Source organism: Polypterus senegalus, chromosome 18, assembly GCF_016835505.1.
Source record: "Polypterus senegalus isolate Bchr_013 chromosome 18, ASM1683550v1, whole genome shotgun sequence".
In the NCBI taxonomy this organism is placed as follows: domain Eukaryota; kingdom Metazoa; phylum Chordata; class Cladistia; order Polypteriformes; family Polypteridae; genus Polypterus; species Polypterus senegalus.
Window position 1 is genome coordinate 15,002,911 of NC_053171.1, and position 121,896 is coordinate 15,124,806.

At 40.7% G+C, this 121,896-nt stretch overlaps 1 protein-coding gene and 1 long non-coding RNA gene across 2 annotated transcripts; one reads left to right on the top strand and one right to left on the bottom strand.

The window, feature by feature from the left end:
- Window positions 1-7,936: 7,936 nt before the first annotated feature.
- LOC120518354 (C-1-tetrahydrofolate synthase, cytoplasmic-like) lies at window positions 7,937-95,071 on the bottom strand. Its single transcript, XM_039741118.1, has 28 exons — window positions 94,820-95,071; window positions 74,344-74,428; window positions 68,829-68,888; window positions 68,536-68,589; window positions 66,416-66,552; window positions 63,822-63,922; window positions 63,525-63,661; window positions 63,105-63,216; window positions 59,000-59,127; window positions 57,611-57,708; window positions 53,087-53,260; window positions 50,526-50,662; window positions 48,361-48,407; window positions 47,392-47,499; window positions 46,802-46,870; window positions 43,117-43,219; window positions 42,632-42,708; window positions 39,580-39,720; window positions 37,554-37,622; window positions 35,149-35,260; window positions 33,482-33,621; window positions 29,312-29,353; window positions 20,194-20,294; window positions 19,610-19,787; window positions 19,407-19,514; window positions 13,873-14,025; window positions 12,868-12,977; window positions 7,937-8,129 (listed from the first exon to the last, which is right to left on the bottom strand). Exons 1-27 carry the CDS (start codon window positions 94,855-94,857, stop codon window positions 12,888-12,890), a joined length of 2,799 nt encoding a protein of 932 aa, XP_039597052.1. The 5' UTR covers window positions 94,858-95,071; the 3' UTR covers window positions 7,937-8,129; window positions 12,868-12,887.
- Window positions 95,072-110,167: 15,096 nt separating this feature from the next.
- On the top strand, window positions 110,168-111,554 carry LOC120518741. The gene is made up of 3 exons (XR_005631289.1): window positions 110,168-110,226; window positions 111,222-111,373; window positions 111,469-111,554. It is a non-coding gene; the product is annotated as an uncharacterized LOC120518741 (long non-coding RNA).
- The last annotated feature ends 10,342 nt before the right edge of the window (window positions 111,555-121,896 follow it).

Here is a 121,896-nt window from a genome sequence, read left to right on the forward strand (position 1 = left end):
CCGAGCCCTCGATCTCCCCGTTTCCTCCGTTGGTCACTACAGGAAACCCTCTCAAGTCCAACATCTCCCTACCTCCTCCATTGGTCAGCACTGGAACTCCTCCCAAGCCCTCAATCTCTGTGCTACCACTGTCAGTCACCACAGGAAGTGCTCCTGATTCCTCCTCCTCCACCCTGCCACCTCTGTCACTACCTTCTGAGCGTCCTCCTGAGCACCCAATCTCCTGGTCACCTCTGTCAGTGCTTTCTAAGAGTCCTCCTGAGGTCTCTATCTCCCTGCCAACTCCACTGGTCACCCCAGGCACTTCTTCCGAGCCCTCGATCTCCTCATTTCCTCCTTTGGTCACTACAAGAAATCCTTGAATCCTACATCTCCCTGCCTCCTCCATCAGTCAGCACTGGAACTCCTCCCAAGCCCTCAATCTCTCAGCCACTTCTGTCACTACCTTCTGAGCATCCTCCTGAGGTCTCGATGTCCCTGCCACCTCCACTGGTCACCACAGGAAGTCCTCCTGAGCCCTCCATCTCCTCCACTACATGCTGCTGCTCAGCGGGTTTGACTCGTCTCCCAGGAATGGCACTTCATTCTCCTCTCTTGACCGGTCCACCCTTCAGTGTGTGTTCTCTTTTTCTCCTTCTGGTTCTCTTAAGATTTCAGTGCCTTTCTTCTTTCTTTTCCACTGTTTTCTCCCTCCTCTCAGACATTCTGTACGGTGTAATGTACGAGCTGCACTAAAACCCGATGTCTCCAACGAGAATAACGATTTACATGGCATTGTAGAAGCTGGGTTTCTGTGAATAACCAGGCAACTGAAGGACATGGAACCGCACTGATTTGAGTGTTGTTGGTGTTTAGGATTGTAAGTCTTGTTTTCTATTGTTTTTTTTTTTTGGACATTTTGCTTCTGTCCTTGGTTTTTCATTTTCTTGAATTTCCTATTGGGGCTTGTTTACTGTGAGTTGCCCTTTTAAGCAAACCCTTTTTGCTTCACTCTTCTTATTTTTGCCACTTTTATTTTTTGTATAATTCAGAACAATGTTCTGCATTTGTTAGTTATTATGATTTATTTATTTATTATATATTGTTCCTGTCTTATAAAGCCGGAGTTTGATGGTAATCCTCTCCCTACAAGGTCACTTTTGTGCATTTTCTATATATATTTCTCTTCTTGTTCGTCGTGCTTCCTCTTCAAACCCGGTCCCCCCCCACACGCAGCCCACACGGCATTTCTCGATTCCTATTCCTACTCTGCCAATCCCTTCCCCACGCTGCCTGTGGCCTCCCTTACAACCCGCACGCCGCTTTTCTCAATTCCTATTCCTCCTTCGGACTACGGTGTTCCCCACTCCTCTCTCATGACCCCATTGGTGTCACATCACCACCATATGTCTAGCCTGACCGCGTGACCTTTCACTTCGGCCATGTGTGCGCCTGGGAGTCTTTTCCATAGCCTGCTAAAGGAAGGTACTCTCTCGACCACTGGCATTGGTTTCGCTCCTTGCTATTTTCGTTATATTGCGACGGTTGTTTCCTAAGCCTTTGTTATAAAATGAACAACAGTATCTTCTCTGTCGACCAGTTTTTGAACAACATCTTCTGTATTCCGGGATCCGGCAACTGCCTGTTCCCATCAGTGGGTTATTTCTTGACACAAACGCTTGACGAACCCGATGCACTCTCACTACGACATACAGCAGTAGATTTCGTTACATCACATTGGGACAGATTTGGAGACGTTCTTCCTGTTGTTCTTTCCAATGCAAGTCGAGTTATCACAAGTCATGAGTACTATCAATACATGGCAACATCTTGAGTTTATGGGGGTGAAGCTGAAATTCAAGCTCTTTCCGAGATTCTCCATGCTACCATTGTCATTTACTTCAAACACGACCCCAACATCCCGCCTTGCATTACGTTTTCAAAGATCTGCGTTAATCTACAACAACCAGTCTTCAGCCAGTCAGTTGTACGTGGCTTTTTCTAGGGTTAGATCTTTCGACTCATTATCTGTCGTCTCCAGCAAAACACTGATTCACAACTGCGTCTTTCAAGAAGTATTTCTTTCTTCTTGATTTCTGAATTCCTTTCTCACCGTTTTCCGTTCCTATTCTTACACCGCCGTATGCTACGGCGGGCGTCGGCTAGTATATTTTAAACTTTTACAAAGCCAGAGCCCCATTTTAGGCCTGTGCATGCCTGACGCCTGCTTGTGGTAGTTGGGGTCTGCCATCTCTTGGCAAGCCAGTGAAGGTCCTGACCTATTTTGTGGGTCTTCCACCTTTTTCATCATGTTTGTTTTGCCATTTTTGGTGGAGTTGTTTGCTACTCATTGCAAATTCTTTACTTTGGTGGGTGGTGGATGATCAACAAAACAGAAGTGGGGCGAGCTATAAACAAGTCAGAGACAATTTGATCATCTGTCACTTACAAGGCACATTCCCATCAATACCAGCTGGCAGTGCCCACTGAAGCGTGAATAAACTGGACAGCTGTGACAAACGGAGCTGACCCAGAATTTATTTTTTGCACTTGCATTTTTGCAGATCATTTTTGTGACGCAAAGGGCCCAGTGCTTTCACGTTTTCATTTGTAGTTGAAGTTTGCCATGAAATTCGAATGACCGCTTCAGGCCAATGAGTCTAATTCAGGCTGTTTAAACAAAAACAAAAAAAAACAAAAGGAAAAATTGGGCAGTCCACACTGGTGATCGGAGGGCATTGGCATCAATCTATAGAGGGGTGGGGAACACACGAGCAAAAGAGGCGATGTGTGCGGCAAGTGGGCAGCAGCTTCTGCTTGATAAGTCCACTAGATGGCAACCCATGGCCTCCTGTTCCTTAAAAAAAAAAGATGGGTGTCAAACTCAGATCATGGGGGGTTTTACAATGGCTGCATCTTTCCCCCCCCCATATTTATTAAATAATTATCTGCTAGCTTGCTTTGCAAGAAGTGGGCTCAGCTGGCAGCAGAAATCGGTTACTAATTAAAACATAACTGGAATAAAACCTTGTAGCTACTGTTGCCCTCCAGGATCTGAGTTTGACACTCCTGCTATAAAAGAGAGTGTACCCATTCCTGCTGCCACTAGATGGCGCTGTTATATTCCAGTTGTCAAGATAGGCTGCTTCAATCTAGGAAGTGATTAGAACACAAGACCAGTTGTGACAAGAACAGGCCATTCTGTCCAACAAGCTCATCCATCTTATTCATTAAGATTCTTCAGGGTCCTACTCTCCAGCACACCACTCCATGCACCCACTACACCCCTCTAAGGGGTTCACCTCCTATCAGCAGCTGACTGAAGGTAATTTGGGTCCATGGACTCGGCTGGTATACAAAAGTGTACCCTGAATTTTTGTAGATTATACTTCGATGGCGTTGCAGTGGGGAAGTAGGTGAGCCATTACACAGAACCCAGTTGGCGACGCCCAGCAGGATCACAGCAATTTTTAAAAATCTCCTCCTTTTCTCCCTGTATTCATCCCCCTTTGCTGTTGTTACTTGTTGATCGTTTTTACATCCACTTATGTGGCTGACCACTTAAGGCTAAAAGCGTGGATGGCTGCGCCCACCTTCCATCGCTGTTGCTTCGCCAGGCAGCAGAAGAGCAAGTGGGTGGCGTGATGTCACGGATGGTCAGGCGCACAGCCAAAAGCCCCACTGGAGCCAATTAGCGCTGTTGCATGCTGGGAAACGTGACACTGCTGTAAAATTAGAAGATCCTGTTAGGAAAGTTTCTTCCTTTAGAATCTGTGAGCCATCTTGGATGAGTGACAGAAAAAAAAAAAAAAAAAAAAAGCGTTTGGTTTAAAATGCTTGACTACACATTTCAGGTCTCCAACTGAGAAGGCTGAGTCAGCGAGACCGCAGCAAGTTTTGACAAAAATGAGAGAGACATCTCGACTGCACTGCTCTTTAGCCTTTCTTAATTCTTCTGATGTTAAGAATTTTGAGGAAACTTTTTTTTTTTTAACCTGTATGCTAAAAATTTGTGGAAAACTTGTTAACACATTTAAGCATAAAACATACATGCAAAAGGAAACGAGAAATGTGATTGTGTGTAGATGTATTAGAGTCTTAAATGTAACACCTTGTGTGGACTTGAAAGTGCAGCGAGTCGGTCTACGCTTTAGGCTACTAGCCCGAGTGCTGTGTGGTTCAACCTGACGGGTGAGTTGATGCAAACTGGAAGAAGCTGCGTCTTGTGCTGTGTTTGCTTCAACAAAGTCGAGCTGCAGGCCTCCATCCCTCTGATGAGTCAATCAAATTGCACACATCGAAAGATGTTGAGCAGCCTTTGCATTACACATATGTTGTGTTGGATAAAACACCCATTTATTTGCACCTTTCTCAACACTTTCATTTTAAGGCATATCTCAAGTTCCGTTCTCATATTGTTTATGGTTTGGAGCCTCCAAGGATTACTGTGAGAAAAAAAAAAAACACCGGGAGATAACGCGAGACGAGAATCATAGTTAGGGACAATCCAAGTTGAAACTGGGGGATCACAAATTAACACAAGAGAACAAAACATTGGGGCAAACCGAAATAAAAAAAAACAAAACGAAACCTAGCACTCGGCCTACTTAGGTTACAAATTACTATTGAAGATCATTTAAAGTTTATCCAATTGGGGGATTCCAACAATTCATAAATGCACACAATGCCGTCACGTCACACGTCTCCTGAGAATTAAAACGAAACAGAAAAAATAAACTGCGAAAACAAAAAAAAAAAAAAATGGTTTTAACAACTCCCACAAATCGATTTCACATGATAACAAACTAACAAAAACTCGCACACAGAAATGTAATTTCTACACTTTTATACTATGGCTAAGATTAAGGTTGTAGGAGGGATGTCTTACACCAGAGAAATGACAGCTACCAAGTAAGTGAGTCGTGTAGTAGGAGAGTCGTGTAGCGCTGTGGACCACAGCCAGAGCATTTTTTGAGGTTGTGCTATATAAATCATATGACATAATGATGTAATCTGATTGGCTGTTCCAGAGTTGCAACTATCTGCAGCTAGGCAGGCCCTTCTTGTTTACTTGGGTGGCAGCAGCGGCATAAGCGACACTCAAATCTGCTCACTTGTCGACACTCCATTTACACAACCCTGTCTACCAGTTTAATTCCGACTTCCCAGCGACCAATGGATTTAAGCAGAGGAGCGGTTCTCGTAGGCGCGGCTCTTTAAGTCCTTCATCAACCCACACACCCAACCCTACCCCACTCTGAACAGCATCTCAGGACGGCCCCTTCCCTTCTATAATACTTATTGCCCAGGTCCCTGTGACCCCACCAGAATTTTCACTCCAGAAACACCACTGCCTGTCACGTTGCACTAGATAGATAGATAGATAGATGGATAGATAGATAGATGTGAAAGGCACTATATAATAGATAGATAGATAGATGTGAAAGGCACTATATAATAGATAGACAGATATGAAAGACACTATATAATGATAGATAGACAGATAGATAGATAGATGTTAAAGGCACTATATAATAGATAGATAGATAGATATGAAAGACACTATATAATGATAGATAGATAGATAGATGTGAAAGGCACTATATAACAGATAGATAGATAGATACTTTATTAATCCCAAGGAGAAATTCACAAAAAAAACACTAGTGTCACACTTAAGGTTTATTTGATGTTCAGAACTTCCTGTGCTAAAATTTGTGTTATTTGAAGTTGGCTTTAAGTAGGAAAATGTGGGATGTGGAGGGGCTTTGTTGTTTAATAGTTACTCTACATAAATCCATGGCAGGGGGCTGTTAGGGTTAATTTTTCTTCACATTCTGGTGACCTTATTCATTGGGCATATCATGGCATATACGCTGCACGGTGCCACATGAATTACTTTCACGATCCAAGTAAACATCTGATGACCACTTCACACTGTCGTCACTGTCACATGATTCAATGAATGGTTCGGTTTCCATTAGTGCTAAAACTGGCTTTACATCTTCTCATTGAGTGTACAGGCCATTGTGTTTTGGTAGAAGGCTCCGACCCACTCATAAATAATTGAGTTACCTAAGAGTGGCACGATGCTTAGAAACATTCATAATTTGTTTGCCGCATGATTTTATTTTAATGCTGTACATTGTATTATAAACAACTAAATCCTGAGAGACGTTTGGGTTTAACCATATTTACATAAAATTCTGAACCTCTGAGACACTCTAAGTTAAAGCCAAGGAGATTAATTTTCAGGAAAAATACATTTTTGGATTTTCATTTTGCCTTTATGGGGAATACTCTGGAAAATTTTTTATAAATATACGTAAATAAATCTAGGTATTGTGAAATGTGACAACAGAGAGAGAGAGAAATACAATATGTGAGCATAAATAATAAAAGGTGTCATTAAATATATTTTTTATTGCTAGTTTCTTTATGTATGTATTTGTTACTTCACTAATTTATTTCAGTAGCCCAACATGAAAAATGCCATGAAATGAGAACTCTCCTTTTCATTTGCCAAAGCTGAGAGGGTGGGCGGGCTCTAGTGAGTACTGTGTTTTGATTGGTGAATCAATGGTAGTATGTGCATCAACCTTTGGCCATCAATACAAAATGTGAAAAATATTTATGTCACAACCTTAAATCTTGTTTTCCTTATTTGAAAGAGTTATTGATAAAAAAAATTGTATTTACGATTATTTAGCTTACCTTAAGAAATCTTGTCAAGTAAATTTTGCTTACCTCACTGGCAGATTTGTATGCTATAGCAAAGCAAAACAACTGCCATTTAAGTTTTTCTTTTTGTGTATAGTTTTACATATGCATTTTTTGCAGTGGTCATTTACAGGCAGACATCACACATCAGATAAAGACTCCCGAGAGGATGATGGATTCAGCGCTCCTTGAATTAAAGCAGCCACGTCGTGCACTAATTCTGGCTAACTTTTTCCTGCACACATCTGCCACAAACGTGCACAGTCACAACTCAGAGCATACGCTTCACTTGCCTTGGCACATGGACGGGTGAAAAGTTCCAAGAGTGCATGTCCCCTGTAAGAATGATTCACCAATCAGAGCACAGTAGTAGCTAGAGCCCGCCCTCTAAACTTTGACAAGTGAAAATGACAGGTTTCCTTTTGGGGCAAATGTCATGTTGCATGCAGTGTTACTGAAATAAATAAAAATTGAGGAAGAAATAATTAAGCAGTTACATAAAAAATAAGCAACAAAAAACAATTATTTATGCTCACATTATTATTGTGTTATATGTAAGGTCACATTTCAAAATACATTTATGCATTTATTTAATTTTGTATAAAATATTCTTCCATACTGCAGTGGGCTGGCGACCTGCCCGGGGTTTGTTTCCTGCCTTGAGCCCTGTGTTGGCTGGGATTGGCTCCAGCAGACTGCCGTTAGGAAATAGCGGGTTGGATAATGGATGGATATTATTCCATACACTTTTGAATCCACTTCAATCTTTTTGAAAAAGGCACACTAATTATAAAATTAGCTAAAGCCCCCTTTTAAAATGAATTACTTTTTGTGAGGGAACAACTTTTGCCCCTGCTCTAATGGCCAAGTTCCCTACAGGTATTTGTGCTTCTCCAGACAGAAACTGTTCCTTTCTTTACAGTCTAGGTAAGTTAAGGACTGAAGCAGGTTATTTAAGCTCCAAGGATGGCTGAAGCACACATATAGCAGAGCAACAGGAGCGTGAACCATCCATAATTCTTTTTGGTGTCGGAATTTTACATTTTTGATGTAACTACAAACTAAATTCTGTCCACAGATTGCCACTAAAAACTAGTCTGGTGAATTATGCTGCTGTTTGAGAAGGAAGATTTTTCAACTGGTGCTCTGAAACAATCCGTTGCAGGACAGTAGCAGTGAGCTTGTTCAGCTCTGTCTGCAGAAAAAGAATGTAATTATAAATTGCACTAAAACGGGATCTAAAAAGTTGTCTCTTTATTAATGAACCGTAAAAGAGGTCACTCATTCACCAAGGCGTCTTCTCTCTGGCATCTGACAAATCAGGAAAAACAAGAAGGCAGCTGAGGCGCTGTGCGTCCTTCCTGTTCTGGTGTTGAGGCCAGCTGCGTTGAGAAATTGGCTTATGAGGAGCAGTGCAACAGGAGGGCAAGCTGAAAATGAAAATTAAAAGAAAAAGGGTAATTATGGATTCAGTGAAATGGCAGTGAATAATAAAATGTCTTGCACTTTTTCATTCTCCTCACTGTAGGTACTAAGGTGATAAATTATACAGAAGGGACTGTATGCAGAGATATATTTTGGAAATGAGAGACATGTGAGATTAACAATTGTTCTATTTCGCTTTGTACAGTCTGGCGCTCATCTAGGTGTGTCATGGGGAGCAACCTGGCAGGAGCACGAGATGGCAAAAAAAGTGACCTAACAAAAGGGACAAAAAAGAAAAAACGTTATCATGTATCTCCCAACCATTAAGTATGAAAGTTTATCAAGGAATAAATGTCCACTTGGCATGTTATAATCCCATAAATTAAAAAGTTCAAATGTTTGTCCAAAGTGTAATTAATAACACTTCATAGTTCTACTTCTGTCTACACCTACAGCAGGCTCCTCCTTTGTTTTCTCTTCTCTCCATCTTGTCTTCAGATTAAAAATGTGTAATGTGTGTAACAACTCTAGGGGGCATGCCAGCCACCCAATCCGACCCAACACAGACAGACGCTAGAGATACAATGATAAAAACAAAGACGTTTTTACTTTCTTCACCACGTGGGAAATGCTTTCCCTGTTTCCCACGGGCCCAACACAGTCCCACAAGCACAAAACTTATAAATCTTTTCTTCTCTCTTTATAGTCCTCCACTGCTCCTCAGCAAGCTTTGTCTACCTTCCACCTGACTCCGGCTCCTCGAGTACTGTCTGCTGGTCACTTATATCAGGCACCTGGAAGTGCTTCAGGTACTTGTTGCCCTACTTCCTGTAGCACTTCCGGATGTGGTGGAAAACTGGCCATACGGGATCAGGAACAGCTGCAGCGCTCCCGGATTCCAACAGGGCTGTAATCGGACTCCATCTCCTGTGAAGCCCTGCGGGAGTCCAAGGTACGGCTGCCATCTAGTGTTTTGGGGGAGGTAGTCTTCTGTCCGCACTGGCTCCCCCAGTCCCTTCCACAGCAGAGGTATCCTGGCCGGGCAAGGGCCCTGGCCATCAATGATACGGGACAATAATATGAATTGCATGGAAGATTCTTGTCAAAGAAGGAAAGGCAGTGCCATCAGTGTCCCTTGAAATCAGACACTGTCAATGCTTGCTCTGACCCTGACCATGGGTTTAGGCACCAAGAACTTTATATATTGACAAGTTCAACCATCATACAGTTACTATTTGTTTGAAACATTGCTTTGTTTTTCTTCACCCTGTGTATCCTGAAGAAGTGCACTTAAGCCTCATGTCCATGAACTTGAGTATCATATTAACTGGAGTGTCTCCTAATCCAAGACACAATGAATGCAACCATTTGGCTCCAACAAATAACAAGGTGATCAATACACTCAAAAAGCTGGAATTGATTTCCCACGGTTAATTCTGATAAATGGCTTAAAAAAATACAATTTCAAACTGATCATTATTTTGTTTTGTCATTTTCTAAATAACTGGTTCATTATTCAGTATGCAAAGGATGCTGAGTGTCTTCACCCTCTCTGTAGGGCTTTAATGGAGTCATCAACATGAAGCTGAAGGACATGGAAATAAGAACTGAAGTGAAGGCACAAAGAAAATCTATAATAATATGCTTTGACGTCAATTAATAAAATGCCAAGTGGTGAAAACTCTTGATATAAGAATTACGTTAAAGTAGATAATTTTGTTGCAATCAATGTTATGATCCTCTGACCTTGGCTTTTAATTCATGGTAACGGTTGTTTTCTATAGCAACACCCATAATGCACTCCTACATTATGCCTTATGACTGCTGAGATAAAACACCATTTCAGTAATCTGGTATCGAGCTGATCATGATGGGATACCAGAGGTTTTTTACCGCAGTCCAAAGACATACAGATTAGTTGGATTAGCGATGTTAAACTGGCCCTCGTGTGAGGCTGTGTGTCTGTGTGCTCATTCTGCGATGGACTGGCACCCTGTCCAAGGACTTTCCCTGCCTTGTGCTCTATGCTTCCTGGGACAAGATCCAGCTTTCCTGCAATCCTGCTCTGAATAAGCAGGTTTGGAAACCGGATGGATGAATGTGAAACACACAGAAGAAAAAAAGAACACAAATGTCAAACAATATTCTGCAGTAATTTTAAGCCTGAAAGGGTGTTACATTATTTTGGCCATTTGCTCAGTCTGTTCAGTTGTTTCTGCGAGTTGTTGTCCTTTTATGTAATTGTGAATTGTTTCTGGTATGAAAGTAACCCACCTTTGAAATACAATGGGGAAGACAAATGATTGATACAAAGAGGACTGTTTGACTTATGTTAGGTAGATTGCCCAGAGGGGACTGGGCGGTCTCTTGGTCTGGAACCCTACAGATTTTATTTTTTCTCCAGCTTTTGGAGTTTTTTTTTGTTTTTTCTGTCCACCCTGGCCATCGGACCTTACTCTTATTCTATGTTAATTAATGTTGACTTATGTTTATCTTTTATTGTGTCTTCTATTTCTCTATTCATTTTGTAAAGCACTTTGAGCTACATTTTTTTGTATGAATATGTGCTATATAAATAAATGTTGATTGATTGATTGATTGACAGTCACTGACCCTTTGAGGTGGGACTTCCTGTTTCCTCTCGCTCTCTCTTTTTCCATCTTGATCTTCTTCGTACTCCACCATGTTGACTTCACTTGCAAACACAATTTTTCTGATGACAATTTACCAGTGCTGAAGGAATTCCAGTATTCATCTCATCGCAGTCCCACAGAAGGCTTTTTCTCTGACTTTTATGAGGTGGGAACTCAGACTTGTGAGATTGTAGTTTATTCACTCCACCATTTCAGTCATTTTTTTGCATTCACTTTACTTTGAAGATTAAGGTCAGCTACATCATTTAACATCATCTTCTCTGTCACTCTTTCAACCTGGACTATGTGTGTGTGTTTGGTTTATGTTTTTCTTTTGCATGTATTGTGTGTAATGTTTATTTGGTGAGGAGACAAAAGGAGTAATCTTCTAGTATATGTTAATATTTGGTTATTTTTCCCCATTTACTAATTCACTGTGTATATACCTTCAATGATTTATGTTTATATTCCTCTTTCTTGACAGTACTTTCACCTTTATGTCTTGTTAATTATTACCTTTAAATCATCAATCGGTTGGGGGTTAGATTGGTAAACTTGTTTTAGGTAGAGTACTGTGTTGACTTGGCCATGTCCAAACTTTTTCTAGGCTTGAGGCCTGCAAGTGTGTCATTCTGAGCCAGTTATTAACAAGCTCATGTAGAGCCTCACTTTACAGCTCGGTCAGTTGCTAAATGTAAGGGACGATAATACGCCCCTAATTCAAACTCCATGAGCCCCTTAATCAGAGATCAATTTCCATCAAAATTATTGAGCTCTTTTTCTTGCATTTATATATTTCATTTATAGAATAGTATGACTTTGTAGTATTTATTGTTAGTTTATGCAGTGTTACTGTACATTTACCAGTACAGGGTTCACTATGTTGTGCTTTGATCTACTGAAGTACATTAAGCATTTAGATTCTGAAATGTTTTATTACTTGAAGAAATTTTAAAAATAAAGTAACTTGTAATGAACAAGTACAACTAACATTTTTATAACTAGTGCTAGTTCAGCAGAAAGTAGCCCTATTTTCAGAAATAATTATCTACATAATATAACATTCTATAATCCATTTCACATTTGGCCAGACCTGAGAACCAGGTAGGGAACAGCGCTGGACAGGATGCGAGTACCTTGCAAGAAAGCTTGCCCAAGAAGTGGAAGGATGGGGGAAGGCAGCCTCTTTAGGTCACTGCTTCCCCCAGAACGCTAGATGGCAGCTCCCCTGGATTGCAGCGGTGCCCCAGATTCCCACAAGGTACTATGGGACTTGGGAGTTCTTTATCTCAACCCTGCTGGGTAGCACGTGTAAAATGTAAAAATGGAGGAGCCATATGGCATGGGGTTTCCGCCTAACCCGGAAGTGCTTACAGACCACGTGGGCGGAAGAACAGAAGCACTTCCAGGTTGGCAAATATAAAAGGACTTGCTAGCCTCACAGCGACGAGCCAGTCGGGTGGTGGAGGACAAAACTTGTGAGGACGAGTAGAGGTGAAGAAGAGAGAGAAAGAAGAAAGGATGGTGTGTCATATTATTAGGTGTTTTTGTACTGTTCTGTACTGTGCTCTTGAAGTGGGGGGGCAACAGAAACGCTTCCCCACTGAAGAATACAACGTGTCCTGTGTTGAACTTGTGTCTCAGTCTGTCTGTGTCGGGATTTGGGGGAGCAGTACACCCCCTGGAGGTCCACAACAGCAAATACGTTTTTAGAGAATGTGACAACAAAACCTGAGCAGGCAGAAGAAAACTCAGGATGCTGGATCTGCCATGCAGTCCAGGACAATTTAACATTCAAAGCGAATTTCTGTGAAAATAAAAATGTTTTGAATTTGTACACTCTAGTGTGGGAAGCCAAATGCACAGAGCAGGGTAATTTCAAATTGAGCTGTGTGTACAAACGAATAAACAAGTTTCTAATTAAGGAATACATTTACAATCATAAAAGGCGGCCATTGAGTCCACTCAAAATTAAATTTGTGGACCGATTCCTCTCACTGACCCCTTTGAAAATTAAGCATTTTCCTCATTTTCTACCAATATGAAAACTATTAGTCCCCATCAATTAAAAATGCAGAATCACTTTTTTTTTATGGCAATAGCAACTTACTTTTATAGAATGTGATCTGTTCAAAACAATCCATTAACTTGCTCAGTCTCAGGGTCAAGGTCAATGTCATAAAAACATGGCCGGGTAGGAAGGCCAGGCATGGTGCTCATCTGTAGGAGAAAGACACCTGATTAGCTGGAAACATGCTAGAGACAAGCACAAAAAGACCTAGTGATTCATGCAGCCCACTCAAGCCCCAAACTTTAAAACGGTGAATAATTCACATGTAGGTAACTAGTCTAACCCACAGTCCTGATGGCTGGGCCTTATCAACTGCCAAATCCTCCTGGCAGTGAAGGCTCATATTGTTCATTTTAAACAGCACAGGTTTCCTATCTTACAACAGTACACTGTGTTTGCTACTTTAGCAATATATCCATTTCATTGCCTATATGATATTGTTAATAAAATATCCTAGGAGACACAGTTCTTTTATTTGACACTACCTCTCATCATGCTAGAATAATTTTACAGTGGTGGCTGAGCAAAGGTGCTGAACACTTTAAGTTGTCAACTGTGCCACAGCTCAGCAGCGTGACAAGCTGGCTCTCAGTGTTTCTATAAATGAGAATATTGTTTTTAGGGGCCTAGTAAGTGCAAAAACCCAAGACAACATAAATGTGTAAGTGTATAAACAATGCAGTGCTTTAAGCAGATGTACGTGCACAGCACATCCAGTCTCTAACACTTCAGCAGCCCCCTTCTCATTTAAATGGAAATCAGTGAACCACCTGATGCAAAAACATTTTTCAGCCTCCCTCCTGTCTGTAAACCTTTCCTTCACACCAGCTGCTTGCTTAGCTTCTTCCAAATAGCACTGTGGCCTCTTGTGCTCCAGAGCTCAGGTTTCCGAGCGCCCACGCTGAAGGTTTTTCATTCCAAAGGAGCTGATGTTTCAAGATACCAGAACACCAATGGTTAAGTACCTTCAGAAGGTACTTAAAAATAGGTTTGGTTTTGCAAAGTAGATTGATATTAATGAGAAAAAATAAAAGCTCAACTTACTGTGCCCACTAATGGGTATAGGAAGCCAGCCCCCACGCTAGCTCGTATATCCCGGATTGGCAAAACAAAGCCAGTAGGAGCTCCTTTTACTTGGGGGTCATGGGAGAGTGAGAGGTGGGTTTTCGCCATGCAGATTGGCAGATTACCAAAGCCCTAGAAGAAGATACAGTACATGCTGAAGGATATCAAAAAAGAAACAGTATGTTTTCTTAAAACTAAAAGTGGGCTTTAATGTGGGGTCTTCAATAGCTAATATTTACTAATTAAAATAGTAAATCAAAGTGACTGTTTACTAGCAAACTGGACTAATAGCTGTGTCAGTGTCAAAGTACACACAAAAATGTAAAAGCAGATTTGTGGAGAATGAGAAATGCATCTTCATATCGTTCATATAATTTCAAGTGTGGGCTTAGCTGCAGGGCTTCCAGCTACAAGAACCATCGTTTCTAATCTATTCATTGTAAATATTAATAGTAAACATTAAGTTACAATGCCTGACTACAGCATTATTCTGTTAGTCTCAGATCTTATCAGTTCAGTGGGAGAATATCAATGCCCCATGTATTATATTATATATACAGTTGCACACAAATTTTATATTTTACAGTAATCCCTCGTTTATCGCAGGAGATAGGTTCCAAGGCCGGCCACAATAACTGAATTTCAGCGAAGTAGGGACACCATATTTATTTAATTATTTAACGTGTATTTGGACATTTTTAAACCCTCCCTATACTGTTTACAACCCACCCTTTACTCTATTAATAACAGGGACAACTGTTAAGCAATATGAAATCAGTAGATAAGTTTACAGTTACTGTATAGCGAAGTACACGTAGCTATATATGACGTGATGATGGTGATGAATATGCTGTGCAGTCAAAATGATGACGATGAAGGTGATGATGACTTTTACTGCGCAGCCGATGACTGTATTTTACGTCTCTTCAGACGGAGGTGCCATTTCCTGGGGCACCTCTTCCACGGTTTCCGAAGGTGTATCCGTAGTAGTAGTAGGAACTGGCTCTTTTTTGTGAGGCTGCAAAAACATTGTGATTGGCAGTTGCTGCCGCTGCTTCTTTTTTCCGGTCGAAGAGCAGCTTGTAGGCGGTCATGATGTCATCGACCTTGTTGCAAAATTGGACCGATCGAACCATATCGTCGTCCCATTCCTGTGACCGCTCTTGCAGATCCTTAGCCAGTCTGTGGGATCTGGGCATCAGTCAAAGCACCAATCACGGGCCCGATTAGAAAGCGGGAAGCTGTGATTTGTCGTCTCCCTCCCATGTACCAATCACAGCCCGTGTTACAACGCACTTAGTCACCGAACTTGTTTTGTTGTTCTTAGACTAGGAAATACTACTACTATATTTAAAAACCCGCAAAGTCGTAAATCTGCGAAAAGTGAACCGCGAAGTAGCGAGGGATTACTGTATATTTAAAATTAATTTTAATTACATTCCATCTTTTATGAGAGAATGAGAAAAATGTACAGCAGGGCCAAATCTTAGGTGGTACGGCTTCATAACTTTAAACGAAACTATATTCATTTGCTATTCAAGTGGTAACAAGCGCATGCAACGTTAGTCTTGCAGAGCCAGATGTATAATATATACATCTGGAGACCACCATGAGTGAATATTGCTGAAAACTGGGAGGGGATCGTTAGATGGCTCACCGACTGTCACACTTCTAAACCAATTCAATGCCTCATGACGGCGGGGATTTTGAAACGCAAAGACCAGCGGTGCTTTAGTTAACCTGGTCTGATAGCAAACAAGCTTATGCTCAGTTACAATGATGGGGTGGGAGTTGATGTGAGTTTTTAAAATATTGGCAGCTATGTTTTTAAAAAATATGAATTAAAAAATACGTATTTAAAGTAAATGGTGTGTCACACTCCGTCAAAAGGAATTGAAATGGACAGGTTCAAATCCCCGTTACTGCCAAAAGGGATCCAACTCTTTTGGACCCTTGAGCGAGGCCCTTAACCTGCAATTGCCCCAGGGTATGCTGTACAATGGCTGACCCTGTGCTCCGACTCCAATAAGTATGCGAAAACTAGCAAATTTCTAATACAAGAAATTGTATAAGGCAAAATAAACAACGAAAAGACATAGAATGCAGATTTCATTACTCAAAACACCTGAATCAATAAATTTGCCTAACAAAACTAGAACAGTGGATGAGGCTGCACAGCATCCACTTTCTGATTGCACGTCTAATGAATAACTAAAGTAAAGCAACATTACTATCTAACTGGAATAACATGCCATACCAGAATATTGCCGCCATGTTTAAATCCGTAGTATATCTGTTGAAAACAATGTTCATTTAAACTCTGCTTGCTGTTGTTATGCCATATAGTGAAGCATCAGTCAAAATGACAGATATTGAGGCAGACAGAAGCCCTTCTCAAACTTGTGGGGTCAGGTACCTGCAGTGCTCCATGAGTATGTCTGACACTTTTATCGCTGCACTCATTACAACATGCAAATTAACCATTAAGCTCCCATTACCTTGTACTACTGAGTGCCTGAATTTATAACTGCAATTTTAGCTTTTTATTTTCTCTCAGCATCCAGTCTTTTGTTCAGTTTCTTTTACTTTCCTCTTGAAACCCTGAGTTCTTAAAGTGCACAGACTAGAGAAAATGGGGGTAGGACTTTAGAGAGAAACCCTGTGAGTTTATGCTGCATTCCACTTGAAATGCAAAGCTGAATTTTCAACTGGAATGTCCTCACAAGTGGGATTTCCTACTTGGGGCTGGCCTATCAAGTCTGAGTTTCTCCAACTTCATATTCTGATGTTAATCCAACATGGCGACATATACCACAAACTTGAGTGAAAGCTGCCGTATTATACTGTTTATTAGCACTTCTGCCTATTTGTATGTGACTGAATCAGTCGTATACACAATACTGTGCAACTTCTATCTGTGAACATATTGCTGCTGTGTTTGGATACACAAAATGCCACGTAATGCACTGCTATCAAATGCTATTGTGATGGAGCAAACATAATAAAGGTTTTCCTGGATGTGTCCATATTGGTTTTCCAAATGTTTTCCTGGGACGTGGTCATTTCCAGCTCCAGCATCTCGGATAAACTCAACGCAGCAATAGACTTTGCAGTGGTGGATTTTGCCACTATTCACTACAAACTTTTTAACTCCTTGTCTTTAAATGTGTATCTGGCTTTGTGAGACCAGGGAATCACCCACCACACATCTGAGCTTGTGACCATTCATTTTATAGATTAGCCACCAAATGGTGAAATTAGTCACACTACTTGCAACATTGTGCTTCCCATCTCTGTAACATTTAGAAGGTTTGGCACACACTCACTACAGCATCTATTATAAGGATGTCTCATCTCCTTGATATAATCTGCGCAAAATATAACACAAAAAATAAGTGCTACGTCTTAAATAATAAAAAATATAAAATGGTGTAAAAGAATGGTTTTAACACTATTAAAACATTGCAGCTGCCCATTACCTGCTGACTGAATTCTTGGCCTTGCTCTAAAAGATCCAAGATGTGCCAGATGCACTAGCAACGTTTGGTTCTGCGGTTTTTTGAATTGTTATTACCAGCCTTTGAGTATTAATAAGAATCTAATTCCCTAGTTAATTAACAAATAAACATTTTTTAATGTATTTTCCGCTAAACACCAAAGGTTAACTATATAAACTAAATGACTAAACATAATGAAGGAAAGTTACAAAAATAAAGAAAGTTTACTTGGATGAAGCATAACAAAATGTTTAATTGTTTAGTAGTATTCAGTTCAGTTTACTACTGTATTCTGCTTTCCACCAAGTTCAGGCTCAAAGCGCATACACATACTGTATTTATAACTATAATACAACAAATCAAGATTAATCAAGATTAATAAATATCTCTCTCTCACACATATATATATATATATATATATTGATATTGTGATGGATGGCCGGCCGTTTATCCCGGCCAATACCCCCAAGCCGCCAGGTGGAGCCCTCCTTGCAGTATGGAGGTCCCCAGAAGACCAGCAGGGCATCATGGACAATGGAGTTTTTATGCACAGCCTTGCTGGATGCCATGGGGGCCACTAGGGAACGCTGCAGGGAGGAATAATGGATATTTTCCCTACGCCCCGGAAGCACACGTGGACAAGAGGAATGACATGCTTCCGGGGTGACGAAAAAAACTTGTACCTGACCTGGAAGTGACTGAGAATCACATGGACTGGGGATTAGGAACACTTCCGGGTCAGAAGATATAAAAGGACTGTGAGAGCACCCAGACAGCAAGCCGAGCTGGGTGGAAGGGTGGCAACGCGTCTGGGAGTGGAGGATTGTTTATTGTTAGTAATTGTGATTATTTATGAGTATTGTGGAGATTTAATAAAGTCAATTTGAGGACTTTTACCTGGTGTCTGGAGTCGTGGACAGGGGTTCAAGGGAGCGAGAGCGTACCCTATCTACCACTATATATATATATATATATATATATATATATATATATAAATATATATATATTATCCATCCAACCATTGTCCAACCCGCTGAATCCGAATACAGGGACACGGGGGTCTGCTGGAACCAATCCCAGCCAACACAGGGCACAAGGCAGGAACCAATCACAAGGCAGAGTGCCAACCCACCGCAGGACACACACAAACACACCCAGCACACACTAGGGCCGATTTAGAATTGCCAATCCACCCAACCTGCATGTCTTTGGATGGCGGGAGGAAACCGGAGTGCCCGGAGGAAACCCACGCAGACACGGGGAGAACATACAAACTCCACGCAGGGAGGACCCGGGTCTCCTAACTGCAAGGCAGCAGCACTACCACTGCGCCACCTATATATATATATATGAATAAAATCCAACGTCTGTCTGTCTGCTTTTCACGAAAGAACTACTTAACGGTTTAAGATCTGGTTTTTTTTCTATAATTTGCTTGAACATTCCGGTTGATTTTGCGACTTCTCTCATTGCGCTAAGTATCATAGCTTGTTTGCAGTAACGATTTCTTTGTGCAAATCCGAGAGGGATGCAGCGGGCTGAGGGGAGGGGGGCAGGACCCTCCTTAATCATGCGCCAGCCTTGGTGCGTTCCTTAACTCTGCTTAGCTAGCGAAAGAGAGAACTACTTAATGGATTTAGATCAGGTTTTTTTCTATAATTTGCTCGAACATTCCAGTTGATTTTGCAACTTCCCTCACTGCGCTAAGAACCATAGTCTGCTTGCAGGAGCGATTTATTCTCGCTAATCCGAGACAGAGGCTGTGGGCCGAGGGTTGGGAGAAGCGTAACGTCAGGAGTGGGGAGCCAGGCAGGGCTCTCCTCATTGTCCTGTTTCACTACTAAGTGGGCAGAGCTGCGGGGGATGGCTAGTTCAATAATAAAAACAAACATGCCATATCAAACACGCTTTATAATCAAAATAAATCTCCATGATCAATATTAACAAATAAATAAGCACACCAATAGCAGTTATTACTCCTAACATCTGGTCAGTTTATTTCTGTTAGTCACTCACCTGCCTGGTGTAAACCTCAGCTTTATGTTGTGCTTCTGGAAGCAGTTCAATGTCAGAGGCACCGTAGATCTTCTGAGCTATAATCCGAATCTTGTCTTTGATTGGCAACTGCAGATAAAATATTTGAGAGTTTGTAATAAAACAGCAGATATTTCTGGTAATGGTTGATGATTTTATATTTGCTTAACATTAAATCAGTTTACCTCTACATCATACAAGAACTTGAAGTTACTGGGGGCCTCAGCTGCTTTCTGAACAGCTTTTGCCAAGTCAACTGCACCTTTGCCACCTTCTGCCCAATGGGAACAGCGAACAGCATCAAATGCCCCGGCTTCTTTGGATAAGCGACATAGTAACTCTAACTCGGCACTTGTATCGGTCCTATATGCAGAGAAGAGGAGGAAAGAAAGTGACATGCAAACTTGTTAAGACACAAGTATGAACCTTTCTGGACACTTTGTCTCTGCAGAGTGATCCTTCTGTACTACTGGTGCAACGTGGCTGGATGAGCTTTTAAAGTTGGTCCATACCCTATGTTGGCCAACAAGCTGTGGCCCATTTGTGCTGTATTACTGATAAATGTGTGTAAGACAGCAAACTGCTGTTTCAAAAAATAACCTTTTATCTTTTACTTTGTTTTCCATGCACACAATTCATACACTACAACATTATTTATAGGATGTACCGTAATTATATTTAAGTATGGTTTACTGCAGAGATAACAACTATGTATTAGTTTTGAATTCTGAAGTTTCCAAATATAGTAAAATAATAGGGGGGTCCTTACTTAAAAGAATTGACTGCCACCACAACAGGGACTCCAAATGTTTTGGCATTCTCAATTTGCTTCCGCAGATTGCTACACCCTTTCTCCAACAGTTCCAGATTCTAATAAAAAAAAAAAAAAAAAAAACAGAACAAAAGGCCACATGAAAAAGGAAAATTGATTTTTAAGTGTGCTTTGTTACAAGTGATACTGTGCAAGGGTTGGGGCTTGAAGATCAACATAAACTATATCTACATTGGAGCAGTCTTCAAAATTTGTCCTACAGGACATGCAATAACAAGTGGAAAAGGTCAAAAAGAGTCCTTTCTTTAAGGATTCTTGTGGTTATAAGCAAAGATAAAAACACTAATGTCATCAGAAGAGTCACCAAATTTGTCAGAGCAAAAATACAATCAAAGTAATGTTTTAAAGCTTGGACACTAATAATAATTCTTTGCATTTATATAGCTCTTTTCTCACTACTCAAAGCACTCAGCAATTGCAGGTTAAGGGCCCAACAGAGCAGAGTCCCTTTTGGCATTTACGGGATTCGAACCGGCAACCTTCCGATTGCCAGTGCAGATCCCTAACCTCAGAGCCACCACTCCACATGTTGATGTCATGATGTCACACAATATACAAACCACATGCTCAACAACAGTAATAAAATGGTGGTGCCCATAAAAATAAAAAAAACACATAAAATGGCTGTCACCCACGAGAAATGAGTGGATGAAATGGTGGCATGACGACATTACAAAACTGGCAATTAAAAAAGTAATACTCAAAAATAAAATGTAATAAATTATTATTGACATGTTCCTGACAAATAATAGCTTGAATTAAAACCTATAAAAAAGCAGTGGTTTGCCTCGAGGCACTGACACACCGAGTATGGCACACTAATGCCAATCAGACTGTGAAGTGAAGTGCCACGCGTGTTACCTCTTACATTCCTTTACATCACTGGCACTAAAATAAATTGGATGAAAACAGTATTGAAGCATATTACAGGCATTATATCATGTACTTCTGCTAAAGACAACAATAGTAAAATATTGTGTTGGTACTTATTCAACAGCATTTGATACTTTGATACGATTTACTTCACAACAAAAAATCTTTTACACTAAATGAACCTATCAAAATCGAATGCATTGTAAATTATTGATATGACTGAAAAATCACATAATCTTATACATCATTGTAAAAGACTTTACTTTGCAATTAATAACAAAAAAAAAAATATAAAATCACGATCAACACCACAAAATCCTGGGGTAGAAAAACTAAGTACATCCCTGGCCTTAACATTTGGTTTTGGCCACTTTCATGGAAAACCTCACACTGAATGCAAGACCCCTTTGCCTACTTCCAAACTGCTTGAGCTGACTGATATCTGAAGATGTTCTTGCATGCACATCATACTTCATATCACCTCACAACAGTTCAAAGAGATTTCGATCCAAGATTTGACACAATCCAAAACTCTCCTACTTTTTTTTGAATCAATCTGTTGTATATTTCTTTGGATCTCTGTCCTGCTGGAAGAACCATTTTTGGTTCACTTTCAGCTTTTTAACAGATGGCCTAACATTCTGCTTACATGTTCTGTGGTATACACTTAATGACATGAAAATGAACAACCCGAGACCATAAGCCTCATAAATGTAGGCTGCCACAGGAATTGTCTAGTAATTTGCAGAGTAGACAGCAAGTACATTTTGAAACTTTAACCAACAATTCGTCAGATTTCAGAAATTAGCCAGCTCTGCTTATATGAGAACAATAGTGTGTAACTGCCGGGTCAAATGTGTACAACATGTAGCAGTAAGATTTAAATGACTTTCAGGAGCAGCAAAAACACAGTAGAATGTTTTTAGGTGTTGGCTGGGTGTTTGGTTTTTCATTTTCTTGCCACCTTGAGTTAGGTTAAGCAGGTCTGAGAATGCTAGGTTAGCCTTTTCACTCTCCTATCCGTAGCACGGTTTATGTCTTTAACGTGACTTTACGATTTGAGCACATTATCACACAACAGAGTGTGAAAAAGATTAGTGGTATTAATACAAACATAACAGTGGTCTATTTCTGCTCCATTTGAAACAAAAACAACTGAAGCTGAATTTTGAGAACCTTCACAGGACTTTTCAGAAGCTCTGCCTTGTTACATGGAACTTTTATATGTGAATGTAATCAGCCAAGAAAACTGCACATTTGATTCAAGTCTTGGGACTGATTAACCTCAGATTTGCCCTCGGTATGAACGTGTCTACAATATTTCACCACTCTGGTTTGTAGCTTGTGGAGCCAACCCGGACACAGACAGGCGGACATGTTGTTTTTCACCACCACACATTTATTATATACACTATTTACAATTAATTTGGTCACTCAGACCCAGAATAAAGTGCACAAACCCCAACAATCACAGTCCTGGCCACAAATGCCTTCTTCTCGGGCCGCCTCCACTCTCCTTTCTTGCCTTGTCCTTCTTCCACCCGACTCTAGCTTCGAATGAAGGGAGACGGCCCCTTTTATCCTCTCCCAAACGAGCCCCAGGTGTTCCCGGCATTCCTCCTCTAGCCACGCCCCAGCATGGCGGAAGTGCCGGCTGTCCTCCCGGCAGCTCTCCGGGCGCCGTCCTAATTCTTCCCCCCAGCACTTCCTGGTGTGGCGGAAGTGCTGGGGTAACAGGTCTCCAAGGCATTGGGGCGCCTCCTGGCGGTGACCACGGGCCCCTGCAGGGTGGGGCTTCCATGCCCTTAACCCGTGGCCCCCAAAGCAACCAGGAAGGCGGCCCCCACGTGATCCAGGGTGGGCGCAGACCCACATCCGGTCCCTCATGGCATCCCGGCCGGGTCATGGCCCCTGGCATCCCTGACAAGCTGCTAAGAGCTTCATCTCCTGAATGACTGTTTTTAGTTTGTGGAACACTTCTGACACTGTAGTACAATATTACTAACTTTGGCTCATGAGTCAAAAGATTTTGTTCCGGACGCATGTTCCAACACCTAAATTATCTCTAACAAAATGAATTCCTGATTTAGAGGCCATTTCTTAAAGGTCTTTACAGACAACAGCGGCTATTTCTTTCCTGACTTTCCATTTAGAGCAAGTTTTGACATTTTTTTTTTCTGAATCTTAACTTAAATACTTTGCCAATGATTGTGGAAAGCAAAAATTTAGGCTACTTAAAAGCTATCTGAGAGTTTCCGTATATACTCACATATAGGTTGGGTCTTGGAGACCCGAAAAATTGATCATAAAATCAGACCCGACTTCTACACCTGTTCAAAAACACGATGCCTTATTTTTTTTCTTTTACATCTTCTTGCCTACTCCAATCTCAGTTTCTCAGACACATCAAATTCTGTTGCAGCAGCGCTTCACCACTTCAACAACGTTTAATTTAAAACCAGCTTCGTATTTTCTTCTGATCGAACGCTCCATCGTAAATAAGGGATACTCGTACGATAAAGGTGCATGAGGGTGTGAGATACAAAAAACACAAAACAGTGCAAACGTCGCTTCAGAATAGTTCGGGTATTACCATGTGGACACGTAGGCACAAAAAGGCCGTGTGCTCCGAGGTTACTCTCTCAGGTGAGCGTTAGCATATCATAATCTCTTGGACCAATAGTGTGAGTTTTCCACATTCGACTTATACGACCGACATTATAAAATACCAGAAATGATACTGTAAAATCAAGCCCCGACTTATACGCAGGAGATCTTAAACACGAGTATATATGGTATTTAAAAATTCACTTACTGAAGTTAGTAGGAAAGCCTGTTCTTTGTAGATAGCCAGTCATCTTGTATTTTTTTCTATTTGTAGATCATCTTTAATTCCACAGTTTGATCAGCTTCCCTTTACCCTAACTCCCTACCACCAATATGTCCATCAACAATCTTTCTTTTGAGGACCAGTTTAAAGTCTGCTAATACTGGCATCAGGTGTTACCCCTCATGTTTATGGTTAAACGCAAACTAATAGATTAAGCTTTTCATTTTAAGTCAAGACGGACCTTTGAGGTACCTATTTGATGACTTAGCACCCGATCAGGTCCAATCCAAGCAAACTGGCATAAAAAGTATTCTAATATGGGTACTCTGACTGTTCTACCCTTGAAATCTACATGTCTTTTGAGTTTTGTCTCCTGAATAATTTCCAAAGAGAACCTTTCTCAGTTAATACTTTGATTGGCATTGAACAGATCTGATTTTCCTGTGTGCATACACTTCAAAAAAAAATACAACACTTTTCAGGAAGAGATTCGTACTTTCTCATATTATCATATTCCAAAAAATACTACAGACGAAAAAAAAAACATTTTCTGTGATAATTTAGACTGTATCTTATAGTGCTTTTGTATTATTATTACCAACAGAATATAAATTCATTATCACAGCTTTCCATTTATTAATTCCCATATACATTTCACTTGTATATGACTTTGCATGATAAGCATCATTTCAAAAGTCACTTCATGTAGATCAAAAAATAAATAAATACAAAAGAACCATTTTTTTTATAACTAACATGCAGACAGCTTATACAACAAGCCAAAGATAGATCCAACGTCTTAGCCACTAGATCCCAATACCTAGCTTTTCAAAAATACGCTTTATGGCCTTCAATAAAATTTATAGACATTTGGAAAGAACCTGAATTACTATTGTTAAAATAACAATTCTTTTTATGCTTTGCATTTCTGAGTCATTCAATGTAAGCCTCCCCCATATATTCATGGAAGGAATATACTATGCCAAAAGGATTGTGGGCGATATGACCTAGAAATAATTTCACAATATGCATGAAATTTTGTATAATAATAATTGGTGGGGAAAGCACAGGTGCTTTCAAAATCACATAATGAAAAATAAAAACAGTATATATTTACAAAAACAAATACTACTTAAATAATGCAAGAAAAATAAGTATTGACCAGAAAATGTAACCTAATATGCTGGTTGATATAAAAATTTTAAAATACTGTAACTCAGTAATGTTTCATTTGGAAATACAGTATCTAGTCATGATGCCTAGGAAATCAATTGCACTTTTCAGATTTTTTTGTGATATAACATGAACATTGTGTATTTAATTGGATTACTTGCTATGGCTCAACATAAATACTTTATACTACTGACATAAAAAAAATCTAGACACTCTAGTTGATTCTATAAGTGAGCTGTGCTTTCCTATCACACAGTTAAATAGGCTATGATGATACCCGCTTTATGATGACGTCACATTATTAGTTAGTAAGGTGAGGTTGGGAGCATGCACTGATACAGCACATGAAGTTTGAATTAAGGAGATCACAGTCATCCACGGTGTAATTAAAGGAAACTGTGCATGCAACAACTACTTAGGTACTTAAAAAAAAAAAAAAATCACAGATTCCTGGGAGTGCACCAGAACAACAGTAGTATGTATGTTTAACACAATGCACAAGTACTAGTACATATTGTCTTAAGAACATCATTAATACCATAAAGCAAAGTATTGTAAGCATTATATACAGTACAGAAAGGTGATCAGGGCTTTTTAAGACTTGGGAAAATGGAAGACAAATGGATTACATCCCAGTAAAGACAAATCTCTGAGGAAACAAGTAACTCTGTGCAAAATAGCTGCCGCTCTGGTGAGGTAGACACCATTTAACACTAAAAGTCCCAAAACATACATTGGTGTGGCTAAAAAAAAAAAAGTTTTTGTTGTGGTATAGCCAGCTTAAAGCCCCAACAGCATTTTTAGTGAAGCTATGCAGCAGATGATACAGGATCACACACTGAAACTGCTGCCTCTTTATGTTTCTGTTGTATAAACGACCCGACCGATTTTCTCAAAAGTACTTTTTCACCATTCAAACCTACTGTGCCAGTATGGAAGAACACTGATGACTAAAGATGACTACAAAAGAAAAATCTGAGTTTTGCTGTCTATTGTATTTGTATTTTACATAGCCACAAATCTATTGCTTTGTTTTGTTAGTGTTCCTTCTTTGTTTTATCAACAGTGCATGAATATTTCAGGACAATGTATTCTTCTAAACTATATTCAAAGCCTTGGAGTTGCCAGTTTCAACAGTGCCTGTCGGTGTATTGTTAATTTTGTAGGATGGGGATTCTATATTTTAGGACTTGTATTGTTAGTCAAAAACTACTCCACAATCAGTAAGGTTTATGTAGCGTGTCAGAAATCATTAACTGTACTTGAAAAGCAATGTCAGTCTGTACTACTGCATCATTTAAACAGGAACAGCACAGTAAGTCAATAGTCAAATAAAGACCTTTTAAGGATCGTACCCAAGCTCTAAGCCTTATTACTCTTCCTCTCTAGTTAGGTTAACATCATGTCAGAATCTTATAAAAAGCATTAAAGCCAAAATACATTATTTAAAATTAAGAAATAACATAAGAAATAATTGAGATCTGCTCAAATACAGCTTATCTGGTTGATGGCAATGCCAAAATACTAGTATTTAACACTAAAAAAAAAATACTATCTCGCCCCATCTTATATATCGGAATGTCTGACACCTTATATTCCAAATCGTAACCTTAGATCCTCAAATGAGTGTCTGCTTAGAATTCCAAGAACAAAACTTAAAAGAAGTGGTGAGGCGGGCGGCCTTCTGCTGCTATGCGCCTAAAATCTGGAATAGCCTGCCAATAGGAATTCGCCAGGCTGATACAGTGGAGCACTTTAAAACACTGCTGAAAACACATTACTTTAACATGGCCTTCTCATAACTTCAGTTTAACTTAATCCTGATACTCTGTATGTTCAATTCATCATAATAACTATTCATGGTGGCTCTAAAATCTGTACTAACCCCTACTCACTCTTCTGTTTCTTTTTCCGGTTTCTTTGTGGCACCACCTACTCAAAGCATCCTGATGCTTCAACATTGATGGATTAAAAGCCAGAAGTCTACGTGACTATCATCCTCAAGTCCTTCCATGAGAACCCTAAATCCAAAGAGGACTGTTTCATTTATGTCAGGTAGAATACCCAGAGGGGACTGGGCAGTCTAATGTTCTGGAATCCCTACAGATTTTATTTTTTTCTCCAGCCGTCTGGAGTTTTTTTTGTTTTTTCTGTCCACCCTGGCCATTGGACCTTACTCTTATTCTATGTTAATTAATGTTGACTTATTTTATTTTCTTACTGTGTCTTTTATTTTTCTGTTCTTCATTATGTAAAGCACTTTGAGCTACTGTGCGTATGAAAATGTGCTATATAAATAAATGTTGTTGTTGTTGTTTATTTAACACTAAAAAGTAAGTTGCTGAGTACAACTGACTGATTATGTCTATACAAGTCATCTATATCGTGTAAGGACAACAAAAATATATTTTATGCGTTTATGCAGACTATACAGCAAGTACAGTAATGGAGGCACAGTGGTACTGCCTCAGGAATCCAGTACCCTGGGTTTAGATTCTGCGCCCAGGTTGTTTCCAATGTGGAGTCTGCACATTCTGCACTGTCCATGTGCTTTTTAGCCAAGTACTTCAGTTTTCCTCCCACATCCCCAAAGATGTGCACATTACGTTAACTGTCAATTCTTGTGTAAGTGTGTGTGTGTGCACATTAGTGCTGTAATGGAGTAGCACCCTTTCCAGAACTACATCCCACCTTCCAAGCATTGGTGTAGGGATAGGCTTTGGCCCCCCATAAACTTGGGTTGGATTAAGCAGGTTTTAAAAAGAAGATTAGATGAGCTGGAACAAGGACATTACCTCTTTAAGCAAATGCTTCACGCCTTAGGCGGTCAAAACAATCAATTACACTGGTATAGCTGAAAGGTTAGGATACTACAACTGATTACAATGAGGAGGAGGTAGATAAGAGTTCATGAAGAGGTTTTGAAATGCAAGGACTAAACAGATTAATAAAGTGCATGGAGACAATAGCAGTTGTTAAGGCTTTTTACTTTTCAACTTAACTCCTAATCATAAATAATTTAATAATCATATTACACCTAATAGGAAACACTACAGTTTCTATAAAATGTTTAGTATTACTACTCTATGTAAAATATGAACGGATTAGAACTAGCAAATTTTAAAACACAGACACATGTCTGACAGGAGTTTATAGACCATCACAGGTACAATATCCTTCATACAAAAGAAATAAAAAGAATTTCTGGAATTAGACTTCATATGACCAAAAAACAAAAAATAATCACTTAAGATACAGAATGGTTGGAAGGAATGAAAGAAAGCTTGTCTTTATGAAAAACACATTCTAACTAGACAAGACATTAAGTAAATAATCTCTCTTATTAAAAAAAAAAAAAATCCTGGGAGGGAGACTAGGAAGACGAGACGTGATCTTCTCGTCCCGCAAGAGACACTTTAACGTCACGCAAGACAAGGCAGTGAGACAACATTTAAAACAAGTTCATGGACATCTAACCAAGCAGTTGTTGGAATGCTTTTGGCAGACGGAAATCATGTGCTCCCAGCTCTTAAAACAACGACAAGCAGAACACCCAGCTTGCCAGCAGCAGCAGGAAACCAGCAGATGATACGACCACTTCTCCTTAGTGTGTGTTCAGCCTCTCTCTCTCCCCCAACCCCCTTCACAACACGAGCGGCAGAGACGTGAAATGGCAAAAGGACAGCTGATGTACAGGCTCTGAAATGATCCACGCAAAGTGCGACAAGCAGAAAACGCAGCTCGCCAGCAACAACAAACCAGCAGATCGACTGCAACTCCTTAGCGTGCATTCAGCCCCCCCTTCACAACACGAGCAGCAGAGACACAAAGTGGCAAAAGGACAGCTGCTGTACAGGCTTTAAAATGATCGACGTGCTGCGCGACAAGCAGAACACGCAGCTCGCCACTATTGTGCGTTCAGCTGTCCCCCCTTCACAATGTGACCAGCGTTATACGTCCTACAAGAAAGACATTTAACCACGCCCGGGGCCGGAAATAAAGGACAAGTATTGTTTTTACATATGTTTTAAAGTAAAAGTGAAAATAATGCATATGTAACAATTCCCACGAAAATAACAATCTCTTTAAATTGTATATCCGGTAAACCAAACCCGGTGGTGGGCGAGCAAAGCCCCTAGTCTAGAAAGAAAAAAAAAAAATTACTTTAACTGTGCATACCTCCTCAATGTATTCCTTTGGAAGTGGAACCCCAGCTGTTACCTGTAATTTGGTAGAACAATACATAATAATTAGTAACATTAAGAAAAATTTTATTAAAATTCAATAACTTGTAATTAATAGTCTTTGTACAGTAAGATACATAATCGGAAGCTGATTCTAGAAAGAAAATATGAAAATCTATGACTGAATAATTTGTAAATTGGTCTTTGTCTTAGATGTTTAACTATGTTTTAGACAACTAATAATGAAAAACTAAAAAAGAAAGGCACACAGATTCATAACTGAAATAGCAACCGCTAAGTGAAACACTTCACAAATGACAGTATTTTTACCTTATTGTTTATAAATAATGGACCTTTTGCAATAATGGGCCATTTCTAGTTCCAAAACTTCATATTGGTTTCAAATGACAAATTTCACAATAATAAGATGCATCTTATTAGAAAATACAGTATATCACCTCAATGTCAGTTTATATATCAGTTTCAATACAAACATTCCATTTGCTAAATACTGTATATATAAAAATTAAACCAGCAGAATTCTTCCAGCTAGTTTATAAAGCAGAAGAATTACACCCAAAGATTTCTCTATGTGTTACCCAGGCAACAGTGTAGACGCATTATCTCCTAGCATCATAAAGGCTTTCGTAAGAAATGTTTTTCTACAGCCCAGGTGTTGCATGTTTTTGACAGTGATATTGAGGAGCCTTTTATCAGCAGTGATGACAAAGTGAATGTGTCTTCAGGCAACGAAACTGAAACGGACAGTGAAACCGAAATGTGATTCTGATGAATCAAAAAGCGATGCTCGTGGTTGGGTTTCTGTTGACCCAAATAAACCAGCACTACCTCATTTTTATATTGTGGGGCAGCCAGGAATAAAAGACAATGTTAATAGCCAACATCCACTTGCTTACTTCAAGTTATTTCTTGAGGATAATGTGTTAAAATAAATTGTTGTTGAGATGAACCGTTATACTGAACAGTGTCAGGTAAACGATCGCACACCTAAGAAGTTTTCCCGTTCAAAGATATACCACACAAAAGACATTATTTTGACAGTATATAGAGTATTAACATCATCATTTTTATTATTATTTATTTCAAATTATCTCTCTCTCTCTATCTATACATATATATATAGATATATATATATATATATGGGCGACACGGTGGCGCAGTGGTAGCGCTGCTGCCTCGCAGTTAGGAGACCGGGTTCGCTTCCGGGTCCTCCCTGCGTGGAGTTTGCATGTTCTCCCCGTGTCTGCGTGGGTTTCCTCCGGGCACTCGGGTTTCCTCCCACAATCCAAAGACATGCGGGTTAGATGGATTGGTGATTCTAAATTGGCCCTAGTGTGTGCTTGGTGTTTGTGTGTGTCCTGCGGTGGGTTGGCACCCTGCCCAGGATTGGTTCCTGCCTTGTGCCCTGTGTTGGCTGGGATTGGCTCCAGCGGACCCCCGTGACCCTGTCTTCGGATTCAGCGGGTTAGAAAATGGCTGGATGGAGATATATATATATATATATATATATATATATATATATATATATATATATATATATATATATATAAATCCATCGTCTGTCTGTCTGCTTTTCATGAGAACTACTTAACAGATTTAGATCAGTTTTCTTTTCCTATAATTTGCTTATATATTCTGGTTGATTTTGCAACTTCTCTCATTGTGCTATTTATCATAGTTTGCTTGCGGGACCGATTTATTTGTGCGAATCTGAGAGACATGCAGCAGGCCCGAGGGGTGGGGCCCTCCTCACTCACATGCCAGCCTTATGGCGTTCCTTACCTCTGCTTCCCTAGTGAACGAGAGAACTACTTAACGGATTTAGATCAGGCATTTTTCTATAATTTGCTTGAACATTCCGGTTGATTTTGCAGCTTCTCTTATCGCGCCAAGAATCATAGCACACTTGCAGGAACGATATATTCACGCTAATCTGAAAGATAGTCTGCAGGCTGAGGGGAGGGGGAAGCATGACGTCAGGAGTAGGGAGCCGGGCAGGGTTAACCCCCCACCCCACTGTCCTGTTTCACTACTAAGTAGGCAGAGCCACGGGGGACGGCTAGTTATTATTATTTGTATCATTACACTTGTTGCACTAATGACTTTGTACTTTTAGCGTTTTGAACGTTATACAGTAGAAAGATGAAATTCAATAAAAAATGTCATTTTTCAAGGTAAAAAATGCAATGCTTTTTACATGTTTTTTTCAGAAAAATGTAATGCAAATAAGATGACATGACTGACGTTTTTTAAATTTTGAAAGGAATTAGTACAGTGTTTTCTAGCATGTTATTTTAAAAAGAGTTCAACAGGTTCACAGGAACACTGTTAGGAACATGTTAGGGGAAATTACACATAGATGTTAGGAAGTTTGTTTCACTCAGAGCACCACAGACACATGAATTAAATTATCAAGTAGTGTGACAGAAAGTAGGACTTTCATCACCTTCAAAATGAAACCTCATGTTATTTTGGAGAAATTTAGTGGATAGATTTGGGAGATTTCCTGGGCTGAACATTAAAATTGTTCTAATGTTCCAAAAATATTAAAACAGTAACTTATTTCAAATCAGAAAGAAACATGTAAGTGATAAACTATATGTACAAAAGAAAAAAGAAAATCCAAATAAAATGGGGGTCAACCAAAATCCTCTAGCCAAACTAGGTCTAACTATAAATGGTCTGTTGGATTAGACAGCTCCACCTTACAAACTCCAGTCCCACCAACAGCACTGTTGTTGCCCTTTTTTTCCTCTCTGAAGCCTTTGGCCTTCTTTCATCCATTTCTTCCTTTCTTTCATCCAACTTGCCTCCCGAGTCTGGATTTAAATGGTTATGGCAAGGACAAGTCAACCTTTCTCCATACTGAGTTACAAATGGCATCACCTGAAAGTCTGCACAGGCTCCAAGAATTATGAAATTCCTGCAATCACCTATGAGCAGCACCCTGAACACTCGGGTGTTACTGCCCTATATATCTTTACTTTAAAAACTTAGCGCACCCACCACACAACGAAACAGCTCGGGATCCTGGTTTGCAACCCCCCCCCATGCAGACACGCGGTCCCAGTCCCACCCTACAGAAATGTCCATCTATCTGCCGCAGCCAGGTGTTACATGGGCATCCCCTTGGTCTGGTCCAGCCACTCGGATCCTCAACAATGATGATCCTGCGAGCTGGATCACCCTCAGGGAATCACACCACATGGCCGTAGTGCCATAACTAATGCACACAGTGCCGAAGGAGTCCAGTCTTCATCTCAGGTCACTGGATAGCGTCCATGTCTCGCAACCATATAGCCAGACAAGAAGCACCAGGACTCTAAAGACTTGGACCTTCGTCCTTTTGCAGAGATATCAGGAGCGCCACACACCCCTTTCCTATGACCTCATGATCCCCCCAAGCTCTCCCAAATCCGTCTACTAAATTCATAGGAAGAGTCACCAGAGACATGAATGTCGCTGCTGAGGTAAGTAAACCTCTCGACAAGGTCGACACTCTCTCCACTGACAGACACACTGCTGATGGCTGTGCTCAAGTAGTCATTATATAAATACATAAATATCTAAATAAATAAAACATAAGCCTACATAAGTCCTGAAGGAATCTCTCTGGTTTCCTCATAGATTGCCTTATTTTCTCACTTGCCATGGTATCCCATGGGTTACCTTCAGGACCATTTGCAGCAAAAATGGGATTTACTGGTACTGGGTATTACATTCCACTTATACCATATATAACGGTATTATCTTCTCTGCTGTAATGTCCTATCCTTGTGGAACCTGTGCACCTGATAATACTGTACCAGCAAGAAAACACTATATAATGGTAAAATATTGGTGAAAAAATAAAGAAAAGTGCATTTAAGAGAAAATAGTTATGAGTCATGAAGTACATATGGATGCCATGATGGCTGGCAGGATTGTTGAGCAACATAGCTATTAAGTTTATCAACTCACCCTGAGACACTGAGTGGGGGAGTCTTGAGAAAAAATTGTGCACTTATGGCGTATTACTAAAACAACTATCAGGTGATATACAGTATACTGTAGCTAAATAATAGACAAACAGTTTAATTGCCATTTGTAATCCATTCAAAAGGCACCGTTTATTAGCTAAGAAAAACAAAACTCTCATGCTTACCGTTGGTCCACCTCCATGCATTTTGAGCGCTCTCACTGTAGCAACAAGCACAACCACGTGTGGTCTGAGGCCTGAATAGCGGCATTTGATATTGAAGAACTTTTCCATCCCAATGTCTGCTCCAAACCCTGCCTCCGTAACTGAAAGAAAGAGATTAAGAAACAGATATATACCATGGTGCTGAAAAATGAAGAAAATAATTGAATTATTCCTGGACAAAAGAAAGCACTTCCTTAGAACAGCAAGCTCAAGTAATGAGAGATGTTGTTTCTGAGCAGGTGTTGCTCTTTTGCTTAAAACTAAATTCTGTGGGACACACTGGTTTAAATATCTTATATATGTAATGCCTGCGGGTGGGCTGGCGTCCTGCCCGGGGTTTGTTTCCTGCCTTGCGCCCTGTGTTGGCTGGGATTAGCTCCAGCAGACCCCTGTGACTCTGTAGTTAGGATATAGCGGGTTGGATAATGGATGGATGGATATATGTAATGCTTTCTGTTTCTAAGTAACAGACTCTAAATGTGACGAATATGTTCTGTTTAAATTTCTCAGACACTAGTAAAAAAAAAAGTCAAAGTTAAAATCGGGATTAGGTGGTCCATTATAAGCATCCCACTGCTCTTCCCCTGTACATGTATTTATTTTTCATAAGACAAAATTCACAAAGCCTACCACTGTTATTTATTTCTTAAATCCTAAACTTTTTCCCTGTAAGCCGCAACCTAAAATACCTAACAGTAACTGTTTAAGGCAGCAGGTGTACGATAACGTGATGTTCTCAAACTCGCTCAATTCAATTTAGGGTCACAGGAGTCTAACTTAACAACAAAGGGGCAAAGCAAGAGCAAACTCTGGTCAGGGTGCCAGTTCACTGTAAACTTGTTATAGTGAATCCCATCAAATGGAGGAAAAAGAAAAAAAAAGTATTTTGGAGATCATGCATGTCAACAGACAGGTAATATGGGATGTATATTAACTATTAATACAGAAAATAAACTTGTCTTTAAAAAAATTGACAGGTCCTATCACTATGCAGATAAATTATGGGGCGTTTGGCTCACTGCTTTCATCCGTTCCCTGCATAAGCAGAAATGAGTACCTGCCTATAATTAACCAGGACTTAAAAGAGCAGAGAAAATATATTTTTTTAAATGACTTCAGTTTATGTGTGTAAAATCTAAAATTCACCTCAGTTATGTTTCCTCATAACCAGTGATTTTTGGTAACAGCTATATTTTATGAAGTCTGTTTTTTTAATATTTAAACCCCTAGAGTTTTTGGTCACTCACTGCATATAACATCTGCATAAATACTTGAATATGATACTGATGAAGCAGAATGCCACACCGTTTTAAAGATTTTAAATACAGGTGCAGTTGAGTTTATTCTATAAAACATGATTAACACAAAATAAATAAGTGTCAACTCAAGAATAAAATACACAGTGACGACAGCAAATGCTGTTCATTTTTATCCAATCTCAAATCCCTTCACAGAGTGAAGTTTTGAATCCTTACACATTGTAGTTAGGTGAGTGGCTATGCAAGGCAAGAACACAGCAGAAGTCTACGGCCAATACTTCAGTCTTGTGTTTGACTTTACAATGCAGATAACTGTAGCATCTACAGATGACGCAATCTAAGTGGGATAATGAAGTTGAAGTCTTTTACCTACAAACCCTTCCGGCCCAACAAGTTTCAAAGCAATCTTGTCCGCTAAGATGGATGAGTTGCCATGTGCAATGTTTGCGAAAGGTCCAGCATGGACAAACACTGGTGTCCCCTACAAAAGAAATCACATAAGGACAAACTAAAGTATAAAATATGCTTTAGTGAGTAAACACTGAATTAAACAAGTAGTACTAGGGTGTTGTACCATGTTAGTCATTATGGATGTAGTGAGAAGTTAAGCAAAATGACCCCTTTTATTGGCTAAATAGAAAGATTACAATATGAAAGTTTTCGAGGTAACTCATCTCATCATGCAAAAAGAAAGGGCCTAAGCTGCCTCAAGGGCTTGCATATTGTAATCTTTCTAGATAGCCAATAAAAGGGGTCATTTTGCTTAACTTCTTACTGAATGAAACAAGGAAACCCAAAGTCAGTCAAATACTACTGTATCTTTCAGATACAAATATAAAGAGTTGAACAAAATTAACTTTTTAACCCATTTTTTCAGTACAGGGCTGTTGAAAGCCAGAGCTTGGTTTCTTCCTGTAGTTCAAAGAAATCCTGCTAGATTGATCAGTGACTTTCATGCACACCACTTTGTTCTAATGCAGAATTAAGTGTGCCCTGCAAAAAGTTGTATCCAACCCAGAGCTAGCTTCTGTGTTACATCAGTTACTAAATAAACATATTAATTGCTTTAGAAAGTTGATTCGATAGATAGATAGATAGATAGATAGATAGATAGATAGATAGATAGATATGAAAGGCACTATATAATAGATAGATAGATAGATAGATAGGCACTATATATAGATAGATAGATAGATAGATAGATAGATAGATAGATAGATAGATAGATAGATAGATAGATAGATAGATAGATACTTTATTAATCCCAAGGGGAAATTCACAATTGATTCAAAGATAGACAGATGTTGTGGTTCACCAGCAAGTGTTTCGATTGTCTTCTAAAATAACAGGAAAAAAAGAGAAAAAAGGGATAGCCAATAAGTCACTGTTAACGACATAAAGCTGTTTAATCTCAGATGATTCATAATAAAATCATAAACTGAATACTGTTTGGAAAACATGACTTAATTGTAAAAGTTGTCTCGTTGTTTCTAGTAGTGTCTTCTTTAAATAAAATGTGAACCAAGGACAAAGGAAAAAAAGAACAAATTACACTCTACTTCAGCTTTTTGGTTTTGTACATCACCAGACATTTACTCTACCCAGGAGTATCTGATCTTCTGATTTAAAAAAATCTCAAAAGATGTTACAGCAAAATTCTACAATGAACAGATAAGGTGAAGAATTTTCTAAGTGGCAATAATGGAACAAAAGGGTCATTTTGTTGTGTTTTTTTTTAGCAGTGTAGAAGAAGAAAGGCTGTGGGGATGCATTGTATTCATAAGAATGGGGTGGTGGAAGAAGAGAAGAGAACTGAAGACTAAGAAGGAAAAAGGACATTTGGCAAGAATGACTGCATTTTTAGAAAACCATACTTTTATATATTGTATATGGCATCCATTACTTCAACTAACATGCACTCACCAAGTACTGTTATGACTGAATCTTATAAAAAAAAAAAAAATCTTTACCATTCAATGCCACATATTAGGACACTGGCTGAAAAATTACCTGTATGATTACATCTTGCCTGAAGAAGGGGCCTGAGTGGCCTCGAAAGCTTGTATATTGTAATCTTTTTAGTTAGCCAATAAAAGGGGTCATTTTGTTTGGCTTTTCTCTACATTCATAATGGCTAACATGGTAGAACACCCTAGTACTGTATGACACATATCAATCTTAATTATTACAGTAAAACTTATTTGCATAAAATGTTACTTTAACATACTGTATCACAAAAGCTTTCGATTGACTTGCTGTAGCTACTTTGTCTCACTCTTATACTGTATTAACAGATCAATGTTGACTATAGAGCAAAATACCTTTAATTAGAGAATCAATAATATAATGAAAGGATAACTGAAATATTGAGAGCTGCAGCCACTGTCTACACAGTTACAAAGAAATTGAAGTGAAGCTCATCTGTGGTCTCTATCAGCTCTGCAGTATTATTTTTTTTACAGAAATGAACCATGCAGAAGGCAATCTGTTAAAGGAATAACTGGAGCTTGAATCATCAGGTTTTGGCACTCAAAAACGCTGCACAACAAAAGTGCCTACACTGGCTTTGGAACAGAGAACAGCACATTGTGCAAGTTGTCATATGCAAAGTACTAGAGATGCTGCCCGGATTAATGAGCAGGGGAGAAGTTAACTACTGCAATGCAAGTCTGAAGGAAAAAGCTCCAATTTCAGTGATCTTTCAGATATAGGAATGAGCTGAAGATCTCCAGTACTTGTCCAACCCTTTGTACTGGTAAATATGCTGTACCCACCTCTAAGGTTTGCATTAGGTTGGGTTTGATAGCATCTCTCATCAGCACTGTCAAAGCTCCACTCACACCCTGTAGAAAGAAAAAAACATCAGATGCACAGCAGGACATATATTCTGACTTGTACAATGTACTTATATTGTGCATCTACGGCTGAATGAATACACTGAAATATTCAAGCAGCACGGTGGCCTCAGGTAAACTTACACAAAGTACTGACACGAAAATACCCATTATAAAACTGAAAAAGGGTTTAAACACAAAACAAAATTCATCCTTAAAAATAAGTCATGTCTTCTAAACCTGAGTCAGTACACAGATGTATCAAAAAAAAGTAATATTGTCATCTACGTGGAAAACTGATTTAGATTTTTTGGATTCTGCACTCACTATACTTTATGTGTTAGACCCCAACTTAACACAACCAAGCAAAGACTTTAAGAAGTTTATTTCCACAGCAACCAGTCTATCTATCTTCGGTAGCAAAGGATCCGTACACTAGGTCACAAGGTATTGTTCAAATTTACACCAAAAAACAAAATTTCACATAATACTGAAGTCAGACGACTCCCAAAATTTACAGTACAGTAGAGTCTCACTTATCCGACATAAACGGGCCGGCCAAACGTAAGCGAAAATGTTGGATAATGGCAGGTGTTAAGAAAAAACGTATTAAACATCAAACTGCTATAATTTTACACATTACGAACCTAATAATCATGTTTTACAACAAAACAACAGACTAAATTAACTGAAAAAATGAACTTACAGTTACGGAATTGTCTGACGTTAAATACAGTACGTACTGTACTTAAAAAGTTCAGTCCTGTGATGATTTAAATACATTTTTGATCGTATTCTGCTTTCCTGACGAGTGCCGTTTCTTCGCTGTGAAGTCTCGCCATCTTTGCAGCATCATTATCTCGATTCTTGTAGCTTCTTCTTGTTGCTCAATGTAATTAATTGCAGTTTGTAGCCTTAACTCCGTCACTAATATAGTCAACATCCTGTTACTATAGCATTGTGACGGCGTGTGTGTTTGTGCTGTGATGTGCGAGTCCCCATCTTGCACCCGAAAACTCGAACCTGAGTCTCAGTACTTTTAGCAACACCAGCTTTATTCAGTTTGAAACGGCAACTACGCGGTTACTTATTGCATCGGGATCTGCCATTCTCCTATACACAGACACAGCAGTCAGGCAGGGTCGGGGGGAAAGTAATAGTGAGCCCAGCGCATTTATAATGTCCCTTGTTCCTTGTATCACCCATCAACGGCAGGTGCTTATAGCATGTCCGCAATCTTTTCGGATTGGCTTTTACTACTGGGAGACTGCGATTGCTTTGGGACACTCTTCTGCGTGTCGTCCCGTTGGGTGGAATCCCACAAGAGTTTAGAAACTCACTCACACCAGCCATGATTCTTTTCAAAGGTAAAGTGCAGGTTAATTTGCTTTATGTATTTTTACTTTATATTTTGTATTAATCATTTTTATATGAATAGTTTTGGGTTGTGAAACGAATCATCTGAGTTTCCATTATTTCTTTTGGGGAAATTCGCATTGATATACTGTACGAGTGCTTTGGACTGCAAGCACATTTCCAGAACGAATTATGCTCGCAAACTGAGGTTCCACTGTAATTAGCTGCGGCTGAGTCGGGAGCAACAAAACACTACGCTCACGCTCGCAACTTGCAGTTCTTGTTGCCGATTGATGCATATTTTTTTTTTGCGGTGGGACGTTGGATAATACGGAATGTTGGATAAGCGAAGGTAGGCAATTCCAAAACCTCTTTACTTATCGTGTTTATTTAAGAGGCAGGTAAAACTAGTTCCCATTAACTGGAACTATTGTCATAATGAACAGTTAAACTTTCAAACTGTGAGAGAATCTGGACTCAGGAAAATATGTCTGTTTCTAAAGCAAGTTTTATTTGCTCAGTTGTGAAAGCGGGGTACACAGAAGATTGTTTTCTTCGTCATATCCACACACATATCTTTAGAATACCAGACATGCTACTGTTTACTTACCAGGTCCTCGGCAGTAATAGGCTCTCCTCTTTTACTGGATGCTACTACCATGTTTGCCAGCCTTCTCCTCATATCCTCCAAACTGTCTGTTAATGCCAAAACTGCCATGATCTCACTGGCTACAGTGATGTCAAACTGTGCCTGGAAAGAAAAAGAATTATTTTTTATTGTTATCATTGGTAACTATTTCACATAACATGAGAATAAACTTTCCAGCCACATTGATTTATGTCATAATGGAAAATATTTTTATATATTATAAGAAAAACAACAAAAAAAAAAGTGTTTGGTTCAGGATAATGACTACTTTGGTTACCAGCACTGCTCAGAAATTAGACTAAAGGTTGATACAACAGAAAAAAGTTCATACAATACATTATGCAAAGTTTTGTTATAAATGAAGTAGCTGTGTAAGCCCGTGCTGTAAACTGCCTGGGCTCTTAGAAACTATTGAAATCGTCAGAAAAAAATTGAAATGCAGAGTCAGAGGTTTCATTTTGCGGATGTGCTCGCCTCCTTTGTCTATCAGCGGCTAAGTGAGTTTCTCTTTTGTTTGTCTTTCCTCTGCAGTTTCACTTTGGCGATGTAGTCGCTTTCTTTTAGCTTCATGTTGTAGCCTTGTAAACTTGGGGTCGCCTGGCAGGCTCTTTGAGCTTCATGCTGTAGCCTCACACTTCCGGGCCGGACAGACAGACAGACGCACACACATCCACGCGTAGACGTTTCTATATAAGATAAGATATCCAACATGCTTTAAAAATTTTCCATTTTTAATTGTTTAGCATTATGCATAAATTTGGCCTAGAGAAAATCAAGCTATTAATGGACGAATTTCTGCTACCTTAAAAGGTCAAGGAATATATTTTAGGCGATAACAGACTTATTGGATCTAGGTTTAGGTCAAGTGCAGGTTGAGGAAAGAGATGTTAACAGTTTAGTGTGTTACTAATCTTTAGTTTGTGGCTTAAAAAAATCTGTTGGATATTTGTGTCTCTGTTCATCTTTATGGGATTTCATGGATTGTCTCACCCTTGATAAACAAAGATTACAATTGAGATATTTTGCTTTGGGTAAAGGGTGTACTGAATGTAAATTGAGTAAAATATTACTTGAATTGGAGGAGTCAGAAATAAAAAGATGGCAATTCCAGGAATAGCATATGAGGGAAGGCAAAGCCGACTTCTTACTAAAGAAGCTCCTTTGGGAAATAAGAATGAGAATCTGAGCAATGGCAAGGCTGCTTCTGTAAAACGGTGGAGCACAAAAATGTACCTATGACTTAACAAGGGTCAGATACTTTTGCCCTGTATTTAAACGGTGTCACATTGAGGTACAGTATGAACCCAAAATAAGCTATTGTATTTTACTGGATGTAGCCTTTTACCTGAATAACTCAGAGATGAGAGAACTACTACACATCCAAGAACATTTAAAAAAGAAAATGCATTGGATCATAGAAACAGTACAGATTAGACTGGCGCTAGGAGCTTTATAACAGTTTGCAAAACAGATAGTTACAAGAGGAAAACTGAGAGTATGCAAGATAAAGATTAAAAAAGCATGCTAAATAAGCAGTAGTTCTTACTATAACATGAGATTGATATCAAAAACCTTTGCCTGCAGCAATTGTAAAAGAAATGTTATGAAAGACAGCTGTTTAAAAGAATTACATTTTTAACATAGTGAGAAATAGATATTACTATTTATAAAAGAGAGCAAAGATTACATCTTGCCTGAAGAAGGGGCCTGAGTTGCCCCGAAAGCTTGTATATTGTAATCTTTTTAGCTAGCCAACTTTTCTCAACATTCATAATGGCTAACACCTAGTACTAAAAGAGAGCAAGAAAGTCAGCACTATTTTTTTCCATGTACAGAGATTTCTGATGGCAACCTGTTCCATGGTCATCAGACAAGCCTGTAAGAATGCACTCTGTACATAGGATAATAAACTTGAACTCAGTTAAAAGTTCATTTTTTTGCCTGAATGATCAAAGTACATATAACTCTCAGTAGCTATAATGACCAGATTTTGCTCAAATAAGAAGCAGACTGCTTTTATTATAGGGAACATGAACTTGCAAACGTATCTTCTCCAAATAAACAAATGCCGCTGCGATAGCACATAGGCAAACAGATAGAAGCTGCCTTGCTAGAGAATGTTAATCACTGCATAGCAAGGAGGATAAATTACAACGTTGAGTCAATTGGCATTGAGATATGAGAAACTGCTGTGCGCTCTTTTTTATTCAAACTATCTTGAAGCAAAGAATCCCTAAGAGAGTGACATTTTTGCGCTCATAGATTATCTCCTGGCTTGCACATTCAGTCAACAGGCAAAATGAAACATATTATATGTTTAAATCCGCTTAATTCAATTCACATTTGTGGGGAACCATTGACATTTCTGGCAGCAATGGGTGCAAAGTAAGGAGGGGTCAGCATACCACACACTTACAAAGGCCAATTTGGAATCTCAATTAACCTAACGCATGTCCTTTGGGGACGTGGGATGAAAACCTGAGTATATGTGTATTATATACAAATACATGCATATATACACACACACACACATACACTAAGTACTTATAGTACTTATTAACAGTTCTGGTCATATAGCACAAAACCTGGATTATGAAGATTTAACAAATGAGTTTGCTGGAAAATAAAAATGAAAAGTAATCTGCTGTGATTCTTGCAAGTAATCCTTATATTTTGCACCCACGATTCTGCATTTTAATGACAAATAATGTGCTAATACCATTTCATCATCTAATAGTCTTTGCAAACTGCATATATGTTACATACATTCTGAACAGAAGGGAGCTGTGTGCTAGTAATAGCCTCTATGCCAATAAGTTTACTTCTTCATAAATTATGATCATGCTGCAGCTCAAGCTTTTTTTTTTTTTTTAACAATTTCAGTTTCATCTAATGTGGCACTATGAATTACTAATGTATTTAAAATAAACATGACTCATACTTTAAGGAGAGCCAATTATGTGCCTTAAGTTTGACTGAACATCGAGTAATGGATCACTTTGTATTTGCTTACCGTTCTTGAATGCCCCTTCTCTGTGGCAGCCTGCCCAATAGTGATCTGTCGAAGGAACCGGTCATTTGTATCCATTACTTTTAAGAAAGGAGAAAAGAAGAGTGAATTTTTGCTTTGTTGTTTAATTGTCTCCAAGTTACTTTGTTTGATAGAGCTGGCATGGTCTCATTATCAGAATGCCACACGAGTCACAGACTACTGGGCTCCAGGCAAAGCAACCATAACTGAAGGTCTGCACTCCTTCTATTTCAAATAATTAATAAGAGTTTTAAACCTCCATTATAAATTATCCTAAACACTGCATTGAACAAGTGATGCAAGTCATTATCAATTTAGAGGACTAAGGAAATGGACCCCCAGTGTCCAACTGGGAGTCTAGTCAGTGTTTACGGTAAAGTCAAAGATAAGTTTGGATGAAGTATAGCTTGCAGAATAACAAATCCAGCAAGGCAATCTTTAATCTTTTATGATAATGTAAAAAGTACCTCTTTGCCAAGTTATTGTGTCAGGGTCAATGTCCAGTCTGACAAATCGTTTTATTTCTTCTTCGGTCAGCATGCTAGGGTCCTCCTTCTCAATACCCAACTTCTACAGATGCCAGAAAAATGAAACAAAACAAAAGGCACTGAATGCATTCACTCTTTTTTGTGAGGGATCTACAGTACTTATAAAATATCCAGAAAATGCATAAACATCGAGATTAAACAATCAATCCCTACTAATAAGTATAAAGTCCTAAACTGGGTTTTCTTCTAAAGTTACTGTGCATAATACACAATACAGACAGGACCACAGCCTAGACTCTACTTTGACTCTCGTAGAGGGTAAACAGAAAGGATTAAAGTAAGGTGAGCCAGTCTGCGTCTGTATGGGTGCCATCTGGAAATTCATATCTTTTTACACAGCATGTTCTCGAGAGGTTTTAGAAATAAATACAATTGATAAATATTTCTGCCATTAGTGAGTTGTTCACTTTAGGAACATTTGTAAATAATAATCTTTCGCCATTGTTTTCCAGTGCAAGTCTGTGTGGAACCATAGCTGGCCCCAGGCATAATTAATATAAAAAAAAGGAAAATACACTGTAGTTAAAATGAAGTACAGTAGTCCTTTCTGAGAGGACTTGAGAATGACTTTGCACAAAACAAGCATAATACAAGAAGTGCAATTAAACATAAGACCATTCATCATAGCACTAATGGACAAAAACTGGTGGATGTGGAAATTTTCTTCAGTTATATTTCAGAGGTGCTCCAAAAAAGACATAAAAAACACTTGTATTTACAAAACACAACCTAATAATGCAAAGCTCACCAGCTGACAGTTACACAGTAGTGTGCAGTACTGTATACATTCAGGATGCAGCATCCTAGACTCCTCTTCTCTTTCATATATTTGCGGTTTGGTAGTCTGATAGACCATTATGTGCAGTTTTAACATTACAAACAAAGCCTAGTATTTATAAAAGTAATATCTGCTAAAGCAGATGTATTTATTTCACAGTAACTAAAGACTCAAGAAAGCCCTAAGACAATTTGAAGACTATGCCTAAGGCATACTGATTTATAGAATAAGCAAGTTCATAAAAAAGGAAATTTATTTTTGGCACAGTGGTTGAGATTTTACCTCTCAACCCCAGGTGACTGTAAAACTACTGTATGTAGTTTGTACATCCTTGTGATGTCTGAGAGGATTTCTTTACTGCTTCCTAAATATGAGTGTGTTACTCTGAAATGAATTTGTGTGCATCTTTGTACAAGTGTGGGCCCAAACAATGGACTGGCACCCTATCTAGAGTTAACTGATACCCAATGCTGTCAACATGGGCTCTGTCCCTGTGTGTCCTTGAAATGGAAAGAGTGGATCAGAGATGGGAATAAGTAGATCCTTCAAAAACACACAAAAAAAAATGTAAACTAAACTACAGTGGTACCTCGGTATACATCTGCTTTGGAATAAGTACAACTTGGTATACGTCCTGTTTGGACATGAAAAATTTTGCTTGATATATGACCTTTGTTTGGAATACGACTTGTGTGTTACCCTTGTTTACCTCTCTCTCGAGACAAAGCCACGACTGCCCACGAGCGTCAGTACGGCAGTTGCTAGCATTCAGTGAACAACCCGCGTGCTACCTGTTGTATATGATTGTTCCATGATGCTTTTGTCCATTGCTTTATGTTCGGGTGTTGATTGCTATGGTCTGCATCTTTTGAGACGTATGACTGCCGGAGGGAGGGGTGTGGTTTAGAAGGCACGCTGTATGGAGAGTTGGTTAAACAGGGTTCAAAATAAACAGCATTCGAAACGTTATTTTGATTGTGTCGCTACTTCAATATAGAGAACACTACACTACCCTTGTTTACCTCTCTCTCGAGACAAAGCCACGACTGCCCACGAGCGTCAGTACGGCAGCTGCTAGCATTCAGTGAACAACCCGCGCTATAACTCTCTGTGAATTTTCACGTGATTTTGTGTTTTTTCACATAAATTTGAATTGATTGTTGAAAAGTATGAAGGTGCATGCATATCCAGGACGTGTCTGCTGTATACTGTATGCTGATAACAATGGTATCAACGATTGTGAAAAACAAAGACGTTACTAAAAAGTAAATTGAGGTTAAATTTTCATTTATTTCATCTAATTGCTTTTGTATTTATGTATTTTAGTATTAAGCAGTGTTTAAATTATTTTATAGAACCCCATCAATATATAATATGGCAGTAACAATAGGATTTTATTTCATGGGAACAGATTAATCATTTTCCCTTTATTTCTTACTAACAAAATACGCAGCGGAGAAGTAGTGTGTTAAAGAAGTTATGAAAAAGAAAAGGAAACATTTTGAAAATAACGTAACATGATTGTCAATGTAATTGTTTTGTGACTGTTATGAGTGTTGCTGTCATCTTGGATTTGATTATCATTATTTCTTTCAATCAGGTTCATATTTGGAGGATGTGTTGTGTTCAAGTTACATTCCGTGTTTGTCAATCGTTGTAAAGATGACAGGTTTCATTCATCGTAGTGTTCACTACCCAAATTGGTACTCGTGAATCTAAGATGTTTAACAGGCATTCCCGGTATTAAGTTGTGGATTTGCCTGCGAATATTTAGCGGCAGCGTGTCTATGAACGTAATTTAAACTTAAGCTTTTCACTTTGCTTTCCTACTGATATGTCTACAAAGGCTTGTTCCTTTCTTACTGCATCAATAAACAGCTTGTCTTCCTCTTTATCTGAGACATCACATACTGCATGCATGGGTTTACCTTTCCCAGTCCTGCAAACTTTAGCGAAGTGAGGGCTTTGCCATTTATTAGTATAAATGGAAAAAATGTGTTTGGTATACGTCCTGTTTGGTATAAGTCAAAGGATATGGAACGGATTAAGGACATATACCGAGGTACCACTCTATATGTTTTAAATCAAAACATACATTTCTCCTTTTGTAAAATGGACTACATTAAATAACTTGAATTATGCTAGAAATAATTTCAGACAGTGAAGCATTTTTCCATCCTGTCATTTATTTTGTTAGTGGGTGATATTTCCCTGTATAAAATAATGATAAGTATGGTTTAATTTGCACTGGTTCTGTGAAACTTATCATTTTCACATTTGTGTAACTAACAAGCCAACATAATTCAATATCAAAAACAATGTAAACAATATAAACCGATGTTAATATATCTTAAAAATGTAGAGAAAGTGTCTGATTGTTGTTGGAAATCCAGAGCCACTGAGACCCCTTCAAGAATAGTTATGGCTTTTGACTTAATTTTCACAGTGTATTGAATTACAAAGGGTCAGGTTCACTGATGTGAAATAATAAGCCTGCATTCAACTCTCACTCAAATACGCAAACCTTTGCAAGTTTACTTTGAATATTTTTGAACAATTACAGTACGCAAATATGTGTGACACCATCAATACGAATGAAGCAAACATAAAGTACTCTATCAAAAGAGACGTGAAATTATGGAATATTTTTTATTAAAACATTTATTGAAACATAGCAAACATGACCTTGAAATATATTTAGCATAGATTCCACTTCTAAATAAGTGATATACAAAATAACTTTCTCAGGCAGCTGAAGGACATTTGCCTTAACAGGATAGCACATCTTTAAGTAGTTGCAGAGCTTTTGTTTCCACTCCCACTTACTTTTAGACGTTTGATCTGAATGGGAGAAAACTTCTCACTGCCACCAGGAACTAGGCGACTGAACAGTGCCTTAGTAAGAGAATATATCAAAATTATTATTATTAGCAAATACTGAAGACATTTGGACAAAACAACCAACATACCAGGGTAATTAATATGTATTTATAAATGTAAATACAGTTCAACTAATTTCAGGAACGAATGACACCAGGTTAATTGCTCTGCTGTTGGCTACATTATTACAGTATTTATATTTTATTTTTCTTTCGCCGTTGTTTATGGATTTGAAAGGCAAGTTAACTAAAATGAAGTAAAACATCGTGAGACTAAGTTAGCTTCTATGAATTATGAGATTATAGGTGGACAATTTTAAGAGTCATACAATTAAATGCCAAAATCTATGAAACGTATTGTATAGACACGCTCATTACGACATCAGCTTGAATGAAAAAAGCAGGCATGGGGAGTTCACTGGACCAAGGTTAAGAACCACTGGATTATAATAAACAAGGAAATACAAAACACAAATTAAAAAAAAAAAAAAAAAAAGTATGGAAAACTCAAACTCAAAACAATGCCAACTAACTCACCTTATCAGACTGTGTGGCCTCATGAAACATGCGGGCATCAATAGCAGCAGCTACCAAATTATTGGCTGCAGTGATGGCATGAATGTCACCAGTGAGGTGGAGGTTAAACTGCAATTTAAAAAACATAATGATAATTTGTATATATTACAATAAATATCCCTTGGGATAATTAGATAAGAAGAAACAATAATTAAAATTCACTTAATATTATGAGGGCGGTTTACTTCCCGGGTCATCCCTCCCTGCGAGGAGTTTGCACGTTCTCCCCGTGTCTGCGTGGGTTTCTTCCGGGTACTCCGGTTTCCTCCCACAGTCCAAAGACATGCAGGTTAGGTGCACTGGTGATCCTAAATTGTGCCTAGTGTGTACTTGGTGTGTGTGCCCTGCGGTGGGCTGGCACCCGGCCCGGGGTTTGTTTCCTGCCTTGTGCCCCGTGTTGGCTGGGATTGGCTCCAGCAGACCCCCGTGACCCTGTAGTTAGCATATAGCGGGCTGGATAATGGATGGATGGATGAATATTATGAGTATACTACATTCAGCTCACTATTGAAGAAAAATGAGGCACATTTTTGGAAGAGATGCAACTAATAAAACAGTGGCACTAAGTACTTTTGAGTGTTATTTGTTACCAAGATGTTTTTGTAACTTTCATAAGGTCTTAGGTGTTAGTCAAATCAATTAAGACATATTAATCATTTTAAAGGGTTCATAAAATTTCTGTTGGCATTGTACCACTTCTAAAGGACGACATGAAGATGGAGGGATAACTGAAACAAACGTTTTAAAAAACACTACCTTTAATTAACTATGCAAAACAATTCACTTTATCAAATAACATTTCAGTCATAACAACGTGTTCAACAGAGACATCCCAGGCGGTATGTTTTCTTTAGGAATTAGGAAAAAGGACATATGGACCTGCTTTAACAGCATTTTCCCTCAAAACATTAATCTGTTTAAAATTGTTACCTCTTCCATTGGAATAACCTGAGAGTATCCTCCACCAGCAGCTCCACCTGCATACAAAACAATTCTGAAATTTCCGCACATTGAAAATGAAGCCCACAGAAATGCAGCACTGCCTTGGAGTTACTGTAAAGTTATCCTCTCCATTTCTAAAGCATAACATCAGAACTTTACAGATTTTCTAGTTTCTTTATTTCTAAACAGAACCTCTGCATATGCACTTAATTTATGTTTGGCTGTGTGTTTAGTATGCAGGCAGGTGAAATAACAAAGAGTCATAAATGCCTTACAGAATGAGTTTAGTTTGGAAATATCCTACGTATTTACTTCAAACAGCTCTTCACAGTTATTTTCAGCTCTGTATTACATTTTCTCAGTTCAAATGATACTAATTTACTAACCAACTTCTAAATAAAACTATGAATACTCTGAATACCAACATTGTGTTTGTAGTGATGCAAAGACATGTACTTGCTTTAGGTTGATTTGTATTTATTTACCACCATACAGTCTTAAAAATTGTTTTGTACTATTTGCATTATTTAAAACAAAGGTCACCGCCAAAGAATAAATCAAGCCATGATGCAAAAATGTTATCTGCCAGACAACACATGTGCAGCTGTTAGGCTCTGGAACTACTGTGGTGATCCACAACAAATTGTCTTGGAGATGTTTGTAATTTTTTACCAAATATGGATGATGTCCTAAAAGCAACAACAAGAACATACAGTGATTGACCTACTAGAAAGTTCTATTAAAACTATGAGTCCTTAAATTAGGTAAATTAGATTGGTCACAATTGTTTATATAAAAAATATACAGTATTTTCCTTTTAGAAGAACTAGGGTGTTGTACCGTGAATGTAGAGAAAAGCCAAGCAAAATGACATCTTTTATTGGCTAACTAAAAAGATTACAATATGCAAGCTTTCGAGGCAACTCAGGCCCCTTCTTCAAAGGCGAGATTTATTACCTTTACCAACTGCAAAAACTAAAGAAACTCCAAAACTATATATATATATATATATATAGTATATATATATATATATATATATATATATATATATATATATATATATATATATATATATATATAGTATATATATATATACACCAAGGAGCTGGTGGTGGATTTTAGGAGGCCTTGGCCCCTCATGGACCCTGTGATCATCAGAGGTGACTGTGCAGAGGGTGCAGACCTTTAAATACCTGGGAGTGCAGCTGGATGACAAATTGGACTGGACTGCCAATACTGATGCTCTATGTAAGAAAGGCCAGAGCCGACTATACTTTCTGAGAAGGTTGGCATCCTTCAACATCTGCAGTAAGATGCTGCAGATGTTCTACCAGACGATTGTGGCGAGTGCCCTCTTCTACGCGGTGGTGTGCTGGGGTGGCAGCATAAAGATGAAAGACGCCTCACGCCTGGACAAACTTGTTAAGAAGGCAGGCTCCATTGTAGGATTAAAGTTGGACAGTTTAACATTTGTGGCAGAGCGACGGGCATTAAGCAAACTCCTGTCAATCATGAATAATCCACTGCATCCACTGAACAGGATCATCTCCAGACAGAGGAGTAGCTTCAGTGACAGACTTTTGTCACCGTCTTGCTCCACTGACAGACTGAGGAGATCGTTCCTCCCCGACACTATGCGACTCTTCAATTCCACCCGGGGGAGTAAATGCTAACATTAATTTTATTTTAATTTTTTTCATTTTTATTACTATTTAATTTAATATTGTTTCTTTGTATCAGTATACTGCTGCTGGATTATGTGAATTTCCCCTTGGGATTAATAAAGTATCTATCTATATAATAGCATCACACTTGCTTGAAGATATCCCATTTTGTGACCTTAATTTGACCACTCAAATCAGCTTCTAAGCCTGAACCTGCAAACAGCTTAAACTCATTTTTGTAGGTTTTTAAACTAGCAGAAAATAAACATGGTTAGTGACCTCTTGTGAGATAGAAGGGAATCCAGCAGTTTTCACTGTATGCTGAAAGAAATGCTGAGAAAATGGTTTACCATTATATTAAACAACAGAGACCTTGTAAACTACTAGCATTAATGGGCTCCTTGTACACTTTACATTTACAGCTTAACCATGTCATTAAAATATTTCAAGCTGGCAGTACTTGGTGATGTCTTCAAATACAGTACTTGCCTTTAATTCCAAACGTGGGTCCCTGGGATGGCTGTCGCACACATGCAAACACATTTAAGTTTAGATGAGTTCCAAGAGCCTGTACCAAACCAATTGTGGTTGTGCTCTTTCCCTCACCCAATGGAGTGGGAGTAATTCTGCCAAAACATAAAATTAGTAACTCATATCATTCTACTTACTGTTATTTAATTAGTATTAAAAAAAAAAACACTTAAAACAGGCCAAATAAACCACAGGCAGTCACTTCTATCTGTTTCTCGGTTTGCTAACAAATCATAACCAGTTCATTAGAAAACCTTTGCTATACAAGATGTTTGCTTTATAAGACTGGAAAGAAACAACAGAAAGAAAATATTTCACCAAAAAAAACTCTGTATAGTTGCAAGGAAGACCAAAGATGTAAAATAAATCCCCAAATAAACATTTTGAATAGCAAAGGTGCTAACAGACTCACAGCATTCTCAAATGCAACTTGCCCAAAACATGTCAATGAACAAATAAATAATGAGGAGGTTGAAAAATATGCCTGATGAAAACAACTAACCAGAACTGACACAGGGTCATGCTGAAATGAACAATTACTTTAGTTAACATGCTGGAGAATTACTGATTGTGATTTACAGAAATGCATCAGTTTCATATTAGTTACAGTTTAACTTATGGCAGACTTTGGAGAACTGTGCGCCGAATACATGCAGAACTGGAAACTAAAGCATATCATAGATTGTACATGTAAGAGCAATTCGGCAAGGCAGTATATAGTAGACATTCTTGAGGATTTTACAATGCCCATCGTGTAAACCTAGTAGTTTTTATTGCTTCTATTTCTACTAAGTATTGCATGCCTTGGGCTACAATAAACCCTCATTCAAAGTACCTAATTCCATTAAAAAGTGCTTTGTGATGATGCGCTTTGCTTATTTAGTTTTATGCACAAAAAAATTATCACCGATAATCAGAAAGATACTGAAAGTACCATGGTGTTATAGTAAACAACTTGTCATTCTCCTAGGTTCAAGGTGGTGACCCTAAATGTTATAGTGACTGCTCTTACATATGAGGGGGAGTCAAGCTAAAGTTAGAAAATGGAACAAACCTTAACAAAACTGATCATGTCATTTCTCAATGGAGTCTCCATCTTTCTCAATGCACTTGCACCACCTGCCTGGAAACCAGCGGTTTTGTCTTGTCCTCTCAACCACTCGTGCACCCAAGTCATTGTCAAACACTACATGCCGAGGAGTACTACAGTCACTAGTGCAACTTACTGTGACTTGCTGAAGACCAACGTGAAGCCTGCTATTCAATCCAAGCAATGGGGACTGCTGTCTCAAGGAGTCCTTTTACTGCAAGACAATGCCCGCTCACACACCACTAAGAGCACCAAGGCTTGTCTGGAGAAACTGAAGTTTGAGGTATTGCCACATCCTCCTTAATCGCCAGATTTGGCACCGTGCGATTACCACCTTTTAGGACCTCTGGGTGGTCATCGATTCAAGACAGATGATGACGTGAAGAAAGTGGTGAGCAAGCGGTGGTGAGGACAAGACAAAACCTTTTATTCTACTGGAATCCAGGCACTTCCAGGCAGGTGGCGCAAAATGAAATGTCATTATCAGATTTGTTAAGGTTCATTCCATTTTCTAATAGACCCCATTTTCTAACTTTAGCTTGACTCCCCCTCTTATTATAGAGTATGAGGTAAGAATGAAAGGACTTTTATTTCAATACAGAACGCTGCAACAAGTGTATATTACTGTAGAAATGCTGGAGTTTTTTTCCACTGCTTTTTAATGAAACTTTGAACATAAACTGAATGAAATGAGCCACAGCCTAGTAGAACATCAGCATTAGTTCTTGCAGCAGACCGGTACCAGAGTTTTGGAATAAGGCACCCTTATTAGCTGGGATGGCCAGAGACTGCTCGTAATGGCACATTTTAATTACATAATTCAGACAAAGCAGGTTCAGTTCTAAGACTGTGCCCTGTTTGACATATATTTCTTCTCCATCTAACTATATAGGTGGAGTGGTGGCTCAGAGACTAGGGATCTGTGCCAGCAAGTGGAAGGTTGCTGGTTTGAATTCCGTAAATGCCAGAAGTGACTCTACTCTGCTGTGCTCTTGAGCAAGGTCCTTAACCCGCAATTCCTTTATCCTGGGTATGACGTTAATCTGCATCCAGCCCCACAAGCAAGTCCTCCAATTTATAAGGAAAACTCAGGGGTTGGTGGCAGGATTGGCACTCCAGCCTGCATAAAAAAACCTCACACTGTTCCAGTGTGGTGCTGAGGTGTCACTCACCGCACTCGGTCCCAAACCAGGTGGTTTGTTGTGTGGTGGGTACGGCAACACACTATCAGTGCATGCTCCCAACCTCTAACTACAAACAGATGTCTAGCCGTTGAAGATGACAGAAATAAACATACCTGGATAAAGCTAGTTAGACCTTGTATCTTTATATCAGAGTGTACAAGAAAACAAGCATGACTAAATTAACAGATGCAACACTTCAAGGAGGACTACTGTATGTGATGACATCCTAGTTAAAGTCAGCTTACCCAGTCACAACAACATATCTTCCATCTGGCTGAGACTTTAACCTCTTCAGGGTAGACAGCAGAACCTTGGCCTTAGTTTTCCCATACAATTCAATTTCATGAGAAAACAAGCCAATCTCTTTAGTCAGTTTTTCAATTGGCTTTGGGGTGCATGATCTTGAAATTTCAATATCACTGTGAAGATAACAAATACCAAATATGTTCAAATCCTTCAGTCATAAATAAAATATGTGCTATAATTTCATTGTAAAAGGAGTGCCTTGTCCATGTCTAAGCAAAGATCAACAGTTAATTACATTCAAATAAGCCACAGAAAATTCCAACTCTTCCCTCCACGTCATCTTTGAGTTGTCTGTCTCAAAGATCTTTAGAGCTACAGTATATTGTCACATACAGATATATGTGTTCCTGTCAGGTCTAGCCTGGCATACTCATCCAAGGGTTGGAGACAGAGAAAGAATAATATGAATTTGAATTAAATTGAAGAGAAACTTGCCTGGACCCATTAATTGGAGCCAAGTCTGGAAAGGTTAGGTGACAGGCAAGAATGGAACAGGCATAGGCATACTAGGCCTTTGTGATTAAAAAAAAACTGGCAGTTTAGGACATGCAAGGTAACTTTTCTGGCCGAGAAGGAATTAGAACATATAAGGGATGTATGAAAAATACCAGGTAGACATAGTGAGATTTTCCTCTATGCACAAGTCTGGAACTAAAATCTTTGACTTGATTTCGAGTAGCCCCACACAAATGCCCTCGGGAGTAGGTAGGAACACTCACAAGTTTGTTTCAGTGGATGAGAGGGGTACCTCAATTTGATTTTGAGTCACAGAGTGTAAAACCTCAACTGCATTTTTTAAGTGTATGCACCAAACACCTATTCAGAGTATTCGACTTTTATAGAGACAGTGGATTCTGTGCTTAAAAGGGTGGATTATATGAATTCTGTAGTTCTACTCGATCACTTTAGTCCTAACACAGAGAATGATGAAAAACAGTACCTGTTGGGGTATGGTTGCATGGGAAGGAGATGCCCAAGATAATCTAAATCCACAAACTGAATATGTAACCAGATTTTTGTGACAATTTTGGACTGTTCATAACAAAATGCCATTTATGAATTCACAGTTGCTCATAAGTGAACCTGGTGCCAGGGTTCCCTGGGCCAAAGGTTAATGATCAATTTTAAACTTGGGTCACATGATCTAAAGCTACATGTTCTGGATACAAGGTTTAAGAAAAGTGTTGCTCTGTGAGTTAATCACCACTAGGTGGTGTGTTGTCACAGATAAATGGAATGCTTGCTAGACTGACCTTGAAACTCAAATAGGTAGTCAGGGTGTGCTGGAAATGACTACTGTGTGTATCTCTTTTTAGAATGAGTTTAACACTCACCTCCAGAACAGTTTCTACAGCATCTTGGGAGATGTCAGGGTTGCAAAGTACGAGAGGATGTTGTTTAAGACCAAGGTAGAGGAATTAGCTGCAAGACACTGCAACCTAACACCTATTGATGCAGCTGTCTAACTGATTACAGATGGCTTTCCGAGCAATGTCTACAAAAGGATCTTCAGATCTAACAGCAAGACAAAAATCTGGTAGCTACAGCAGTGGACAAAGTTAAGGCCCTTGTGTGGGAGGAGTTTGAAGAAGTAGTGGAAAGTCAGTCTCAGATGACCTCAAAGAGGTTCTGGCTTAGGGTCCTACAGATTTAGGAAGGCTACATGTGACATCACCCAGGAGGTTTTCAGCAAGAGTGGGGAAACATTGACATCAACTGGGGACAGTGTCAAGAAGTGTAGGGAGTATTCTGAGGGATTTCTAAAATTTAAAAATGGAGACAAGAGTGTAAGTTCCAGTTGCTGTGGTATCACCTCCTCAGCATCCCTGGGAAAGCCTTTGCTTGGGTACTGAAAGGACAACTACAATTGCTGAAGCTAAGATACATCCATCCATTATTCTGCCTGCTATATCCTAACTACAGGGTCATGGGGGTGTACTGGAGCCAATCCCAGCCAACACAGGGCACAAGGCAGGAAACATACCCCGGGCAGGATGCCAGCCCAATGCAGTGAAGCTAAGATCCAGAAGGAATAATGCAGATTCTAATGGCCCAGACAATAAGAGTCATGTTTATATACTTGGTATTAAGTCCAAATGATTCAATACGGACATAGTGCTATGAAAAGGATACACTGTGGCAGATGGCTGGGGCCCTTGCCCGGCCGGGACACCCCTGTAATGGAAGGACAGGGGGAGAGGACAGGTTCAGGGCAATACCACCCCCAGAACACAAGAGGGCAACCCCCGTAGATTATATTGGAGCCACGGGCTTGGAGCTTGGAAGCTCAACCCTACTGGGTCCCATGGCCACTGCCAGGGGGCGCCTGGACAGTCCCAGAGCCCTGGACTGCAGCACATCCACCACACCCAGAAATGTTGCCAGAAGAGGATCCGGGTGCACCTAGAGCACTTCTGGATGCCAACACAGCACTTTCAACACACCCAGGAGTGCTACCAGAAGAGAATCAGAGTGCACCTGGAACACTTCCAGGGGCAATATAAAGGAGGCCGCCTCACTCCGTTCGAGGAGCCAGAGTTGGGAGGTGGTGGGCAAAGCTTGCGTGGAGAGGAGTGGAGGTGGCAGAGAAGAAAGAAAGAAAGAACGAAGAAGAGAATGGACTGCTCATTGTTGTGCTATTTAATTGTGTACTGTGCTCTGAAGTGGGGAGCTGGGGAATACAGCTGCCCTACAGGGAAATAAACTGTGTGCTGCTTTTGGACTTGTGTCTTTGTGCCTTTCTGTGTCTGGGGAGCTCTATGTCCCCGTGGCTTTCACGACACCTTTTCTTCATGACTGTTATAGACAAGAAGTCAAGACACAGCTGAGGCTGAATGGTTTGCAGTTTGGGAACCTAAGGGTTGTATCTTTGCAGTTTGCAGCCAATATTATCCTATCGGCCTTAGACTGTGATCTCTATGGTGCACTAAACTGATTTGCAAATAATTATTATAATCGCCAGGATGAAAAGTGGCACCTACAAATCTGAAGTCAATGTCTTCTCCCAGTAATGTGTAACCTGTTTTCTGCAAATAAGGGCTGAACAGTGAAGGAGTTCAAGTCCCTTGTGGTACTGCTCATGAGTGAGGGTAAAAGTGATATAATGAGACTGACCAATGAATTAATGCAGGGGCATCAGTGTTATGACGGCATAATCTACACTGAAATATATTAAAACTCTGTTATAAATTGAGATGTGGGAAACTTGCAAGAAAACAGCAGATGCAGGCAACTACTGAAAAGTTCTTTAGTAAAAGAGGGGTATCAATTCAACAAGATAGACAGTTGGCCATTTATCAGGATGTCTTCTTTTTTAATAGTCACAATGAACTTTGCCAGTAGAATTTTAATTTAGATTAACAATTAGTGTTTTAGCTTTCTGTACCGTCCCTAGCAAAAATGGTGGCTGTATTTTCTTGCTCCCTTTCCAAACAGCACAGACCATCAGATTATAGGCATGTATTGGGACCAGGACACACTTTTACAAGATGTTTACTTATTCTGGAAAAAAAAGACTTTTTCCTTCATACATTGTCATCAGTTTATTTATAACATATTTAAAAAATGATAAAAGGGAGACAGAAGGAGCACAGCGAGAGTATCTGGAGTTTCCTCTGTACCTGCTCATTGCTAATGTAAAAACAACAACGGTCCAAACTTGCTTTAATCTTTGACAGTGTAAGCTGTGGTGCTGTAAGCCAATTAAACATTTTTATATATATTTGGTATTAGAAAATGCAAGTTTTCTGGAGGGGAGGCACGGTGGCGCAGTGAGTAGCGCAGCTGCCTCGCAGTTAGGAGACCCGGGTTCACTTCATGTTCTTTGCATGTTCTCCCCGTGTCTGCGTGGGTTTCCTCCCACAGTGCGAAGACATGCAAGTCCGGTGCATTGGCAAATCTAAATTGTCCCTAGTCTGTGCTTGGTGTGTGTGTGTGTGTGCACCTTGTGGTGGGTTGGCACCCTGCCTGGGGTTTGTTTCCTGCCTTGCGCCCTGTGTTGGCTGGGATTGGTTCTAGCAGACCCCCATGACCCTGTAGTTAGGATATAACTGGTTGGATAATGGATGGCTGGACGTTTTCTGGAAAAGGTCAGCTATTTTTTAAATTTTTTTAAGAAACACTAGTATATAGAATTGTCTTATTGATATTCATGGCCATCTCATGAAAACAAATGTCATCATTTTTACAGCTATGTTTTAAATAGTATCTTAGCAATATGACAGAACACAATACTGAAAAAGCCGGCAGTGGTATTCAATGAGAATACTGCTATCATTTTTCTTTTGACACTGCTCTTGATTCTAATGAAATGTTAGAGGATTGTCAATATTAAAGTACATTGTAAATCGGTTTCAAGTTGCGTTTTGTTCAATGGAAAGCAGTGCACTAACTATATTTTACCATATAGAGGAAAAAAAATAAAATCCAAACACTCATATTCAGATCAATTTGTTCTGATGTACCTGGGCACGGGTTGGAGTAGGTTTAACTTTGAGTACTGAATTTTCCATCGTCCCTTTAGGCAGCTCTGAAGGACACGTTTGGCACTCTCCACTGTATTCTGTGCAAGAAAAGGTAAAATAATATTAAAGGCCAAACAAAACACAATCAGTCTACAGCACAAAGTTCTAGCTGGCTCATAATAGCCTTGCTGACTCAGTGCAATCATCTTAACTAGTGCAAAGTGTGGCTGTCTACTTATTCTAACTTCAAGAACAGTCCTTTTCTTCTCAGCTCTTCACTCTTTCAAGGCTTTAACAATTTTTTTTCCTACTTATGATTTATCTCCTTCACTTACTTCTTATCTACAATTTCACAGGTATATAAATGTCACCACTTTGTATAAGTGGTGGCATTAGTTTTCCTTAATGGTATAATAGAGAGAGTGTAGGAGTCTTGTGTATGCCGTCTTTCGAACAGGACTTTTATACAGCAATGTTTCAGGAGAACTTAATTTACACCTGAACTGCCCAATAAATTTCTGGAACCTAAACATGGATATCTCCCCTCTAGTAACACTAAACTGTCTATACTAGTTTCTGGTGGAGATCTTGTCAAACTAATATCCCTAGGCATCTCTAAGTAGGTGATCCACCTTTCCAGTCTTGAATGGAAACTTTAGTTAGTGTGCTTTTATCATAAAGAATTATTGTGGGGAAATTAGTCAAATAATGTAAGTCAAATGACTTACAACAATTTAAGTCAGAGTTGGGTCAAGAAGAACACTGATCAACATTTTCTGACAGCAATACTTCTCTTTTAATAGGCAATTTGTTTTATTAATCATTTTGTTCTGGTTGAAGTATATTTGTAAATCAATAAACATCATCTATCTACTGTCACACACGTGTGCATGGGGGACAGCTGAAGGGCTTAGAAAATACTGATTATACATCTGCCCAGGGGGGAGCGGGGTACGCTGACGCTCTTTCTGAGTTCTCTGCAGGTCTTACCCGGGAAATCCCACCAGGAGCCGCCATTTCCAGGAAGGACACGTCACTTCCGGTTCCGGCCCCAAGGATGACGTCACTTCTAGTTCCGGCCCAGAGGACGACATCACTTCCGCCCTCTGTACTATAAAGCCCACTGCCTTTGCTCTGGCAGGCAGTTCTGTTTTGTACTCTGTTGTGTAAACTGTTATACAATGCCTCAAATACTTTTGCAGCCAAGATACCGCATTAAACGGGTGGCTTCCCCAAACCTTTCCACGCCTCAAGTCTCTACTTATTACACTACTTAAATATCTATGATACAAGCTATACATATTGACATATATACATGGCAGTGGTGCACTTTTAAAAATTGTATACATTTTGGGTTGCTTAAGTTAAATGCAAAGTTTTACTCCTAACCTCCATCAGCATGGCCACGGTCATTGGCCCCACTCCACCTGGCACTGGAGTTATGAAGGATGCTCGTTCCTTGGCTTCATTGAAATCTACATCTCCAACTACTCGTTTGCCACCTGGCTTTGTGCTGTCTGAAAAATATACAAAATAGCTTTATAGAATGAAATTAACAGCTAATCTTCACAAAGCATTAAATGGACTTTGACAAAAATGTCATTAAAATTAATCTGATGAAAACAATAATAGATATCTGGAACCTAGTTAATTAACATGGTAGGTTTATAACATATAATACTGAACATAAGCTTCATTGTAATAATTAATAAGCCGGTTAAAATAAGTTTAAGGCACACAGTAAGTGTTTGAAGGATTACCATGGGAGCTCTTGTATGCCAATGATCTCATTTTAATGGCAAAATGTGAAGCAGGACTGAAGGATAAGATAGTACAAAATGAAGCTGTTATGTATGTATATGAGATGTCCTATGTGGACTGCCATCTGTTAATGTTGTCTGCCCTCCCACTAGTTATTTTTGATGATACATACCTACAGTTAGGTCCATAAATATTTGGACAGAGACAACTTTTTTTCTAATTCTGGTTCTGTACATTACCCACAATGAATTTTAAATGAAACAACTCAGATGCAGCTGAAGTGCAGACTTTCAGCTTTAATTCAGTGGGTTGAACAAAACGATTGCATAAAAATGTGAGGCAACTAAAGCAACACAATTCCTTTATTTCAGGGGATCTAAAGTAATTGGACAAATTAAATAACTGGAAATAAAATGTTCATTTCTAGTACTTGGTTGAAAACCCTTTGCTGGCAATGCCAGCCTGAAGTCTTGAACTCTCAGACATCACCAGATGCTGGGTTTCCTCCTTTTTGATGCTCTGCCAGGCCTTTCTCAGTTGGGTGAAGATCAGGTGACTGACTTGGCCATTCAAGAATTTTCCACTTCTTTGCTTTAATAAACTCCTGGGGTGCTTTGGCTGTATGTTTTGGGTCATTGTCCATCTGTATCATGAATCAATTTGACGGCATTTAGCTGGATTTGAGCAGACAGTACGTCTCTGAACACCTCAGAATTCACTCGGCTGCTTCTGTCCTGTGTCACATCATCAATAAACACGAGTGTCCCAGTGCCACTGGCAGCCATCACACTGCCTGACTCCACCGTGTTTTACAGATGATGTGCTATGCTTTGGATGATGAGCTGTTCCACGCCTTCTCCGTACTTTTTTCTTGCCATCATTCTGGTAGAGGCTGATCTTGGTTTCATCTGTCCAAAGAATGTTTTTCCAGAACTGTGCTGGCTTTTTTAGATGTTCTTTAGCAAAGTCCAATCTAGCCTTTCTATTCTTGAGGCTTATGAGTGGCTTGTACCTTGCAGTGCACCCTCTGTATTTACTTTCATGCAGTCTTCTCTTTATGGTAGACTTGGATATCGATCACGACCCTGGAGAGTGTTGTTCACTTGGTTGGCTGTCGTGAAGGGGTTTCTCTTCACCATGGAAATGATTCTGCGATCATTCACCACTGTTGTCTTCCGTGGACGTCCAGGTCTTTTTGCGTTGCTGAGTTCACCAGTGCTTGCTTTCTTCCTCAGGATGTACCAAACTGTAGATTTTGCCACTCGTAATATTATAGCAATTTCTCGGATGGGTTTTTTCGGTTTTCGCAGCTTAAGGATGGCTTCTTTCACCAGCATGGAGAGCTTCTTTGACCGCATGTTGTCTGTTCACAGCAAAATCTTTCACATGCAAGCACCACACCTCAAGTCAACTCCAGACCTTTTATTTGCTGAATTGATAAGACATAATGACGGACTTGAACACACCTGCCCATGAAATAGCCTTTGAGTCAATTGTCCAATTACTTTTAAAACTCCTGAAATGAAGCGACTGTGATCAAAAAATGCTTTAGTTGCCTCACATTTTTATGCAATCGTTTTGTTCACCCCACTGAATTAAAGCTGAAAGTCTGCACTTCAACTGCATCCGAGTTGTTTCATTTAAAATTCATTGTGGTAATGTAGAGAACCAAAATTAGAAAAACGTCTCTGTCCAAATATTTATGGACCTAACTGTATTATATGTATGGGTGGTGCTTGTTGTTGTTGTACTTAAAAAGTAAAGAAAGTGTTCACCACTGTTTTTTATGGTTCTAATTTCTTTCTCTCTCTCATATAAAGGAAAAACGTTACAAAAGCTAGTTTGGAAGGGAAATGCCACAAGGTAAATGCAGGAGAGGCCATGGTGATGGTTGGAGGTGAAAGACCACGAGACATGGAAGAGGTGGGTGCATACTGTAGCTGTGTGGTGCATGTGGAAGAAAAGTTGAGATAAAATGAGCCAGTTGTACGATTTGATGAGAGTAGGTGCTTAAAAGATGTAGTGGTATGAAAAGAAGTTTGCAGGCAACCTTTGTACAAAGTGTGGAAGAGGGGTGCAGAATGCAGGATAAATTTGAGTATCGATGATGGAATAGTTTTGTAGAAACGAGGGGAGTTCTGCTATTTTAAGTGACATACTGTGTGCAAATGGACGTGTGGGCACAGCAGTAATAGCCAGGTTGAGCAGTGAATGGAAGAAATTCTGGCATCAACCCCCACTGTGACTTCTAAAGGATTCTATCTGCCACTGAAAGGTAAAGTTTATGAAAGCTTTGAGAGGAGCACCCTTCAAATTTGATTGTGAGTCATGGCTAACATGAAGCAAAGTTGGAAAGAACAAAGATAAGAATGAAAACAAATGCTGAGTTGGCATAGAGGTGACAGGTGTTGTTGGGAAGAGAAACAGACTACGGTGGTTTAGGCATGCAGAGCCAAAGACTGAAGGCGACTGGGTGAAAATGTGCACCGAGACGGAGGTAGAAGGATGAGGGCAACAGAGAGGCCAAACAAGACCTGGTTAGAAATGAGGTGAAAGCAATTGGTCTTACCAAAAGACTGGGTAAAATGCAAATGGTATACTAGTAACTGATACTAATGTATCAAAAATGATTAATTCACTTGGGTATGGCAGGCAACAGAGGGCAGTTACTTGTACACTTATGCTAAAATACCTAGAGTGGCCACAGCAGTGCAAAAATAATAACTGAGTTCACCACTGAGTCAGAATGCTTTTTAAAGGAAGTAACACGGTGCTCATAATATTCCTGTTACAAGGTTGCACTGAAGGCAAAGTTCTAAAAAAAAACTGGAAGACTGCAATGACTAAACCTAGCTAAGGCATATTACTTTTTAGTATAAGCCCGGCTGTGCTTATTTGCACCACCCTGCAAGGTAGATTTTTCCACAAAGAATTAATAAATACCCCTGTATTTGTCTACAAGCTAGTGATGCATTGACTGTCATTTTTGTGGACTGAGAGTTTCCAGTGGAGAAAGCTGCAATGTTTCATATCCATTTGCAAGTGACACCTGGATGGATGAATGAAACCAGGATGGTAAAAAAATCAACTTTTTTAGTATGTTTCTCTGGCTTTTTAAACTTGAAGCTTTTAAAATGCCTTCATTGAAAGGTATTTTCAATGTAATAGCTGGTTTAACGCCCTGCGGTGTGCTGGCGCCCTGCCCAGGGTTTGTTTCCTGCTTTGCGCCCTGTGTTGGCTGGGATTGGCTCCAGCAGACCCCCGTGACCCTGTAGTTAGGATATAGCGGGCTGGATAATGGATGGATGAATAGCTGGTTTAATTTTTGTAACTTGTAAGGATTTTTTTCTTTAGTCATTTCTTCTGATGAATCTGTGCACCTGAATCGCCTCCAGTATTTGCCTCTGGATGGTGAGAGGGACATACAGTTCCAATGACCTTTTAACAAGCTGGCCACTGACAGCACTCACACTTTAGCCAATAAAAAAAACTGTGCAAATCAAAAGGAAAAAAAAAAAAACAATGTCAAAGGAAGAAGAAGAGTGTAAACCATGTGCACATGTTCTGTACTCTAAATTGATAATAGGTAGAAAACACATACTACAACAATTGACTTTAAATTATTACATTAAAGCATTTTACTTATATATTTATTCAGGATATTTGAACCCAATCACAATGCATACGATATATCACAATTGTTCTTAGCTGTCAGTCATCTCCAGCTGCCTACCTGGCACGTGATTAATGCCACAGTCAATAACAACTGCACCCTGCTTAATCCAGCTTCCTTTCACCATTTCGGGTTTGCCTGCTCCAACCACTAAAATATCAGCCTTGGAAACCTGGAAATCAAAGGGCACCACAAAGTTGCTCATTTTACTAAAAATATTTGGTGACAGCATAAAATACATTGTACCACCTTGCCTTGCCATTATAGGTTCTGGCTCTCTGTGACCCTGTCCTGGTCACTCTGCAGCTCAGTAGAGACAGTGATCAGACTTGACAGCCAAACCCAGGTCTCTTGAGCTGTGAGGCAGAAGGGCTAACTAAGGTGACACTCACTCACCCTTGGCAACACACCCCTACGACTAAAACATAAAAACGAGTACATCTAAATTACAAGTTTGAAATCAATCCAGATTTTTGTTACCTCCCCAGCCAAGTCAGCAGTCTTGGAATGACATGTTGTAACAGTTGCATGATTCCACAGCAAAAGGTCGTGCATTGGCGCCCCCACAATTTTGCTGCGCCCAATAACCACCGCTGTCTTCCCAACCACAGAAACACCTTTATTGAGTTAAATAAATAACAAGTTGAACATGATAATAAGAGAACACCAAGCTTGTTAAAAAAAAACACTTCATAACAATTAATAGCTTAATTGTGTACAATTCACTTTCAAAGAAACACAGCTATAATATTAATAAAAACAGAAGTGGAGACAGACCTGTCTGACGAATGAGTTCCAAGCATCCTTTAGGTGTACACGGTACAAAGCAATCTCCCAGATCACCACGAGCGAGTTTACCCGCATTGATACTTGTGAGTCTAGTAATGAAGACCAATTAAACAAAGCCATTATTTCAGGGGCTACGGAAATTGACCACAGAGTGAGCAATACACAAAAATAAATACAAACAAATCTAAAATAATAAAACAAAGCTTCTGCTGGCTTAATTTACAACATGCTCGAATTTCAGAAATCCTCATCACACTAGTATTGAGGCTGATCTTCTGGTGAAGGATAGTCATTTTTATAAAAGAGGTGGCCAGTTTGAGAAAAACACTGTTAAAAAAAAAAGGCTACCACCTCCTTCTTCAAACTCTTAATTGAAGACGTACTTACTGAGATCTCTCTGTAAACTGAAATGTTATTTGACAATTAAAGTTTTTTGGCATAGTAATACAGTAAGTAGATGCTTTTCAAAAATGTAGCTTACTTTAATGTGTGTTTTAGTAATCCTTTAAAAAGATAAGATTTTGCAAATTAAATCAATCTGACTTGCAGAAATGTATTAAATTGAAACAATTAATAAACAAAGACTCAGAAAGAGATTGTAAAAATATTCCAAGTCATATTTACAAAAAAAAAATGATTATTAAAGTAACAATAAGCAAAAAAACCTACAGAAACAGGCTAAAATATTCTGGAGACTAAATACTTCTGAAGAAACAGCAATATAAGCTCTTGAACCCCACATGCAGATATCTAGATAAAGTGGATATGGAAAATTGACGGTTTAATGAATAATCTTAATGATATATTAGATGATATCATCTAATTGTAGATGATATCTCCATTGTACTGTCATCATAGCAGATTATAACTGCTATAGTCAGACAAAAAGAGATAATAAAAACATTCATTTTAAAACGTAAGAAAAATGTCAAATTTGTGAATTAGCTACAATAAAAGATCTAATAATGTAAACCCTGAAACTTAAAATAATTAAACAAGAATACCATGCTCTAAATATTTAACTTCACTTTCTTTTCAAATTGTATTTTTTATTACAAATTACAATTTGACTATACTACTTGTGCTCTAGTCCGCCTAGGCCTGAACTGGGGATTTAATTAGAAAATGGATGGATTTTTATATTTACTGCTGTAAAATATTATACAGTCATCCCTCGGCACTTCACGCTTCGACTTTTGCGGCTTCACTCTATTGCGTTTTTTTTTCAAATATATTCATTAAAAAGTTGATCGAGACAGTGAAAATGATACAGTGCGTGCTCGGTTGTCCGAGTCAATTATACACCCCTGTATTACAATTAAAATTAAAATTACTGTATGTATGGACTGTAGGTCTATGTATTCGAGCACCCCCGCAAATCCTTCAATGCCAGGTGCAACCGCTCGATCACTCCTTGTGTGTGGGCAATAACTTTTTTCCAAAAAATCGAGTGTAGTGAAACCAAGCCAATCAGAGCGTGCTGTTCACTGATTGACTATCCTATCCTATCCTATCCTCCTATCTTCCTATCCTGGCCACTGATTGGCTCAACCTCATGCAATTTCGTTTCTCTCATACACGCTTCTACATTGCTACGCATCGGAAGCATCTTTGCTCTTGTAAGTGTTTGCAATTTCTAAAAACTTTTATCTAAGCCCCACGATGGCTCCTAAACGTGCTGCTTCTTCTAAGCCTTCTGACAATGAAACTAAGCGCCGGAGGAAGATGCTTACCATCCAGGAGAAGGTGAAACTCTAGGTTAGTGGTTGTGTGCAAGAACTGTGTGTGTGTGTGTGTGTGTAATTAAATGTACAATAATAATATGATATTTGTAACGTCTAATATGTCTTATTTTCTCTTATTTTGTCTAATATATCGGGTAATACGAGTGTAATGGTGACTAAAGGGTGTTATTTCATGTCTAGAGGGCTCTAATAATGTTACAAAAACGTATTTAGAAGGTCGTAAGCAGGTTTTCTATGCTCTAACTGCGAAAATATTCGATTTATAAATGAAGAATCCTACTTCACAGAAATTCATTTATCGCGGTCGAGTCTGGAACTGATTAACCGCGATAAACGAGGACCGACTGTAATGGAAATTGTTGACAATATATTGACAAGATGTTCAAAAATATTTGATAAATAATTAAATGCTAAATATTTGAGACATTTCAGAAAAATAGCTTTTTCTTTGGAGCAGCACAGTAATGCAGAGGGTAGTGGTACTGCATCAAAACTCCACATAACCAGGCTGTCCTGTCACCATGCAGAGTTTGCATGTTCTCCCTGTATTTCTTTTAAATGGAAAATGTAAAGTGGGAAACAACAAAATAAAAAGTTGGGAGAGTTCTAGAACTAGCTGTCTACTATCAAAGAAAGTGTCTCCTGACTTGAATTTTATCAAATATGATATAACAATATGTGAATGCCAAAATTGCCTCAAATATCTGAGCACCCACTTTTCACATTTCCTTTTGAGATTGCATGCTGCACCTTAATGACTGCACTGGATTCAGCAAGGAACACTCAAAAGCTGAAAAAAAAAAAATCATGGTTAAGTGATTAAAAACACAAACTTACCCATCCACATCCTTCTCAGGTGAAACGGCATTAGTGACTTTCTCAGTATTGATTGGGTTAACAGAATCCAGTGGAAGTTGTACAATTAGACCATGGAGAGATGGATCCTCATTAATTTGTACAATGTTTCTTAAGACCTAAGAAATGAATAAAAGAGTCAAACTATGATAATTATAGAGGTAGAGCGATTCGCTAAAAAGAAACCCTGACATAATACCTTGGCAAAGGCAGATCTTCATTAAAACTGCCACCAGGCAACGCTTTTATTAAAATATTATTCAATAAAAAGTAGGTCGGAAAATCCGTAGAACGCTGAAGATACAGATACATTTTATACTGAAGCTCAGCCTTAAAACTCTAAAGAATTTTAAAGGAGCCAACAATTTGTCACTTTGCGGAGAATTAAAAAAAAAACACTCCACTCCCTTTCATTATGAATTGGGGAGTCATGAAAGTGCACCAGTCCTTCAGCTACATCAAAAAATAAACACCCATTTAGGCATACAGAGATTACAATATATATGTGTAACTATCATAGTTTATAAATAAAATAAGAAAACACAGTGTCAGAATAAGATATGTAACTACAGACCTACAGATTGAGAAATAACAAACATTAGACACATACAGGTTAAATGAAAAGCATCACTGCAGTAGCAAAATAAATTTAAGTTGATGTTCACTGTTGTATTATGGGGATCAAGATTTTGCAGAAATTGTTTGAATTGGGGAAAAAATATAACATATTCTCTGCATTTATACACAACAATCTAGACAACTGTCAGTTTTTACCTATGCGAAACCGTGTGATTTCAGTCAAATGATATAAAATTGTTGCCAATAGGCAACAAGAAGCTTTTGGGCACCTCAAAATGCTCATGTTATTTAATAACAAAGAAATCATAGTTCATCCACAACTGGATATACCAACAACACTGAGTTTAAACAGGTTACACAGTGTCACACACGTGCGATTAGGAGTGAGCTGAGTGGACCAAGTGGAGGTAATTACCCGCCAGGCCAGGGGGTGGCAGGGTACACTAAACCTACCTCTGTTATCTCTACAGGCCAAATATGGGAAAACCTGCCGGATTCAACGACATTTCCTGTTCCGGCCCCCAGACTTAAGTCACTTCCGGGTCTGGCCAGATGACATCACTTCCGCCTTTCGCCTTATAAAGCCGCCATCTTTCCTCCACCATTCAGTTCAGTGGAGAACTCAAAACAGTGCACACGAGTGCTGTACAAAAAGCCCTTTGCAGCCAGGGACAATATATGGGTGGCTGCCCCAAACCTTCTTGCGTGTGTCAAGGCTATTCATTTCACAACAGTTACCTTTTTATCACCCAAATGTTTTATTTTCATTCCATTTATTTAGTGCACCATGTCTATCAGCCCCCATTCTATCCTCATCACCAACACCTCTGTCACAGCATACTTCTTTACTCTCTGCATTTTAACCCACAGGTCCAAACTACCTTTAGGTAGTTTCTCCTCACCCACATGTATCAGCTCCACCGTTTCACCTATGCACTTTCCTTCCAATGTCATTTCTTTTTTCCACCTGTGGTTCGGGTTCTGCCTTTAGTGACTAAGTGTCATTTCATGTACCACACAGCTTGCATACAAGCTTGAATACCAAAGTTCAAGTTAACAAACAGATGTACAGTACAGCAAAATTATGTAATCTGTTCACAAATGGATTTGGTCAAAAAGTAACCAACAAATACCGGAAAGGAAAATTCCTTTAGAAGTCAGAATGCTCGGCACCTTCCAGAATTTCATCAGTGGACTTCTTACACAGTATGCAACAACTTTATACCATAATAAAAATAAAATGATTATCCCTGTCCATACAGAACAACTGAATGTGTTTATACCTTACTAGAAATAAATCAACAATCCTCATCCTCATAGGAAAAAACAAATAATCAATAGCTCTATGGAAGCTGAGGAAGTTCAGTAACCTAACATTCAATTTTTAGGCAGATATATTTGTTCGCTTGGAGAAAGTAGTTGCCAAGACAAATTAATTGTTATCTTAAACTAAAAAGCAATAATAGAAAAAAATGACTTTCTTTTAGGAGAACGATGTGAAATGAGAGGTACGGTTTGCTTACTTCATCTTCCGTTGCACTTTTTGGCAGCCTTACATGGATGGCATGGATTCCAATCTAAGTTAACAAATAAATGAAAACACATTCATTATTCGTTATAGAAAAATGTACCACGAGCACTACTTTTATATACGGTATAACTAGGTTTGCAGTTTCTTCAGCCTTTTTTATTTAAAAATAATTCTTCTATGAAGGACTTAGCAGAAACAAAAAGTTTGAAGTTTCAAGGTAGAGGCTGAAGGAATAGTTTTCTTTTTATTAGATCGAATTTGATGAGCTCCTGTGTCATTCCTCACCTCAGCTGCAGCTTTTAGCTTCATACTGATATAAAGATTAGAGTCATCCCGATTTCCAACCTGCAACAAAAAATATATTTTTTTAATATTTAGTAATTACTGACAATATGAGTCAGAATCATCATATAGGAAAAAAAGTGTTAGTAAATTGCAGAGAAATCCAAGAAAGCTCAAGTCAAAGCAATGATTGCTGCAAGAGCACTTTAATTTATACTAGACTCACCCGCCTTTTAAGGTGATCGACTTTTAAGTTGACCACTTCTTAAGGCAATTCACTATGTAGATCAATTTGATATTTTATACAGACTCATTAATTTGGTTATATTGCATTTGAGCGGTATTACTTTAATACTCGTAGTTTCTGTTATTTTTGTGATGAAATGTAAACTTTTTTTCTGTATTGAGGTCGCCCTTTTGAACCCCCCTGATATTTACTACACGGTGAGGCATTTGTACTCCATCAACATTATTTATTTCCAGAGACATAATTTTGTCTGTTTTTCCAGCACATCGCGCACAAAAGCAAGGGAACGAAGGGAGCACCAGAACTCTGCTCACATCATGTCGCTTCGTACCGCAAGCTGTAAGTAGTAAGTCTGTGATAAGCGGAATACCGCTACGCTTTCCACTCATGGGACGGAAGGACAATCCCGACCGCTTTTATATAGTAAGAAAGAAGAAGATGATATCGCACAGTCTGGAGTAGAAAATCATCTTTTACCTGGAAAAACAAAACTACAAATCCCATCGTGCATTGCAAAATGGACGGGGCGTGTGTGAAACTCTGTGCCTGCGTAGCACTCACAGGACGGAAGGACAATCCCGACCTCTTTTATATAGTAAGATAGATTGTAATCAGAAATGAGCAACAGAGAAGTCTGGAATACCACATCATGACACAATACAGTGACTGGCTCCCTCAGAACCAACATACACAACCCTAAACCAAGGCTCCAGAGGGCTCTTCTGATCTATCATATTTCAATATGGTGCTTCTGTTTTGACCTTTTTTTTTTTTTTAAGCCAAATTATTTAGACATCGGGCGGCACGGTGGCGCAGTGGTAGCGCTGCTGCCTCGCAGTTAGGAGACCGGTTCGCTTCCGGTCCTCCCTGTGTGGAGTTTGCATGTTCTCCCGTGTCTGCGTGGGTTTCCTCTGGGCGCTCCGGTTTCAACCCACAGTCCAAAGACATGCCGGTTAGGTGGATTGGCGATTCTAAAATTGGCCCTGGTGTGTTTGTGTGTGTCCTGCGGTGGGTTGGCACCCTGCCCAGGATTGGTTCCTGCCTTGTGCCCTGTGTTGGCTGGGATTGGCTCCAGCAGACCCCCGTGACCCTATTCGGATTCAGCGGGTTAGAAAATGGATGGATGGATGGATTTAGACATCATTTAGACAAACACTTTTCATAACAATACAAATGTTTAATAGTAAATCTTCTTAACAGTAGCAAAATGTCTAACTGGAGAAAATGCAGATGATGTGACTGCTGCTAAAGTGTCTAAAGCAGTGGTGTCAAACTCCAGTCCTGGACAGCCACAGTGGCTGCAGGTTTTCATTCTAACCCTTTTCTTAATTTGTGACCTGTTATTGCTGCCAACTTCTTTTGAAACAATTTTAATTGATGTGCTGTTGAAGAGTTCAACCCCTCAATGGCTTCTTTTTCCTTAATTAGCAGCCAAACAATAAGATACAAAATGAGCCGAAGCAGGACCAGCAAGCAGTGTCCATCATACAATATCTGAAAAGAAAGAAAGATGAAGGTCTCAGGAATGTTCATCTGCTCAGGTCCCCAATAACATTTTAATGGTTCTCTTAGAAAAGATGAAATCAACAATTTTGTAAATGTCTGCTATTGCACAATGAGAGCAGCAACAAGCCATGGAATTAAAGAACGAGTTTAATGGACGACAAGAATCACCACTTGGATAAGCAACTGGTTGGAGTTGAAGGCCCCGACTTAGTTGTTCTTCTGTTGGCTTACTCACATCACATTTCACCCACCTCCAACTCGTCACTTGAGTTGTTGTCGTCTTCGCACAGTCCAGATGCACCTGTGACTCACATAGACTTTCTGTGTTCCTGCAGGAGCATCTAAGAAGACGCATGTTTGTCGCGAATGCGAATTGCTGTATGTAGCGTGTAAAACAGTGTGCTATGGTGCATGCAGTCGTGCGTCGTAACTGAAAACTCGTTTTTTAAAGACTGCTCACTTCATTGTGTTTTAACCTCAGTTGTAAAGGAATGTTTTAAGGATCCCATGGGATACCCCTCGCAAACCGTTTCACACGCTGCATATGGCGATTCACCTCCGCGAGAAACATGCCTCTATGAACAGTCAACGTGGGTCGGAGCTGCATGTGACCTCTACAACAGACGAATATAAATGACGCCGGTTTTTCAGTGTCATCATCATCATGTTTTTCATCATCAAGTCCTTCCATGAGAACCCTAAATACAAATGGCGCTTTTCCACTGCATAGTACGGCACAGCACGGTTCAGTACAGCTCACCTTGGTTCGGCTCAGTTTGCGTTTCGACTGCAGTTTAGTACCGCTTTAGAGTGGGTGGGATTATTCACGTGTCGTTATAGTTGCGCCTCTACTGCTCGCTCTTCATTTTTAACTTGTCCCTACACTGTTTGTAAGTCCGATGGTAGCCATGTGCGCCCAAGAGCTTAGCGACCTCCTGAAAAACTTTTTTATTTCGCGTCGCCCCATCCAGCTCTCGCTGGATCCGCTCCTCGGCTACCAACGAGGAACGTCTGTACTTCCTCAATAGACCACGAAACAGCCATTTTTGGTTAAAACAAAATGGTGCGTCCGAACCTTTGCTGGCTGTGCTAAAAATCTAGTGGGTCTGTTGTGTCTCGTGTTGCAAGTTCAGTGACGCAGTAATGACGATTTTCTCCGCCAATCAGTGACCAGCAGAGTTTACCGTCACATTTTGGTAGCGGTTCGCGCTTGGAACCTCGGCTGAGGTGGTACGAAAAAAAGCACCAGGTACCAGGTACTGTTCCCAGTGGAAAACCCCTAAAAGTGAGCTGAACTGAACCGTGTCGTGCCGTACTATGCAGTGGAAAAGCGCCTAAAGAGGACTGTTTCATTTATGTTAGGTAGATTGCCCAGAGGGGACTGGGTGGTCTCATGGTCTGGAATCCCTGCAGATTTTTTTTCTCCAGCCGTCTGGAGTTTTTTTGTTTTTCTGTCCACCCTGGCCATGGACCTTATTTATTCTATGTTAATTAATGTTGACTTATTTTTACTGTCTTCTATTTTTCTGTTCTTCATTTTGTTAAAGCACTTTGAGCTACATTTTTTGTATGAAAATGTGCTATACACTAATCCCTCACTATATCGCGCTTTGACTTTCGCGGTTTCGCTCTATCACGGATTTTATATGAAAGCATAACTAAATATATAACGCAGATTTTTCGCTGCTTCGCGGGTTCTGCGGACAATGTGTCTTTTTACTTCCTGTACATGCTCCCTCAGTTGGTTTGCCCAGTTGATTTCATACAAGGGGCTATTGGTGGATGACTGAGAAGCTAACCAATCAGAGCACGCAGTTAAGTTCCTGCCTGCTGAATGCAGTGTTAACCAGAAAGTTTGTCTCACTCATTCAGCATCAGCGTGTTTCGCTGTGTAAAGAGTTGTGCTCTTTGTGTTTATCTTTGTGTATAGTCAAGCCCTTCATTATGGCTCCAAAGCGATCTGCTACTGCTTCAGGGGCGTGCCCAAGCATAAGCGGAAGATGTTAGCGATTGCTGAAAAGGTAAGCGTTTTGGATTTGTTGAAGGCTACGATTCTTTTATTTAAAAGTAGGAAAGGAATATAAGATCTACGGCGCAGTGTCCTTTTAACCAGGGTGTAAAACGAGTTGTAAGTGGATGTAATAAGGCAGTAGTCTGGATGGAATCTGCTTTAGGGATTTGGATTGAAGACTGCAAGAAGAAGAAGAACGGCAGTGCTACACAATCGCCTGATGTGGCACCTTTAAGGGCTGTAACGCTCTCCTTTGTTGTGCAGTAAAATAAAACTCATTGTTATCGGACAAGTCATCGTGTCATTGTTGGTGAGTAACCATAATTAATTTTCTACTTACAGTACTTAGTACATGTATGTACGTTTAGTGTCACTGTACACACATTTACTGTATACTATTTTTGTTGCATTGTACGTATTTATTGCTGGTGGCATGTCTATCGTAATGGCTGTAACATGTGATATCGGAGACACTCAATATCTTTAAAATAATATTTAGGTTTTACTGTATATAAACAGTGTGTTTATATACATAATTTCAATGAATCTTACCTAATATCTAAGAGAATACAAAGGGGTTATGCTGTATAACTCTGGGGAATATTTATAAACAGTGTGGGAGAGTTTATAAGGGCTTAAAATATATAAAAATAACCATACAAACATATGGTTTCTACTTGTGGATTTTCACCTATCGCGGGGGGATCTGGAACGCAAACCCCCGCGATCGAGGAGGGATTACTGTATAAATAAATGTTGTTGTTGTTGTCGTCGCGTCCGAGTTGGTGGGCGTAGCTCTGTGAGTTGTCGTCTTATCCAATGGTCTTGGAGTTGGTGGGCGTGGCTCCTTCCTGCGTCGCCATAGGTGTCTCACTTGTCGGCGGCTTAGTGAATTCACGCCCCTTCCGGCGTGCTTTCCATGGTTGTCTTGTGTTAGTGAATTATATATAGAGATTCTGGCTGCAACTGGGGTTGGGCACCAGGGGTCTTGCCACCCCAAAGTAGGCTACATAAAAAATCTGTTATAATTGCATTCTGGGTTACGTTTACTACCATAACACTTATTTTTTGTCAACTAAAAAAATCTAGTAGAAATTAGTCTTAAGTTTCAGTATTTGTAAGTTCCATTGACACAAACTGCATCCTGAGAAGTTGAACAGTAATAGTGGTCTTTTTGAGCAAGGGTTAATAAAGTGTAATTATATACACACATTAGTAAAGCACAATTTAAAAAGTCTGATCATAACCATAAAGCCATAGTGGAGTGTTTATGAAACTAATTACACTCTTTGTACAGCTGGGCTGTGCTCACTCTGCATTATTACAAACATGCTTTGTTTTTCAGGAATTAGTCCTTATTCTTCACAATTCCTGTTATATCTCAAATGGATGTCAAAAAGGTTTGGAAAGCTGTAGTTTGAACTTGGACATAAATGCTGTTCAAATTAATGAACAGTAATGTCATCGAGTACTAATTAATAAATTCTAATGATGTGTAGGTAAAACTGTAAAATAGTGTCTATACCTTGAGTTAGACATAAATATTGTATACATTAATTCGTTCATCTATTTTTGTGTTCTTTAATCAGTTTAATAATTAAAATAAGTCCAATTGGTATGCATTTAATCCATCTGCTGTCCAGACCTTACTATAAAAAATGCTTGATTTGAAGAGAACTACAATTTTTTTTAATCTGCATATTGCAGGAAATGAACACATTAAACACTACACTAGGTAAGAGACACACACATACCTGTAAGATGGCAAGGCCTGGTCCAAAACCTGGCATTTCAGCTTTTATTTTGGTGACTTCCTCTTTTAGTCTCTCACGAATTTGGCTGGAGGAAACACAGAAACAGAGGTGTCATTTCTTTGGCTGCTGCCAGTCCAGTACAGATGAAAAATACAAAGCATTACTGGGGCATTCTTACTGAGAGATCGAAGACCCCGGAACAAGGAGGGCAAACAATCTTCTTCCTCCCAAGCCACTGAGTAGGCAGCTCAGCCTCAAAGCCTCCCTGAAAACCATGACCAACAAGCCCAGAGAAAGAGTTTGGTCTGAATGTTCCCACGCTTTTACAAAAAGCATGCACTTGCTGGAACACTGAAAACAAAACGGATTGTACTAAGTAACATGCTGGCACCTCGGAGTACAAAGCAGGGGCATTCTCCAGGGCCACCAGCTGCAAATGTTGCTTTTGCCAGATATCTTAGACCAGGGGCACTGTGCTTATCATGCTTTTTTCTTCCCACAATCTGCCAACAAATTCATCGGGTCAGGCCGAGTCTCTCAAGGTCAGCCAGCAGGCCTAAGAATACAGTTTTTAGTTAAAATATAACCAATAGTACACGCATAAGAAAGGCTTCAATTGCTTAAGCATCAACTAAAATGAGTGTGCTGGTTAGCATTAAAAAATGATTTTAGATATTCTATAATTTCTTAGAAGGCATCATAGCTTATGAATCACATCTAATAACCAAGTAGTTACAGTTTTATGAAAAGTTACATGTCCTTTTTAGAATTATAAGGGAAAGTTCAGACTCTAGTAAGAACAAAGCTTTCGGTTCTACCACATTAACACGACTGCCAACAGCCTGTGAAAATAAACAACTAGCAGAAATTAATAAAGAACAATTTTTAAAATTGGTCGATTTGTTAACACCAACAGTAGCTGCCAATATTCCGGCACAAGGTTTATCTAACACCTTTATTTTCTCTCAAAGCCACATCACTGACTTTGTATGCTTGGGCCTAGAGACTGAAGGACTGTGCTTTGGGGACATAACTGCAACACAAATGGAGATATGCAACAAATGCACAGGGAGTTTCTTGACTCTACAATGGAAGGGTGAACAAGACTGGCAAAGCACCTAGCAGGATACGAGCCGCTTCCTAAACTTGCACGCATTACAACTCTGATTTTTTCATAAGATATCTTTTACAGGGGCGCACTGTGCCTCTGTCAAAGCCAATATGTTGGTATAACAGCTCACTGGAGTTGGGCAGCAAGAAGGTACCATGATTAGCATGTGTGAACGTATCACAGCTTCCTGCCTAGTTTCAAGTCACATATTTTTGTGGAGTCTGTACAATCTCCCTATGCTTGGTTATTTTTTACTGTGTGCAAGGGTATAAATGAGTTTACAACTAAAATCATGTGAATGCTTGAAGTCGCAAAACTAAAACATGCAAATATCGAAGACTGACATCCTCGTACACTTTTTAATTCAAAAGCACTGAAACTCAAAATTATTTTTTAACGAGACTTTGTTTTATGCTACTTAAAATATTAAGGAAAGAGAAAACTTGCTGTCTGTATAAGTGTTCAGTGTGAACACTTTAAATATTTTGTACAGTCTGCTTTTTCAGCCTTAAAAGATTTGTCTTTCAGGGAAAGTCTACCTAAGCTGTTCAGTGTGATTTTTATCCTTCAGGTGCTTTTGCTTCAGATTTTTGAGGTTAGGTTGGATGACACCTGTGCACCATAAATTTCAAACAGTGCCACGCGTTCTCAATTGGATGTAGATCCAAGGATTTGCAAGACATTCACCTTTGTGTCCCAGAATCACTCCTGGGTCACACTTAACCTTGCGCTTGGGACTGTTGTTCTGCTAAATGATGAGCTTTCATTCAAGATTCAAGTTTTTAGCAGTATGAAACAGGTCCTCTCCCTGCCCCATGGCATAATGCTACCATCACAATACTTCACTCTAGGTGTGAGCAGTGTCACACTTGCACCTTAAGTGAGTCACTCTCCTGCTTTTTGGAAAACTCCAGGCATCCTTTCACAGGAGTCTTTTTAAATAATGGCGTCTTTTATGGCACCCTCCCATTGAGGCCTGTGTTACAGAGAACTCCAATCTTTACTCCAGTCTCACTTACTCAACTCTGCAATTGCTTCAAAGTGATTGTTGACCTCTCCATGACCTACCTCACAATGGAGCTGGATTACCTGCTAACCTTTTACGACCGTTTGAAGAGGTTATCTGCTAGGACAAAAACAGAGTTAACCTGCTCCAGGAGTTTGCAAACACAACTGGGAAACACCAGCATCAGTGCTACGGACTCTACCAATGGCCCAGAAGAGAGGAGCGAGGAAAGAGGCTGTATAGGAGGTCTTTGCCATTCGAATGCAAAAAATGTTGCATATATCCTGTAGAAAAGCCATCGGTGGACTCACCCTGGCCACCTATGCTGTTGCTCACAGCTCCCTCAATCATCGACTACGCTTTCAAAACCCTAAGTGAAGCCCAATTAGTTAAGGAAAACAAATGTCTCCCAAACAACCAGAACCTTTGCAAAACCTCTCATAACTATTTGAAGGCAAGGAAGCTGGTTTAGTTCCATGTACACAACCTCAACTTTGAAGAAGCTGAGAAATCCCAGTGGAAGCAAGTCGAAGCAAGTCAGCAACAGCCACCATGTGAAAGACCTGACCCAGCAGGTTACCGGCCTTGTCCTTCTGAAAAGTTCACGGGTGTCCCTAATCCCCATCTGCAAAAAGAATGGCTGATGCAAATAATTGATGTGCTTATGGAAGATTAAAAACTCCTCAGCATGTGTCTGCAGCTATCCAGAATAGAATAAGGCGAGTATAATGGCCAATATTCAAATATGCAGGAGCTATTACAGTGATAATATGAAGCTATTCTCAGCCATAAGAAAGAGAAGAAGCAAACACAAAACCTAACAAGTTATACCTATTACAATTTGTCAACAAAATAATTTTATTTTGCGAAATTCTTTTTTAAAATCATTGAAAAAATTAACTGTGCACTACATTTGCTAGGCAAACATTGGGTCTTAACAATCCTGTAAATGAGAATGTGATCCTAGGTAATAGCATTACTAAATTAATGTTCAACTTTTTATTATTGTCATCTTCACTTGGCCGATTGGTTTATGGCAATTAAATGATTCTGCACTTTGCTACTTTGAGATATGCTCCGGACTTAGTTGCACACTAAACACCCTATTGAGATTACAGCAAAGAACATGCAGTCTGCCTAATCTCAGATTTGAGGGAAGGTCAGCATTACTCACAGATGTTATTACAAATATGGCCAAAATGCATACATTTACAGTATGAATTCAAACATGTATATTCAATAAAGTAACAGGATATCTTTTACAGGGGCGCGCTGTGCCTCTGTCAAAGCCAATATGTTGGTATAATAGCTCACTGGAGTTGGGCAGCAAGAAGGTACCATGATTAGCATGTGTTGAACGTATCACAGCTTCCTGCCCAGTTTCAAGTCACATATTTTTGTGGAGTCTGTACAATCTCCCTATGCTTGGTTATTTTTTATTTGGAATTTGTATTTTATCCTTCGCCATAGAGAACTAGTGTCCTGTACAGAAGAGGTTGTTGCCTTGTAGCAAAAGGTACCAGCATAACGTCAGGCTCCACCCAAGCTTTTAGTGAACTAAACAGGTTTCGCAAATATTTACGTGCATATCAAGAGTTAAGTCATACTCAGAAGAGCACTGTGGACCTTGCATGTGCTTGCCAGGTCTATGTAGTAGTGCTGGGAGGTATGACCAAAATTCTATATCACGGTATTTTTCTAAATTATTCCAGCTTCACGGTATTCGACGATATTTTGTTCCCATGCATGAGTTAACCCGATTTTCCACTGCAATTACTGCAGTAGGCTGGCTAAGAATAACCTATTCCATTGTCATGAGAATTGTACATACACTGCTCACAAAAATTAAAGGAACACTTTAAAAGAAACACATTAGATACATCAGATCTCAATATGAAGTTGGATATCTATACAAATAACGACAGGGCAATGTCTTAGGAACAAAAGGATGCCAAGTCTTTTAATGGAAATAAAAGTTTTCTGCCTACAGAGGGCTCAATTGTGTAGACACCCTAAAATCAGAGTGAAATGAAGATGTGGCAGGCTAGTCCATTTTTTCAAAAACTTCATTTCTGCTACTCAAAATGCTTTTCAGTATCTTGTGTGGCCCCCACGAGCTTGTATGCATGCTTGACAACGTCGGGGCATGCTCCTAATGAGACGACGCATGGTGTCTTGTGGCATTTCCTCCCAGATCTGTATGAGGGCATCCCTGAGCTGTTGTACAGTCTGAGGAGCAACCTGGCGCCTAATGGACCGAAACATAATGTCCCACAGATGTTCTATTGGGTTTAAGTCAGGGGATCATGAAGGCCATTCAATTGTTTCAATTCCTTCATCCTCCAGGTACTGCCTGCATACTCTTGCCACATGAGGCGGGCATTGTCGTGCATTAGGGGAAACCAGGACCTACTGCACCAGCGTAGGGTCTGACAATGGGTTCAAGGATTTCATCTCGATACCTTATGGCAGTCAGAGCACCATTTCCTACGCAGTAGATGTCTGTGCGTCCCTCCATGGATATGCCTCCCCAGACCATCACTGACCCACCACCAAACCTGTCATGTTGAACGCGTTGCAGGCAGCATATCGTTCTCCTTGTCTTCTCCAGACTCTTTTACGTCTATCACAGCTGCTCCGGGTGAACCTGCTCTCGTCTGTAAAAGTACAGGCCAGTGGCGGACTTGCCAATTCTGGTGTTCTTGAGCAAATGCCAGTCGAGCTCCACGGTGCTGGGCAGTGAGCACAGGGCCCACTACAGGACGTCGGGCCCTCAGGCCATCTTCATGAAGTCTGTTCCTGATTGTTTGGGTAGAGACATTCACACCAGTGGCCCTCTGGAGGTCATTCTGTAGGGCACGAGCAGTGCTCAGCCTGTTCCGCCTTGCACAAAGGAGCAGGTATCGGTCCTGCTGATGGGTTGAGGACCTTCTACGGCCCTGTCCAGCTCTCCGAGAATAACAGCCAGTCTCCTGAAATCTCCTCCATGTTCTGGAGATTGTGCTGGGAGACACATTAAACCTTCTTGCTGCAGCACGTGTGGATGTGCCATCCTGGAGAAGTTGGACAACCTGTGCAACTTCTGTAGGGTTAAGGAATCGCCTCATACTGCCAGTAGAGATGATTACTCAAGCCAAAACTAGCACGAGTGGAAAACCAGCCAACAAAGATCAAGAGGGAGAAACTTGAAATGACCTCCACATGTAAAACCAGTCCTGTTTTGAGGGTTTTCTAATTGTTGCCACTTTAGTGCACCTGTCGTTAAGTCCATGAACACCAATACAGCTGAAAGTGATTAACAATGACCTCAGCTGCTTAACCAACCAGAAAATTATCAGACAGGTTTAAATGATTTCATGCCAGGCCCAATAAAAAAAAGTGTTCCTTTAATTTTTGTGAGCAGTGTAGTACAAAAAATAATTTAATGTGCACACAAGTATTAATACAGGTTTGCATGGCCCCGTAAAGTTACAGTTTTTAAGGGGTTGGCACTAATGAAGAGAAGGAATCACATTGCATGACAGTTGCAGTCAAAATATAGAACCTCTTTATTGAACAAACTTTGCAAACAACATATTTTCAACCATCCAAAGACGCATTTAGACTTAGTAAAATATCCAGAGGTGCTTGTCAAAAGTTATATTGACTGAACATGTCTTAGAAAAGGAATAAATAGTGAATATGTTTTGAAAACCAACTACACTTTCTGTTAATGTTAACAATTTCTGTCCACTGACACGTTAAAGTGACTTTTTAAACAACTTTACCATCATTAAACTGCATAATATTTAAACTAATAAATAATAACAATAAAATAAATAACAGTGCAACTTCCAGTAATAATACTATTACTTCAAGACTTCAAGCCCAGGTGCATTACACAGTATTCACCAAATAAAAATAAAATAAAACAAGTACAACTTGGTGACTTTACCAACTGAACCATCATTAAGGCAAATTGCATTAATATGGACTGTGAACGCTGGCCCCGGCACAGACAGACAGACATCATATTTTCAATCCACACACTGTTTATTATGTACACTATTTACAGTTTTCTCACGTGCACCCCCAGTGCCCTCTCGCACCGATTTCCCCCAAAGTCCAGGCCCACAGTCTCTTGTGCCTTCCTGGCTGCCTCCAGTCCTTCCTCAAGCTCTGTCCGCTTCCTCCCGACATCCACCAATGACTGGAGGGAGGCGGCCCCTTATTTAATGCTCCCGGATGAGCCCCAGGTGTTTCCGGCATCTGCTCCTTAGCCACGCCCCAGCGTGGCGGAAGTGTCGGCTGTCTTCCTGGCAGATCTCCGGCCACACCTAAAGTCTTCCGGGATAATTAGGCACTGGGCGCCACCTGGCGGTGGCCACGGTCCCTACAGGGCTGGGCTTCCATGCCCTGTACCCGAGGCCCCCTGCCTAACCAGGACGGACGCCCCCACTCTGTCTGGAGGAGGCACTCGCCCTCCTCTGGCCCTCCAAGGCGTCCCGGCCGGGCTCCAGCCCCAGCCGAGGACCGTACGGGATAGACCGGCATCGGAGCGCCGCCTGGCGGCGACCACGGGCCCCTACAGTCCCCAACAGAACCAGGACGGACGCCCCCTCGCGGTCTGGAGGAGGCACAAGCCCTCCTCACGTCCTTCTGGGCGTCCCGGCCGGACTCCAGCCCCAGCCGGGGACCCCATGGGATAAACCGGCATCGGGGCACCGCCTGGCGGTGGCCACGGGCCCCTACAGGGCTGGGCTTCCATGCCCTTGACCCGTGGCTCCCAACAGAACCAGGATGGACGCCCCCTCGCGGTCTGGAGGAGGCACAAGCCCTCCTCGACCACAGGACCTTGCTTCAAGCTAAGCTACTGTATATACATAAATAATAAAACTGCAACTTGCATTTATAATGCTATTTGTGGTATACCCCTACGGAAGCGAATTAGGGTCACGGTGAAGAAAAAAAAATACGGACACAGGGAAGAAATAAAAAACTATATGTTGAGAATAAAGTCAACATTTACACTTTATTCTCATAGTTTATTTTAGAATTAAAGTAGAATGTCGTCAACTAAACTTCATCCTAAAATCAATGTTTAATTTACTAGATTTTCTCAAACCCCGTCATGACTTAATGTAGCACATTAAATGCTTTGTGTCAAGTGTTCCCCGACCCAGTTGTTCATCGCTACGCGCTTCTAAAACGGACTTCCTCTACACTAAGAGGTGGCGCAGGCAGCAATCACCACACATAATACATTCATTTCATGATACTCCTGCTCTCTGAACATTTAGAATGCTAAGATAAAGACTTCGTATAATTTTCATGATGAAATGCATTAAAGCAGGTATTAAACATGCACAGTAGTGTGGCGGTAGTGCTGCTCCCTCACAGTAAGGGGTCCCCAGGTGTAGAGAACTTTATGGCAGGTGTGACGAGGCTCCAAAAAACTGGATGTACGAATGGGTATCGCACAGGTTTAACTTAAATATTGTGTGAATGTTGGGTTCATGATCTGGTGTTCGGAGACACGAACACGGAAATCAGTGGATGTTCATCTGAGCGGGCTTTCTTTATTGCATGCATGCTGTCTCTGTCTGACGTACCAAACCCCCAGTTCCTATCCTTCCTTTTTCTTTCTCCACATAAGCAATTACCACATGATAAACGTCTTTGTGAAATTAAAACTTGTTAAAATCTTAGACCATGGAGTGTTCAGAACTTTAAAAAAAAAAAAAAAACCTTTGTTATACATGTTTAATTATGCCATCCATTCAGGGATGCGCCCATCCCAGCAAGCACTGTGTGGTAATCCTGAACAGGGCGCCAGTACATCGCAGGGTGAATACGAGAAATACATGCACTAGCAGGGTTAATATAGCATAACAAAACTCCACATCCTACATGACTTTGTGAGGAAACTGAATCACGCCGAGTAAACCCACCAGGAAAAACATGCAAATTCAAAGCAGGGAACACCCGGGACCCCATTGCTGCGAGGCTGCAGTGCAACCTCCATGCCACCGTGCCCCCACATGATTAATACATGCTTTAATGCATTTCATCATGAAAATTATACCAAGTATTTATCTTAGCATTCTAAATGTTCAAGGAGCAGGAATATCATGAAATGAATGTATTCTGTGTGCTGCCTGCGTCTCCTCTTAGTGCAAGAGGAAGTCAGTTTAAGAAGCACGTAGCGATTAACATGGCTCCGGGAAAACTTAACACAAAGCATTTAATGTGCTAAATAACTTATGACGGGGTTTGAGAAAATCTAGTAAATTAAATATTCATTTTAAGATGAAGTTTAGTTTACGATGTTCTACTTTAATAACAAATTACGAGAATAAAGTCAACATGTCGACTTTATTCTCATCATAAGCGTCGAGATTAAAGTGGAAATGTCGAGACTAAAGTCAACATGTCGTCACACTATTACACAGTACCCAGATACATTACACAGTATTGAAAAAAATGAAACAAGTACAACTTGGCTTTCAGTATTATCCAGTAGCATAGAAACAGTATTCACACATTTGAACATAATGGTCCACATCTGACATTTTAAATCCAAAGTATCTCCAGACAACAGACACGGCTCCTTTTTCCAGCAAAAGTTCTTCTGTGTCATCATGTTCAACTTTATCGTCTGCTACAGCTTCAGTTTCAGAATGTTCTCTGTCCATTTTTACCACACAATACCTCCACTAACGCATGTACTCCGTTGCATGCCTGTTTAGCAGTGTAGCAGTGAAAAAGTCCCCCTTAAACAGTTTTCCACGTTTCGAACGTTGTTTAGGCAGTTTAAACCGGTGTCGCAGTATAAGAAAAATCCATATCATAACAAAAATAAAAAGCAGTTTTTGGTATGAACGGGTATACCACCCAGCACTACTATGTAGGCTTGAAGACTTGGGCTTCCCAACACATTTAAAGGATGTGTGTGTGTAGCGTGTGTAGTCTGTTATGCATCTGCATCCAGTCTAGGACTCTTGGTGCTGAGACAGCAACCTGGTTCCAGGGAACCTAAACTCTATTAACAGGGTTTGATAACAGCATTAGGGTGAATAATCATTGGATAATTTGGACAGAGAAGTAGTCCCCCGAGTGTGAACATCCTACTTATGAATAAGAGAATACAGCACTAATATATGAATTTCCAGCATTATCTAATGTATGAGGAAATCGGGAGTGGCAGAGAAGTTTGTAAGAGTTGTACAGGATATGTTCTGAGGCTCTGAGGATGTTGATGGAGAAGTTTAGAGAAGGCCAGAAGGAGTTGCATTGCGTCTTTGAGGACCTGGAGAAAGCATACGACAGGGTGCCTCGAGAGGAGCTGTGGTATTGTATGAGGAAGTCGGGAGTGGCAGAGAAGTATGTAAGAGTTGTACAGGATATGTACGAGGGAAGTGTGACAGCGGTGAGGTCTGCGGTAGGAGTGACGGAATCATTCAAGGTGGAGGTGGGATTATATCAGGGATCGGCTCTGAGCCCTTTCTTATTTGCAATGGTGATGGACAGGTTGACAGACGAGATTAGACAGGACTGTGATGTGTGCTGATGACATTGTGATCTGTAGCGATAGTAGGGAGCAGGTTGAGGAGACCCTGGAGAGGTGGAGATCTGCTCTAGGGAAGAGAGGAATGAAGGTCAGTAGGAACAAGACAGAATATATGTGTGTAAATGAGAGGGAGGTCAGTGGAATGAGGAGGATGCAAGGAGTAGAGTTGGCGAAGGTGAATGAGTTTAAATACTTGGGATCAACAGTACAGAGTAATGGGGATTGTGGAAGAGAAGTGAAAAAGAGAGTGCAGGCAGGGTGGAGTGGGTGGAGAAGAGAGACAAAAGTGATTTGTGACTGTATCAGCCAGAGTGAAAGGGAAGGTCTACAGGACGGTAGTGAGGTCAGCTATGTTATATGAGCTGGAGACGGTGGCACTGACCAGAAAGCTGGAGACAGAGCTGGAGGTGGCAGAGTTAAAGATGTTAAGATTTGCATTGCGTGTGATGAGGATGGACAGGATTAGAAATGAGGACATTAGAGGGTCAGCTCAAGTTGGACAGTTGGGAGACAAAGTCAGATAGTCGAGATTGTGCTGGTTTGGACATGTGCAGAGGAGAGATGCTGAGTAGACTGGGAGAAGGATGTTAAGGGAAGAGCTGCCAGAGAAGAAGAGGAGCAGAGGAAGGCCTAAGAGAAGGTTTATGGATGTGGTGAGAGAGGACATGCAGGTGATGGGTGTGACAGAGCAAGATGGAGAGGACAGAAAAATATGGAAGAAGATGATCCGCTGTCGCAACCCCTAACAGGAGCAGCCGAAAAAAGAAGAAGATTATCTAATGTAGCCTGGAGTTTAAAGCATTAGAATGGAAATCATGAGGCTACCAATTCAAATTCTACCACAAGAGTAAGTCATATAACTTGCCAGGACTAACACTAGAAATATGCCAACAAATGAGCTATGTTCCAATAGTTTACAAGTTTCTTTGAAGAAAAGAATTAGATTAAAAAAGTAAATGAAAATTAAAAAATTTACTGAAAAATTAAAAGTCAATTACACTTCTTTTACTGAGGTCTGTGATCAAAACAAACCAAAGTCTGTTCTTAATACATGTGATTTAAGGAAGTGGGGTGTGCTAAGCTCAAAAATAAGAAAAAACTCTTATAAATATGTGTTAGAAGAGCCAAAGCCAAATGCCACGATAAGAGAAGAGTCCATTTGAATAAAGATTCTCCCTTATAAAAGTAATTTAGCTCCTGATCATTACTGCAGAAGGCAAACGAAAACCTATCAAGAGTTTGATTCTCATGCTTCACACTTTAATGTTCTTCCCCTCTTATGCAGATGTCCCTTTGGGTCTTCCCTTTCTTTTTTCTCTCTTGATTTGTTCCAGTTTACCCTCTTCTCTCAAAACAGTAATAAGACACCTTAGTGTGAAATCTTCCATTTTTGACAACCTGTCACATGGAATAACTTATATTCTACCAAAAGACAACAGACTGGCATGCTTCTTGAGAAAGCTGTTTCATTTTGGCAATTTCTGAACCCAGAACTGAACTTTAGGAATGCTGGTACCTTGCAACCCAAGTGAATAGAATAACAGGCTTCACAAATGCTAATGCAATGCAAAAGGTTTCTCTAATAACCAATTAGTGTATAAACAGGACTAATTAGGGATGAGCTAAGGGACCTACCCATTAGGACACTGAAGGAATGGCTGCTAAAAATTGAACCTTTCAGCCATATGTGAATAAATAAATTAAAAATCGGTCATTTCATCAATAATAACCATTATAAACACTAGTGATATCTTGACTATACTCTTAAATCAATTTAATGGTATCTTGCTAACACAAGGTATCGATTTCTATCAAAATTGACCCCAAACTTCTGAATGGTAGTCTACAGGTCTATATGGTGCTGACCTTCAATCTTTAACACGTTTTGAGATCATATTGAGAACTTCTGAATATCACATTTTGGGTCAAAATTACTGCAATATCTATTTAAGTCCATATCGCCCAGCACTACTGCAGACTGGTGGCACTTGCTCCATTCGTTATGCAGTGCTTTGAGAGACTGCTGCTAGGACGTATTGGACCGAATGTTGCAGATAGCCATGGTCACCTGCAGTTTTATATCATTACAACTGATCCACAGAAGATGTCATGTTCCTGGCACATCTAAATAATCAAAACACCAGATTCCTGTTTTTAGGTTACAGATCAGTATTTAAAATGGTTATATCAGCAAAGCTGACCACCAACCTGCTCAATTTAGGACTCAACATCACCCTCTGCAACTGGATTTCTAATTTCCTAACCAACAGGATTAGCACCATCACTTCTGACAAACTGACCCTCAACAAAGCAAATCCATAGGATAGTGCGTGGAGGCCTCTTCTGTACTCCTTGTTCACATTTGACTATGTGAGCAAGCACAGCTCCGATTCCTCCATTAAACTTACTGATGACATGATCGTCCTAGACATGATCACCAGCAAGAGATGGCTAACACAGTAAAGGTCTACCCGCTAACTCCGTAGTGCCAGGACAATAGCCTGGTTCTTGATGTCAGCAAAATCAAAGGGCCGCACTGCCATCCACATCAGAGAGTAACCAACATCAATAAAGTGGGCACCACACATTTCAGCATATACAGTATATAGTATAATGCAGAGGGTCAAATGTGGACCTTATGAAAAAAATAAAATGTTCAAAATACAAGGACATCATTTTAAATGTTGGCACTTGATGTCTATGTGACATTAGTCAAAAAGCAGAGTATAATATTGCTGAGTTCTGCTTACACCTACAGGAAGAAAAAAAAATAAGTATTGCTAATTACTGTATGTAACTAAAAACTGATTAAATAAATGAGTGTCAAAATCACTGAATATAAAAATCAATCATCACACACCCACATTTCAGCAATATGCTCACAGACGTGTAGCAGAGGATTACCACCTGCTGTCTGTCTCTCCATCTCTATTTGAACACCAGATACAAAAGCTATGAATATATAAACAGTAATGTCAAAATAGAAATGCATCATGGAAAATAAATGCTAGGCAGCTTGTTCGGAGGTTTCACCACATAGGAAGAAGTCGCTTTATTTACACAGTGATGGGGTGCCTGAATGGTAAAAATGTATGCAAGAGCACCATTAGGTTGGCACAAGGCAGCCAGCAGTAATGCACAACTGTTGCATCTCAAGGGTAGAGAGAAAGAAAATGGCAACAGGAGAGGTCTGCATACCAGGGGTGGGCCAAATCATCCCTGGAGGGCCGCAGGTTTTTGTTCCAACCTAATTGCTTAATAAGAAGCACTTATTGCTCAAGTAACACTTCTGCTTCATTTTAGTTGTCTCGCTCGTTAAGGTTTTGAATCCTTATTGCTTATTTTAGTTTTAAACAGCTGTAGTCTTGGTTTTCAATTGCTCCTTATTAGCAATAAGATGCAAATGACAAAAGAAACCAGCATTTCTCCATTTAGATTGTCTCCATTTACACCTGTGTGGATTTATCATGCAATATTGGGTTTAATTAAATACTTGGAAGGAAAGTGAAGAGAAAAACAATTTGTCTGTTTTAGACTTCAAATCATTTGGATGATATCCTTAGAGAGGAAAAACAATCTAGGATATGAGAATGACTTGACAAGGCAGAGTTAAAGCACTAACAAGCCATGAAAGTAAAGAATTGACAAGGATTGGTTTTTAATTAAGCAACTGGGTTGGAACAAAAACCGGCAACCACTGCGGCCCTCCAGGACTGACTTTGCCCACCTGTTGCATATGCTAATGCTCGAGCATAAGCTGAACACTATGGGTCAAAAGGCTTTTTTAAATGCTGGGTGATCCAAAGGGGTATATAAGTTAAGGGGGCAAGTGACCTATTAGATAGATAGATAGATAGATAGATAGATAGATAGATAGATAGATAGATAGATAGATAGATAGATAGATAGATATGAAAGGCACTATATGATAGATAGATAGATAGATAGATAGATAGATAGATAGATAGATAGATAGATAGATAGATAGATATATGAAAGGCACTATATGATAGATAGATAGATAGATAGATAGATAGATAGATAGATAGATAGATAGATATGAAAGGCACTATATGATTGATAGATAGATATGAAAGGCACGATAGATAGATAGATAGATAGATAGATAGATAGATAGATAGATAGATATGAAAGGCACTATAGATAGATAGATAGATAGATAGATAGATAGATAGATAGATAGATAGATAGATAGATAGATAGATACTTTATTAATCCCAAGGGGAAATTCACATACTCCAGCAGCAGCATACTGATAAAGAACAATATTAAATTAAAGAGTGATAACAATGCAGGTATAACAGACAATAACTTTGAATAATGTTAACGTTTACCCCCCGGGTGGAACTGAAGAGTCTCATAGTGTGGGGTCTCCTCAGTCTGTCAGTGGAGCAGGACGGTGACAGCAGTCTGTCGCTGAAGCTGCTCCTCTGTCTGTGCTTTCCAAACGTCTTCTATGGTGACACCCCTCAAGGACTCCCATATTTCTGCTAGACACCCCAGAAAAATAGGCTTGAGTATTTTAATACACATTTACAGTACAGGCCAAAAGTTTGGACACACGTCCTCATTCAATGTGTTTTCTTTATTTTCATGACCATTTACATTGGTAGATTCTCACTGAAGGCATCAAAACTATGAATGAACACATGTGGAGTTCTGTACTTAACAAAAAAAGTGAAATAACTGAAAACATGGTTTATATTCTAGTTTCTTCAAAATAGCCACCCTTTGCTCTGATTACTGCTTTGCACACTCTTGCCATTCTCTCGATGACCTTCAACAGGTAGTCGACCAGCAGTTGTGTTGTGCAGAAGTCAGGTTAGTTGGACGATCATTTATTTTTCAACTGACCTCAAACACACCTCCAGGCTGTGTAAGGGCTATTTGACCAAGAAGGAGAGTGATGGAGTGCTGGAAATGGTCATGAAAATAAAGAAAACACATTGAATGAGGACGTGTGTCCAAACTTTTCGCCTGTACTGTACATTTTAAAAGGAGAATAGAATAGAGACTGCTGTCACCATCCTGCTCCACTGACAGACTGAGAAGATCGTTCCTCCGCCACACTATGCGACTCTTCAATTCTACCCGGCGAGTAAACGTTAACATTATACAAAGTTATTGTCTGTTATACCTGCATTGTTATCACTCTTTAATTTAATATTGTTCTTTATCAGTATGCTGCTGCTGGAGTATGTGAATTTCCCCTTGGGATTAACAAAGTATCTATTTATCTATCTATCTAGAGAACAAAAAGCCCTCTTCCCTTTTACAATTTATTTTTTACAAAAGATTTTATACAGTTAGTGACTTATTTATGAGTCTATGACTGAAGAGTTTTACAAACTTCTTCGATGCCCAGTCCAATATGAGACAAGTTAACTCACATTTATTCCTCAAACATTTATAAACGTTCTGCATTTCAATGTTTTTAAACAGTACTATGCCATTTTTATACAATACTGTCTCCATTTATTATAATGGATTTAACGTCACAATTGCAAATACTCATTTAGCTACCTGAGCCTGCATGCAGTTAACGTCCAAAGCCGGCGACACAATACACGACTTCTAGTCAAAGGGGAAGTTAAAACGTGAAGACTGCAGTTGCTGATCTCGTCGTCTGCCACCACTTGAAATCGCATAGGCAATAACAAATTATGACATTGTGAAAACTTTCCAGCATAGTTTCAAACTTCCACAGTATCATGAGGGAGCCTCTTTTTCTAATAATAATAATTTATTTTATTTATAGGTGCCTTTCAAGGCACACAAGGACACCTTACAAAGCACATTAATAACAAGTCACAACATAAAATATTACAGTACAATTAAACCAGAATAAATACAATAATAAAATTGCATTTAAATTTATCAGCTAAAATAATCAGACAGAATAAGCCAGAAAAGATGTGTTTTAAAATAAAGGAAGAGAGCCGATATTACGAATGGCTTGTGGGAGAGAGTTCCAGAGGCGAGGGGCCACTCGACTGAAAGCTCTGAACCCCACGGTAGTCAAGCGAGCTGAAGGTATAATAAGATTGATAGAGGAAGACGATCTGAGGATACGAGAAGGAATGGAGATGTGAAGAAGATCAGAAAGATTCCAGATAATGAAGGGTCTTGCAAGTAATGAGCAGAATCTTAAAATCAATGCGATATTTAACAGGGAGCCAGTGAAGCTGTGGTAGGACAGGAGTAATGTGTTCTATGGAAGTTAAGTTCACGTTCAAGCACTTTATTGTCATTGTGTAACACAACGAAATTACTTTTTGTGACAGCCCCAAGGTGCACTTAAAGAAAATTCACATAATTCCAAATATCATATACTGTACAGTGTTAAGTGATCGAGTAACCAGAGCAAATTATTATTGCTCAAAGTACAGCAGCATAAATTGTTATTGCACCTGTTAATGAATAGTACATTATTATATATTATATTATATTAGTATATTGCACATTACCAATATAGCTTATTGCACATGTTCAATTAAAAATGATCTGAGTGAGGAGATTCAGAGGTCAGAAAGTTTATGGCAGATGGGAAAAAGCTCTTTTTTAGTCTGTTTGTGCGTACACGGATTGACCGAAAGCGTCTACCCGACAGGAGGAGCTCAAACAAAGAATTTCCAGGATGAGTTTTGTCCTCGAGAATGTTTTTGGCCCTCCTCACACAGCAAGTCTTACACGAGAGTTCGAGTGACGGCAGTTCGGTCCCAATAATGGCCTCTGCTGTTTTTACGACACACTGCAGGGCTTCTTTAGCAGCCTTGGTGCAGCTGTTGTACCTGCAGGCCATCATGCGGTTAGTTAAGTTAATGTGGTAATAATATGAGCTGCAGCCAATAATGTACTGCCTGACTATGCCGGTGCTATTCTAAGTACAGCAAGCTCAGCTGCAGTCTTGTCCCTTTTTTTCCCCTTTTTCCAATTCTCTCTTGCTATGTAAAACACAACACATGAGACATGGGAGCCTTCTTTTCTATTAGTGAGATTTTTCTTATTCCTTGCAGCAGCATTATATGCATCGTACTTCCTGCTAAATACTCAGTGGGTCTCAGTTCTTGCACACACAGGGCATTCAGCTAGGACCTTGGTCACAGACTGTTTGATTCTGTTAGAGAGAGTCATGGACTAGTTGGTCTGAGTCACTGGACATGTCACATTAGGTGACTGCGCCTCCAACTGCCTACGGCTCGCTAAGACGATCTAAATGTTGGGTATAAATGAAAATCTGAGTAAAAGTCACATAGCGTGACATGGTCTTTAGACTCAGCGAGAGAGCTACCGAAAGTAAGGGACAGAATGAGATGTCAGGACATTTCCCAGAGACTCTTGGTGTTTTGTAGCAGTTTATTTATATAGCGCCCTTCACAGACAAAAGGTCACAGAGCGCTGAACAGCAAATACAGAACAAATACAAACAGCTGAAACAAAAACATAACCAATTAAAACAATAGACAAACTGGAACTATTCAGCACTGATTAAAAGCTTGCTTAAAAAGAAATTTTTTTAGTTGTTTTTTTAAAAGAATCAACAGACTCGACTCCACGCAGACCACAAGGCAGGCTATTCCATAGTCTCGGTGCCACAGATTGAAAGGCACGATCCCCACGGGTTTTTAGCCAAGGGTGTGGGACAACGAGAAGACCCTGTTGCCCAGATCTGAGAGTCCGGTAAGCTGTATGGCGTTGGAGCAGGCTGGTTAGGTACTCAGGAGCTTGTCCATGCAAAGCTCTGAAAATAAGTACCAAAACTTTAAAATGAATTCTATAAAACACTGGGAGCCAGTGCAGTGTGTACAGAATGGGGGTGATATGATCACTCCGGCTAGCTGACACGAGTTAGGAGCCTGGCAGCTTCACTTTGAACTAACTGAAAGCGTGAGAGAGAGAGAACTTGCTCAAACCTGTAAAGAGAGCATTACAGTTGTGGTCCCCGGCCGGGACGCCCAGGAGGACCAGAGGAGGGCTTGTGCCTCCTCCAGACCGCGAGGGGGCGTCCGTCCTGGTTATGTTGGGGGCCTCGGGTACAGGGCTTGGAAGCCCAGCCCTGTAGGGACCCGTGGCCACCGCCAGGTGGCGCCCAGGTGCCTGAGGAACCCTGGAGCCCAGCACTTAGGAAGTGCTGGGGGGGAAGACGACAGGGGACACCCGGACGGCTTCCGGGTGCACAGCCGGCACTTCCGCCACACTGGGGTGTGGCTAGGACTGATTGCCGGGAAGCAGCTGGAGCCCATCCGGGTTCCTATAAAAGGGGCCGCCTCCCTCCAGTCATGGGTGGAAGTCGGGTGGCAGAGAGACAGAGCTGGAGAGAGGACTGGAGGCGGCCAGAAGTGAGAGAGAGAGGCATTGTAAGACCTGGACATTGGGGGTTCATGAGTGCATGATAAGACTTGTATTTAACAATTGTAAATGAAACAAGTGTGTGGTGGAACCAACGACGTCTGTCTGCCTGTGTCCGGGTTCAAGTTCACACAGTAATCAAGCCGGGAGGAAATAACAGAATGAACAAGCATCTCCAATTCTGACTTTGAAACAACATTTCTTATTTTTGAAAGATTTCTTAAATGAAAGAAACATGAGCAGCTGACTGACCTTACATATTCATCAAGTGTCAGGGACTGGTCAAAAATAACCCCAAGGTTACGTAGACTCGACTTAATAACAGGAGAGACCGAAGATCCTTTTAAACTGATCTCAGAATGAAGGAAAGGAGGAGCAACAATTAGCACCTCAGTTTTTCCTGAATTCAATTACTACTGAGCCAGTCGCTAACCTGAGACAGACAATCATCTAAAGCGACCAAAGTATTAATTTGGTTAGGCTTACTGTAAATGAAAAATAAAGCTGTATATCATCTGCATATAGATGATACGAGATGTCCTTAATATATAAAGAGAAAAGTCCAAGTCCAAGAACCGAGTCGTGTGGCACTCCACATGTCAAAGGAGCAGAGTCGGATGAAAAGCCAGCTACACCGACTGAGAAACTCCTATTAGACAAATAAGAGGAGAACCCGTCCAAAGCAGAGCCAGAGACACCTAACAGCTCTAATCTATTAATTAAGATCTGATGGTCCATCGTATCAAAAGCTGCAGTAAGATCTAACAGTACAAGCACAGAGCACCTGCCTGCATCAGCAGCAATTAAAAGCAGGGCTGTGGAGTCGGAGTCGAGGAGTCGGAGACAATTTTGGGTACCTGGAGTCAGCAAAAAGTTAACCGACTCCGACGCCTACTAAATTTAAATGGGAATTAAAAAAGTAAGTTGAAATGTCCCAATTCACAAACAGTCATAATGAACTACTTCTCTGCTGTAAGAATAAAGCCCAATGCATGCAGTGCATAATGTTACCACAAAACGAACATGTCAAGTAACCATGAAGCATGCTTTTCATTGACTGTATGCGTCACTATATGGGATGTAATGCACAGGTAAGGTGCGGCACCGCTTTCCATTGTGTCGTGTTCCACTGTTACAGGGAACTGTGAACCTAGCCTAAAGCCCCCCATAAATTTACAGATGCACTGCCGATTGAAGGCCAGAGGTCCACATGACCGTCATCATCAAATTCTTCCATGTAACTGATTGAGATCATTTATGTTAGGTAGAATGCCTAGTGGTGGCTGGGCGGTCTCATGGCCTTGGAACCCCTGCAGATTTTATTTTCTCCAGCCATCTGGAGTTTTTCTTTTTTTTTTCTGTCCTCCCTGGCCATCAGACCTTACTTTTACTCAATGTTAATTAGTATTGCCTAATTTTATTCTTGTATTTTTTTTTTTTTTGTTGTTGCATTACAATATAGTTAACACATTGGATTGCATTTAATTTTAGCATGAACAGTCCAAAGACATGCAGGTTTGGTGCACTGGCGATTCTAAATTGTCCCTAGTGTGTGGGGTTGTGTGCGCCCTGTCCGGGGTTTGTTTCCTGCCTTGTGCCCTGTGTTGGCTGGGATTGGCTCCAGCAGACCCCCGTGACCCTGTAGTTAGGATATAGCGGGCTGGATAATGGATGGATGGATGAATAATCTTCCATTCTCTCAAACCAGTAATTGGGCCTGTCTTACTTGCTAATTTGCGTACCTCATGTACGTTTAGAAACTGTATAAAGCTGTGCGTGTGTATGTACAATATACGTACGGGTACTGTTATGTGTGTGCGTACAAACGAATGCTTTTACCTGTTATACTGATCCGTTCTGCTATTTAACTTATGTCATTTGTTTGCGATGTTGAGATCTGTTATAAGCAGCTCCAATGCGACCTTGATTAATTCCTGCATATTAAGTAATGGCGAATAAAAGGGGACACATTTTTTTAACACGCTCAATTAACATAAAGTAACGCCCCCTGAAAGGACAAATCAGAGAACGAAAAACAGAGAGCGAGCGACATCCGGAGGTGGCTTAACCCGCAGCCCGACATTACTGGAACGAGGCGGCTGTTTACAAGATTGGAACGCATAAGTAGTGCGATTAATCTGCCAAAACCCGTCCCCGAATGTGTTCACAAAGCCGGCAGACCACACCCGGGTCCGAACTCGAGTGCAAATTCAAAAGGCCGCGCGCAATCGTCAGGAAGCACCAGCAGCGCTGAGAGGCCTCTACCACGTGAGACTGTAGCATGTGATCAACCGAAACTCTGCAAAACTTTTTATTCTCAACTCCATCATAAAAAAAGTTAACGAGCCCGTTTCTATCACGGCGAAGTTTTGTCCTCGCTATCTTTTCTTGTTCTCTTTACGTTCAGGTATAAAGGTAAACAAAGTAAAGGCCAACTCACGTCGAGACGACCTTGCCGCTGAGCACCTGAGCTGCCATGGTGAATTCCGTTTTATGTTGTTGACACTGCCGCTGCTATACAGTAGAAGCCCAACAGCTTCCAAAGTGGTTCACGGTGTGTAGTCGGACCCTGGAAGTAATTATTTTTTTTTATTTCGATGACTTTTGTCTGAGCTGCTGCTGAATATGCTAATCAGGGGGCGTTTCTGCGTGTCCAGGCGTTGCCCTCCGGTCCTGTGACCGCTCTCCGCTAGCTGCAGACTGAGAAGTGGGCGGGGCAAAGTCAGTGAGACGGCGAGCTAGAGTGAAAGGTGAGCGAGTGATCAGAGATACGATCGCAGTGCAGTCCACTGGGGAAGATCACACGTCCGTAGTAAGATAAGCCTTATAAGGTTATTTATTTTAACTTGTTGAGAGAGAGTCTTTTTTATGAAATCGGCATATCATGTACTCGGGAGAAGGAAAGGGAGCCGAAAGAGAAAAACTGATGAAATTTTAACTTCATAACTTTTTAACGAGATATGAAATAAAATTGAATGAGAACTAAAACAAAAAAGTACGTTAATGCAGTGAGCGCGCTGTGCAGCAAGATGGGACAGTTAGTCACCGGTGAAGAGTCGCACAGATTTAGCGCTGCCATTCAATTGTACCGGTACATTTATATAGTATAATGAATTACGAAACCAGAATTGCAGGCAAAAAAAAAAACTAATTGACTGATTGGAATTTGAACCCGGTGAGGCAGCTATGGTGATTCTCATGACCTATTAGCGTTTCCCAAATGTGACAGTTTGTGCTGTCCTAATAAAAGAAATATTAGTAACTACAAAAGTATACTTTCTGACGCTATATAAGATTGATATCCTAGCGTAAACCGCCCTAGTACAGGGTGTGCATAAGAAATGTGATGATTACTTCTTCAGATTGAACTGCATAATAAACAAGAATAGTACATCAGATATTTGAAATATTAAAATGTGTGATTCAATTTAAATACTTAAAGTCTAAATATTCTCGGCTATAACCGAAATTGGACATTTTTCACCCATTGAGAGATGTTCTTAGAGGACTAGATTCCTAGTAAAGGATCAAAAATAACACGACATTGATAAACTTTATTTGCCATATACAATTGCTTGCATTATGAATTTGTCATTTTTCACATGCATCATACAGTTTTCATAATTGCTGATCTTATAATAGCCAAAAATGATACACCACATACATATATTTGATATTTGCCATTTTTAACCTTTTGGGGTGTCTCTTAGAGGACTGGGACCATTAATATAGAATCAGATATCAAAAATATTATCATATTCCTGATCAGCAACCTTGAAATGGCATAAAACGAGGTTCCACATGCCTATTTTACCGATTCCCATTTTTTCAAAGAGTTGTGAAAATGAGTAACTTTGACCATTCATATACCATCAGGGGGTGAACCCCTGGGGTCGGTTGATGTGGCATGTGCAACCTCAAGCCCTTTTGATCATTTTTGTTGAGGACACCTTATTGGTTTACTCCTTATCATAAACAAATATTTTCTGTACAAAACATGGTCCAAAGATGGCTTTAAATTCATTTTTTGGGGGTCTAGAGGGCCAAATATAGGGGAGACCCCAAAAAGCTTAACATCTTGCATAACTAGACATCTAGATGACATGAACGGTAAGTGGTATTTGGGGGTCGTCTTCTACTGGTGAATCAGGAGGTGCTGGATAAAAAACTGAAGTGATTTCAAAGCCTTCATAAGTACTTCTTATAAATATAGAAAAGATAGATAGAACTTTATTTAGATAAATATATAAACACTCACAATGTGGCCTGAACACACTTCATGTTGATTAAAAACAAAGAAAATTTAAAAAGAAAGACAATTTGGAGAGGATGTGTAGCATTGTTCATATTGGCCCTCAGTTTTCTTTTACTATTAAAGGCTGGTGGTGCTAAGGAAGCATTCAGTCTCAGCTTCACGTAGTCCAGTTAAGTACTGTGAGGCACGGGAGAGTATACCAGTTTTATTGGACATAATGTTCACCAAACTGTTGGGGTACACTTGCACCAACGTTTACATTTGTCTACACCTGATCAATTTGGAGGTGCCAGTTAATCTCACATCCTTGTTTTTAAAGAAAACCAGACTGCCTGGGAAAAAAAAAATCTGGGTACAAGGAGGATATGCCAACTTCACAGAGGTAGTCACAGTGGTCAGTGCTGCTCACTAAAAGTTATAGAGGCCTAGCTTCAGATTCCAGCCTTGTCACTGTGTAGGTGGAGTTTGAACGTTCTTGCTGTGCCATCTCATTGAGGTGCAGATTAGTTCACCAAGTAACCTTAAGTGAAGGTGCCAGTGTGCCATAATATGTTCTTCAATTGTTCAATGTGCTTCATTGTTCATGTTCTTATGCCCTATTTGGACAGGATAGGCTTTAATTTCCTGCAGGACAGTAATGGAAAAAAAGGGTTAAAAAATATTAGATGGACTGAAACTTTATGAAGGCTGGGCATAACTAAATGGCAACGTGGTTGGCAGCCCAAGAGGCTGAGTAATAGTATTTAAATATCTTGGGTAGGCACTGACCAGTTGATTTAAAAACATTAAAGGCTAGAGAGAGTGCAGAATGTAGAGAGGCTGGCATGTATTCATGGCATACCTGAGCACAGGGCACAAATGAGGGAGAGGCAGCCGGCAGGTACACCACACTGTGTTTTCTCCATTTCTTTCCATCCTTCATGCTCAAAAGGGGAACACATTTTAATGAAAAGAGAAAAATGTCTATGCAAAGCAGTCTTATCCGTTCTACACAAGACTGCCACATTATCCTTAGGTAAACTTGTGACAATATAAATATAAAAGGGTCACTTTAAAAAAAAAAGAAAGTAGAATGCTGATCCTGCATTTCTGTTAGGTTAAATAAGTTTATGGAGTGATTCCATAAGCCAGTCATGAAGTCGAATCTTCAAAAGTTTGGCTTCAGTATACAAACAAATGACTTTAGTCTTATCAACGACAAAGATTGATCAGTCCAAATTCCAAAAGCAAGGGTCAGATTGAATTATTGGTTAAATGGGATGTTGTAACTGAGTTACTGGAAAGGTAAATAAATTACCCAGGGAGAGGAGCACCACTGTCACCTGTAATGGGGGACGGGCAATGACGCCTGCAGGGTTTGCAGTAACATTTATGTTTGTTCTTCAACTGTCTTCAATTCAGGAAGATCCATCACCTTCAATCTTACTGAGTATCTGAAGTTAGTAAGGTGCTATTAAAAGCCTAAAATCGCTGGTTTTAATGATCACTTTACTTATTGGTTCTCACCTAAATTCATTATTTTTAGGTTAGTCCCCTGGTAGTCCTTCCTCAATAATTCAGATAACCTGGTAGGTTATACTTTTGTTTTTTTAGAAAGTTTAGTCATTAGAACGTTTACTTTTTGTACATATACTATAGGAAAAGGCATAATGCATGTATTTGTGAGGGCCTGGGTTGGCTAAAGTCCTTTGATAGTTGGGTCATTGATAGTTATGTCTGAGAATGAGCTGGGCAATGAAGACACAGAACTGCAAGAGAAGGTGCAAGTGTGCCTAGTGCTTTTATTTCACAGAGCATTTCCAAAATCAAAGAGCAGTTCAAAAGTCTTCCAATACACAAATCCACAAATAATTCTCAATAAAACCAGTGTCATTGGTGGAGGTTAAAACACTAATAAATCAATCCAAACCGGTTAAATCCGAGGTTAAAATACACAGGATCTGTCTCTTTAAAACCAGCACAAGTCTCTTGCGCCTCCTTTTGAAACTGAAGTCTCCTCTGTTCTACCTTCATGGTCTCCACAGCACGAGGAGACGTCTTCAAGCGAGCACAGACAGTCACCCCCCATAAACTGGCCTGTGACCCTCGCCACCATCCTACTGCCTTCAGTGGGGGCCCAGTGGGTGCTGCTCCCTTCTCCTGCCACCATTCCCTGGTGTCCGTTGAAGTCCACTCGAGGCGTTTAGTCGCTCCTACGCCTTGACTGTTCAAAAAAAAAAATATTTGGGACAGTAACAAAGATGCAAATAAAAACAAAGTAGTGATTATTAAATGCTAGTAAAGGATTTTTGACCTGGAAGCAATATAACAGTGCATTGTTTGATGTTACAACTAATTACATTTTTTTTTTTTTTTTACACAAATGCTTATTTTGAGGGTGGCACGGTGGCGCAGTGGGTAGCGCTGCTGTCTTGCAGTTAGGAGACCCGGTGGCGCAGTGGGTAGCGCTGCTGTCTTGCAGTTAGGAGACCCGGTGGCGCAGTAGATAGCGCTGCTGTCTTGCAGTTAGGAGACCCGGTTCGCTTCTCAGGTCCTCCCTGCGTGGACTTTGCATGTTCTCCCTGTGTCTGCGTGGGTTTCCTCCCACAGTCCAAAGACATGCAGGTTAGGTACATTGCTGATCCTAAATTGTCCCTAGTGTGTGTGTGTGTGTGCCCTGCGGTGGGCTGGCACCCTGCCTGGGGTTTGTTCCTACCTTGTGCCCTGTGTTGGCTGGGATTAGCTCCACCAGACCCTCGTGACCCTGTGTTAGGATATAGAGGGTTGGACAATGACTGACTTATTTTGATCTGCGATGGAGTGGAATCCTGGCCAGGATTTGTTCCTGCCTTGTGCCCTATGCTAACTGGGATCGGCTCCAGCATTCCCTGCGACTCTGGACTGAATTAAGCATGTTAGAAACTGACATGAAATGACTTATTTTGATTTTTATACTTGCAACACAATGGACCGTAAAGTATTTACCACTTTGTAACATTGCCTTTTCCTCCTCGCAACACTTAATATAAACTTTTACGCAGATACTGAAGGCACCATTTTATTGAGTGTTTGAAGTGTCGTTTTTGTCCCATTCATGCAAATGAATCCTAGAAACTGTCAGATTTTGCATTTCAAATGTACCCCACATTTTCAATAGAAGGGCCAGTCAGAACTGCAGGCAGGTCAGTCAAGCACCCACACTCTCTTCCTATGCAGCCATGCCTTTGTAATGCACATAGAATGTGGTTTTGCATTGTCTTGCTGAAATATACATGGGTGTCCATGGAAGAGACTTTGTCTTGCAGGTAGCATATGTTGCTTCAAAGTCTGTACATACTTTTCAGCATTAATGGTGCTTTCAAAGACGTCCAAGTTACCCTTGCCCAGGACACTGATATATCCCCATACCATCACAGATGCTGGCCTCTGGCCTTGTGGTCCTGAGGACACGACGAGCATTTCTTTCAAAAAAGACCTGAAACATTAATTCATCCGACAACAATACAATTTTAACTGTGCGATGGTTCATCCAAGAACATCTCGCTGCAGATGGTGTATCTGTACATTGTTCTACAAGTGAGCGCAATTCGCACAAAGAACATCAGTATGGCAGGGTGATGAGAAAGAAGCCCTTTCTGCACTCACACCACAAACAGAGTCGCTTGTTGTATCAAATGCTCATTTAGACGAGCCAGAGTCATTTTGGAACAAAGTGCTTTGGACTGATGAGACAAAACTGGAGTTATTTGGTCAGAACAAAAAGCACTTTGCATGGCAGAAGAAGAACACCGCATTCCAAGAAAGAGACCTGCTACCTCCTGTCAAATTTGGTGGAGGTTCCATCATGCTGTGGGGCTGTGTGAATAGTTCAGGGACTGGGGCCCTTGTTAAAGTCGAGGGTCGGATGAATTCAACCCAATATCAACAAGGTCTTCAGGATAATGTTCAAGCATCAGTCACAAAGTTTAAGTTACGCAGGGGTTGGATATTCCAACAAGACGATGACCCAAAACACAGTTCAAAATCTACAAAGGCATTCATGCAGAGGGAGAAGTACAATGTTCTGGAATGGCCGTCACAGTCCCCTGACTTGAATATCATTGAAAATCTATGGGATGGTTTGAAACAGGCTGTCCATGCTTGGCGGCCATCAAATTGAACTGAACTGGAGAGATTTTATATGTAAGAATGGTCAACAATACCTCCATCCAGAATCCAGACACTCATCAAAGGCTACAGGAGGACAGCGTCTAAAGGATCAAAGGAGCACAAGGAGGCTCAGCTAAGTACTGTGAATTTCCCCTTGGGATTAATAAAGTATCTATCTATCTATCTATCTATCTATCTATCTATCTATCTATCTATCTATATATCTATCATATATTGCCTTTCATATCTATCTATCTATCTATCTATCTATATATCTATCATATATTGCCTTTCATATCTATCTATCTATCTATCTATCTATCTATCTATCTATCTATCTATCATATATTGCCTTTCATATCTATCTATCTATCTATCTATCTATCTATCTATCTATCTATCTATCTATATTATATCTAGTGCCTTTCATATCTATCTATCTATCTATCTATCTATCTATCTATCTATCTATCTATCATATATTGCCTTTCATATCTATCTATCTATCTATCTATCTATCTATCTATCTCTTCTAACGTTGTTTTGGCTGGGAGGGTGCCCAAATGTACAAACACAGAAATGCACCTGTCTAATTTAAAAATGTTATGATGCATATTTTCTGTTAATCCAATAAACTTAATGTCACTGCTGAAATCCTACTGTTTCCATAAGGCGGGATGTCAGATATTCAAAGGAAGTTCAGCCAATGAGAAACAAAAATCGTGGCCGAAACATTGAATTAAGAAGGGTTCCCAAACTTTTCATATGACTGCCACTCCACAGTCTTTGTGGTTTGGTCCGTAAGTATTTGGACAGTGATACAGTTTGCATAATCTGGGAGTGGAGCAGGATTGGAAGGGGACATTTTTTTAGTAATGGGACAAATGTTAGTGCTGGAGTGGCTGTTTTATTTCTTGGGGACTTCAAGTAGAAGTTTGCAGTACTGAGGAGCTGGTGAAAGGGAGACTCCTAAAAGTACGGTGAAATTTCATGGCAGTGTCGTCACTTTCATTAATGTGTACCTGAATGAGGGTGAGGAGAGGCTCCACTTCTTTAACAAGTTAGGAGATCTTTTATCTAAGTGTGACCCTGAAGAAGTGGTGGTGTTAGGAGGGGATTTTAATTGTACACTTGATACCAGAATGGACAGAAATAATGGACTGGAACCGCACCCTTGCTCAGCACGAGCTTTAGGTAAAATAATTAAGGACTTTGGGCTGGAAGATGTGGAGGGCAAAATGGGGCCTGTCGGCAATACACCTGGGGGCGGACGAGTGGAAATACGATCTCAATGGCGAGACTCGATGATTTTTATAGTTTTAAGCACCTGTTAGGTTTATTTAAGGTGTGCTCTATTGTGCCTACTGGATTCTCTGATCACAGTTTGGTGTGTTGTACACTTATTTGTAACACTTACAGACCCGTAGTCCATACTGGCATTTTAACACACTCCTCCTTAAAGATCAGAACTTTAAAGAGTTATTTGTTCATTTCTGGGGAGGCTGGAAGGCTATGAAGAAGGAGTTCACCAGCTTACAACAGTGGTGGGAGGTTGGGAAGAGTCACATCCGGGCCTTGTGTCAGGAGTATACCAGAAATGTCACCCAAGTATTGCGGTCAGAAATGGCAGCTTTAGAAATTAAAATAGCTGAATTTCAACAGCTTCTAGAGAAGGGTCCAAATGAGCAGCTTCAGGCGAGCCTGACTTCTGCTAAACTGGGGTTGGCCACCTGCTTGAGACCAGAGCTCAGGGGGCTTTAGTGAGGGCCCGCTTTCAACGACTGACTGAGATGGATGCACCAACTCAATACTTTTTTGGTTTAGAGAAAAAAAACTCGCAGAGTAAAATCTTACATTGCATAAGAACACCCGATGGCAGAGAGACACAAGAGCCCAGTGAAATAAGGCAGGTGGTCCGCGAATTTTATGAACTTCTGTTTGCTGCAGATGGTGATGGTGGCAGTGAACACCAACAGGCCTTTTTGCAGGACTTACCGCAGCTGCCCAATGCAGATGTGGCAGAGCTAAATAGAGAGGTGACCTTTGCAGAACTCACCACAGCCCTGGGACAGCTGAAAACAGGGAAGGTCCCTGGAATCGATGGGTTACCAGTGGAGTTTTATAAAGAGTTCTGGGATGTCATCGGCCTGGACTTATTGGAAGTGTTCCGGTGGAGTTTTAAGACCGGCTTGTTACCACAGAGCTGCCGTAGAGCCGTGATCACGCTGCTGCCGAAGAAGGGAGACTTGTGTCTCATTAAGAACTGGCGGCCTGTGTCTCTCTTATGCGCTGATTATAAAGTTCTCTCTAAAGCCTTAGCCAACAGGATGGTCCAAGTTTTAGGGAGAGTGGTGCATCCTGATCAGAATTACTGCGTGGCTGGCAGGTCCATCTTTAATAACATTTTTTTAATTCGGGACATTTTGGCTGCTGCAGAACTGTTTGGTTTTCAGACTGGTCTTATTTTTCTTGACCAGGAAAAGCTTTTGACAGGGTCAGTCACTCATTTTTATGGAATGCCATGAAGGCGTTTGGGTTTGGGGGTCTTTTATTAAATATATTCGCTTATCTCTCTGTTGGGTGCCCAAATGTATGCACCTGTCTAATTTTGTTATGATGCATATTTTCTGTTAATCCAATAAACTTAATGTCACTGCTGAAATCCTACTGTTTCCATAAGGCATGTCAGATATTCAAAGGAAGTTCAGCCAATGAGAAACAAAAATCCAAAGAATTAAGAAGGGTTCCCAAACTTTTTCATATGACTGCATGCGGTTTGGTCCGTAAGTATTTGGACAGTGATACAGTTTGCATAATCTTGTCTCTGTGCTCCACCACAATGGATTTGAGTTGAGACAATCAAGCTGTGACTGAAGTGTAGACTTGCACTTTTAATTAAAGGAGTTTAACAAAAACATTGTATGAGCCATTTAGAAAAGACAGCCATTTTTATTTGAGGTCTCCCCATTTTTAGGGGCTCAAAAGTATTTGGACAAACTAACATAATCATGAAGATAACAATCACGGAGGTGTATATATATATACAGGCCGGCACAAATGAAGGGAGGAGAAACCGAGAATTGATGTCGAGTAACTGAGATGGATCGAGGAAATGAGGAAGAACAAGGAGGTTAAAGGACATGAAAGAGCAGTCTTAGCAGTTACGATCTGGCCGCCTGGAAGGAGGAGACAGTGTGAGCTGGGGCCCGGCGAAGGAGCATTTGGCTGTAGCGCTCTAGGGGCTAGTCCAGCCCACTGAATGATCGAGTGGAGTGGGGTGAGCAAGGCAGGTGTGCTCCCGAGGGATCTGAGAATCGACTACGTGAGCGCGAAGGAAGAATGGCGGAAAGCCGACCTCGGGCGGTCTGGCCGCGATGTCCTTAAGGCAGCCAAGACGGAGGTTGGCCGAAAGGAGCTCGTTGCTGTTGGGCCTCCGCCGGCTACGCGAGTTATGGGTGAGCCGGGGAGAATGAGAGAAGGAGGTGAGCTAAGATCATGAAGAGCGAGACTGCATTTTTATCCTCGGATTTTAAAGGATTTACTTATTGTTTTTATCCCCACTTTGCACTGTTTTTATGGATTATTTACTGTGATGCACGGCACGTTTTGTTTAGACATTGTGATTTTTATGTAATAAAAGCACTTTTGCACTATCCCCTGGCTTCATTAGAAAATTGTCATCAATTGTCAGCTCATCTCGGTGACATTACCGACGGTGTCGGGTTCAAGGGCGCCAGGAAGGACGATGGGAGCCTGGAGCGAACCCGCATCATCACAGTAACCAAAATAAAATCAGATATGGCCTCAGGAATGGACAAAGTTGGTCCTGGTGGGCCGTAATGTCAGCAGGCTTTTATTCCAGCTTAGTTCTCTTAAAAAACAGGTCAATCACAGCTCCCTCCATAATCTTTGGGACAAAGACACATTTTTCCCCCTCTGTTCGACAGTTTAAATTTACAAATCAAACAATTCAGACATTGTGATTAAAGTGCACATCGCAGACTTTCATTTGAGGGGATCTGCACACATTGCGGTCCCAACGTGTAGAAAGGACAGCACTTTTTCTACGCTGTCACCCCTATTTCAGGGCACAGTAATGTTTGGGACAATTGACATCCCAGGTGTTTGTGATTCTTCAGGTGTGCTTCATTGCATCATAAAATATCGCACCTTGGAATCTGTAGCTGCCATTGTTCAGCATGAAGACAAGAGCTGTGGAAATGAAAGTCAAAGAAGCCATTATGAGGCTGACAAAGAAGAATAAAACCATTAGAGACCTCGGTAAAACTGTCTGGAAAATCATGAAGAAGAAAGTAATCTCAGTAATCACAAAGCGACTGGTAGGCCAAGGAAGACCTCAACTGCTGATGACAAAGGAATCCTCACTACGGTAAAGGAAGAAGCCCCAAACGTCTGTCTGACAGATCATACACAGTCGTCAGGGGCCGATGTGGAGGTGTCAGAGACGACTATCTGTGTACGACTCCATGAACAGAAATACAGAGGACACGCTGTAAGATGCAAACCACAAAAACTGGATGGCCAGATTACAGGTTGTGAGTTAAAGGAGCCTAAAGAATTCTGGGAAAAGGTCTTGTGGACAGATGAGACAAAGATGAACCTCATCAGGGTGATGGCAAGAGAAAAGTGGGGAGACCAACGGGAACTGATCAAGATCCAAAGCAGGCCACCTCATCTGCTAAACATGGTACTGGTGGTGTTATGGCTTGGGCATGTATGGCTGCCACAGATTCTGGCACACTTCTTTTAATTGACGATGGAACTGCTGACGGCAGTGACACAGTGAATTCTGAGGTGTAGAGAAACATCTGATCTGCTCAAGTTCTAGTAAATTTCTCCAAACTCACTGGATGGCACTTCATCCTACAACAAGATGATGATCCAAACATACTGCTGAGACAACAAATGGAAACTTTGTGAATGGCCAAGCCAGTCACCCGAGTTAAATCGAATTGAGCAGGCCTTCCATAGGCTGAAGGGAAAACTTAAGCAGACAAGCCCCCCGAAGCAAGCCGGAGCTAAAGATGGCTGCACGAGAGGCTTGGCAGAGCAGCACCTAATGATGTTGGTGAATCGCAGACATCAAGCAGTGATCGCATGCAAAGTCCTAAATATGACAACGGCTTTAATAGACCTGCCATTGCTGTGTGCCAAGCATTATAGTGCCCTGAAATGGGGGGGAGACAATTTAGAAAAAGCGTAGTCATTTGTACATGGTGTGACGGAAATGTATGCAGAACCCCTTAAATGAAAGTCTGCAATGTGCACTGTAATCACACCCGAATTCTTTGATTTGTAATTTTAAACTGTGGAGCAGAGAGGTAAATCAAGGAAAAAAATATCTTTGTCCCAAACATTATGGAGGGCACTGTATTTCTGATGAAGCACTCTTTGCTGAAGTAACAATTTCATGCTTTGCTTTAGTTGTCTCGTTGTTAACTTTCTCCATCCATAATTCCTTTAGTCTTAAACGGCAGCATTTGCTGTTTTCATTGCTCCTCATAAGCAAAGAAATGCAAATGACAAATGAACCAGCAGTTCTCTATTTAACTTACTTTCATGTACACCTACTGTACGCGTTCATCATGAACTCTCATGAAAAAGTAAAGGACTGAGAACTTCTTATGTACTTTTAACTTCAAATCATTTGGATGATATCCTTGGAAAGGAAAAAAAAAAATCTGTGATATAAGAATAACCTGACATCCATCCATTTTCTAACCCGCTGAATCTGAACACAGGGTCACTGGGGTCTGCCAGAGCCAATCCCAGCCAACACAGGGCAGGAACCAATCCTGGGCAGGGTGCCAACCCACCGCAGGACACACACAAACGGGCCAATTTAGAATCGCCAATCCACCTAACCTGCATGTCTTTGGATTGTGGGAGGAAACCCACGCAGACACGGGGAGAACATGCAAACTCCACGAGGGAGGACCCGGGAAGCAAACCCGGGTCTCCTAACTGCGAGGCAGCAGCGCTACCACTGCGCCACCCTATAACCTGACATGGCAGAATGAAAACACTGACATGCTAAAAAATTCAATAAGATCTTTTATTGGCAAGAACTGGCGTCTAATTAAGCAATCACGGTGCAGCAAACACTCGCAGCCATTAAGGCTCTCCAGGACCAGCTTTGCCCACTCATGGCCTAAACCAGCGTTTCTCAACCTTTAAGTATTTGCGACCCGAGTTTTCATAACAGTTTTAATCGCGCCCTAACATTTTTTTGAAAGGAGCCCACTAATACCAATTTGTTCTTTTTTAATTAATGATATATCATCTGTTATATATACTTCTCTTCTGGTTCGTCCTGCTTCCACTTCAAAACCGGTCCCGCCCACACGCAGCTGACACGGCATTTCTCGATTCCTATTCGTCGTCTTCAATGTGATGCACTATACTGGCCTGCTGAGCGTAATACATCCAACAAGTACTCGAGGTGCTGCCACAACGGTAAAGTAGCTTTACCACCCTTGCAGGAGCCACCTGTGTCTTTACAACAGCTTCTTACACAGCAAACACCAGAAGCTAAAAATTATCTTGAACACATTTGAGAATACAACTCTTCTCTAGCGTTTGCTTCCATGGGTGCATAGATAACTCAACCTCCTGGCCACGGACCATGCTGTTTTAAAATACACAGGCAAATTTATCGCCAAATCTCTCCATTATACGCTAACACTGCTACCTCTCCAGGATATGGACAGTTGTATGTTTTTGACACAGCGCAAGCTACTGACGTACGCTTGCAAAATAAAGCAAACTCTGCATGCAGCAAAAATGTACTTCTCCAGCTAGATTCTATGCTCAGAACCATCAACCCCTTCGCTAAATCATACAAACACATGCACGAAATCGCTCAGTCCAATCTATCGGCATCTGTACGAATGGTTTTCAAGGAAAACCCTAGGCAGGATTTACAACGATACAATGCCCCGACATTGCAGCGATTTTCATCGGAGAAGATGGCGAAACGCCTGCCGAAAGGGACATGTGCATCTATCCCATACTCAACTCCTGTAAACAGATTTCCACGCTCAATATGAATTGCGATCCTATGGTTTACCTACTTTTATTCTCCTACGGAGACATTGGCTGGCACAGATTTACAACATGTTCCCAATAAAAGAACCGCCAAGCGAATAAAGCTTACTCAATGCCAGTTTTACATATACAGATTAGCAATGAGGAATACATTTAGTATTTTGCACTCCAGAGGCAAACTATTCCAACAGTACGTCGTAGATGCGTATGTTAAAATAGAGGGCGCGCATCTCAACTATCTCAGATTATATCAACAGGATCTGCACGTGGAACAATACAATGTTTGAATACAGACGCACTGCATGCAAACGCTGAAAATAACAACGTACGTGTAGGCAAAATGATCATATTACTGTCCACATTTCCAGGAAATCCAACATACATGCAACACAATTATCAGGATGACTTGGCCATCGTATGTACTGTAAATTCAGAAAGCTTTCACATGTAATCCTACTTGGCCGGAAATTCTACATGCACACTGCATCTTTCAAGAAGTATTCATTTCTTCTTGATTTCTGAATTCCGTTCTCACCGTTTTCCGTTCCTATTCTTACCCCGCCATATGCTACGGCGGGCGTCGGCTAGTAGATGCATATTTTATTATACCTACTTAACTTTTATCAACATTTATCTAACTCTATATTTATATATGGTGGTTCCCTGACTATCCTCTAATATAGCAATGCCAGACATGAATGTTTTTTAATGCAGCCCACTTCATGGATGTTTACAACATGTTACATACGGTCTGCAGTGATGGTAAAGTTTTCTTACAGACTCCCATTAATGAGTGTTTCATACATGGCCTGTATTAAGGTGACAAGAATTTCTTTGGCCAAACCGGGGACATTGGACGGGGGGTTTCCAGAGGAGTGTATTGAGCGGATTGAAGTTCTCCCACCACTACCGATGGAAAACTTTGAGTCGCACACGCTGCAGATCACAACAGAAGCATCCGGGGTCAGACGCAAATACAAAAATTCACCCTGATGCCCATCATTGAACTGACAGTTCCTTTTAGCACTCATGTTGAATCACAGGGATAACAGCCCCAAAATGCAGAAACAACAGGTGGAAGAAAAGAGCCGCCACGCTGCTCTCACATCCAGAAGCAAGCCACGCGTAGACACAGCCACAGGCAGAGGCAGAGCACGGCGTGCCTCTCTTAGAATCTACAGATCACTAGTAGGGACTCTAAACACTAAAGAGTACAAAGCGAAATCTTATCACGTGATTTCTCGCCAAAGTTGCAGGATGCGGTAAAGGATAACCTCCGTCAAAACACCGCGCATGCGTGCCGAGTTCAAATTATCGTGGTGATGAGATACATTTAAAAAAGTGAACCACCTGAAACCGGGGACAAAACGGGGACATGTTTCCAAGTGGGTGGGGACAGTTGTCCCAAAAAGGGGACTGTCCCCGGAAAACGGGGACGGATGGTCACCGTACCTGTATTGGTATGTAATTTACCTGCATTTAGGATTACATTTAGACCCATCATTCAAATGCGTCTCCAGTGTCTGCTCATGTTTATATGCAAATACAGAGCAAGACATATACTTATTTGTAGTTAAAATTGTTATATTTCAGCCAGGGTTCCTCCCTCTGGCTGGGGCTCAGTTCTATGTTTTATGTCCTTTTTGTTCATTTGTATGCTGAATGTAAACCTACTTTTATTAATTATATGCTGTAGCCACCAGGGGGCACAACAGCTCCACAAACCCGACACAGGCATACACAAGGTACAAGTCCAGCGGCACTCAGGCTTTACTTATGCGGAAAATGCTTCCCAAATCGTTTCCCACGAATGCTCCGCACAGTTCAAAAGCAAAATAAACAGCACACGGCAAGGCCTTTTCTTCTTTCTTTTTCTCTCTCTCTCTCTTTTCCTTCTCCACTCCTCCTCTGGCAGGCTTTGTCTCCCTTCCTCCCAACTCTGGCTCCCAGAGCAGTGGCAGCGGGCTTCTTTTATCCTGCACCTGGGAGTACTTCTGGTGATACATTGGTGTGGTCTGGATACACTTCTGGGTGAGGTGGAAGCCCAACAAAGTAGGCCTCCACAGTCCCTGCAGCACCCACTGGCAGCACCCATGGAACACAAAACAGTATACTGTGCTGAACTTCAACTCCCATGGAGCCCTGTGGGAATCTGAGGCACTGCTGCAGACCAGGAGGGTTGCCATTTACCACTCCCGGGTGGTGATGCCCCAAGCAGGTTCTCTCCCCTGGTCCTTCTTGCATATAGATGTCCCAACTGGGTAAGGGGTCTTGACGTCCACCACACTGCTTTGTTTTCTAAGCCTGTGTTATGTGCATTATGTCTTGTAGATGGTTCCCCAAGAGGCAGGACCACCTGCCCATCACTGCAAAAGACTGGCCTCAGCTTTAAAAAGGTAAGGACTTCCCACGTGTTCTGGCAGTTCATCTGAATGTGCTTGGGAGTTGGTGAGTTTGCTTGTGTTTTTGCTTTGCATTTTGGATTTTTGAATTCATATTCTGGTTTTTGACCTCTGTCTGTAGGGGGCATCACAGAACCCCAAACCCCCAGGCACAACTACAGTTGCCATAGCCCTATTTGGGGACCCCTTTGGCTAGGTGATCTATGGGTGTAATTGACTGTATGTGTGTGTTTTTTTTAATTATGTATGGACTAAAGGCACCACAACTCATTCATTCAACCTTTCTGACCTGAGTGCAGAACTACTAGTGACCAGTCGTGGCTGTCCGTCAATCTGACAATGACGCTGTCCATCCATCTGTCCATCTCCATCACTGTGTGGACGCTGGTGGGAGAGTATGCCAATTTGGGAAAGGCAGACCTGGGGACACAATGCGCAAGGGAAACAGTGGGTTTGTTTCGATGGTGAAGTCAGAGCCTGCAAAATGGAGTTGTTGATATCGGTGCTCAATCCTCAATCACACCGCTTCACTGCCTGTCCGGAGTCCACGTGGAAAGCTAAGTGCAAGATGACAGGAGGTTGCACCACTTTGGATGGGACCTTGAGGAGCAGGGAAGTTGTGGTCGAGTCAATCTTAGTCAGGACCTCACCTCAGACCTTGCTGCCGTGGTTGGTCCTACCAGGAGTACACGACTCCTGACGGCATCACTTGGGGGATCATTGATCACATAAAACACTCATGGAGGGCAGTGGCCAGTGCAGTGCTGCAGTCCAGTGCTTTCACTTCCTTTTGCAGGGGAGTGAGGCCATAAAGGTCAGAAGTTCCAGAGATAACGTTTTTATTACACCATTATAGTCATTGTTACCCAATGGCAACATTTTGCACATCTGATTATTGCTCACGTTCTCTGGTTAAAATGTAACATAAGTTGTACACAAGTGCGATTGCTTCCAAAATCTTGCTGACTGAATATTTTAATTAACTTAAGGAGAATCCGCCAAGATCCCATGAGTCTTCTGATTCCTTACAAACCAAAACTACAGAATGTCCTCCGCCTGATGAGTCCTTGTCTGATGTCAGGCTGCTCCAGAAAGGACTTTTGATACTCCTCCAGATGGTGGCGTTATACTGACTTAAAATGTAACTTTTATATGATAATTTGCTGTTTCTGAATTATTTTGTCATATGTTTCATGTTTGTTATTTAATTAATTTGTTATCATTTCATTATTACAGGTAGTTACGGACATCCGACCTAAGACTTACAAACGGGCCGCAGCTGCAACGCATGTGCCTCAGTAACTGCCGCTCCGCCATCTTCGGCCTGGGGACGCTGCAAGCGGTGGCTGGATGGAGGCTGGAGGGGGGCGATTTCACTGCTCGTGCAGTGTAGTGTCCCTCAGGCAGCTCCCGGTGGTCCATAGTCACTGGCGCCACAGCTATCACTCGTGTGCAGGACGGAGGCTTGATGGGGCGGTTCGCTGCCCGCCCACCACACACGGCTGCCCCGTTTGTTCTCGGTGGGTGGACACTGCAGGCACTGTAGTGGAGGTGACCGTGAGGTGGGCTGGTGGTGAACCATCCCACGCTTCCCCTCATTCATTCTCAACAGCAAGCCTGCTTGTACTATTATGTACATAGCAGGAAGTTGTCTCTCGTTCAGTACGCCAGACGCCTGCTGTGATAGCGTAGACAGTGCTGTGCAGAAGAGCTCATCTTAGCCTTTTGTCTTCACCCTTCAACAATGTCTCTGAAACACAAATCTGATGCAAGTGCTGGTGATACAGTAAAGAAGAGAAAAACCATCACCATGGAAAATAAAGTAGAAATAATAAAAAGGTCAGAGAGAGGTGAAACTCCATCATTCATTGGCCGAGCACTTGGTTACATTCAGTCAACAATCTATATATATAAGTCACTAAAATTCACTAAGGCAAGACACCCATGGAAAGCACGCCGGAAGGCACGTGGATTCACTAAGCCGTCGACAAGTAAGACACCTATGGTGCACGCAGGAAGGAGCCACGCCCACCAACTCTAAGACCATTGGATACGACGACAACTCACAGAGCCACGCCCACCAACGCGACGACACAGGAAAAACCGCGTCATTTGTGTTCGTCTGTCGTAGAGTCCACATGCAGCTCTGAGCCACGTTGACTGTTCATAGAGGCATGTTTCACGCGGAAGTGAATCGCCATATGCAGCGTGTAAAACAGTTTGCGAGGGGTATCCCATGGGATCCTTAAAACAATCCTTTAAAATTGAGGTTGAAACACAATGAAGTAAGTAGTCTTTAAAAACCAATAAGCCCTGTGCCTCTGTTTCATTACCGTCTCACCTGCTTCACCAATGCAGGCCCTGCAACAGTCGAGACGCTCTCTCAGCAGCTGACCTTCTCTGTGCCTGACCGGTTCACACAGAGGCACCACACGACACGGCAGGACTTTCTAAGAAGAGGTATGTTTGTCACGGATGTAAATCGCTGTATGTGGCGTGTAAAACAGTTTGTCGCGGATGTGAATCGCTGTATGCGGCGTGTAGAGCAGTTTGTGAGGGGTGTCCCATGGTCTTACAGTTGGTGGCCGGGTCTCTGTCAGGTCCTCTTGCGAGCGGGCACATGATCAGGCAGTGTGTGTGCTTCGACAGTGTGGGTGGACGCGACAGCACCATCTAAGAAGATTCATATTTGTCGCGGATGTGAATCGCTGTATGCAGCGTGTAAAACAATTTGTCGTGAATGTGAATCGCTATATGCAGCTTGTAAAACGCTGTATTGTATGTTGCCCTCTCCAGAGTTGCATCTTTTCATTCACCTACAGTCGTATACACAATGAAGTAAGCAGTCTTTAAAAAACGAGTTTTCGGTTACGACGCACGACCGCGTGCACCATAGCAAACTGTTTGACACGCTACATACAGCAATTCGCATCCGCGACAAACATGCGTCTTCTTAGATGCTCCTGCACTTTGTACACACCGCCCTCCCACCTCGTTACTACCGTGGTCGGGTGTCTTGGTGGATTATATATAGAAAGGCAACCAAAACCGCACAGAGCAATGAAACGTCTCCGTGAGTCACAGGTGCATCTGGACTGTTCAAAGACGACAACGACTCGAGTGACGACTTGGAGGTGGGCACATGAGCAGGCAGTGCATACTGGACGAGAAATCAGCACACTAGCATGATGGAGGGAGTGAGTGGACGACCTTCTCCTCTCCTCCCGTTCCACCCATCGCACCTGAGTGCCGCACGGACAATTGTGTGTTGGTTCGTTTGGTGCATTGTTACAATGTTGCTTTTCTTGCTGATTTATTACATTACAGATTTTTCAAATGTTAATTTTCTCCCTGTGCTTAAAAATCATTAAAAAACCGGCCTGATTATGCGGCGTATGGTACACCGCGGGTTGGCTAGTAGCATTTATTAAACTAATGTACTAATGTCTGACTTACATACAAATTCAAATTAAGTACAAACTTACAGTCCCATCTCGTACGTAACCCGGGGACTGCCTGTATATATTGTTTAATTCTGTATTTTATTTTAAAAATATTCCTTGTGTTTTGGGGGCAGAACCCCCCAAGAGGCGGGGCCACTCTGATGTCACTGCTGAAGGACCGGCCTCAGCCTTTCTGTCTCAGGTAAGGTAGTTGTGAGTTTTGCAATCGGTGTGAAAACTCAGAAGCTCTTTAGTCATTACAACAACAACAACATTTATTTCTATAGCACAATTTCATGCAAATCATGGAGCTCAAAGTGCTTTACATGATGAAGAAAGAGAAAAAAAGACAAAATTAATAAGAATTAAAATGAGGGAACACTTCATCATTAGTCACTTATGGTGACAGGAACTTGAGTGAAGAGCTTTGGGCCCCCATACCGAGGTTTTATTTCACGTCTTCATCTCTGGAGGTTCCTATAACAGGTAGAGTTATAGGGGCCCAGTCCTTTGACTTTGACCACAACATGCCATGCAGAGCTGAAGTCAGTAAACAACATCCTGGCATAATAATAAATAATTAAATAGTTCTTTACATTTATATAGCGCTTTCCGTAGTGAGCGGGAGAGCCAATCAACTGCCACTAATGTGTAGCGTCCACCTGGATGATGCGATGGCAGCCACTTTTGCACCGCTCAGCTCACCACACATGAGCTGTTAGGTGATGTAGTCATGAAAGAGATAGCCAATTAGAGACCAGGGATGATTAAGAATGACTAGAACATGGAGGGCAAATTAGCCAGGATATCAGGATACACCCTACTCTTTACAAAGGATACACGGGGATCTTTAATGGCCCAAGAGAGTCAGAACCTCGGTTTTACATCACATCTGAAGGACAGCACCATGTTTACAGCTCAGTGTCCCCGTCACTGTGCTGGGGCATTGGAACCCACACACAGACCTCACAGTAAGCGTCCTCTGCTGGGCTCACCAACACCTCTTCCAGCAGCAACCCAAGCTTTTCCTAGGTGCTCTCCCTTCCAAGAACTGGCCGGACCTGACCATGCTTAGTTAGCTTCAGGTGGATGACCTCTTCTGAAGTGCATGTGGTATGGCTGGTGGCTATCTGTGGGTGGTGTGAGGGGCCAGAGAGACAGCATCACCTATAGACCTGGCAGTAAGGAAACTGGCGTGTCACTTCTATCAACCATCATGAAAACCCCAAGTTAACTATGAAGGTCGTGCATGAGGAAAACGTTCACATTGGGTATGGAGTTTGTTGTGTTACTGAGTTAGCAGGCCAAGCTGTTTAAAAATCGCTACAGCATAGACTCCAAATTCCGGGACCACCTATGTGAAGTGCTTAAAGTGGAGTACATAAGTGCCAGCATCCTATGAATAACTCTGATATATTAATATGTAGAGCGAATAGCATACATTCATTGCAACAAATAATGGAGCCCCCCCTTAGAAATTCAAGTGCATCAATAGAAGAGCAGGATGAGGGGTCTCTCTTGGAGTTTTAGTGCTGCGTTGAGGGGGGCGGCTCAGATAAGCATGACGTGAGCCAGTACACTTGAAAACACTGCCGGTATGCACCAAAGGGTGTTGGTACTCAGCAGCCAAAAAAATGAGAAGTGCCGGGACTCTATACAGGTGAGCACCGGCCCACTGCAACCACTGACCTCTGATACGCTTAAAGGCATGCAACAAGATCAGAGCTGCTAAGCAAAAATTGGAAAAGTTGGAGAAAATAAAGAAGTCCTACAATATGATAAATCACCTGTGTTATATAGTGCCTCTTCTACTTTTATATAAAACCTCTTCTGTCTATCTATGATATAGTGCCCTTCACATTGATCTATGTATCTATCTAATATAGTGCCTTTCATATCTATCTATCATATAGTGCCTTTTTCTATCTATCTATCTATCTATCTATCTATCTATCTATCTATCTATTTTAATAAAGTATCTATCTATCTATCTATCTATCTATCTATCTATCTAACCATCTATCTATCTATAATATAGTGCCTTTCATATCTATCTATCTATCTATCTATCTATCTATCTATCATATAGTGCCTTTCATATCTATCTATCTATCTATCTATCTATATCTATCTATCTATAATATAGTGCCTTTCATATCTATCTATCTATCTATCTATCTATCTATCTATCTATCTATCTATCTATCTACTGTGTCCAAGCCCAGTCCTTGGGTTTCATTGTGATACAAACCACAAGTCAGGAGAGACCCTGATAAAGGTTGCAGTTCAGACTGGTTGTTTTCTCCTTTCTTTAACTCTTTCAGGGCTGATGTCGACTTTTTTCAAAATTCAGGTGTAGAGGACGGCAATCAGCTGTAAACTGCAACAGAACTCACCCTTACATTTTAGTTTGACTCTGTTTGCTAGAAGGAAAATTACATAGCTTTGTTGATTAAACCTTGATTCCCTACACGTGCCTGAGTAGCGAAGAGCAAACAACCTCTAAAATGGCGCCGACATCTGGTGAGAGACCAAAGCAAATGTGAAAAGCAAAATACTCCATGGAAGTTTTACGTAATTTCAGTGAACAGGACTCTGACTTGTCGGACTCCGAGTTTGATGCAAGTGATCTGGAGATGGATATCAAAAACGAAAGTGAGGTACCAGCATTGGTCTGATCGGTCCCCAGCTGATCGTGGTGCTGAACACTTTCATGTAGCTGATGCGCCTACAATAGCATTTGCCTGAGAGGACCACCACTTATGATGACAAGAGGTACAAACCATATTGCGTCACACTGAGACCACCACCACCCACCTGCTGTGCGAAGACAGCCAGGCAACTGGTTCACCGTGCATTCCTGCTGACCATCGAGGTGCCCCCAAGCAGCCACTACCACCAGAAATGCTGAACATGCGCCCACAGCACATAGCAACAGACGTTTTATGTTGACTTAAGTGTGAAACCATCGCTTTGTGTGCTTTTCAGAAAACTGACATTTTTGGAAAAAATATTCAGCCCTCAAAGAGTTAATGTTAATATTTGTAATCGTTTATTAAGAATCTGACTGCTTTCAGTCTTCAATAGTGATACAACCCATCCATTCTTTATCTGTGTTAGGAACATAACAAGTAGAGAAGAGCCAAGCAAGATGACACCTTTTATTGACTAACTAAAAAGATTACAATATGCAAGCTTTCGAGGCAACTCAGGCCCCTTCTTCAGGCCTGAAGAAGGGGCCTGAGTGAAGAAGGGGCCTGAGTTGCCTCGAAAGCTTGCACTGAAGAAGGGGCCTGGGTTGCCTCGAAAGCTTGCATACTGTAATCTTTTTAGTTAGCCAATAAAAGGTGTCATTTTGCTTGGCTCTTCTCTACATTCATAATGGCTAACACGGTACAACACCCTAGTACTACGAACATAACAAGCAAACAGACAAGAGGCAGGCAACCTCTTGGCTCATCAGGCTCCACTGTTGTTCATCCTTTGCTTGAACAGGACAGCTGGCTGAGTGGCTTGTTCTGTGCTTTCACTGCCCTTTGTGTAACGAGGGCCTTCTAGAACAATGTAGTGATGTATGCTGCCCTCCAGTGGCTAAAGTCTCTCATTACGTGAAAAGAGAATAGTGGCTGCAGTCACCACCTCTGACTCCTTTTCATGCGAGTCACCTTGACTGTCAGGGTCAGATCAGCTCCTGAGCGAGTGATGATTATTAAATTAGCATCCTTCCACTTTTATATAACCCTTTCAATGGTGCAAAGCATCAAAGGGTACTATTCATTGCAGTTGGGTGCGCATTTCTACAATTAGATTGGACCACAAAGAGGTTAAGTGACTTGCTTGGGGTAACTTAGACCCTCTGGGTAGGGGGCTGAAATTGTAATCTTAATGGTTTAATATAGTGCTTTCGCATGGTGGGCACTGTGTCAAAGTGCTTTATGATTATAGTACACATTTTTCCAAAGTAGGGGTTAGAGATGCAGGTTAAGGGGATTGAGGGAGTTGGGTGATCCTACAGTGCCTTCCACGTGTGAAGAGCATTCAAAGGTGCTTTAGAATTTCCATACGTTTACATTTGTATCATGCTAAACTTCCTCTTGGGGATAAATGAAGTACTATATACTATCTATTAATTATATAGTGCCTTTGACATCTATCTGTATATTAAATCATGCCCTTCACATCTATATTTCTAGCTATAATACAGTACTTTCATATGTATCTATTATATAGTTTATTTCCAATCTATCTTTCTAAATATCTATATACAGTGCCTTTCAGATCTCTCTGTTTATTACATAACAACCTTTTCATTCCAGCCACTTTCCTATTTAAAACTCAGTCCTTGCAGATAAGGGTGGAGTGGTAGCTCTGAGGCAAGGGATGTTTGCCGGTTCGAATCACATAAACACCAGAAGTGATTTCACTCTGCTGGGCCCTTGAGCAATGCCCTTAACGTGCCATTGCTTTATCCCGGGTGTGACGTTAATCTGCATCCAGCCCTGCCTGCAGGTCCTCCAACGTACAGAGAAATCTTGGGTGTTGGTGACAGGATTGGCACTCCAGCCACTGTAAAAAAAACCTCACACTGTTTCAGTGTGGTGCTGAGGTGTCACCCGTTGCATTTGGGTGGTTTGTTGTGTGGCGGGTGCAGCAATGCATTATCAGAGCTTGCTCCCAACCTCTCTCTCTCTTTGCTTTATGCCTTGTTAGCACTTTCATTTATCAAAGACACATTTTAGTTACATTGGACATCAGAGGTCCTCAGTTTATTTACTACTAAAGCAATATGTTTTTTGGTGTTAATTTTAGTTTTAGTTTAGTTTTTAGCAGCAGCATGAGGTGATGATTAGTGAGCAGCAGGATGGTTTCATGCCAAGAAAGAGCACAACAGATGCAATGTTAGCTCTTAGGATGTTGATGGAGAAGTTTAGAGAAGGCCAGAAGGAGTTGCATTGTGTCTTTGTGGACCTTGAGAAAGCATATGACAGGGTGACTGAGAGGAGATGTTGTATTGTATGAGGAAGTTGGGAGTGGCAGAGAAGTATGTAAGAGTGGTTCAGGATAGGTACGAGGGAAGTGTGACCGTGGTGAGGTCTGCGGTAGGAGCGATGGATGCATTCAAGTTGGAGGTGGGATTACATCAGGGATCGGCTCTGAGCCCTTTCTTACTTGCAATGGCGATGGACAGGTCGACAGACGAGATTAGACAGGAGTCCCCGTGGACTGTGATGTTTGTGGATGACATTGTGATCTGTAGTGATACTAGGGAGCAAGTTGAGGAGACCCTGGAGAGGTGGAGATATGCTCTAGAGAGGAGAGGAATGAAGGTCAGTAGGACCACTATGACAGAATACACGTGTGTGAATGAAAGGGAGGTCAGAGGAATGGTGAGGATGGAGGGAGTAGAGTTGGCGAAGGTGGAGGAGTTTAAATACTTGGGATCAACAGGACAGAGTAATGGGGATTGTGGAAGAGAAGTGAAGAAGAGAATGTAGGCAGGTTGGAATGGGTGGAGAAGAGTGTCAGGAGTGATTTGTGACAGACGGGTATCAGCAAGAGTGAAAGAGAAGGTCTACAGGACGGTAGTGAGACCAGCTATGTTATATGGGTTGGAGACGGTGGCACCGACCAGAAAGCAGGAGACAGAGCTGGAGGTGGCAGAGTTAAAGATGTTAAGATTTGCATTGGGTGTGACAAGGATGGACAGGATTAGAGATGAGGACATTAGAGGGTCAGCTCAAGTTGGACGGTTGGGAGACAAAGTCAGAGAGGCGAGATTGTGTTGGTATGGACATGTCCAGAGGAGAGATGCTGAGTATATTGGGAGAAGGATGTTAAGGATGGAGCTGCCAGGGAAGAGGAAAAGAGGAAGGCCTAAGTGAAGGTTTATGGATGTGGTGAGAGAAGACATGTAGGTGATGGGTGTGACAGAACAAAATGACGAGGACAGGAAGATATGGAAGAAGATGATCCACTGTGGCAACCCCTAATGGGAGCAGCCGAAAGAAGAAGAAGAAGATTTCAATTTTAATTGTTCCCTGTTTTCTTAACCAGACAATAGTTAATAATGAAATGCAGATTACCAATAAACTTGCAGCTCTCCAGCTAACGTGCTTCCTTTTAAACTTGTGCATGTGCACCATGAAGGATCTGTGTTAAAAAAATGTTCAGAAATAAAGGAGAGGGGAATTGGAAGAAGTGTTAAGTTAAATTCTGTTCTGATCCACAAAACACATGGATACAGTTCTCAGAGAAGGAAACTCTATAAGGTGGTCCAGATCTAATTATACAATTTTCATTACGCTATAACTAGGCAGGCTCTATTGTAGGCACGGAGCTGGACAGTTTGACATCCGTGGCAGAGCAACGGGCGCAGAGCAGGCTCCTGACAATCATGGAGAATCCACTGCATCAACTGAACAGGATCATCTCCAGACAGAGGAGCAGCTTCAGACAGACTGCTGTCACCGTCCTGCTCCACTGACAGACTGAGGAGACCCCACACTATGTGACTCTTCAGTTCCACCCGGGGGGGTAAATGTTAACATTATACAAAGTTATTGTCTGTTATACCTGCATTGTTATCACTCTTTAATTTAATATTGTTCTTTATCAGTATTAATAAAGTATCTATCTATCTAACGTATTAAGTTTATCACACAGAAAATCACCCGAAAAATTCCAGACCATCGAGAAGTGTGCAAACTGACGGCATGTAGAATCGTCTGCGTGCCGAACTGAAATCGTCCCTGCATAAGTCATCGAGACAATCTGGATCTGCATAATTAGATCTGGACCACCCTGTACAGTACAGTTAAAATGTATCTTGGACATTAAGGTGATGCACAAAGTCCATATTTGCAGTGTTGGCCCTTCTTTCTTTTTCAAGACCTCTGCAATTCACCCTGGCATGCTGTCCATCAACTTCTGAGACACATCCTGACTGATGGCAGCCCATTCCTGCATAATCAATGCTTGGAGTTTGTCAGAATGGGTGGGATTTTGTTTGCCCACCTGCCTCTTGAGGATTAAGTACTCAATGGGATTAAAGTCTGGGGAGTTTCCTGGCCATGGACCTCAAATGTCGATGTTTTGTTTCCCGAGCCACTTAGTTATCACTTTTACCTTATGGTCCGCTGCTCCATCACTCTGGATTGTTCATTGCTGGTCACCAAGCTGTTCTTGGATGGTTGAGAGAAGTTGCTGTCTGAGGATGTTTTGGTCCCATCCTTTATTCATGGCTGCGTTCTTAGGCCAAATTGTGAGTTTGCCCTGCACTGCCTTCGCTGACATAAATGGCCTCAGGATGCTTTACTGTTGGCATGACACAGGACTGATGGTAGCACCGCTCACCTTTTCTTTTTTCTGGATACCCCAAACAATCTGTATGCGGATTCATTAGAGGAAATGACTTGACCCCAGCAGTCCAATACCTTGTACTGTACCTTGTGCAGAATATCAGTTGGTTCCTGATGGTTTTCTTGGCTTCTTTGCTGCCCTTCTTGTCATCCACCAGGCCATCCTCCATAAGTCTTCATCTCACTCCCACCTGTCTGCTGCCATTCCTGAGCCAGCTCTGCACTAGTGGTGCCCGCAGCTGAATCAACTTTAGGAGACGGTCCTGGCGCTTGCTGGACTTTCTTGGGTGCCCTGAAGCCTTCATCACAACATTTGAACCCCTTTCTCTTTCTCTCTCTCTCCTTGAAGTTCTTGATGATCTGATAAATGGCTGATTTAGGTGCCGTCTTACTAGCAGCAATATCCTTTCTTGTGAAGCCCTTTTTGTGCAAAGCAATGGTGGTCCTTTTGTGGCAGGGCTGGAATGCAGTGGAAATGGGTTTTTTTTTTTGGGATTCAGTTCATGTTTATGGCAAAGATGGACTTTGCAATTAATTACAATTCATCAGATCACTCCTCAGAACATTCTGGAGTAGACGCCATCCTAAAAACTGAGACAGCAAACTTTGACACAAATATTAATTTTTAGGTTCTCAAAACTTTTGGCCATGACTGTATGTTTAGAGTCCTATGTAGAGCCATTTCTCTTCCAAGTTTATGTAGGTTAAGTTTTATCAATCTGATCTTTTTTGGCATATGTATTTTCCTGTTTTTTGCCATACGTGTATTTTCATCTTGAAATCATGCAAAGTTTTATAAACGAGGCCCCTGGACCAGAGCTAGAAACCCCAGTTATAAATTCTATAAAATGCAACAGAGCAAC

Excerpts from the sequence above, each read along its gene's own strand:
- LOC120518354 (XM_039741118.1), bottom strand. The coding sequence starts at position 94,857 with ATGGCAGCTCAGGTGCTCAGCGGCAAGGTCGTCTCGAC. Across the intron at positions 74,429-94,819 it reads AGCGGCAAGGTCGTCTCGAC|CCAAATTCGTGAGAGACTAA; the intron begins GTGAGTTGGCCT and ends TGTTTCCTCCAG. Across the intron at positions 39,721-42,631 it reads AGAAGGGGCATTCAAGAACG|GCACAGTTTGACATCACTGT; the intron begins GTAAGCAAATAC and ends TTTTCTTTCCAG.